At 37.2% G+C, this 144179-nt stretch overlaps 3 protein-coding genes and 2 long non-coding RNA genes across 11 annotated transcripts in view; 3 read left to right on the top strand and 2 right to left on the bottom strand.

Moving 5' to 3' along the window:
• The window catches only part of LOC125924549 (uncharacterized), an 18073-nt gene extending 1249 nt beyond the window's left edge, over positions 1–16824 (bottom strand). For both annotated transcript variants that reach the window (XR_007458462.1, XR_007458461.1), the window contains exons 1-2: positions 16357–16824; positions 13183–13367 (exon numbers count right to left, since the gene is read on the bottom strand). This is a non-coding gene — a long non-coding RNA (uncharacterized LOC125924549). The remainder of the gene's footprint in view (positions 1–13182; positions 13368–16356) is intronic.
• A 182-nt stretch (positions 16825–17006) lies between these two features.
• Positions 17007–44418, top strand: CIBAR1 (CBY1 interacting BAR domain containing 1). The gene is made up of 9 exons (XM_049633156.1): positions 17007–17047; positions 17601–17835; positions 21149–21217; positions 22174–22275; positions 24443–24448; positions 26529–26633; positions 35672–35785; positions 41348–41467; positions 43327–44418. Exons 1-9 carry the CDS (start codon positions 17022–17024, stop codon positions 43411–43413), a joined length of 864 nt encoding a protein of 287 aa, XP_049489113.1. The 5' UTR covers positions 17007–17021; the 3' UTR covers positions 43414–44418.
• On the bottom strand, positions 29199–55355 carry RBM12B (RNA binding motif protein 12B). 5 transcript variants are annotated; one of them, XM_049633152.1, is made up of 3 exons: positions 52051–55355; positions 51915–51962; positions 47330–51329 (listed from the first exon to the last, which is right to left on the bottom strand). In XM_049633152.1, the coding sequence occupies exon 3, from the start codon at positions 51299–51301 to the stop codon at positions 48299–48301; it is 3003 nt and encodes a 1000-aa protein (XP_049489109.1). In that variant the 5' UTR covers positions 51302–51329; positions 51915–51962; positions 52051–55355; the 3' UTR covers positions 47330–48298. The 5 variants fall into 5 exon arrangements, 4 of the variants coding, with proteins under 4 accessions (XP_049489109.1, XP_049489110.1, XP_049489111.1 ...); XM_049633153.1 differs by having other exon boundaries at positions 54962–55355; XM_049633154.1 differs by having other exon boundaries at positions 55207–55355.
• Positions 55356–55431: 76 nt separating this feature from the next.
• Positions 55432–59501, top strand: LOC125924550 (uncharacterized). The gene is made up of 2 exons (XR_007458463.1): positions 55432–55622; positions 59334–59501. It is a non-coding gene; the product is annotated as an uncharacterized LOC125924550 (long non-coding RNA).
• Positions 59502–68682: 9181 nt separating this feature from the next.
• On the top strand, positions 68683–126130 carry TMEM67 (transmembrane protein 67). 2 transcript variants are annotated; one of them, XR_007458460.1, is made up of 29 exons: positions 68683–69187; positions 70823–70911; positions 73291–73384; positions 79950–80049; positions 81733–81802; positions 81897–81971; positions 87333–87395; positions 89065–89216; positions 89333–89441; positions 90176–90262; positions 90756–90821; positions 92959–93115; positions 93691–93814; positions 95348–95453; positions 98084–98140; positions 99670–99768; positions 101534–101632; positions 101886–101972; positions 103902–104001; positions 104092–104231; positions 106517–106657; positions 109891–109971; positions 110465–110581; positions 113842–113958; positions 114063–114167; positions 114714–114816; positions 120289–120431; positions 121921–122058; positions 125603–126130. XR_007458460.1 is itself a non-coding variant. In XM_049633155.1 (28 exons), exons 1-28 carry the CDS (start codon positions 68965–68967, stop codon positions 121999–122001), a joined length of 2985 nt encoding a protein of 994 aa, XP_049489112.1. In that variant the 5' UTR covers positions 68683–68964; the 3' UTR covers positions 122002–123195. The 2 variants fall into 2 exon arrangements, 1 of the variants encoding a protein (XP_049489112.1); XM_049633155.1 differs by lacking the exon at positions 125603–126130 and having other exon boundaries at positions 121921–123195.
• Positions 126131–144179: the final 18049 nt, after the last annotated feature.

The raw sequence follows: 144179 nt of genomic DNA, 5'->3' as shown, positions 1-144179 counted from the left end.
AAAGGTTGCAAAAAGTAGCCAAAAAATTACAAGCAAAAGTAAAACACAGTAAAGTATACTAAATCATGTCATAAATTTTGGAAAGTTTCAGCCATGACTAGATCATAATCCCATACCTTCTTCCAAGGAATAAGGATAAGGGAAAATATTGAGTTCAACTAAATCCTGGGAATTCTCCATTTTATCCCCAAATTTTTAAAGAAGTGAAAAAAGAGTAGGTAGGGAGCTCAGAGAAGCATTAAGGAAAATCAATGAAAGTAGAATTTTCTATTTTCATTCAAGATCTTCCCAGGGTCTGCAACCTAATTCACATTAGAATCACCTGGGAAGCCTAATTTAAGATTATCAATTGCCAGGCTGCATTCCAGATAAATCAAATTATAATTTTTATTGGTAGGACACAGGTATTGGTATTTTTTTAAAGCTTCTCAGGTATTTCTAATGTGCATCCAGCATTAAGCTCCACTACACTGGAGGAATCTCTTGAAGTAACTGCATCCCATGGCCACATGCTGAATTGGAGTCAGCAGATATCCCCCACCATAGGCGCAGGATATACTGCAATTACATGGAGTTAGCCCTGACACAGGATATTAACAAAGACATCAAAAAATAATAGGACCCAGGTCTTCCAACAAAGGAAATACGGAATATATTTAAAAAGCTACCAAATGGTAGATTTTAATATTACTATATCAATTATTACATTAAATGTAAATGGCCTAAACAAATTAATTAAAGTCAGAGACTATCAGGTGGATAAATCAAAACCTAACTATATAAGAAACCCATTTTAAATATAAAGATACAGATAAGTTAAAAGCGAAAGGAAGGGAAAGATTATACCATCCTAACACTAATAAAAAGTACATTAGTATCAGGAAAAATAGTCTTCAGATTAAGGAATAGTGCCAGGAATAAAGAGCAGTATTTTTTTAAATTTAAATCCAAGTTAGTTAACATATAGTGTAACAATGATTTCAGGAATCAGTAGTCAGTAGCTTCTCATAGATTAAAATAAAAAGCCCGTAACAGCCAAGCCTAATTTTCATTTCACTAGGTAATTCATAACTTTCCTCTGGCAGTGCTGCCAATCTCTAGGTGAGAGTCTGTCTCTGCCAGGTCCTACTTATTTGTTCCCTTCTATTTCTTTTTTTTTTTTTTTAAGATTTTATTTTTAAGTAATCTCCACATCCAATATGAGGCTCAAACTCACAACCCCAAGAACAAAAGTTGCATGCTGTACCGACTGAGCTAGCCAGCCAGGCACCCCTGTTCCCTTCCATTTCTTTTCAATGATGAACCTCTGATGTATATCAAACCTAGGGACGTTTGTGTTTCTATTGTCCCTAATATACCATCTAATGTGCTGCAAAAGGAAATGACTAGTTGCCCATTAGACAGGAGGAACAATTTCTCAGCTCCCAAAAGGTTGCAATGTTTAGCACCAAATGCCAACTGTTTTAAAGCAAAAATCCTAAATGCTTTGAATAATTTTTAACAGTTTTGCTGAGATATAATTCACATATGATACAATTCACCCATCTAAAGTATGTAATTCCAATGGTTTTTGGTATATTACCTTTTTAATATTTTCAAATTGTGGTGAAATATATATATATATATATATATATATATATATATATATATATATAACAAACCTTGGCATTATTTTCTATTTTTATTAAAATTCCAGTTAGTTAACATACAGTGTAATATTAGTTTCAGGTGTAAAATTTAGTGGTTCATCACTTTCATATAATACCCAGTGTTAATCCCAAGTGCCCTCCTTAATGCCCGACACCCATTTAGCCCATCCCCCCACCCAACACCATACCAGCAAACCTCAGTTTGTTTTCTCTATTTAAGAATTTCCTACGGTTTGTCTCCTTCTCTGTTTTTATCTTATTTTTGCTTCCGTTCCCCTATGTTCATCTGTTTTCTTTCTTAAATTCCACATATGAGTAAAATCATATGATAATTGTCTTTCTCTGAATGACTTATTTTGCTTGGCATAATACACTCTAGTTCCATCCATGTTGTTGCAAATGGCAAGATTTCATTCTTTTTGATCACCAAGTAATATTCCATTGTATGTATTGTGTGTGTGTGTGTGTGTGTGTGTGTGTGTATACACACATGTACCACACTTCTTAGGGATAAAAAGCAGTATTATACAATCATTAAAGGGTCATTAAGAAGATATATCAATATGGTACATAATCTAAACATATATGAACCTAACAACACATATTCAAAATGGACAAAAGCTGATGGAACTGAAAGGAGAAACAGGCAAATCTATAATTACAGTTGGAGACTTCAACATTCTTATTTCAGAGCAAATAGAAAGAAATTCAGTAAGGTTATAGAAAACCTATAATACAATGCTATCAACACTTGATCTAATTAACATTGGTAGAATTTTCTACCCAACAGTAGGATACAAATTCTTTTCAAAAGCATATGAAACAAGGCATCATATGTAAGTGATGAATCACTAAATTATACTCCTGAAAACAATATTACACTATATGTTAACAAAGTAGAATTTAAATAAAAACTTGACAAATGAAGTATAATAAAAATGAAGCATATGAAACATTCACCAAAATAGACAATATTATGAGTCATTAAAAAATCCTCCAGGGGGTGCTTGGTTGGCTCAGTCGGTAGACATTGTGACTCTTAATCTTGGAGTCATGAGTTTGAGTCCCATGTTGGGCATAGAGATTACTTAAAAAAAAATCCTTCAATCAATTTGAAAGAACCAAAATCATAAGATATATATTCTCTGATCATAACAGAATTAAACTAAAAATCAGTAACAGAAATAGATCTGTAAAATTTGAAAATTTGAAAGTTAAGCAACACACCTCCAAATGACCCATGAGTCAAAGAGGGATCTATAAGGGAAATTAGAAAGTATTTTTAGTTGAATGAAAAGAAAAACACAACATACTAAAATTTACGGATGCGGCAAAAGCAGTGCTTAGAGAAAAGTGCATAGTATTTACATAGCATTAAATTCATATATCAGAAAAGAAGAAAGGTGTAAATACCATGATCTAAGTTTCTATCTTAAGAAACTAGGGGGGAAACAGGGTGCCTGGCTGGCTCAGTTGGTAGAGCATGTGACTCCTGATATCGGGATTGTGAGTTTAAGCCCCATGTTGGATGTAGAGATTACTTAAAAATAAAATCTTGAGGAAAAAAAAAAGAAAGAAAGAAAGAAAGAAAGAAAGAAAGAAAAGAAGAGGAAGGACGCCTGGGTGGCTGAGTCAGTTAAGTGTCTGACTCTTGATTTCGGCTCAGTTCATGATCTCACGTTCATCTCTCATGAGATGGAGCCCTGTGTCAGGCTCTGCACTGACAGCATGGAAGCTGCTAGGAATTCTCTCTCCCTCTCTCTCTGTCCCTCCCTGCTCATGCACACACACTCTCTCCATCAAAATAAATAAATAGTCATTTTTCAAAAAAAAGAATAGCAAATTAACCGTATAACAAGTAGGAGGCAGAAAAAAAAAAAAAAAGAAAAGAAGGAAAAGGAGAGGGAAGGAAAAAAAATGGGACCAAAAGCTAGTTCTTTGAAAAGATCATTAAAATTGATAAGTCTCTAGCCAGACTAATCAAGAAAAAAAAAAGAGAGAGAGAAGGCACAAATTATAAATCACATAAATGAAAAAAATGAAAGAAGGAACATCATTACTCGTCCTACAGACATTAAAATACTGATAACAGAATATGACATACAACTCTGAGTTTATAAAGTCACCAACTTAGATCAAGTGGACTGATAGGGAGCAATGAGTCAATGAGTCAATGTAAATGTACAACCAAGACTAAACCACTATATGGGTTATAGCTTCAAACATATTGTTAGGGACATTGATAATATAAAATAATAGTATTATTAATAAAAACAAAATGTGAGGAAAAGGGAAGTGATAGAAGGTATAAAGATGGTAATTTCTTTATTTTTCATAGCAAAGAGTTTACCATAAAATTTGAAATTGAACTACGTGTTTACAGAATATAAAATCTTCAATTCTTAGGGGGCCTGGGTGGCTCAGTTGGTTGAACATCTGACTTCTGTTCAAGTCATGATCTCACTGATGGGTTCCACCCCCATGTCAGGCTCTGTGCTGACAGCATGGAGCCTGCTTTGGATTCTCTCTCTCCCTCTCTCTCTGCCCCTCACCACTAATGCTCTCTCTCTCTCGCAAAAATAAATAGAGGCTCCTGAATGGCTCAGTTGGTTAAGCATCTGACTCTTGGTTTTGGCTCAGGTCATGATCTTGCAGTTTTGTGGGTTCAATCCCTGCATCAGGCTCTGCGCTGAAGGTACGGAACCTGCTTGGTATTCTCTCTCCTTCTCTCTGCCCTCCTTTACTCATGCTGTCTGTGTATCTCTCAAAAGAAATAAATAAACTTTAAAAATAATTAAATAAATAAATAAAGATTTTTTAAAAATTAATTCAAAATTGACCATAGACATAAATTTAAGTGCCAAAACTATAAAACTCTTAGAAGAAAATACAGGCGTGATTCTTTATGACCTTAGGTTAACCAAGCCCTCTTTGTTTAAAAAGCACAGACAACAAAGGAAAACTTACATAAATTGGGCTTCATCATAATTAAAACCTTTTGTACTTCAAAAGATACCATCAAGAAAGTGAAAAGACAATCCATATAATGGGAGAAAAATATTTGCAAATCATATATCTGATAAGGGACTTGTATCTAGAATACATAAAGAACTTTCATAACCCAATAATATAAGGACAAATTACCAATTTAAAAAATAGGCAAAGGATCTACATAGATATTTCTCCAAAGAAGATATACAAATGGCCAATAAGATATCCAATAAGGGGTTAATATCCAAAATATATAAAGAATTTATACAACTCAATGCCAAGAAAACAAAACAAAACAACAACAACAACAACAAAACAAATAACCCAATTAAAAATGGGCAGGGTGGGTTGCCTGAGTGGTTCAGTCAGTTAGTTGACTCTTGGTTTCAGCTCAGGACATGATCCCAGGGTCATGGGATCAAGCCTCACATCAGGCTCTGTGCTGAGCATAGAGCCTGCTTAAGTTTTTCCTCTCTCTCTCTCTCTCTCTCTCTCTCTCTCTCTCTGTCTCTCCCCCACCCCTCCTTCACTCTGCCCCACTTATGAGCTCTCTCTCTCTCTTTAAAAAAACTTTTTTAAGAATGGGCAGAGGACCTGAGTAGACATTGTTCCAAAGAAGACATACAAATGGCCAACAGACATATGAAAAATGTTCAACATCACTAATCATCAGAGAAATGCAAATCAAAACCACAATGAGATATCACCTTACACCTGCCAGAATGGTTAGTATCAAAAATACAAGAAATAACAAGTGTTGGTGAGGATGTGAAGAAAAAGGCACCCTCGTGCACTATTAGTGGAAATGCAAAGTGCAGCCACACTGTGGAAAACAGTATGGACATTTCCCCCAAAATTAAAAATGTAATTGCCATATGATCCAGTAATTCCACTGCTGCGTATCTATCCCCCTAAATGAAATCATTAATTCAAAAAGATATACACACCTCTATGCTTAATTGAAGCATATTTACAACAGTCAATATATGGAAGCAATCCAAGTGTCCATCCATAAATAAATGGATAAAGATGTGATACATACATATATATATATATATATATATATATATGGATACATATATATACATATAATGGAATATACGTGAGATTTATATATATATATAGTGGAATATTACTCAGCCATAAAAAAAGAATTGGGATCTTGCCATTTCTAACAACATAGATGGACCTAAAGGGTATAATGATAAGTGAAATAAATCAGACAGACAAAGACCATATGATTTCACTTATACATGATTTAGGAAACAAAAAAAAAAAATGAACAAAGAAAGGGACAAACAAAGAAAGAAACGACTCAAATACAGAGAACAAACTGGTGGTTGCCAGGAGGAGGTGGGTGGGCAGATGGGTGACGTAGATAGAGGAAATTTGTAGCAGACTACAAGTCTGGAGTTCTCTCTTGTCCAGCAAGAGAGCAGATGCAGAATTGAGTGCAACAGAGGCTAATGCCTGGGAGGAGACAAGAGCCCCAAACAGGGATTTTGTCTCCCTATTTATTGAGTTCACAAGATACTACCCACGTGGTGAACATGAGGGAAAAAAAATCTTACACACGTGAACATGGAGAAAGCAATCAGATAGTAATCATTAACTTGTATGTGTAAGAAGCAAAGGATCTGGGGGGCAAGCAGAGTTTGTGATAAAGGTACATTGGCGCCAGATGGAAAGTAATTTCCTGCAGGTGATATAACTCGTGATTCCATTACAGTATCTCTCTAGCTAACCTTGGGTGTTTTCACCCCGTGGTGGCAGTTTTCCAACCTAAGGTTTTTTTTTTAACCCATTTATGTAAGTAGAACCTCTTTCCCCACAGAAATTAAGAGTACATTTCTTGTGAAGAGCACTGAGTAATGTATAGATTTGTTGAATCATTATACTGTACATTGGAAACGAATAACACTTTATGTTAATTATACTTCAATTTAAAAATACAAAAAAAAAAGATAAATGGCCAATAAGATCACGAAAAAATGCTTATTATTAGCCATCAGGCAAATGGAAATCAAAACCACCATGTCATATCATTTTTTTCCCACTAGTATGGCTAAAATGAATAAAGTCAGAAAATAACAAATGTTGCAAAGGATGTGGAGTAATTAGAGCCATCATACACTGTTAGTGGGAATCTGGTGCAGCCTCTTTGCAAAACAGTCTGGAAATTCATCAAAAAGGTAAACATACCTTATGATCCAGCAATTCAACTCCTAAGTATATATACTCAAGGGAAATGCAAACGCATGCCTACACAAAAACTTGCACAGAAATGTTTACAGCAGCATTATTCATAACAAGCAAAAAGTGGAACTAACTCAAACGTCTATCAATTGATGAATGGGTAAATCAAATTGGTATATCCATACAAAGGACTATTACTCAGCAATAAAAAGAATAAAATACTACTACAGTTTATAACATGAATGAACCTTGAAAACATTATGCTAAGTGAAAGTTCAATCACAAAAGACTACGTATTGTATGATTCCATTTATTTGACACACCGAGAACAGGCAAGTCCATAGAGACAGAAAACAGATTACTGATTGCCTAGGGCTGGCGGGTTTGAGAAGCAATGGCTAAACAAATAGGCCAATGAACAGAATGCCTATAAAAGGTCAAACTATGTATGGGAACTTGGCATGTGACAGAAGTAGTAATAAAAATTAGTTGGGATGGGGGGGATAATTCAATAAATTAATTTGGTACAAGTGGTTACCTGTATGGAAAAAAATAAAATTAGATCCTTACATCCTAGTATATACAAAAATAGATACCAACTAGATTAAAGGCCTAATATTAAAAACTTTTGTAATGTAAAAGTTATTACAAACAACACAAAAAGACAAGCCATCTCTATATAGATACTCTAGAGAAAATAAAGTACATATACATTGCAGCATATTTTGTAAGACAAAAAATTGGAAACAACCAATATTCACCAGAAGAATAGAAACACTAGTTTAACTACACAGCACCCAATGTAACAATATGGATAAACCTCTAAAACATAATAATGTTGTGTTAAGAAGCAAATTTCAAAAAGGTACGTAAATATTACACCAATCACATAATGTTTAAAAACACAAAAAATACTACATCATTAATGAATACATACATATAAAGTAGAAGTATATAAACAGGCATTTAAAGAATATGCTTGAAGACAATGATTATCACGACAAAAAAGGGAGAGAGGGAACAAGATGAAAGGGTAGGATTTTAACTTATCTGGAATTTTTGCTTATTAAAAAAAAAACTGAAGCAAATATGGTAAAATCTGCCCAACGAATACACAGAGGCCAGTTAATTACTTTCTGTATGTTTGCTATATTTCATAATGTAAAAAAAATTAAATAATGCCTAAAATAAAAATTTAAAACACACACAAAAATCATATTTTTGTAAGATTATTTGTCTTCAGGCCTACTATATATTTGTATATTTACATATGCATATATATGCTCTACCTCTACCTATCAGATAGATCAATCTAGAAAAACAGATCTACAAAAATGTTTACCTAATATTAACATAACATTTTACCTATAGTATTGGCATTCTTTTCTTTATTATACTTTTCAACTTTTCTCTTTTTTTTAATTTTTTTTAATGTTTATTTATTTTTGAGAGACAGAGACAGAGAGCAAAGGAGGGGCAGACAGAGAGGGAGACTCAGAATCCAAAGCAGGCTCCAGGCTCCTAGCTATTAGCACAGAGCCTGATGCAGGGCTCGAACTCATGAACCACGAGATCATGACCTGAGCTGAAGTCGGATGCTTAACCGACTGAGCCACCCAGGCGCCCCTCAACTTTTCTTTATTATACTTCTCAACTTTTCTCATTCTAATAAAGAATATGTATTCATATTTTTCTAACAGTCAAATAACTTTGCTTTATTTTTTTCTGTATTTTATTCAGATTTCCTTAGTTCTTACCGTTTACCTAATGTCCACGTCCTGTTCCAGGACCCCATCCAGGATACCACACTACATTTAGTTGTCATGCCACCTTAAGCTCCTCCTGCCTGTGACAGTTTTTCAGACTTCCTAATTTTTTTTAATTTATTTTATTTTTTTTTAATGTTTATTTATTTCTGAGACACAGAGACAGAGCATGAATGGGGGAAGGGCAGAGAGAGAGGGAGACACAGAAGCAGAAGCAGGCTCCAGGCTCTGAGCTATCAGCACAGAGCCCAACGCGGGACTCGAACTCACAAACCGTGAGATCATGACCTGAGTCAAAATCGGTAGCTCAACCAACTGAGCCACCCAGGTGCCCCATTTTAAAATTTATTTTTGAGAGAAAGAGCAAGAACGCAAGTGGGAGAGGGGCAGAGAGATTGGGGGACAGAGGATCTGAAGCGGGCTCCGTGCCGACAGCAGAGATCCCGGTGCAGGGTTTGAACTCATGAGATCATGACTTGAGCCAAAGTCCAATGGATGCTTAACCAACTGAGCCACCCAGGCACCCCCAGACTCTCTTATTTTTGATGACCTTGACAGTTTTGAGGCATCCTGGTAAGATATTTTATAAAATGCCACTATACTTGGATTTATCTGATGTGTTTCTCATGATTACTCGGGGGTTATGGGTTTTGAGGAGAAAGACCACAAATATAAGATACCATTTCCATGACATCACATAAAAGGTACATACTTGTAACATAACTTACCACTGTTGACATTGACCTTAATCACCTGGCTGAGCTGATGTTTGTCATGTTTCTCCACTTTAAAGTTACTTTTTTCCCCTTCTTTAGAAAGAAGTTACTATGTAAATAAAAGCAAAAGAAAGAAAGAGAAGAAAGAAAGAAAGAAAGAAAGAAAGAAAGGAAGGAAGAAAGAAAGAAAGAAAGAAAGAAAAGGAGAAAAGAGAAAGAGAAAGAAAGAAAAAGGAAGAAAGAAAAGGAAGGAAGGAAGAAGTCACTATGTGTTGTCTACACTTAAGGACTGAGTTAGGCTTCCGCTTTGAGGGCAGAGAATCTACATAAATTATTTGGACTCTTCTGCATGGAAGATTTGTCTCTTCTCCATTTACTTATTTATTCATTCTTTCATTCATTTAATCATTGATCTCAGCATGGACTCAGGGATATCTGTTTTTCACCTTGGGTTATAATCCATTACTACTATATTTTATTGCTCAAATTTTTCCAGCTTTGGCCATTGGGAGCTGTTTCAATTGGCCCCTGTGTTTATTTGACACTCCCCTTCAGTGTGTAGTTTCTGTTTTGTTTTGTTATCGGTTTTTCAAACCAATGAAAAAGGTTAATATATTAATAATGATGGAGATTCTATAGATTTGTTAATAATGCTTAGTACAGTGTCAAGCACAAAGACCTCAACCATAAGTAAAATTACTGATATAACTTAGCTGACTATTTTAACTCAACAATATTATTAAACAGTTTTACTTTATTTTTTGAATTTTCCAAATTAGAAAACACTGCATATCTGTGACATTAACACAAGCTAACCTTTATGGAGCACTCACTATGTCAGGAATCATGCTAAGCACTTAATTAACATCAACTACTCCATTTAATTCTCACAACAACCCTGCAGCTCAACCCTGAGGAACAGAAGGCTTACTTAGTGACATCACTCTAGGAGTCAAGGATCCTATTTCTCAAAGTGTGGTTTTGAAAGAGAACTTTACCTCCATTTTTACCTTAGTCTGTACTTTCTAACTGATGAAGTTTTCCAACTTAACTTTTAACTCAAGCAAAAGAGCTGGCGGCTAAAGCATCCCATGATGGGAACGGAAACTACCCCCTCAAATAATAACAATTGCCCTGATGCCAGCAAGAGCCCCCACAATTGACCCCAAGACAAGGCTTGGCCTGACCTGTATTGCCCACCTACATGCACCCACCAACCTTTGTCCCACATTTTCCTTATATAAACCTAGCACTATCTTCAGCACTTTGGAGTCAGTCTTTGGGATATAAGTCTGCTGTCTTCCCAGTGTAGTCCTCACTGAAATAAATTCCTTTCTTGCCTCACTACCTCTTGTCTCTCTGCCTCTGGATGATGTCAGCAATAAGTGGCTGAACCTGGTCTGTTTGGGACCCCTGGGGCCAGGTGCTCTTGCACCCTTGGGCCCCGGCTACAGTCCCTGGATCAGCAGCATCAGTGTCATCTGAGAATTTGTTATAAATGTATATTCTTGGCGCTCACTCCAGATCCCTGAGTCAGAAACTTGGGCCGGGGTCTAGAAAGCTGTGTCTTAACGTGCCTTCCAGGTGACTCTGATGCACACCAACCCTCAAGAGAGTGATAAAGCCGGGCTTTAAATCTGGGTGTGAGACCTCAGAGCCCTCCAAAGCCCATGTGCTTCATCACTTTATGACACTCACTCCTTAATACACTAAGAAAGCCAGTGATAGGTAAGTTCTACTTGAAAACTGATCATAAAAGAGATGACAGTCTGGGGCAGTTTCATCCTAATCCCTTGGTTCTAGTTCTTGACCAAGTCATTTTAAGTACTAAGTTTACCACTAGAGGGAGTCCTTATATCCCCTCAAATACTGAATCTTCAAAGAGTAAAAAAACAAAATTAGGGGCGCCTGGGTGGCTCAGTCGGTTAAGCGTCCGACTTCGGCTCAGGTCATGATCTAACGGTCCGTGAGTTCGAGCCCCGCGTCAGGCTCTGTGCTGACAGCTCAGAGCCTGGAGCCTGTTTCCAATTCTGTGTCTCCCTTGCTCTCTGCCCCTCCCCTGCTCATGCTCTGTCTCTCTCTGTCTCAAAAATAAAAATAAACATTAAAAAAAAAAAATTAAACAAATAATAAACAAAACTATTTGCTAGGGAGAGGTTTTGTATCTGTGTATCAACATTAAAACAATTTTCTTAAGCTATCTAACATGTAACAGCTACATCCAAAGTCATGTTGTATAGGCATAAACAACGGCAAAAAAATACAATATATCATGGTTGCTCACTTAATATTTTCCTTTCTAAAATGGGACAAGGGGGAGGGGAGGAGAAAGCTAAGATTAAGAAAATAATAACATAGGATTTAAATAAAATAATCTAATTTAAACTACATCATCACCTCTAAAGTTTCAAAGAAATACGACTGGAAAAAAGCTCAAAAACTGCTCCAGTTATATGTACAGGTACCTCCTTCCACCTCATGCAGGGCACTTGGTTTAAAAAATGGTAAATCCAGGGGCACCTGGGTGCCTTAGTCCTTTAAGCATCTGACTTCAGCTCAGGTCATGATCTCACGGTCCATGAGTTCGAGCCCCACGTCAGGCTCTGTGCTGGCAGCTCAGAGTCTGGAGCCTGTTTCGGATTCTGTGTCTCCCCCTCTCCCTACCCCTCCCCCTGCTTGTGCTCTGTCTCTGTCTCTCAAAAATGAATAAACATAAAAACAAAAAAAAGAATGGTAAATCCAGCACCTGGTATATGACAAGTTCTCAGTAAATAATGCTGAATAAATGGTGAATGAAGTTAATGTAACTCTTTGCCTCCACTGGACCTTTCTTAAACCAACCTAGGTCAATTAGAATTCATTCAATGTTATGCAAAATAAAATTGTGCTGTTTTCACAATAAATAAATATCATGTAGTAACTTAAGAGAAGTCAGTGAAAAGTCAGTAGTAATTTAAGAAATCACTGAAAAAAGTCAAGTTATACAGCTGGTATCCTGGAAGAGTAATTCCCAGAGATTTTGGAATGCTACAACCATGATTGGCTACATACACTCTCCTTATTTCAAATATGAAATGGCATTCATTGACTACTTAAATTAATTTATTTAATGCTTACATTTGTTTAAGAACATTGCAAAAAAAAATCACAATGTACGTGGTGTGTGTGTGTGTGAGAGAGAGAGAGTCTAGAACAGTGGCAAGCACGCTGGAAAGAGAAGACAAGGGATTTAATTTCAATGTTCTGAAATGTCTGTTAACAAAAGAGTAAAACCAAAGAAGAGCCCAGAACTCAGGAGATGGGTTCCTAGAACATATTCATTCCATATGTTAGGTGGAGGCTGAAAGAGTACAATTCAGTATATTTTTGTTCAAAAATTGTACATGAGGCATTTGCTAAAAGATTTAAAAGTTACATGACGAATACGATAGTTGTCGCTGTAACATATAAATACTAAGATAAGGACTGTGATCCTTAATTTGTATCAACTTGACTGGGCCACAGGATGCCCAAACTTTTGACCAAACATTTTTCTGGGTGTGTTTGTGAGGATGTTTTGGAATGAGATTAACATTTGAATTGGTAGACTGAGTAAAGCAGATTGTCCTCCCTAACGTAGGTATGCCTCATCCAATCAATTTAAGACCTGACTAGAAAGAGGTGAGTCAGATGGGTGATGGGCATTGAGGACGACCCATCCTCAATGGGTGATAAGCACTGGGTGTTGTATGTAAGTGATGAATCACTGAATTCTACTCCTGAAACCAATATTGCACTATAATGTTAACTAACTAAAATTTAAATTAAAAAAAAAAAGATACCTGACTAGGACAAAAAATCTGAGGGAGAAGGAAAGCTTCCTACCTGACTGCTTAAACTGGAATGTTGCTTTTTTTCCCAACCTTCAGACTCAGCCAGAAATATCAGCTCTTCTTGAGTCTTGAGTCTGCCAGCTTTTGGACTAGAATTCATACCATCAGCTCTCCTGGGTCTCCAGCTTGCTGACAGCATGTCCTGGGACTCAGCTCCCATTTTCACATGAGCCAGTTCTTTAAAATAAACCATATGGGGGCGCCTGGGTGGCGCAGTCAGTTAAGCGTCCGACTTCAGCCAGGTCACGATCTCGCGGTCCGTGAGTTCGAGCCCCGCGTCAGGCTCTGGGCTGATGGCTCGGAGCCTGGAGCCTGTTTCCGATTCTGTGTCTCCCTCTCTCTCTGACCCTCCCCCGTTCATGCTCTGTCTCTCTCTGTCCCAAAAATAAATTAAAAAAAAAAAACGTTGAAAAAAAAAATTAAAATAAACCATATGGATGGATGGATGGATGGATAATAAAAACATATATATACACTATATTTAGTACATATACACATATACTATTGGTTCTGTTTCTCTGAAGAACTCCAGTGTAAGGAACAAATTTTTTCACCATGGCTGAACTGCCTACGTGACCAGACCCCCTCCCTACCACTCCAACTACATCACCTATCATGATGCCCACCTCCTCTACTCCAGTCTCTTTGATTTTCTTCCATTTCCTCAAACACACCGTGCTCTTTCTGTCGTGGGGTTTTCACTCATTCATTTTTCATTGGTAAATTCCATTAATTACTAATTCCATTAGTTCCTACTATGAATCAAGGACTTTGGTGGTGCAGAGAATATAATGTGAACTGTGCCTACGTCCATGCAGATTATATTCTAATCATGGGAGACAGAAATAGCATATAAACAAATAGGTTAATTTCAGAGAGTGTTATGTGCTTCAAAGGAAACAAAACAGAGTGATATGGTAATGATTAGGTGTTCAGAGAAAACCTCATTCTGTAGGCACCTTTAAAGCAGAATTCTATGTGATAAGAGGGGGCCAGCCATGCGAAGACCTGAGGGAAGAGTGTTCCAGGCGGAAAAAAACAACAAACACAAAACTGATTCTAAAACGAGCTTGATACATGCTGGGAACAGAAAGAAAGATACTGTATCTAGAGCAGAGTGGGGGCAGTGGAAGTAGATGGGAAGGCAAGAATGAGATACAGCCTTCATAGCCAGAGTAAGGATTTAAATCTTGATTTTAAGCATACTGAGTCCGTCTTAGGCCATTTAAGCTGCTATAGCAGAAACAAAAACATAAACTATGCAGCTTATAAAAAACAGAAATTTACTTCTCACAGTTCTCTCCCTCATTGATGGCCATCTTCTCAGTGTAACAAGGCAGAAGGAGCTACGGAGCTCTCTGAAATCTCTTTTATTAAGAGCGCCAACAGGGTTGGGACATCTGGGTGGCTCAATGGGTTAAGTGCCACACTCTTGATTTTGGCTCAGCATGACCTCATGATTCATGAGTTCGAGCCCCACATTGGGCTCTGTGCTGACAGTGCAGAGCCTGCTTGGGATCCTCTCTCTCTCTCTCTCTCTCCAAGAAATAAATAAACTTAAAAAAAAAAAAAAAAGAGCACTAATAAAGCCTTCCCCTAAGGCCCCATCTCCTAAAACCATCACCCCAGAAATTAGGAATTCAACATATGAATTTGGGGGAGACATAAGCACTCAGATGATTCAGCAGAGGCTTTGAAAGGTTGGCATGATCTGATCTACATTTTTTTTATTTTGCATTGCAATGTGTAACTGTGGACGTGCAGAGACCAACAAGGAGGGTCTGCGGTAAAGGTGAATGATAATAGTAGCTTGGATTATGGTGATGCAGAAATGAAAAAGGAGTGATTCAGGATACGTTTTGGCAGTGGGACAGATGGAAACTGTCAGTGTGCCTGGGGAAAAGAAAGGATGGCTCCAAAGTTTTTGACTTGAATAATCAGCTGGAGGGCAGTTAGGATAGATGGGAATGGGATTGGGGTTTGGGTTGGGAGGGAGGGAATCTGCCTATCCTGTCCTTCTCTTTGGACTACTTTTCCCTCCTTCTTCACCTAGTTAACCCCTTCTCAATCTCTGAATCTCAGTTCAAATGTCACTTTCTCAATGAACTACTTTCCCCATCCAGTTCAAACCAAACTTCTGTATTAAGTATATGTCATCGTGCACCATGTACTTTTCCTTAGTACCTGTGTTATAATGCAAAAGGGGTCACTAACATGTTGCCTCTGTTGCCCCTGCTGATAGCCTTCTCAACCCCAGACTTGTGAGCGAGGTCACCCTGGCTCATCCAGTCACCAGCAAACCCAGAGCTGGCCAGAAAGATATAAAAGAGCCCATTTGAGTAGACTAAAGTAAAAGAATCACCCAGCCCATTCATAGAATCCTGAGTTAGCTAAAGGACTATCATAAGCCACAAGGTTCTGCCATGATTTGTTATACAGCAAAAAATAGATAGAGTAGCACATACCTCAACTGCAATTTTACAAGTATTTGTTTGATTAGTGTCTATCACTCTGAGGAGACTGTGCACTCTACAAGAGCAAAGACTATTCTGATTTTAGTTTACTACTCCACGCTCAGAGTCCAGCACACTATCTGGAATACAACAGGTCCTGGATAGATAACTTGCCGAATGAATACAAGGGGGGAGAAGAGAGGAATACAGGTAACATAGGAGAAGAAGGGGAGTTCCATAAGAGAGGTAACAAAGGACTGGGGATATCCATTTGTCCAAAACAAACTTTCATCAGCCTAAGGCACTGACAATACAAGACCAAAACTGCATTTCCTCTACCTCTACCTCCAAGAGCTCAGTCTAGACTGGGGGAGACAGCACAAAATCCAGAAAATACACTACCAAGGAAGAGGGCCCTAACGTGCTGTTGGGAAGACAGAAGCGTGAGGCGTGTGTGTGTGTGTGTGTGTGTGTGTGTGTGTGTGTGTGTGTGAGAGAGAGAGAGAGAGAGCGCTTGAATTTCCTCCTAACAGTGTTTACTTGGAAGAGCGGCACAAGGTAAGGTCAGAAGACCCAAAGAACATGGGTTGTTCAAAGGCAAAAGAAAAGCCTCCCGTTTGTTGTTTATCTCAGAGTATATTGTTCAACAGTTTAAGTGGCTGTCACCTCGTTGAACGCTAAGGTCCGTCAGGATGGGGGTCCTTTCTTCTTACCTTTGTTTGTATTAGTTCCAGTGTCTAACCCAATCTTTTCCAGAAAATAGGAACTCAACAAATATTTGCTGAATAAGTGAAAAGTTAGGGATGAGACGGTAAGCAGCGCTCCTACCAAAGGCAGCTTCCAAGAGCCCACGTTTTCAGATTCAACACAGGGACGCGGACACGCTGAGCATATGCTCTGAAGCTAAAGGGCGCGTCAGCAGAAACTGGACCCCATTGGCCTTTCCTTTTACGTTTCCCTCCCAGTTACTGGCTGATTGGCTTTTCGCTCCTTTGCCCACAGTCCCGGCTGGAGGGACCGGAGGCGGTGTTTGGCGAGCGCGGCTCTCGACGAAGATGAAAGGCCCAGCAGCGGGCACCGGCCTAGGCGCTGTGCCAACCGCACGCGGCGGGAGGGAACGCGCGGGCCGAGGGCGCGGGCGGGTCTCGGGGCGGGCGCCGGGGCCCCCCGGCTTTCCCTGGCCGCGCTCCCGCCGACTCAGGCCCCGAGCGCGGGGACGCGCCGCGTTGCCGTAGAAACGCCGGGGCCGGCGCGGCGGCGCGCGGGGCGGGTTCTCAGGCTCCGGGAGGCGGTGGCTCGCGCCCCGGCGCACGCTCGGGCGCCTCCGAGCCCAGGTCGTTGGGCCCAGCCCGGGGTCCCCGGCCGTGCGCCAGGCAAGATGTTGAGGCGCAGCTTGGAAAACCGGTAACAGCCCCGGGGCCTCGGCTGGCCAGGGCCCCTCCACACGCGAGGGCTCGGGTGGGGGAAGCGGAGCCTCTCTCTCCGGGGCCTCCGTGCCGAATCTCGACCCTGGGCCGGGGTCTGGCCCGTCCCTGCTGCGATCTGGGGCCTACTTCCCAGGGCTGCGGCGAGCCCCGGAGGCCGGGGGTGGATCTTGGGACCACGCTCCCCGGGCCCGGTACTGCCCGGGCGGTGCAGACGCCTGGGAGGCAGCCGGGCGCCCAGGCCGCGCCGCGCCGAGCGGCAGCCCTAGCAGCCCCCACCCCGCGGCGGCGCGGCCAGGCCACAGCCTGGCCTCTCCGTGCGCCCGCACTGTCGGGGTGTTGAGGCCAGGCCCCGACCTGGGGACCTAGAGGAGGGGAACCCGCCTCGGGAGGTAGTGGTGGGATCGTTGATGGTTTGCTCCTTCGAAGCCGCAAAACGCCCCGGGAATGTTTGCATATCAAATTAACGCGGAGATGAAGCCTTTTCATCTCTGATGAGAATGATTTGCGTTTTGTGTCATCTTTTTCTCTAGGGACGCTCAAACCAGACAACTGCAAGATGCTGTCACGAATGTGGAGAAGCATTTCGGAGAGCTGTGCCAAATCTTTGCTGCTTATGTGCGGAAAACTGCCAGACTGCGAGACAAAGCAGACCTACTGGTGAATGAAATCAACGTGTATGCCTGCACAGAGACCCCAAATTTAAAGCAGGGCCTGAAAAACTTTGCCGAGGAGTTTGCCAAACTTCAGGATTATCGACAAGCAGAGGTATGGAGTGAGGTCACAGCGTCATTGTTATGAATGAGCCCCGAAGTAGTGGATGAAGGAACCGTGAAGACTTCCACTTGTAATCCACCTAACTGCAGTGGCGACCACACACTTGATGATAAACGTACATTTCATGTAACATTGTGTGAGTCTGTTAAAGGGAAGCTTCCTGTGATTTGTGATTTTACCGTTTTCAAACTAAACTTTAGGGTGTTCTGAAGTCCTGAATTTCCCCACTTCATTTGGCCAAGGGGTGGCTCTTTACAGGGGGTAGTAAACATAGTACCCATGGGAAAGAAAAGGAGCATGACTTGTGTCTTGTGTGCACGTAAGTATATTTTAAAGTATGTCTGGAGATGGAAGATGTTGAGAGTGGTGATACGAGTGAATAAGTAATAATTGGACAAGAGATCTTTGCTGCTTCAGTGCTCTGCAAAGTGGACCGGTATTTCATTGATTAAAAAAAAAAAAAAAAGCAGCAGTGATTTGCTGATTTATATCATAGATATAAACTAGTGAGACTTTGTGGAGTGGCTTTGGTTTTTTTGCTTTTGCTTTGGAAAGGAGGGAAGAAGATGGTGTTGTAATTGTTTTCTTCATGAAAATCCATTTTTACCTTTAAAACCTCATAAGCACTTTCACTTATATTTATCTTAGGTTTCAAGATACAGGTTTATTACTGTCAGAAAATTGCCAAGTTAGGAGCCACATTGCTTCTCTTGGACTCTTCTCATCAGTGCTTTTGGTACTTTTTAAAAGCCTAATCCAGTAATTTCAATTATCAAAAAAACTCACAAAAACAAAGATAACGATCTTTGAACCTACATTTGCGATCCAAACGGAAATTTGAGTAGTAATTAGATTTGGGGGTACTTTTTGGGAAAAGTTGAGTTCTTGTCATAGGACAGTCTTCTATAATAAACACCCAACTCTCAGTTAAACATAACGGGGGACTTAGTGTTCAAAAATTATTTATTTACACTCACTGATAACCCTGAATTCCCATGTTAAGACAGTAATTTCAGTGCCCCTTTCTAGAAAACCTCTATGCTATTTATCAAATAGCAAAGTGAATTGATTTATATTTGTTCTCCTTTTTTATTTCCCCTGCTTCCCAAATGGTGGAGGTGCTAATGAACCATGAACAAAAGGTAGGCAACAAAAAGGAGAACAGAAAAAAGACTTAAGATAATCCTTGCACTGCATAATCAGTGTATGGATTATTCAAAATGGTATAGACTAAACTATTCAGAGTATTCATGGTTTTGATTTTAGGATTCCTAATATTTAAATACTCAATGAGAACTTGGTTTGTTTCATTTTCCTAAAATCTTTTAAAGTGAAGCATTCATATACATTTTGTTTATAGAAAAACCAACATGAAATGTAAAGTACTGACTATATAAACATACATCATCAAAAAAGAGCCTTCTTCCTGGGGCGCCTGGGTGGCTCAGTCAGTTTCAAGAGTTCTGACTCTTGATTTCGGCTCAGGTCATGATTTCACAGTTCGTGAGATCGAGCCCTGCATTGGACTCTGTGCTGACAGCACAGAGCATGCTTGGGATTGATTCTGTCTCCCTCTTTCTCTGTCCCTCCCCTCCTTATGTGCTCTCTCTCTCTCTCTCTCTTTTGCTCAAAATAAATAAACAAACATTTTTAAAAAAGGCTTCTTCCTCCTCCAAAAATAATGTTCATTTTGAACAATAATGTCATCTTGTATTACTTGTCCTGATAAAATGTTATTGTCCAAGAGTTATTTTTCTTACACTATACATATATATTTGCCTTTAAAGTTTTGGATTTTTTTAAATTTTATTTTGAGAGAGAGAGAAAGTGTGTGTGCATGTACAAGCACCTGGGGGGGCGGGCAGAGAGAGAGAGGGAAAGATAGAATCCCAAGCAGGCTCCTCCCTGTCAGCGCAGAGCCTGACTTGGGGCTCAGTCTCATGAACCATCTCATGAACCATGAGATCATGACCTGAGCAGGGATCAAGAGTTGGATGTTTAACCAACTAAGCCACCCAGGCACCCCTATATATGTCTTTATAAAACCTTTTTCAGGGGCGTCTGGGTGGCTCAGTCGGTTGAGCGTCCGACTTCAGCTCAGGTGATGATCTCACAGTCTGTGGGTTTGAGCCCCACATCGGGCTCTGTGCTGACAGCTCAGAGCCTGGAGCCTGTTTCAGATTCTGTGTCTCCCTCTTTCTCTGACCCTCCCCTGTTCATGCTCTCTCTGTCTCAAAAATAAATAAATGTTAAAAAAAAAAAAAATTTTTTTATAAAACCTTTTTCAGTGCCTTCCACTAGCACTATTAATTAATTACTCAAAATGAGATAAAAACTGTAATGTTTAAGAAAAACAGTTCAATTTTTTTTTAATTTTAGGGAGATTGTAAGCAAGGGAGGCGGCAGAGGGGGAGAGAGAGAGAGAGAGAGCAAATCCTAAGTAGGCTTCAGATGCTCAGCAATGAGCCTAACATGAGGCTAGATCCCACAATCCTGGGATCATGACCTGAGATGAAATCAAGAGTCAGCTGCTCCAAAAAAAAAAAGTCAGCTGCTCAACTGACTGAGCCACCCAGGTGCCCCAAGAAAAACAGTTTAATTCTAAATAAAAAATCAACCATGCGGTTTGACAGTTCAGCAACACTGAGACCATTTATCTTGTTCTTCAAGCTTTAGTAATTTACAAAAGGCTTCCCAGAAAAGAATTGCAGCTAATGCAGTGGTCTGTAAGCTTTTTCTGCTTTTGAGGATTTGTGTCATTTAAAATTTTTCCAATATGCTGTAGCTTTCAGCTTCAATTTTCTTATCTGGAAAGTTGGACTATTACTTTGGAGATAATATATTTTCTTATCTGGAAAGTTGGACTATTACTTTTGGAGATAATATATGTAGAATATCCAACACTGTGCTAAACACACTGATAATGATAGCAGTACTAAAATTTGAGAGGTCTTGAGACTTACCCAAAAGCAACTGTGAGGTAGAAAAGTAATAGAGAGATGATTGTGTGGCGGAGATAAGCTTCTTAGAAACCTGAGACACCTTCTTGCCATATTGTATACGAGGTACTTTTCTGCTTTTATTGTTCCTCTGCAACTTAATAGTTTTTATTGTATTTGAGTTTCGATTCTGAGTTTTATCAATTTCTGGTGATGCTTTTTTATAAAGATAAACTGTGACATCTTAAAACATTACTCTGTGTAGTAATTATGTTTAGGTTAAAGAGCACAGGTTTTATTTCCGAATTTAAATTTTGATATGTCTGTGTTTCTTTTCAGTTATATTTTATAATAATTTTCAATAGGTTGAAAGACTTGAAGCCAAAGTAGTTGAACCTTTGAAAGCTTATGGAACCATTGTAAAAATGAAACGAGTAAGTAAATTCATTTTTTCCTACTATTTATTAGGTATTGTGGCAATGAGGATGAGATTTCCCATAATTGTCCTCTTAATAAAAAGTATAACATAATATTTACACAGTTCTTTTCACACATTTTATGAAGCATCATTTCTTAGAACTTTGAGAATAGTGAGATATTTTTAGTGAGTTTACTAAGTAAACTATAGCAACATAAAACATTATTATAGAAAGTTTAAAATATTTAATATTTATAGTCATGAAGAATATATGGACAGAACTTATTTTACTAAATGAATATAAGTTTATATTAAGTTTATATTTTTTTATTTTAAAGTAGGCAATAACAGGTAGACTAAAAGTGACTAAGACAAAGCTCTATTTTTTTATTGATACATATTAGTTTCAGTGATTTAGTATCTGCGTACGTTGTGAAATGATCACAAAAGTCTAGTTAACATCCATCATCATACATAGTTAGAAATCTTTTTTTCTTGCGATGAGGCTTTTTAAGATGTACTCTTAAGCAACTTTAAAATATGCAATACAGGGTTAATAACTATAGTCTCCATACCGCATGTTACATCCCAAGTTGTGTTTTTTAAATCAACTTTGAGGTATAATTTACAGGCAGTAAAATTCTCCTGTTTTAAGTGTTCATTGAGTTTTGACAAATGTGTATACACATGTAACTACTACCACAGTCAAAATTCTCTCTATATATAATATTATATATAATGGTTATAGGTTCGTATTAAAATTATCTTGCCTGTATCATTATTTTTAGAGGATATTAAAGAAATGCACACATACACAGGCACACTCACACACACTGATTCTGCAGTAGTAATAATTCCTGTGGTAATGATACTTGGACCAAACAAGGAGTGTTTTCCCATTCTTAAAACAGAGTGTGTATATATTACTTCTTAAATCAGAGATTTGTATTAATCATAAATGCCTGTTTTCAGGATGACCTCAAAGCAACATTAACAGCAAGGAATCGAGAAGCTAAACAGTTAACTCAGTTAGAAAGAACACGACAGCGAAACCCATCTGATCGACATGTTATTGTATCCTTTGACTTTTGATCTTTAAAAAAATGTTTTGTAAGGTATGCCGTACAAAAGTAAATATTTATGGAAATTATGCATTTCTACTCTTAAATGTGCAGAAAATTTGAATATAAAGGTTGAAAAGAAACCTATGCATTTACAAGTTCTCATTATAGAAATCAGCTGCCCTGCTTTTGAAAAGGAAGGAAAAGTCATTTTTCCCCAGTATAATCCCCTTCACCTTTAAAAAACAACAACAGTGTGAAACCACAATTATGACTACCAGCCAAAGACCCTCAGGAGGTTCTAGAATACAATTGAGGTCCTTAGCTGGACACAAAAGGATCTAGATAGGACTACCAACTGTGACAAGGATCTTCTGTTAAGAATGACTGTTACTTAAGGTAGAATGTACCTTGTTCGTGACTAAATAAAAGGATAGAAAATAGTGCCTGGCTAATTGCCAACAATTGGAATAGGTGCAATTGTATAGAAAGTACTAATTTATCCCCCTGCCTCTTTTTCCCATTCCTTGTGTCTCCTTCCTGCTTCCTGAAGGTTTTTACTGCCCTAGCTCAGCCAATTAGGAGTGTCCCTATTGGGGGCATTTGAGGTTCCATAACACCTCCATCCCTGAGGGGAACCCCTGGAGCAATAATTTGGGGCTACACCAGTTGCGCGGTCCTCCTTCCTCTGGACCAAAGGTACATAAGCCCAACCTTGTAATAAACAAAAATGGGCAGCCATAGGGCTGGGACAGAAACATCTAGTTGAGGATTAAGATTTACCAACTAGAGTATAGAGTCTGGATTTTAAGCAAGTCAGAAAAACCAGAGAATGGTGGAAAATTTATGACTGCCAGCTAGGGACTGAGGCAGAGAGACCAGGTTATCCAGATTTTAAGAAGCGAGAGATCAAAATTTTGTTTTGTTTTGTTTGGAGGAGAATACATAAAGGCAGAAAAATGTCACATCTGGAATCCCGAGTGGTTGGTAGGATTGAATCAGGGGTATTAGTGTGGAGATTCAACACAGAAATGAACATTTCTAAGACAAAGATGTTTCTGACTTAGATGGTCTGTTGTAAACACTGCTGTGGAGGAGGCAGTCTTATACTGTAGATGAAACTGGTCGCTAGGTTCACATTGGGGGAAATAAATGCAACAATGGAATAGATTACTGCTATAGGTGAACTGCTATGCTCACTGGAAAAGTGAGTGGATTTTGACAACCTAAGACTAGAAAATAAAGGACAATCTATCTACAAATGTATTCAATATAAATATAAAAATATTCAATCATAGCATAATAGAATATTTATTAGGATGGACCCTTAAAATTCATCTGATAATTCAAAAGCAGCAAGCATGTTAAAGTTCATTATGTAAAAAACATGGAGTGGCTCTGATATAAGAGGGTGGGATAAAGAAGAATCTCAGGGCTCTGTCTGCTTGCTCATCCTGCAAGGCCCTGGGTGGCTTTGGAAAAAGTTTCCTATGACACAGTTTGAAAAACGCCAGTCTGGCTCACCATTTTATAAGCCATTTTGCACTCATGGCTAATTTCATTAAATATACTGATACCTCTAACTCACAGAGTTGTGTCATAGTATTTTATTTTTTTATTTTATTTTTGTAATGTTTATCTTTGAGAGAGCATGAGCAGGGGGAGGAACAGAAAGAAAGGGGACAGAAGACCTGAAGCCTGCTCTGTGCTGACAGCAGTGAGGCCGACGGGGGGCTTGAACTCACAGGCTGTGAAATCATGACCTGAACTGAAGTCGGATGCTCAACTGACTGAGACACCCAGGCGCCCTCATAGTGTTTTAATAAAAAGCATTTCCTGCTCAAATTGATACATTATAGGATTTTGAAGAATTTTCCGAAAAAACAAAACAAAACAAAAACAAGAAAAAGAAACCTATGTCTTTTTTGTTAAAAATAGCTGTGTTAACTTTGTGTGAGTTACTGTGCCTGAGTGAAAAGATCTGAGACTTTCAGAAATGAATATTAGTTGGTAGAGGGTGGGGGAAGATTAAAACACAGGTGTCCCAGCTGTAGCCTCTGCTTCCCCACTCTTTTCCTGGTTTAGCCAATTCCACCTACCTGTCCAAATCAAAAAAAAATTTTTTTAATTTGAAACTATCAGTAACTGGAGAGGGCAAAGACATAATCAGAAGGAAGTAGTCACAAGTAAAGAATTGCGTGAGTCTCATGTAATACTATTAAGAAATTAGTTTTCCTGAATATTCTCATTAGAAGGTTAACATGCATCAAATAACTGTTAGAAATTTTTTCATACTAATCTACAAAGGAACTCTATTTTACTTTTGAATTTCCTGTGATACAGTTATATTTTTAAAAATTGCAAGCCCAGGGCACCTGGGTGGCTTGGTTGGTTAAGCCTCAGGCTCTTGATTTCAGCTGGGGGTCATGATCTTGCAGTTTGTGAGATTGAGCCCTGCATTGGGCTCACTGCTGTGAGCACAGAGCCTGCTTGGGATTCTCTCTCTGCCTCTCCTGCACATGTGTCTGCACTCTCTTTCACAATAAATAAGTAAACTTAAAAAAAAAAGTTAAAAGTTTGTATGCTTTTAAAAAACTTTACACCCTTATGGCAAATGTACACATACGTATAATGACTATATTTTTAAATTCTTAGCATCTTAAAATCATGTACTTGAATTATTCTAAATTCTTCTTTTTTTAAGTTTGTTTACTTATTTTTGAGAGAGAGAGACACTGCAAGTGGGGGAGGGGCAGAGAGAGAGAGAATCCCAAGCAGACTCTGCACTGTCAATGCAGAGCCTGCTGCAGGGCTCGAAGCCACAAACCTGTGAGACCATGACCTGAGCTGAAATCAAGAGTCAGACACTTAACCGACTGAGCCACCCAGGTGCCCCGTGAGTTATTCTAAATGTAAGAGTACATAATCAGTATAAAATTATAATTAATGTATAATCTGATTGCAAGTTTATATAACTCAATGAGCATATGATTCTAATTTACTAAAAAAAATTGTTCTCTTTGAAATGTATTTTTTCCTTTATGAAAAATTTCAGTCACAGGTGGGTAATAAAGTGGTGTGTCGAGATGGATCCCTATAGTAAACTCTTTTACTTACTTCAATTTATACATTTTCTTGAAAAAGCAAGGGCTAAATGTCAAAATAGTACGTGTCACTAAACTTTGATGACAAATGCACATTTTTCCATGGATTATTAAATGATGATATTTGATACTTTTGAGTAAATATACTACTAGTACAGGAAACAAAACTGTATTAGAATTTAATCAAAAATTAAGCTATGTTTTTTAAAACCTCTACTGCTTAGTAATAAAATCTTTTAAATATTTTTGGGCAACTACAGTTCTAAAGTAAGAAATGCTTTTTTAAGTGAAATACATGAGTAGATTAGAAATGTTCTGCACTTTACAGTACTGTAGCCACTAGCAATATATGGCTGTTGAGCTCTTGAAATGCAATTAGACCAAATGAGGAAGTAGTTTTTTAATCATTAAATCTTACAGTAGCCACATGTGGCTACTGGCCACCATATTGATTATACACTACAGATCTAGATTGTATGAGTACTTGTCATTACAGTATATGAAGTAAAGCGTTAAAGTTGCCATCTAATTTATTACTTACTGGTACATTATTTTTTGTAATAAGCATTAACTAAATGGTAACAGTGTAATATGATTAGCTTATAAAAAGAATGTACAAATACACCCCATGCTGAAATAAAGATCTGTAGTGTACATTCTTCTATATCTGATTAGGATATTACAGGATTAGAAACATTTAATGCATTTGGAGAATTAGAAAATTTAAAATACTTAAGTCACAAGTCCATCCTTATTTGGAAAATAAAGGGTTAAAGGGGAAATAATGAGAAAAGAACAGAATGATAAATGGCACAGATGGTAAAACAGATGAAAGGAGTAGAAAATATAGAAAATTGTTTTACAGTAAACAGTCCAAGGGTGATATAGGGAAAAAAATGATTTTGTAGGAAGAAAGGGGAAGGAGTTACGTTTTCTTTTGTTTGAGGTCAGGAATCGTCATTTAATAGATTTAAAGTTCTTTATTCTGCACATGCTTATTATATAGATCATTTTATTTTATGTGGTAAAATATATTCTTGAACAGTTTACAGTATTACGCCAAAAAGCCAATAGGGCAATTGTAACATTTACAAATAGACTCAGTTGAATGGATTCTAACTTGAACTGTTTTATATCTTTGGTTGGGGAATACTTTTTGTAGGCAGAAACTGAATTGCAGAGAGCTACAATGGATGCTACCCGAACAACTCGTCATCTGGAGGAAACCATTGACAATTTCGAAAAGCAGAAAATAAAGGATATAAAGGTAATAAAGTAACTGTTAAAGTTTGAAACATGTTTTCTAATGTTATTTTTTGTTTATTTAAATGTATGAAAAATTTTAATGCTGATTTTTTTTAGCCCATAGTCTATATGAAAAAGGTACTATAAATAAAAATATCAGATGATATTTTCCTATTTCCTCAGATATTCAACTTATTCCATTTCTATTTAATCAAAGGAAACTAACATTTCTTATGTTTTTGTGCATCCAGTGCTGTTACAGGCACTTTATATGAATTCTCTTTATAGCAACTTCATAAGAATGAGGTGGTGTTATCCATACATTGTATAAAATTTAAGCAAAGATAGAAAGTAATTTACCCAAAGTATCATAGCCAAAAATCTGAAACTATAAACCAATTATGTATTTTAAAAATCTGTGCTTTCCATTCTCTAGTAACTAGATATTATCACATAAAAAAATAGCAAGAGTAGCCAACCACATAAATTTGCATCCACCATGATACAGTGTCATAAGAATTGCCTTATCTTATTGCAACATACCAGTAGATATGACATCTTTCAGATCATAGACTTCAGAAGTCTTCAGTGACTTTTTCATATGCATTTGGAAAGATTTGGAGGATTGCTTATGACCATATTATGTCCCTTAAAACAAGTAATCTAGGATGTGTTTTGGCTTGCTGCAAATTTTCTGAGAAAAAAGCTTTAAAGAAAAATACTTTTGTCATTTTACAACTACTAACAAAGAAAACATCTTGCTTTCAAAAGTTACGTTCTTATCAGTAAAATTATCTGCCATTTAATTATATCATTCCTCTTTACAGTCCACGAAACAACATTCATTTGTACCTTTTTCTCCCCATTACAGTTTTAAAGGATTTCAGAACTTTGATTTTTTTCTGATAACTCTGCTCAAAAGTCTCTGGTTTGGTCCTGAAGACCAAACCCTTTTTTAAAGCCTCTCAATTCACTTTGCACTCTGCTTTGTAACGGTAGATTACTGCTCATGAAGACCATCTCATTTAATAGAGGAGACAAACTTCATTTACTGAGGTGGGAGAGTGTGGGCAGGATATAACATTTTAGTCACTGACATCATCTCATAAATTGAGGGAGAAAGGAAAGAAGATTATTAAAATAAACAGCTTTAACCTGAACAATGAGAATGAAGACTGGTGAGGTATACTTGATTCCATTGCCACCTAAGGGGTTCTTCAGTGATGGCAGTCTGATTCCTCTCTCCCGCTGATCCTCATGCCTGCAAAATTTCCTTGTACACATGGCAATCTGTGCCTCTGATCTTTGGGCTCACTTCAGGGGCAGACTACCTCTACATGTGTTTTTAATTCCCTGAGTGACCACCAGTTACAGAACAGGCAGAGACCGTGAATGCAGAATTCCCAACTGCAATTCCAAGTACCTGGGATTTTCTGAAGCATTATGACATAGACAGAGACTGCACAGTGGAGGGTGCACAGAGAAGGGCTTCCAAGCTTTCTCTTTACCTACTGTATCATGCCCTTGGAAGGCTCTTGGTGGTCACAAAAGTGTTAGACAGGAAGAAACCTACTTTTTAGAAAATTGAGATATAATTCATACACCACACAATTTACCCACTTAAAATGTACAACTCAGTAGTTTTTAATGTGTTGTGATATATGTAATCATCACCACTCAATTTTAGAACATTGTTATCACCTCAAAGTAAGACCTAGTACTTCACTGCTCCTCCCACCCCACCCCACCCCACCCCACCCCACCCCACCCCACCCCAGCCCTAAGCAACCATCACTTATCTCACGTTTCTATGGATTTGGCTACTCTGGACAGTTCATGTGACTGGAATCATGACATGGTTTTTATAACTGGCTTCTTTCACTTCGCGTAATGTTTTCATTATTAACTATACATATATACATATATGTATATTAGCTATATACATGCTCTTATGTCATAACATGTATCCTATGAGTATAGTCCATTCCTTTTTATGGCCAAATATTCTATTATATGAGTATTGCCACATTTTGTTTATCTGTTCATCCATTAACGGACACTTGGGTGGTTTCTACCTTTTGGCTATTGTGATTAACGATACATTCATATACAAGTTTTTGTATGGACATGAATTGTCATTTTTATTAGGTATACATCTAATTGAATTGCTGCATCATATGGTATAACCTTATCTGTAATCATCTGAGAAACTTCCAGACTGTTTTCCAAAGGGGCTTCAAGATTAGGTTCAAATTTTTTTGCATCCTCACCAATACTTGCTGTTCATCAGACTTTTTCATCACAACCATCCGAGTGGGTGTGAAATGGTAGGTCATTGTGGTTTTGAGTTGCATTTCCCTGCTAATGCTTATTGGCCATTGGTATGTCTTCCTTGAAGAAATGTCTATTCAGACCCTTTGCCCATATTTTCATTGGGTTGTCTTTTTATTATTGAGTGGTAAAAGTTCTTTATCTATTCTGGATACAAGTCCCTTTTCAGATCTATGGTTTGCAATTATTTTCTCTCATCCTTAGGGTTCTTTTCACTATCTTCATGGTGTTCCTTGAAGCAGAAAAGTTTTTATGCTTGAAGTCAATATATGTTTCTTTTGTTGCTTGTGTTTTTAGTGTCATATCTAACAATCCATTGCCGAATCTGAGATCATGAAGATTTATCCCTGTTTTCTTCTAACAGTTGTATAGTTTTCATAGTTCTTTTAAGTCTTTGATCCATTTGAATTAATTTTGATGTATGGTGTGAGCTGAAAGTTAAACTTCCATCTTTTTGCATGTGACTGTCCAGTTGCCCAAGCACCATTTGTTGAAGAAGCTATTCTTTTCCATTGAATAGCCTTGGAACCCTTGGTAAAAATCAGTTGACATGGTTTTGTTTCTGAACTTTCCCTTTCATTGATCTATAGGTCTGTCCTATGCCAGTACCACATTACATTGATTAGCATTGCTTTATGATGAATTTTAAAATCAGGGTGTATAAGTTCTTCTACTTCTTTTCAAAGATTGTTTTGGCTATTCTGGATCTGTTGTAATTCTGTATGAATTTTAGAATCAGCTTCTCAGTTTCTATAAAGAAGTCAGGTGGGATTCTGGTAGGAATTGCATCAACTCTGTAAATCAATTTGGGGAGTATTGCCATCTTACAATTAATTTTTTCAGGCCATAAACATAGGGATATTTTTCCATTTATTTAAGTATTCCTTAGTTTATTTTAACCATTTTATAGTGTTCAGAGGATACATTTTGTGTTTCTTTTCTCACAATTTTTCCTAAGTATTTTATAATCCTTCATGCTATTGTAAATGGAATTGTTTACTTAATTTCATTTTTGGATTATTCATTGCAAATGCACACAAATATAATCAGTTTTTGCAGACTGATCCTGTATCCTGCAACCTTACAGAATTCATTTATTAGTGCTGATAGTTTAGTAGATTCCTTAAGATTTTCTACATACAAGATATATATCATCTGTGACAACCTACACTTTAAATACAGACCCCCCACAATCTACCAAACTTCCAGAAATGAGTTCCAGAGGTCAAAATTAAACTCTGTTAGGGTTCTGAATCTCCATTTTATACATCTTTCCTCATCACTATCAACTTGTTTCTTTTCCAAGTCAGACCTTATTTGAGATCTTTTATGATAAAGAGGGATGCACAAATCCCAGAAGTTTCAAACACAAGTCAAAAAGAGTGACACTACTGCCCCCCTATGTTGATTTTAGCATGTCTTACATTTCTGTTTATGATAGAAATTCTTGGAAAAGTAAAATCGTTGCTGCCACTCATAATTTTGGGAGAAACAAACCTAGAACATTCTTATTCTTACCTTTTATCAGGCTACTGGTTCAGATGGGGGCAGAACTTCTGGCTCCTCTAACCTCTCTGGGGGCAGAAATGAGTGAGCACTGCTGATTACTGTACAACTGTGTGGGAGGTAGGTTTAACTGACAAGTCCATCTGAATTTTGGTAGCAGCAAAAGTAGCACAATTAATTAATCAGCAAGGTAGCACAATTTTTAGATAAAGACTTCACAGGAATCTTGCAAAAAATTGGCTTGAGAAAAGTTGGTATGGAACTTAAGAGTACAGAATGTGGATGAAAAATCACAATCCCATTTGTTTCCCATATAATAGGAAAAATCATCAGTTACATGGTGAATGTCAAGGGAATTTCAGGCCTACAGAAAGGATCTTAAACAGGGGGTCACTCCTGGAACAGAGAGGAACAGGAATTCAGTATGTGGCAAAGTAGCTGACATGAACAAGAAACATCTTCTAAATTTAATTTTAATAGCTTTATTTTTCTTATAACTAAATATAAAATAACCATAAATTTTCTGCATGAAACTATTAAGAAAGTATAATAATCCTACTACTCAGAAATAATAAATTAGCATTTTGGTTTATGTCATTACAACTTTTTTCTATGTACATATACACAAGAGATAGGATAATATTTCTTAGGTGTTGACTATGTCACATATTCTATGCATTTTATGTGGATACACTCACTTACTCCTCACAACATCTTTATGAGGGAGGTAATATCATTACCCCTATACAGTTATATTTAAGTGGACCACACTATATGTAGCATCTCTTTTTAAAATTTAATATATCACAGACATTTGCTAAGAAACAGATGTGTATCATCCTTTTGGTATCCTCACAGTTTTTGCTATGGATATATATTACTTTGTCTAACCAGTCCTTTTTGGTGTTATCAACATTATTTTTGCAGGTATAGATCTCAATGCATCATTAAACATTCGGCTTTTTGCTGATCCAGTTGTTCTTTTGGGATAAATTAACAGAGTGGTATTTCTGATTCAAAGAGCATACACCCTTTAAATTTTGATACTTTCTGTCCACAAAGCTTTTAAACTCCTGCCCACAAAGTTTTAACTGGTTTACATTTCTATAAAACCTGCATGAGTAACCCAATATACCAATGATGAGTAGTAGTCTTTTTAATAATTAGTCTGATAGGTGAAAAAAATCAGTGTAATCTTAAGTTGCACTTACTACTATTAAGACAATATTTTTTCATATATTTAATAATACATTTATTTCTTCTTTAGTAAATTACCCACACTTGTCCTTAGCCTGTATTTTTATTGAGTGTTGGCAGTTTGCTTATTAATTTGTAAAAAATCCTTATATTGAGAGAATTAACCTTTTATATTGAAGAGAATGTCACAAATGTATTTTCCCATTTTGTTGTTTATGGTGTGTTTGTGCCATAAAGTTTTATGTTTGTTGCCAGATCTGTTGGTCTCTTTTTTGGTTTCATACTTGGTGTCATGTTTGAAAGGTTGTTTTCATCCTCAAGATTGTAAATACTTGCTTATATTTTCTTGTAGTAGTTGTAAGTTTTAAAAATATTTTAAATATTTAAACATTTTATCTGGCAGTTGTGTTTTGCATATGGTATAAGGTAGATACCTAGCTTTATTCTTTTCAAGTAGATAAAAGTTCTCCTGGCATCACTTATTGAATAGCCTCTACTCTGGAGTCATTATTTCCCCTTTATTTGCCAAAATGTTATTAGTCAGACCTTTCATGACTTTTTTGTTAAAAGTGTTGCTTGCTAATTAAACCAGGTAGAGGCTTTAATATTAACATAAGGAACATTTTCTAACTTAGCAAGTTTACTTCTTGAGTGATAAAAATAGCTAACTTGTGTTGAGCACTTACTCTAAGTCAGTCACCATACTATACCTTTTCTTGGATTTTCTCATTTAATCCTTAACCCCCAAACTTATGAGTTTGATACTGTTCTTATCCCCCATTGTACAGATGAGAAAAATTAAGGAAAAGTACAGATAAACTGCTTAATATTATATAACTGTTATGTTCGATCATGATTGGAACCCAGATTTATCTTAATCCAGAGCCCATAATCTTAACTCCTATATACTATCCTGCTTTACAGAATACTTGTCAATAGAGAATTTCAGATTAGTTCCCCCATCTCCTATCAGTAAAAATTAAGTACATGCCCAAATTACCCTCTAGTCATACAAAATAAAATTGAAAAGGGGAAAAAAAGATAACTCATTAATGCGTCTGTCCCTGATGATACTCACCCACTGCAGATAAGATTACATGAGATCACTGAAAAGTTAGGCTAAATTTATTTGGGGAAAATTATTTCTAAATATGATTGGGTCCTAAAAAGTTCCACCACCCTTCTGGTGATTCACTGAAACTATTTAATTTCAAAAACATGCTTTTTATGTTCTTCTTATACTAGGTGTCACCTAACTTTTCTGTTCCTTGCTATTATTCTCCTTCCTTCTGCCTATCTTCAGATGTTTTGTGAAATTCTAACTAGAAAAAAAAAAGAGTATAATTAATTGGCAGTATTCCCTCCTCGCTATACTCAGGGATATAACTCTTTATGATATCTTTAGGCTTCATAACTCTTAGGTCAAAAATTCCAAGTCTGGGATACTAGATTACCAGTACTTCTGATTTCCCATTATGGTTTTTGACAGAAAAATAAACAGTATAAAAAATCAGTAGGGCCAGTCTCGTCTTATTTAGGTGTTACAATATAGGTTTTGCCAAGAAATAAAAGTTCAAACCATAAAGGATTAAACCAAAGTATCACAAAACCTGAGAGTGATTCCCTCCCCCCCACCTTCCACATAGTAAATAATAGCCATTTATAGATTAAAGAGAATTTTCAAAGTACTTATCATTAATTGAAACTAAATTGAGACTGGAAAGACGTATCTACATATTTTTCAGGGCTCACTTATGAGCTAAGGGTAATGTAAATCCTATAAAATGCTAGTATTAAAAAATTGTTAGTTCAGAGATGACACATTCAGAGATTCTGACCATCAGAAATTTAATAACTATATTCAAATACTTGAAAAATGTTTTAAATTATTTTGAAATGTTTGCATATTCCACAAAGTTACCACAGTGGAATAGATTTGAATTAAGCCTAATCTACTGATTTAGGTGTAATAAGGTTGTAAGTATTTGGATTTCACTAGTTATTAAATAGTGTGACAGTCTATTATAAAGATTTAGAATGTCCATTTGTAGAAATATTTAAAAATAGGAGTAATACCTAACTCACTTGACTGATTAAGCTTAATTCCCTTATTTGAGGCTACTTTATTTCTCAAGTACTTTTATCGCATAAAGCAAATACCTTATCTTCTCTCTCCACATAATAGATCCACGTAAGTAAACAGATGGTTTATAAATACCCAAAAAAGAAAAACTAAAAAAGAGAGTGCACTGTGTAACATTGTAAAATGTTGATTCTCTACTGTACTTAGCTGAAACATTAAACCTAAATAAATGAAAACAAATTTCTGTAACAGCCTTGAATAAAAAGAAAGTCAAGCTATGTCTATATTTTTTACGTAGTTCTTTATTTAGTAAATGTAGAAAATCTCTAAATTTAAGATTCAGAAGGAAAGTTGTAAACCTCTGCTTGGTTATTCCCATTGCCTAAAATGCGCTGCAGACCAAGAACCAAGTAGGAATCTTAAGTATTTTGGCATATCATTGACTTCTGGTTCTGCTGTTTTCCCTCTTGGAGTTTTCACACTCCTAAGGGCACTTGACTCCTTTCTAGCTAGACTGCTATCTTAGGAAGACGGACAACTAAGTGAATAAGTGCCAGTCTTAATCAAAAGCGACTTCATTCTTGGTCTAAAGATTCTTGGTCATAATACTGCTTATTAGTCAGTTGCCATTCCAGTATACCAGAACCGTCTGTGACCTATATGAAGTGACAGTAAGGGTCACTGTTAGTCATACTTGTGTCTTGTCCCAGAGCCCAGTCTTTTTAGGCCAGAAGGGATACTTTCAACTACTGATCTGTTTCCACTGAGTAGTAATCAGAAGCCTATCAGTACTCCCTTAAATATTCTTAAGGAAGAAAGAATGGACATGAAGGAGAAAAAAAAAAAAATCACAGGACACTAAGGGATACCTATAACACTGTCTTCCAAAGTGCAGGGCCACTCCTATTTGATGACTAACACAGGAGAGCAGCAACAAAGGGAAATGGGTATTTGACTCTTGTCTGTTGTAGCCCATCTCTTTTCTCTTGCCCCTTAAGGACAATGCTTTGGTACTTTCTACCTTATTCTTATTCTGTCCACTCCTCTCTATATTAATGCTCTGATTTTTTTATTTTGATAAGAGACAAAATAATTAACAAAAGGATAAGATCCTATTTTATTGAAAACTTTTCTGGTTTGTATCCTTTCCTTACCTACCGATTATCTCACCCTGCTTAAATCAACATGCACATCTCCATTCATTCTCTTAGCTCATTATCTTCCTTGTTGTAAGCTGTCATCATGCTCCATAGATGCACAGTTTATTTGGGAAGGAAATGATGGATTCCAGCAAGAAGAGCACAGTACAATAAGCAAGAGCTATAACCTTCGAAGAATCAGACCCAAGTCACAACATTCTAGCTATGAGCAACAGGAGGCAAGTCACGTATTCGTAAACTGGAAAAGCTCTATGCAAATCCATGGTGCTATTATCAGTAGTAGCAATATAATTACCAAGTAAGTCCTTTGTGGCTAGAGAATACAAGTAACACATAGAAATATGATGGGATAGAATTCCTGTCTAAAAAGACATACTATTGTTTCAACATCAGTTGGAGTTACTAAAATATCAGGTTTAGAACTGACCTCCTTTATCTAATATTTAGAGACATATGGTAACAGAGTACATATGATATACATTTTAGTCAGATCTTTTTTTTATCACAAATATCAATTACAAGGTATACAAAGAACTGACTTATTAAAAAATAGGAGGAAATTAAATGGTGGGATAAGAAATATTTTATATAATTTCAACGTTGTGCTACAGTCTTTTCAACTATTTTTATTCCCATTATCTTTCATACTTGATGTGCCCTGTGGAAAAAGAGATACCTCTGTATTTCATAAAATACAAAAACAATAATAAGGAATAAATTTACTAAATTCACAAATTCATATGATTGTTTAAATTCAAATCTTTGTGGTTTTTTTTTTTTTAGACTATATTTTCAGAATTTATCACTATTGAAATGTTATTTCATGGCAAGGCTTTAGAGGTCTATACTGCTGCCTACCAAAACATACAAAAGATTGATGAAGAAGAAGATTTGGAGGTAGGACTATATCTATCTAAGTTAAGTTCTTCTCTTAAGATGGAAATATTTAAAAGAAAGCATTAATCTGTATGGGTAAAAATATCTTAAGTTTGAATACTACAATGGCTCATGTTACTGTGTGCAGTCCCAAATAGCTCAACTTTTATGATTTTCTCATTATGTATTTTTAACTTAACAAATTCACCATGGTAAAGTTCCAAGAGTTAATTTATTAACAGCTAGTTAATAAGGCCATTACATGAAATACTGTATCATTTTGACTGGTGATGTAAGTCACTTAAGTGTGCTAACCATCACATTGATTAGTGCTAACATTTGATTGCTTATGCTGTGCAGAATACCCAAAGCTTCACATGCATTTTCTCATTCACTGCTCAGAATCCTATGAAGTAGGTGCTGTGGTTTTTCACATCTTATAACTACAGAAACAGGTTTAGAGGCTTTAAGTAACTTAACTTGACCACAGCCACTTAGCTAGTAAACAGCAGAATCAGAATTCTCACCAGTTTTGTGTGATTTAATCAGTATGCTATGAAGTAAGTGTAGGTTTATAATAAGGCTTGCTTTGTACTGATAGTTAGATGCAAATGCAAGTAGCCAACTAATGTTAGAGCATCTAAATATCACAGCCTGGCTTCAACAAGCACATCTGAAGAGTAACTGTCCAACCCTCTTACCTTTTAAAGGGAGGAGTAAAGGCACAAAAGTATTTTTGCTGAAATAGATAAAATATTACACACAGACTTTGTCCATATTATCTCTATAGTAGAAGTGAAAAAGACCAGATAATCTCAAGATATAACCAGAATTGTCTATTAATGAGTGATAGAATTTGGGAGTATCTGCCAGTTGACAATTTTGAAGATTCCCCCAGTTGTTTATTTATTAACTAACTATCCATAAAGAGTTCACCTGGGCCTTCTCTTCCCACTACTCCACTGGTTCCAAGAAATTTAATTCATAAAATCAGATTACAGTTTGACTAAAATGAAGAAGGATACATGTTTTAATATGTGTACATATGTTTTCCAATGTCAAAATCTCATCTTAGTTTTATATCAGTTATGCACACGTGATATTTCTATTTATTGTCTATCAATAGATGGCTTCCTAAGTTTCCCTTCCTTCCAAGTACTATAGCTAAGGTTTCTTAATTTTCACTCCTTTCATGTCCTATCTTTTAAAAAACAGATCAAGCTTTTATCTGTCATTTGTAAAATAATAGCAAATGTTTATATATAGCAATTACTTTGGACAGCTACTGATCTATGCATTTTAATTATATTTTAATCCTCCCATCAACTTTGACAAAAGTATTTATTGTCCTCCTTTCTATGGAAGAGGAAACTGAGGCAGAAGTAGATTAAGAAACTTCCCAGAGGGTCCCATAACTAATAATGCTGGAAGCCAAACCCAAAAGTCCTGACTACAGACACTGTTTTTATCCTCTCTATACTGTGATTAGTGTGGTTCTTGATGAGTGTGATAGGCACCATTCCCTACAAGAAAAACACTGCACTGAGTGGTAGGTTCAAAACTGATCCCTTAGTTTTCCTAGAAGACTGGAGTCCTGTTTAGAAGTATCTTCATTCTCCTTTTTCTAATGCCTCTGACATGCCATTTGTTAACTGTCACTAAAGTTCCTTCAATCTCTTTGAACCCCAAGATTTTCTTTCTCATTCCAGAGGTCCTAGCTAGTTTATTCTGTCACACCACTTCCCTTACCAGTATTCTTAATCAGTTAGCTAAATAGCTCGTGGGAGGAGAGATTCATAAAACACCCAGGATCTCAGAGCTGTGTGGTAGATATGTTTTTGGGTATCAACGTTCCTACTTTCTAATGGGGTAATATTGAGCAAGTTTTTCATTCTTCAGCTTCCTTATCTCTCAAATGGAGATCTAGTATTTACCTCATAAAATGTTCATTCAACAACTGTTTATTGAGCACCTGTTATATGCCAGGCATCACTCTGAAGATTTAGTATTATAAGTTAGAAAAGGTCTGAGTTGTCAAAGCAAAGATTTAAAAATCTACCATAGAGTTCAGACATTTAAAAAATATACAGGCATACCTCAGAGATATTATAGCATTCCAGACCTGTGCAACAAAAGGAACATCACAATAAAGCAAGTCAAATGAATTTTAAGGTTTGCCAGTGCACATCAAAGTTATGTTTACGCTATACTGTAGTCTACTTTTTTAAGTCTTTTATTTTAATTCCAGCACAGTTAACATACAGTGTTATATACTATAGTCCATTAAGTGTGCAACAGCATTAGATCCAAAAAGCAAAAAGGTGTACATAAAGAAAATATATTATTGCTAAAAAAATGCTAACCATCACCCGAGCTTCCAGTGAGTCATAATCACTGATCACAGGTCACCTTAAGACAGGTAATAATAATGAAAAAGTTTAAAATATTGTTAATAATTACCAAAATGTGACACAGAGACACGAAGTGAGCAAATGCTGTTGGAAACATGGCACTGACAGACTTGCTTGAAGCAGCATTGCCACAAAACCCTTAAGTTGTAAGAGTCTCTGTGAAGCACAATGAACTGCAATAAAATGAAGTATGCCTGTACTGTGTAACTGTTTTAAGTTTTATAATGTGACCAGTCCTGTAAAGAAAAAATATAGTGTGCTGTGAGGATTCTAAATAGTCTGGCGAATCAAAGAATGGTTTCTTAATTAGAAGTCTGAGGGACGCGTAGGATGCCTGGCAACACCTGTAGGGCAAAGGACACAGATACACAAAGGTCCTGAGGTGTAACGAACTATAGGCAGAAGCCGTTAGTGTTCTGCCACACAGCAATTGTGGAGAGAAGGAAGCAGACTAGGGAGAGTTGTGGGACCAGGGAAAGTAAAATTCTATGAAACTGGTACCAAAAAGAAAAAGAATCTTTTGCATACAGGATTTCTTGGGAACAAGTAGAGAAAATATGTAGACAGGGACAGAGAAATAACTTGCTATTCTTCTTAAATACTTCATGCTTTACAAAGACTGCTGAGACTTATTCTGGCAACAGCTAATTTTTTTTGCAGTTAGGCATCTAGTTATATCACAAACCATCTTACCTTATTTGTTCTTCACATAAAAAAGCATTGTCAGGCTCATTTTCCCCTTCAAAAGATCACCTCTGTGCAATCACTTCAGAGCATCTTGAGACTCACTCCTAGAAGAGATCTTGGACCATATTGGGAAATGCATTATTGCCAATAAACATTCCTGTAAACCTGTTGTTTTGCATTAAGAGATTAATTTTAACATGTAGCTGGTTTAGACTTTTATCCCATGGGTGTATCCTGTCTTCCATTTCCCACTTTTAACTTCATTTTTCCTAGAACAGTTAAAAAAGGAATATTGTTCTAACAAAAATACATCCCTTCCAAATACCATTTGATTCATGGTTCTTATACCAGGATATGTGTTCCTTATATCCGGTTCTTATATCATACCAGGATATGTGTTCCTTAACTGGCATGAAAACATAATTGGATCCTCAGTAACATGTTAAATAACCTAATTAGCATGACTGAATTGTCCTAAAACATGTCTCACCTCTTGAGTTTAAGTTTCACCTCTTCGCTCCTTTTGTGTCTTGCACTTCTCTAAGGTTTAAAGAAATGCATAGAGAAATCCCTTAGTTTTGAGTTTCTTTTCCCCAAAACATGTCGTTAACATTCCTTTATGTTACAATCTTAAGCTGGGAGGAGTTGCAAAGATAAAACAGGGCTCCTTGCACTAGTGTTGTAGATACATAATTACAGAACAATGAAATGATAGCTGTATTGAGGTATAAACAGTAAGCGCCACTGACTAGAGAATAGGAGAAAGCAGAAGATGGCATTTGACTTGGCTCTTGAATGATGAGTGTGCTGGAATTCTAGGCTGAGGAATCAGCATTGCAAAGGCAGAGTATAACATATTCTGCATATAGGTAAATAGGCTAGAGGTGAAGAGTGATGAGTAGGTTTGAGTAATGTTAAGCCTTGGGTGTCACTATTTGGACTCTAGGTGGGGAGGAGCCACAAAGTGTTTTAATAATCATACTTTGGTCTTCAGTAAGATAATTCTAAGTAAACTACAAAGAAAGATGTGCAGAGTCAATAAATTAAAATAGAAGTGCCTCAGATGAGAAATTTAGGGAGAATGCCTAGGATTATAGTTTGGTCTACTCAATGTATCGTAACATCTATCATTGTAAAGGTGAATGTAGAACTACACTAACACAGTAGCCCCTAGGCATATGTGGCTAGAGTTAACAATTCAGTTCCTCATTCACATGAACCACATTTCAAGGGGTAGTAGCCACATGTAGCCTGTTTAGACAGCAAGCATTTCAGTCATCTCAGAGTTCTACTAGATGGTTGGTCTAGAACAGAGAAGTAGTTAGGCATGTTAAGTATGGCTATCAGAAGAGAGCCTATAGAAAACTGGTTGAAAGGTAGCCATTAAACACTATATAGGTAAGATCTTCAGAGAAAAGGGTAAGAAAAAAAAAAAGTGGCCTAAGGGAAATCCTTTAAAAATATTTAAGGTATAAGCAGTAAAAAAAGAGATGTGAAGAAATAGGGCAGCTAGCACATGAAAAGAGTTTAGAGATGGCATACCTGGAAAATAAGTTTCATAACAAGGCCAGGGAGGATCAAAGATGACTTTGGTGGTTTGGGGCAAAAGCAATTTCAGTGGAAAGTGAAAGCCCACTTGTAGTTTTTTTGACAAATGGAGATGAAGGAGAATATTTGAGAAGTTAAGGAGTAAAGTTATATCTTGAATTAAAAAAAAAAAAATTGATCTTGAGCTTATTTGCTGAGGGGAAGGAACCTGTGGAGAAAGAAGGCTTTTCTTTTTTGAAGTCTTAGATATAGGAAATATGCACCTTGGAAAGACTCAGATGACATTAAATAAAAGGGGTGGGGTAAAGAGTTGAGGAAAAAGGGAGTGAAGTTGAAGAAATTCACATCTGACAACATTACCTACCAGTTTATATATTAGAGAAATGGGGGAAGACAAAAAATATAGATAGGCTTAAGAGAGTGGTATTTGGAACTGTTGCCTTAAGGATAAAAAAACTGACAAAAGGTGTTTCAGAGTCTAGTGAGATTATAATCCATAAATCACAGTGGCTCCAACCTACTCTGAAATGATGTACTGTCAGAGTACTGCGATGAAGTTAAATTGATAAGAGTTGAGACAGGAGAAGACAAAGAATCAAAGGTATGACTTGCAGCCTCTCTACTCAGAAGCATCCACTTTGAGGGTAGGAACTCCTCAGCAGAAGCTCTCAAGTGATGGTTTCAGAACCCATCAGCATCTTAACCTGGTTCAAATAAACTTTATAGCTTTCATCTTTAAAACTTTATTTTTTGTAGTGCTTTTTTTTTTTTTTTTTTTAATTTACAATAATAGAAATTTGTTCCTGGGAGGTGGAGGTGAGCAGGTGGGTATGGTTGCTTTAAAAAAAAAAATCTTAACTAAGAAGAACTTAACATGGCTTCCTAGATTCCCATCGTTTGGTATTTATTTTATAATGTTGCTTTATCATTGCAACAGGTTTTCCGAAATTCTCTGTATCCACCAGATTATTCATCCCGTTTAGATATCGTAAGAGCAAATTCAAAGTCCCCTCTTCAAAGATCACTGTCAGCTAAGTGTGTATCTGGAACAGGTCAGGTAAGCTAAAAACCGTAATTTAAAGGAATATGAGCAGCTGCCTTTGGTATTGTTCAATACATTTTTAGTTTCCCTTATGTCCTGACTTCATATAACTTACCCTCTTACAGAAGATGATTGGAAGATTGCATTAAGTGCAGCTCTGTTATTTATTTTGTATACTGTAGTACATAATACTCTCTACAGAACACTTGAGAGCAGAGGTGGAAAGGACAGGAGAATGCTAATCTAGATTTGTTTTCAGATGTAATATGAAGAGCATAGATTCTGAAGTCAAACTGCTTATGGTTTAAATACCACTATCATGACTCAGTGAAAGTTATACCTAAAAAAAGTCTTTTTGCTGAACATGATCTTAGATCTGGAAGCACATATCTTTAGGTAAAAGTCCATTCGCTCATTTCTTCTATATCCAGAAAGCCTGAGTTACTAGATGTCTACAACTGGGAGGGGTGTACAGCCTTTTTCTTTTAAGAGGCCATACAGAAAATGGGCCCAAGGTGTATGTCCCAAATAAGGGCAGCCATAAACAATACATTAACAATTCTTTATGGCAGTGTTATAATAAAACTTTATTTACAAAAACAGGAGGCAAAATGGAGTATAGCTTGCCAACTTCTGATCCAGAGATCAATACTTTGTTTCATATCTAGCCTTCGGAATTTAAAATTGAGCAAAATAGGGGCACTTGGGTGGCTCAGTCAGTTAAGCATCCAACTTCAGCTCAGGTCATGATCTCAGTTTGTGAGTTCAAGTCCCACATCGGGCTCGCTGCTGTCAGCACAGAGCCTACTTCAGACCCTCTGTCTCCCTCTCTCTGTCCTTCCCCACCCCCTTTGATCTCTCTCAAAAAAATTAATAAATAAGATTAAGCAACATATTTTCAAAATACAACTTGTAGGTAAATGTGACCCAATGACTTCTATTTTCATTTGGTTCTCTTCTAAGCATTTATTTACTGCTTTATATGTATACGTCTCTCTCCCCCAAACAACTCACATTTTTATTATTTATCAGCATAAAGTGCCTTGCATGTAAATTCCATATTATCTAGTATTATAGTACAAAGTTTGTTTCTATTGAGAGCTAATAATGTTACCAAAATTGGCTAACATCTGTGTCGTACTTTAGAATTACATTATCCTAGGGTTTCTTGACCTCCACACCATTGACTTTGAGTCAGATAATTTGGCAAGGGAACAGGGAGTACTGTCCTGTGCATTCTAAAGATGTTCAGCATCACTAGCCTCTACCCACAAGATGCCAGTAACACACACAAACACAAACCGCCAGATGTAAAAACATTGTCTCCAGACATTGCCAAATGGGCCTCAGAAAGGTCTGAAGCAAGATGACTTCCCAAGTGGCAATGGTCAGGACTTAAAAGCAAGTAGTGAATTCAGACTCACTCCATTTAAATCACAGTAGTAAATTTTAATATTTCAGCTGCCTAGTTGAAATAGTCTTGGCATATTATTTGCTGTCCCTTTGATGATTCTCATATTCAAATGCCCATTTTTGTGACCTAAGAATTACTTAACAAAATATTTTCGATATCCATAGTATACTGAGTATGTACTTTTCTCTGAAGTGTTTTGTTATTCAAATACTAGTACCCAACTGGAATTGGTTAATTTCATATTTTTGTTCAAAAACAACCTGATATATGAATGAAAAAGCTCTGTAACTGTTTTCAACCTTAAAATATAAGAATTCATAGGGAATTTTATTACTGAAAAATTATCATCTTCCTGAAACATGTTCTATGTGACCTTCTCTATAAGGGCATATTAAAAAGATACGAAGTATGTAAAAATATTTTAAGTTAATATTTTTTAAAATGTGTTAACTTTTAACAGGTATCTACCTGTCGACTAAGAAAGGATCAACAAGCAGATGATGATGAAGAGGATGAAGACTTAGATGTTACAGAAGAAGAAAATTAATTTTCTTAAGAAAACTTCATATTTCAGTTTTCATCTTGAATGACTTGGCATCCAGAATTACTACACTGTAAAACTTTATACTGGCTTCATACTCGTTAAACCTCAAAATGAAATCCTCCTGAAAATGAAAATTAAAGGAAATTTATGCTGACCAAAAATGAAGGTTTTAAAAAATATTACACACCAGCCATTTCAACATCCTATCTAGCAGTATGTGATTTTTGTATAGGTTCCATTAAAAAAAAAAAAAAGTTACGTATTTCAAATGCATTCCATATTAATGCACTATACCTAGTTGAGGTTGCAATAGAAATAGATGACAAAACACAAGAGATCTAACAATTCCAATTGCTTTCTTTGCTTTCATTGCCAAAAAAAGGGTCTTTACTCATTCTGATTAAATACAAATTCTGTTCCATAAAGCCTTAATCAAAAGGACAAAGGTTTTTTTCCTTTACTTTTTTTTCACTTTTACTACAACCTGAAGTTTCATTATTTGATACATAATTTACTTTTCAATAAGTGTCATTACTTTTTATTAAATGTAATGGGACACTAGGATATCAGTGTCTTAAAACTACATAAAGCAGAAATTTTTGACTCAAAAAGAAAGCCACATTCAGCCTAACTCTGGTTTTAAAATGAAAATGCTGTCATACTAAAGCATTATACATGGTACTATAGCTTTTAGAAAGCTGTAATTTGGTGGAATGTTGCCTAAGAAACATCATGGAAAACGATAATCATTTAAAAGTCTATAAAAATTTTACCAAACCACCATCTAATTAATGAAAGAGTATACAGTTACTTTTACTCCTGAAAATAATCAATTTAATCAGAGCCTTTCAGTATGTCCAATACTTTTGTTTCTTTGGATGGGGACTGTACTTTTGTTATTTCATGGATACCAGTCAGGCATATAAAAATTGTGAAATTTATAAAATCATTTGGGATAACCACAAAAGGCAACTATTCACAACAAAAATAAAGACTTTCTAGAAAGCTTTTTTGACTTTGTTATTCATGGTTCTGTTAACAAAACATTGCTTCCTGAGAATAGCCCTAAATGATAAAATTACTTCAGTACAAAATATTCAGAATGTTCTAAAACCCTAAATAAATTAAGACACTAAAGGTATCATTACATTGCATTTTATTTTCTCAATATTTAAACGTGGTGTTATAGTTGGGAGGAAAAACCAGGGTTATAGTATTTCTCGTTTATTATAGCAGCTCACTTCTCTTAGCATTAGTTGTCTATCTATAAAATTAAAACAGTGCCTGATATACAAAGCAATCAGCAAATAGTTCTGATATAAAATGTATGCTCTGCCTACTTCAAAGAAATATTCTAAAGACAAAAGGATTACTATACATAATACTTTCAGCAATGTAAAATTAAGTTTCTTTTAGACCAGACTTAGGTTAGCAAACTATTTCTTAAAGGGCTAGGCAGTAAATACTTTATAATCTGTGGGCTGAGAAACAAAATTAAGGCTATTACATAGATAGTTCTATAATCATTTAAACCACCTTTAAAAATGTAAAAACCTCTTCAGGTTCCTAATTAAAAAAAAAAAAAAATAGGTAACTGGACCAGTTACTTAGCCTATAAGCCTCCACATATCTCCAAAACAGTTTAAGTTTTTTAGGGTTATTGAGAATAAACCACATAGTTAATTCATAATTATAAGCCAAATATATAGTACCTAGTACAACTCCTTAAGTAATAGCTAACACTTAATACAAAGATGGAGGTGATGGGGTCACTGCTTAATAGGTGATCTATGGACCAAGAGCTACTGCTCTTGAGAATATTCTTAGTAACTGATAAAAAATAAACTCTTAATGATTCTTAACTATCTCCTGGTTTATGGGATCAAGTTTACTTTCTAGATGGTAACTATATTTTTCAGATAACTTCTGACAAAAAATGTTTGGTTTTAAGATAGTTAACATGTTGCTAGGTATTAAACTAGAGAACCAGTATGCTCCTAGTGTACCTGACGTGTCTGGGAACAGGAGAAAGTGGCTGAAACAGTTTTCCCCCAAACTATACCAGGGTCAAGAGTGCTGATCCCTGCACAGTTTAAATCCATTAACTTTTGATTCCCTTAAAACTTAGCAGCCTCTTGCTTATCAGTAACCTCCTGTTGATCAGAAGCCTTACCAATAACAGTTGATCAACACATTTTGTATCTGTATTATCCACTATATTCTTACAATAAAGTCAGCTAGAGAAAACAAAGTATCAACAAAACCATAAAAATATTTAGTGTTATACTGTATCTATCAAAACAATCCTACCTATAAGTGCACACTTGCAGTTCAAACCCTGGTTGTTCAAAGTCAACCACATTGATGGGTCTATGAGAATTGAGTGCAGTATTCTCTTTTGTTTTTGAAATTGGTGTGCTGTTTGTCCATCATGGAAAATGCCCTGATTTGTTACATTTGCCAATTTCCATTGCAAAAATACTACCATGGCCAATTTAACATAACCAATGACAGCAGAGCTGGGAAAATGTGCAAAAATGGTTCCCAACCAGTAGGAGCCAGTTTTCTCTACTTTTTTATTTTTAAAAGTTAATAAATTTATTAAACTAAATGGTTATGAGTAAATTATATCAATTCATTAATTTTACAATCATAATACAAAGCTTCTGTTTACTATTGTTGACCTCTTGTCTACTATCACCTCACACCCCAGCCCATTTGAGAAGCAGTTCCACATTACAATGTATTTCACTTTTAGGCTTCATCTTGGCTCTTACTGATATGTATTTAGGAAGGGTTTTAAAGTCTTCTATACATTCCTCAAGAAGACTGATCAAATGAACCATTTATATAATCTCTGAGCATTTAAAAATAGTCATTTCTTCTTCTTTTGTTTTTTGTTCATTGTGTTCAGTTTGCACATTTATCATTCCCCTGGCTATTTGTAAGCTTACTAGTTTAAAGAGCCATATTGATGTGCTTTTTCAAACCAAATTTACCAGTTTATTCATTCTACTAGCAAGTAAGATATTCACAATAATTAAAAACACAGAAACTTTAGTTGCCCTCTCTTAAGTTTCTTAAATCACTGAAGATTCATCCAAAATAGTGGCAAATGGCTAAATACTGACAAAGTATTCTACTTCTGCAAAATCCTATTATTAAATTACTAAGCTACCACATATAAATTCAAATTATATTCTTATTTGCTCAATATGGGAAACCTGTGAATCACAAAATTGAGGAAAATTAACCTGGCTTTATGTAAACTATATAAAAGGCCAACCAAAATCAAATCATATTTGATAAAATGAACAATTTTAAATTAGAAGTCAATTTATGATATTATTATCCAAGAGAAGCCCTGGATAGATATATAAAAACTTTTAAAGTTATTTTGTCTTTTATGAACAATGAGCATAGTAATTTTGGTTTTTTAATGCCACTTTAAAGCAACAATGGAGAGAAAGAAAACATCATTTACTCAAGTATTTTTAGCACAATCTTACCAAAATTAAAAGTACCATTTAACAAAAGTTAGTAGGCAAAAGTGTTAAGAGCATGAACTGGAGTCCAAGGTCTGTCTGGGTTGAACCTGGCTCCATGATTTACTAGCTATGACTTTAGGCAAGTTATTTAACCTCTAAACTTCATTATCTCACTTGTGAAATAGACATAAGTAATACCCCATACTTCTTAAGGTAATATTTAAATTGAGATTGAGATTATGCATGTAAAGCACTTTCACTGCCTAGCACACAGTAGGTGCCCAATAAATGTTAGCCACTATTATGGGTATAATAAAATCAAATGCAGTGTTTGTAAAACGTCTACACTAAATATCAAAGAAGTAAAAATGCAATCTCACAAAAATCTGATTATATTTAGTTATTGAGTCTTTGGATACAAAGTCTTATAATTTAAAAATGAGAACCTAGTAAAAAAAAAAAAAAAAAAAAGTTCAATGAATCATCACTAAATTCTTCCCAGAACAAACTATATCCATTTATCAGATTCTTCCCAGCATAAGCCTAAATGTCCCCTTGTACCTATAATTACTTTTTTCTTTTAAGTATTTGGAGTTAATCTTACCAGTTTGGTTGATGAGATATGGAAAACACCATAAAGGTACACAGCACTCTATGCTATTATAGGCTATTTGGTCCATCCTATCATAAATATGGTCTAAGATAGCTGTTGAAAACTTCACAGAAGAAGCTGTAATCCTTTTTTCTTTTTATACAAATACAAGTAAAGTTAATTAGCTGGTCTATTCAGTTGCAAATTTTTTTATTTTTATAAAACTTTGCAAAGTTATGAACATGGAAACTTCAAGAATCTCCTAAGCTTTTTACACAAGTAAACTTCAAGTTCACAGTCTGTCCATTTTGAACTATTTATAATTAATGGGAGGCTTAACACAGTAATATCTCAGACAAAGAAGAGGGCATTAATTCTGTAGGCAGTTAGCAATGCAAATGCTAAACCTGAACAATAGTCACTGACCATTTCCTTATACAGTGTAAAAGATGTAGACTACAGACCAGAAACAAAACTGAATATAAAACTTATCTTCCCCAAATACAGGTCTACTTTATACAAATCTTGAGGTTTATCCATGACATCAACAAAAACTAATGCACTCAGGGAGTTTTCTCCCCAACTGTCCAAAAAAGGGGGCATATATAATTTTAAATTAGAAAAAGTGAATGGTAATTTGCAAGCAAAAGAAAACCAGATTCACATTCTACTATTTACATTTGTTCTATTCACAAGTCAAAATATTTCTTTTCATTAGATAATTAAAAATAAACACTTAAAAAAAAAAACAAATGCATTTTACTGCATCAATACTGTGGGGAGGTAATTCTGAATTTAGGAATGCTCTCTAGAGCAACATTAATTTAACTTTGCGTGGGCCAACTGGCCTATCACTTAGATCTTTAATAGCAGCCATAGCTTCATTATAGTTTATCATAGCAACAATGGCTTCCCCTGTAGGTAACCCTTGCTCATTATACTGTATTGAAACTGAATCAGGTATGATTCTATAACCATGGAAAAAGTCTAGAATTTCGTTAACATTAGCTTTAAATGGAAGATTCATTATCTTAATAGGTGTTAGTCTACCTGAACTACAGTTTAATTTTGGGTCGGGCATGAATCTCCCCTCGGGAAAACTCCCCATACTGCGCTTTCCAAAATCAAACTTGCCACCTTCTGGGCGACCAAAATTCACAAAAGGACGATGACTTCTAAAGTCATCGGGTGGACTCCTAAACTCCTCACCAGGAGGTCTAAAACTGTCAGGAAGTCTAGGGTCCTCCTCTGGAGGTTCCCTGAGGTCTTCTTCCGGGAGCCGCCTGAAGTCCTCATCAGAAGGGCATCTAAAATGTTCCTCCTGGGGGCTCCTGAAGTCCTCATCAGGAGGATGCCTCAAGTCTTCATCGGGAAGGCCTCTGAAATCTTCATCCGGTGGGTGCCTGAAATCCTCCTCTCGGGGGCGCCTTAAATGTTCCTGGGGTGGCCGCCGGAAATGCTCCTGAGGCGGCCGGCGGAAGTGCTCCTGGGGTGGCCGGCGGAAGTGCTCCTGAGGCGGTCGCCTGAAATGCTCTGGGGGCGGCCGCCTGAAGTGCTCCGGGGGCGGCCGCCTGAGATGCTCCGGGGCCGGCCGCCTGAAGTGTTCCTGGGGCGGCCGCCTGAAATCTTCTTCGGGAGAACGCCTGAAATCCTCCTCGGGAGAACGCCTGAAATCCTCCTCGGGAGGTCGCCTGAAATCTTCCTCCGGAGGTCGCCTGAAGTCCTCCTCGGGAAGTCGCCTGAAGTCCTCCTCAGGTGGTCGTCTCCACTCCCCTTGGGGAAGCCGTCTAAAGTCATCCTCAGGAGGCCGCCTCCAATCCTCCTCAAGAGGCCGCCTGAAGTCTCCCTCCGGGGGCCTCCTCCAATCCTCCTCCGGGAGCCGCCTCCAGTCCTCCTCGAGGGGTCGCCTGAAATCCTCCTTGGAAGGCCGCCTGAAATCCTCCTCCGGTGCCCGCCTCCACTCCTCCTCTCTGGGGTACCCGAAGTCCTCCTCCCGAGGGTATCTGAAGTCCTCCCAAGGACGCCTGAAATCCTCCTCAAGAGGCCGCCTGAAATCCTCAAGAGGCCGCCTAAAGTGTTCCTCCCGAGGGCGCCTGAAGTCTTCTGGGGAGCGCCTGAAGTCCTCTGGGGAGCGCCTAAAATCTTCTGGAAGGCTCCTATCAAGCTGTCGGAAATCCCCCTGGGTTTGCTTGAAATTGTCCAGTTGCCTCAAGTCCTCCTGCTGATGCCTGAAGTTTTCAGAAGGACCAACTGAGTATATTGGTGGATCGCTGGAGTCAAAAGAATGGGAATGGTCATCTCTATCACGTGACTGTGAATGGTCTTGCACTCTCTCACTGGACATCAAGGAAAAATTTACATCAAACTCCTGCATTTGTGCCTCAGATATAAGTCTTAACAATACCTCTGTCCCCAAGAATCTCCGTCGGTTTAAACGTTCGGCTTTCATGGCTTGTTCTTCTGATTTGAATTTCACCAATGCTTCTCCCAGACCAACTCCTTTGTCATCATAAAGTAAGTAAATGTCATCCTCTGCAAGAGAAAAGTCTGCAAAGAACTTTTGCACTTCAACTTTTGTAACATCAAAAGGAAAATTTCTTATATATATACACAGTTTCTGGCCAGGGTAGCCTTCTTGAGAGTATTTTTGTGAAATATGTCCAAGCCTCTCTTTTTCTATGGACACTGGTCTTTTCTTTTCATAACATTCAATGAACTTCAGCATTTGTTTTCTAGAAACAGGATCAATATGAACAGGACGATACTGTAAAACAGTCTTATGTAAACCCAGAGCAGTGTTATAGTCTTTCAGAGTTTTGAACATTACAAAGGCATATCTTGTTCTTCTTTCATCTTTATATAAAAACCTAATCTGTTCATTAGTCAGATCAGTATCTCTAAAGAAATTTCTTAAATCTCTTTTGTTAATACTTAGGGACAGATTTTTTAAGTGAACATAAAATCCGAGAGGAGAACGAGAACGTGTTCTTCTGGGAGATTTTGAATGAGATCGTTTTCGAAAATGTCTATCATTAATTCCTCTTGGTGGAGAATGTTCTTCAGTTCTCATAGGAATGTCAACCTCCTTAATTGCATTACCACCAAACTCAATCCACTGTTGTTCTGAGCCTTGCATTACTTCTATAAATCTTGAACCCATAAAACTTCTATGACATTTAAGACCTCCTGAAGCATCAATACATGAAGCAAATTTTACTATGGCATCACCATTATTTCGGCCATCGTGATGTTTTAAGAAAATTACGCCATCCACACACAAACCAGAAAAAAAGACACGTACATCATCTTCATTTACTAAGTAAGGCAAACCTCGCAGAAACAAGTAAGGATTCTCTGCCTTCAATGGCCTTGTCTTTCTTGGCCTTAAATCACCATGTCCTGTACCATTAGTATGAAACCCAGCATCTTGATTAATTGGAGAGCCATATCCAGAATTACTTGCTTCTTCTTTAATAGCCTCAACAAAGTTAGATAAGCTGCCAGCCCCTGATGCCCCAGATCCCGGTCGCTCTCTTCCTATGCGATCAGTTCTTTTCATTTCTATAGTCTTCTGCATTTCTGCCTTACTACTAAGAAAGAGCTCTACAGATGAATCCTTGATAAACCCTCCTGAACGACTTATGGCACGTCTTGCATCTTCATCTGTTGCAAAAATAATAAAAGCCTCCCCAACTTCCCCTCCAATTATATGCACTCCTCCATCAGGAATAGTCAATCCCGTGAAGAAGTGACGAATATCCACAGGCCCCGCAATAAAAGGAAGCCCCAGTAAACGGATGACTACAGCCATGCTGAGCTCAAACCACAGCAATAATGACCTGCAGACAAAAAGGTACACATAATAGCAAGTCTTATTTGTGAAGTACCTTATCCCAAACTAAACTTAATAATTACTTGGTTCCTACCTTCTTCAGCATTTATAAATGAAAACAGGGTAAGAGTTCACAAAAAATATGGACAGTATCTAATTTCTTAGAAAAAGAATAAACCTTCTCCCATCTAAACATACAAATAAACCAACTACTTCGGAGAAATATTTCATATCACCTATCCTATATAGTATGAACATCAAAAATATCAAATCTTCTTTGTAAATCTGCCAAGCACTGCTTCACAACAAGACCAAAAACTATTTTCAGACTCACTTAGAAACAGATCTTCTGCTGAAACATGTGAGAGAGCTTTGTGGATTAAAGAATGTTACCAACCATGATAAGTTTTACATATGAGAAAAGCCATCTATGGTCAGAATATAATTTCTGCTCATAATAATAAACTGTCTACCACTAGTGCATCACTGGCCAAAGGTAAAGTACAGAAACCATGTGTGCCTACATGTACTATTCTACTTTACATTTTTTTGTCAAGCTTCTGTGAATAGCCTTAAGCTCTGGATATCTTACCTTTTTAAAATTTCTTGGAGACCTGTTAATTCTGTAAAAGCAACTTAACTGTGGAAAGAAAATGAAATATAATTAATCCTTGGACCCTGTAATTGATCTTAAACACGCCAGATTAGGATATTCCCTTCAGAATTACCTATTAAAAGTGAAGCAATATACGGAACCACAACTATGGACATTACAAAATGGTCTTCTTTGTTCCAAGGGGAAATTAATCATCCTTCAGCAAAAACGAAGTACAAATTCCAAGTAGACATCTGCAAATTATTTAAAAACAAAAATCTTCTGGAAATTAAATAGCTCCTTGATTGGAAGTGGCAAGAACAAAGCGGTGATGAAAGTGTTATACATTTTGATTAGAGTGTTGGCTACATGGGAGTATAAACTTATCAAATGAATACTATCCTTAAAGTCTGTGCATTTCACTGTATATAAATTTTACATCCACTTAAAAAAAAAAAAAAAAAGACAAGTGTTCTACAAGTAAAAGGTCAATTTAAACACATCAAAAGTTCCCAAAAAAACTTCTGTCACTTCCACTCATGAGAAAACCAAACACCTAGCTCCTTATGTCCAACTCTCTTGCAGTTTTCCTCCCTTTTAAAATATAAGACCAAATCAAACTAAAAAGGCAACCATTCAAAATGATACAATAAATGAACAAAATACTAATGTTTTGGATTCAAAAACCAATTTTTAAAGTAATAAATTCAAACCCATGGCTACCCATTTGAATACAAATTTTAAGTTATACACATATAGCTCCCACTTCCAAACAGGGAATTAAATTTCCTGATTCTAATATAATTAAGGCAAACACTAAAATACCCCTAAAATAAAAAATCTCTGCTACTAATCCTTATCTTAAACTCCTAAAACAATTACTACTAAATTCATCCTAAGCCAAACAGAAAATGTTCAAACAAGAATCTTATTATGCTAACAAGTTTATTCCATTTTAAGCTGTCCTGCACTGAGAAAACCCAAATGACAATAAAGAAAATAAAAACACATTTATTTAGAATGTTTAGGGATTATCAGTATTAACTGCTGAGAAATCTTATTATTTCCTTAAGGAAATTTATATCTAATATTTTCAGAGATACTCAAAGTTACAACATTTAATGTAATCTTATCAAATAAGAGTTGCTAAATTAATAATTATACACTTATGTTTTTAATGTGCAAAGAAATGTTGCTTTAATTCAGTACTTACACTTAAGTACCACTCTTCCACAAAGTGTGGTTGGAAGACATATTCTTTGAGGTCTGCAAGGCTTATTTTCCTTTGGAAAGGGTCCACTGATTACTTTTTAACTAACAACTAAATTACTGGCCATATTCTACATCTGAATTATCAATGCCAAATTGATACTTAAAATATTGACTATTAATACTATTAAAATATTTACAAAGTACATGGGCGCGGGCAGGGGGTATATAGGAAATCTCTGCATCTTCTGCTCAATATTGCTGTAAACCTAAAAAAACTGCCCTAAAAAAATCGTTTATGAAAAATCCACAGTACCAAAAATAAAAATGAGTACAAACCTGGTTCCTTCAACAAACCAATATCCACACCAACTTTTAAAAAACTATATAAATGGCTTCTGTACTAGTTGTCCACATTAAAGTTCCAAGATTCCTTCCTATACAAATTAACTTAGCTCCAAAGCAAGTAAGATACATGCCATTTTGTCTATCCTCAACTTTTTAAAAAACTTAAAAAGGGATATGCCCTGAGAACATAAATATATCGACAAGCTACATAGGGACGTTTCAAGGAATAACATGTCAAATTCAAAAAATTTCTAGTTTATCCTCAGCTTAAAAACAATATTTGAACTAAATAGTTCCAGGAGTACAAATCTCATGAGTTCCAATCCAAGCAGACAAAATATTTTGTCTAATTTGCCACATAAAGCTAACAATTAACTTTTTTCCCTTTTAGCTGGTAGGGTAACGTACCATTTTATCCCTCAACAATGACACACCTAGGAGGCCATCTGTAAGAGACCAGTTCTCAAAATGAGCACTTTTCCTATGGTTCCCATAGGTCATTTCCTTAAGCAAATTCACCAGAAATTCTACTCTTAGAACATAACACAAAAATAGAAACACACAAAATACCCTAAAGTACACTGCACTTAGAATTGTTTCTACTTATGAATGTAACAGAAGTATTTTTGCGACTGTGTTGATTTAAAGACAGTGATGTTAGAACTTCTAACCTATGAAAAGATGAAGTGAGTCCTGAAAAGCTTGAAATTAAGTTCATTTTAAGTAATTTTGATTTTATCCAGGATTCATCACACTTGATCACCATTACTAAACAATACGAAATGTGCATCTTCTAATCAAGCCTGATAGGGAAACGAGACTATTAAATAGGTATTATCTCAGGTCCATCTGATTTTAACTAGAGAGTAACAAGTCATTCTCCAGATACGGTGGGGGGAAATGACTATTCCTTAAAACCCAAAGTTATGATGAAATTCTAAATGCATGAGTTTCCCTTGCAGAAAATAATCTAGCCCGGTCCACAATTATTCTTTATGAAGATCTGCCTTTTATCCTTTTATAATGTAGATGGTTAAAATAAAAACCAAAGGCATGACGACAGAGCCATAGTCGTTAATAGGAACTGTAAATGAAGACGAATCCACAGGGCACAGGATTTCCCATAACATCCATCATCCTCAAATGGGGATCATCCGAAGGAATCGCTTCTATAGCCCAAAGCCTTTGTCCAGACTCCCAAGGGTTAGAGCTTCCTTCTTTTGCGCCAGGCCAAAGTTGCTACGTGGGATCCGATGCTGTCGCCAGACCTTCAGCCAAAATCAGCCTTCAAATTAACCTGGACCGCCCAACCTCCGTGCCTTTCCGTTACGCCGTCCCAAGGGCAAACATTCCACCCTAACTCGCCACAGGGTGAACTGCCCCATACCTAACTCAAACACTTTGGCCACTCTCACGCCTAACGAGCCGGGCCTTCAGCGCTTTTCTGCCACCACTGACTACGATGACATAGCAAAGAAAAAAAATACCTATGAAATCCTTCGAGATCTTCACTCTCAGGAAAACTGGGAAGCGCACACACAACACCACATGGAGGCTGACGGGAGAGTCGGTGTTTAGTAAGGAAGGAGGGTGCCCTAACGGCAGAAGCTACGCTAGCTCCTGGCGCGGCCGCCGGCCCCGCCTTTCCCCGTTCTTCCGTCCCAGTCTCCAACCCCTCCCCACCCCCGACGCCCCAAGGGTAACTGCTTCGCACTTGGCAGTAAACACACACCACTGCTGCCGAGTCGGACACACAAGACCGGGGGCGGGGGGCACTCCTCGTCGCAGCAGCCTGCCCGGCACAGGTGAAGCCCTCAGTAAGCCTAGAAGAAGATGGCGCCCACTCTCCCCTCCGCTCCGGACAAACGGACGTACAGTTTGTCTGCCCATGCGCTCTCCAGGCGTAACCCACCACCCCGGCGCCCCGGCCACGTTTGCGCACGCGTCTTGTGCTCACCCGCTTCCCCTTGTCAGGGGAAGGGAGGCGGTGCCCGCGAGCACAACGGCCCGCCTAGGGTTTGCTGAGCTTCTGCGCATGTTCAGATTCCAGCCAATCCGGGAGCCTCCACCAGAGAAGGGAGCGATTCCTAGACAAAGTTCGAGGCCATATCATTGCAGTAAGGAGAAGCTTCAATAATAACTGCTGAGGTACGTTGGGGAAACATTTGTGGTTTACAGGAATTAAGAGATGCAAAAGCAGAGACCAGTTGGCGATTTGTCTTTTCACCGCTGCAGTTATCGTGTGTTGTAAGCATCTTCTATAAGGCTCTTTCATAAGCTTTAAAAAGGCACAGAAATGTTAGTTTTACTGCCTTAGATGACCAACACCCAGTGGGTTTAATAAATGCATGCCTATTCAATTTTATAGACATTAATAACTTTTTGAAGTGCCTTTTTACGTTTGTTGTTACTACTTCCTAGTTTTTTGAAACATGAGAACAGATAGACCAATCTTGAACAAATGGTAAGTGAAAAGCACAATTACAGGCATGTTCTGTGATGCCAGCTATGTAATATCTGGTGAACAGCCTTGTGTTTGATTTTATTTTATTATTTACAAATAACAAAGCAGCCCACCAGTTTTATAACTACATGATGCATTTATGGTTGGAGTCAAAGCTCACTAAGAAAACAGATACTACATCTTTAAAATGGAGATGAAAAAATGAGTTTTCAATCCTTCTGATATGATTATAAGAGGTAGTCTATCAAGTGAATAAAAGGTGGTTCCTGGAATGAGAGCCACCATTTACTCACTTGGGCAAGTTATTTAGCCTCTCTATGCCTCAGTTTCCTCATCTGTAAAATGGGGATAAAATAATATCTACCCCATGGGGTTGCCATAAATACTAAATGAGTTAATATATATAAAACCTTAGACTAGGTAAGTATTAGTGACTTGTTTCAAATGTCAGGGTTACCCAGGCCATCCATGCCGAAAGAGGGCACTTTGGGAAGCTAGGCTTATTGAGTAAATAGCATTTACCTTGATTATTCCCTACAGTCCTGGGTTTGGTCCTAGGGGAACCTGGCCTCAAAAGCTAAAATATATTGAGGGCTTACTTACCACGTGACAAGCCCTGTGCATTATCTCATTATATTTTTACAACTATTTTTAGAAGTAGGTACTGGGGCGCCTGGGTGGCGCAGTCGGTTAAGCGTCCGACTTCAGCCAGGTCACGATCTCGCGGTCCGTGAGTTCGAGCCCCGCGTCAGGCTCTGGGCTGATGGCTCGGAGCCTGGAGCCTGTTTCCGATTCTGTGTCTCCCTCTCTCTCTGCCCCTCCCCCGTTCATGCTCTGTCTCTCTCTGTCCCAAAAATAAATTAAAAAAAAAAAATGTTGAAAAAAAAAAAGAAGTAGGTACTATTATGTTTCCTATATTACAGATAAGGGAAACTAATGCATAAAGGATTGCATAGCTTGCTCAAAACTACAGAGATAGTGAAGGAATTGAATCCAATCCAGGAATTCAATCCAGGAATTGAACCCTGCTCATTTGCTCCCAGAGGCCACAGGAAGAGGATTCTGGCCTTTGAGGCAGGCTCCCTTTAAACAAACACAGAACCAACACTCCAGAATGTCAATATTGCCAATATTAAGTCACAAGAAGAAACGCTAGTAAAGTGAACCTGAGATCACCTCTGGCGGCTGACCAGCACTTTTCCTGGCCTGTATATGCTCTCTATATGAAGTCAAATACTCAAAGAGTTGTTCGCTACATGTGGAAATAGAACATGAGAAGGTACCTAATCTCAAAAAGTGGTTCTCAGTTAAAGGGTACCTAGGAAGCATTCTCATCTATGTTAACAAAAATAATAGCTATCATTTAATGAGCATTTTCTATAAGGCTAATCTGAACAAGTATGCTTAGATCAAACTCCGTCTTTTGGACAGGCTTAAACAGGTTTTGTCAGCCTCATTTACCGTTTGGGGATAGCCATCCCCTTCTACTTGCACAGATTTTCTCCACAAATAAGACACTATACCGTATGCCTGTCTTTTCTAGTCTGCCTCCTGCCTCACTCAGATAACAATACCAATTACAATCAAAACCAGAAAATGCCAGTTGAGGTAATTAGGTTTAATTACATGGTATCCTGGTTATAGAATAGTTTCTTGAGCCTTTAGTATGTCAACATGGATGTCTAATCATTTCAGAGTACAGAAAGAAAAGTTTCTGGAACAAGACTATATCATAAAATATGGTAACCACACCAAGCCATGAGCATTCTGTGGCTCTGCCTGGGCAATTACTCAACCTCTCCCAGCTTTTTACTATATCTACATCACTCCCTACCCTCCAGAATGATTTTGGATCAGACAGCTTTCAGCTGCCCTTCCTAGCTCTTCAACACCCACAAGAACGGTCTTTTCTCACTTGATCTCAAGAGTTCCTTGATCTTCTCAACTGCAAAGTCCTTTATCCATCTTGCACACCTTGACTTCCATTCAACTTAACTGGCATTTATTGAGCACAAACTGTGGGCCAAGAACCTTGCCAAGGCCCCTGAAAGACAAGGGTGAACAACTCAGCCCTCTTTCCTCAGGAAGCTTATACTGTAGCAGAATAGACACTGCACATGCCATTACACCAGAAGCACAGGTTGAACATGGGGATTAAGACTGTGGGCTTTTGAATCAGGCAGATCCAAGTTTAAATCCCAACTCTGCCACTTGATGACTGTGAACAAATTCCTTATCCTTAGGTTTCTCCATTTGTAGAGTGAAGATAACAGTATTCACCATTCAGGGCCATTTTTGAGGACTAAATGATATAGTGCTTGTAAAGCACTTACCACAGTCCCTAACACACAACAAACTCCAGTATGACTTGGAAATCAAGAAGGCTGGCTCAGAAATCAGAATACCATAGTTCCAAACCTAACTCTGCCACTTGCTAGCTGTATCACATTAGTCACTGAATCACTCTGCTTTAATTTCTTCACCTATCAAATGAAGGTGACAGTAGGAGTGTTGTGTATGTAAAACACACATGCATGTGCATAAACATGCATGCACACACATGCATATGCACACATGCATATATTATATATAATACATAGTAAAGCACCAAGAAAAGCATATAACATGAAATCTTACCTGTTGCTGTGGTGACCTGAATGCTCTTTTCCAATTTTCCCCTTAAGTGGTCCTCAGAGGCACACCTACAAAACCCCTAGGGATTGTTGGAGCCCTGTTTGGACACTACTGATTAAATAAAGGAGCTTGCTCAACTGTGTGTGACGGAGTAAATGGGAGTCTTATCGCCATGGTGGAAAGATGGAGGAGACTGAGATCCTGAATGTTATTTATGTTATAGGTTAACAAAGGAGGCATGCAGGAAAGGTGGTGGACAAAATCTCTGTTTTACTGCTGAAGCTTTGGCCCCCAAATCTCAGTATAGAACCCACTTCTAGTGAACAGGTAGAACCACACAATGAAACATGACCTCTCCTGCTTAGGCTTCATTTCTCTTGGTTCCATTTAGTACTGGGTACATAAAACAAAAGAAAGAAGCAATAAACTAAAGAGAACTTCCAAACACAGAATATAAGGAGAAAGTGAAAGAAAGAAGAAAAGAAAAGGGTGAAGGGAGGAAGAAGGAAAGAGTCTATAAGACTTTGTGTTGGAAGAAGGAGTCTCCTTCATGCAGTCTTTCAGACCCCATTCAGCTGCATAAGAATGGGCCTTGAGTCTGCAACACCTCCTTGCCAAGAGTTAAAGAGCCCACACAGGCTAAACCTGACCTATCACCTTATGTGGGATAGGTCTTGTTTTGGGCTCACTAAGTACTCTTGCTCTGTTTAAAGTATGTACATTAAACATCACTTGGTCAACCTACTGTTATCCTGTCCTAGAGAGAAGCCAGGTTGTTTCCACTGCATCATTAGAGGGGTGTGGCACAAAGACCAGTTGCCTTGTGTCAGTGGCCAAGAGAGACCCACTGGCCATGGGGGACTGACACCACTATTGAAGCTGATCCTGCTCTGTCTCTTCTCTATGTAAATAAACTATTGTCTGTCCAATGTTTGTCTGCATTGTATTTCCCCTAATGACTCTAAAACGAAGATGCAATGGGCAGAAATTTTTGGAGTCCTCCCCTGAGACTGGTTATTGGTACATGGTACTTTGATTGATCAACATCAAGCAAAGTAGAAAGAAGATTTTGTGGACACAAAAAAATCTGTCTCTTAGACTATGGCTAGAGCCTACTCCAGGCTCAACCTATGTTGGTCCTCTGCCCCCTTCTCAGGGATGAAGTGAGAGGACACAGCATTGAAATCCCCTTAGAGTTTGGAAGATGACAATAAACTAGAGAATGAGGGAGTGAAGCAAGTTTTAATCTTTTCCATTGCAACAAATGTGTATTAAATGACAATGTGTTATGCACAACTCCAGGTACTAAGGAGACAGGGCGAACAAAAATGGACATGGTCCTTGCTTTCATAATTCTTGTAGTCTAGGAGAGGGCAGGAAACCTAGAAGAATTACTCAACTAAATGTAAATTTACAATAGGGACAAGAGCTATAAAAGGGAAATACATGATGCTGTGAGAATCACAGGCCTGGCCTGATCACAAAAGGCAGGAGGAGTTCCTTAAATGACAGATGAGGGATGCTTGGGTGGCTCAGTTGGCTAAGCGTCTGACTCTTGATTTCAGCTCAGGTCTTGGTCTCACGAGTTCATAGGATTGAGCCCCACTTGGGGCTCTGCACTGACAGCATGGAGTCTGCTTGGGATTCTTCTCTGTTTTTCTCTCTGCCCTCCCCCACCCACTCAAAATAAATAAATAAGCTTTAAAAAAAAAAAAAAGAAGTGACAGATGAGCTGGAAGGAAAGGTAGAGTTAACAAAGTAAATGGAAATTTCCAGGGAGGGCAAGGAAAGAGGGATAGTCCAGGCAGAGAGGTGCACAGGTTTAGCATTCAGAGAATTGAAAGAAGACCAATGTGGGCAGAGTGCACAGGAGTGCACGGGACAATGAAAGGATGTGGGAACAAGTCAGACCCTGCTGGGAGTTATGGTTCATGCTCAAGAGGTTGAGCTTCCCACTGGAAAAAAAAAAAAATTATTTTAAGCAGAGAGGTGATAGACTTGCATTTCAAAGGTTACTCCAGCTGAGGTATGGAGAATGGATTAGGGGGCGGCAAGAGTATGTATATGAGGACAGGTTAACAGGGTTTTTGACTTCCAGTTTAAGGTGACAGTTTGAACACAGGTATTTACTTCCTCTCCTTTCAGAAATCCTAATAATATAACAGAAAAGGAACTTTTGGAAGAAGCAAAAACTGACATGAATGAAGATAATAGAGTAGGAGGCAACGGCAATAAAATTTTGTGAGCAGGAAAGAGATAGATAGGTGATAAATTCTTTTGTGAATCCAAGAGGGTTGAATCCTAAATTGACAGTGGGAAAAGCAAAAGGCAACCTGATATACACCAAATAAGTCCTCAAAGTCTTAGAAGTCCTCAGTGTCTTCTGTTGGGGAAGGAGATGAAAACATTTGGTTGAACATTAATTTATAAAGCACTAAAAACATGCACTTAAGACTCCTTTCCAGAGCCAAGAAACATAGATCTCCCCCACTACAGCAGAAGATGGAAAGTTTATTCTCTGGAGAGAATATGACTATGGGACAATGGGTACAAATGAGATCAGGGGTTCTATTATATGAAAGAATGGCAACATGTAAATGATGAAACTGAATGATGAAACTCACACCCTCCTTCCCTGGCAGCCAGGCTTGAATTCTCCAGAGAGAAGTTTCTTCCTGGGGAACCTGATCAGCACAACAAGACAGAAGAAAGAAAAAACACTAACATGGGAGATGCCCTAAGAAACAGCCCAGGCATGGGGTGCGTGGGTGGCTCAGTCAGTTAAGCTTCCAACTTTGGCTCAGGTCATGATCTCACAGTTCGTGGATTCAAGCCCCGTGTCGGGCTCTGTGCTGACAGCTCAGAGCCTGTAGCCTGCTTCAGATTCTGTGTGTCTCTCTCTGCCCCTCCCCTGCTCACAGTCTCTCCCTCTCTCTCTCTCAAAAATAAATAAAAACTTAAAAAATTTTTCTAAAAAAGAAAAAGAAACAGCCCAGGCAAATCACCCTACACATTGTAGACCAGTCAAGAAGCCCCACATGTCCTTTTAGAGCTTCCTATTAGCTTTTCAGTGTGCCCCACTCTAATATGCATACATTTAGTAGATAAATATACATAGATATAAAACACATATACATAAATAGCAAAGGGTCACCAGATTTATAAGTAAGTCCTCTCATACAAAACATAACTTTGAAAAAACAGAGATTGTGCAGGCAGAAGGAAACTTTAAACGTAAAAGAAGGGGTGCGTGGGTGGCTCAGTCCGTTGAGCGTCTGACTTCCGCTCAGGTCATGATCTTATAGTTGGTAAATTCAAGCCCTCTGTGCTGACAGCTCAGAGCCTGGAACCTGCTTCGGATTCTGTGTCCCCCTCTCTTTCTGCCTCTCCCCTGCTTGTGTTCTGTCTCTGTCTCTGTCTCTCAAAAGTGAATGAACATTAAGAAATAAATAAAATTTCTTAAAAAAAAAACTTAAAAGGAAACTTAAAACGCTATTAATAAGTAATGTCCTCAAAGAGATAAAATATTACATCCATGAAAGAATACCATGATGTTACACATTAGATATAGTCAGAAAATTAAAAAGTGCTTTTAGAAGTTGAATTAATAATAGTGGAAATGAAAAACTCAAGGGAATGTTTGAAACAGAATGCTTGGAAATTTTTCCAGAAAGTAGAGCAAAACAAAATGAAATGGAAAAGATAACATAAGAAAATTAAAGAAACAGTCCATGGGGTCCAGTATCTGAAACAGAGCTTTCAAAAAGAGAGAAGAGGAATAAATGAGTGATCTTCATAGGAACAATTAAGATCCAACAAGTGCTCAACACAAAAGAAGACAATGAAATACTCCAAGATGCATCACTATAAAATTAAAAAAAAATGAGGACAGAGGGACATCCTCAACACTTCCAGAAGGTAAAAAGCAAATTTAAACCCAAAAGATTAAGAATCAAAATGGCAGATTTTCCAAGAGCAATATGAGAAACCAAAAGAAAGAGAAGCAGTACCTTCAAAATTCTGAGGGGATTTTCCAAAGTAGAACTTCATACCCAAATAAACTGTTAAGTAACTGTGAGGGAAGAATAAAGATATTTTCAGACACGCAAGGTCTCAAAAATTGACATCTTATGCATCTTTTCTCAGGAAACTCTACCCAAAGAAAGCAGTAAACCAAGAAAGGAGAGAATATGCAATACACTTAACCTGAGATCTCTCTTTAACATTACTCCACTTTACCCTTCCAGTTTGATAGATTGCATAGTCTCTTCATTCTGGGTTTCTGTCCTTGAGGAGAGACCTCATAACAGTGCTTAAGAACATAGATCCCTGAAGCAACTGAAGCGAAAATAAACAAGGGGGACTGCATCAAACTAAAAAGATTCTGCACAGCAAAGGAAACCATCAACAAAATGAAAAAGCAACCTAGTGAATGGAGAAAATAGCATGCAAATCATGTATCTGATAAGGGATTAATACCCAAAATATATAAACAACTAATACAATTCAATCACAGAGAAACAATCTGATCAAAAAATGGGCAGAAGGTCTGGATAGATATTTTTCCAATGAATACATACAGATGGCCAACAGGTATATGAAATGGTACTCAACATCACTAATCATCAGGGAAATGCAAATCAAAAACAACTGTGAGATATTATCTCACACCTGTTAGGATGGTTATTATCAAAAAGAAAAGAACAAGTGTTGGTGAGGATGTGGAAAAAAGGGAAACCTTGTGCACTGTTAGTGAGAATTTAAATTAGTGCAACCATTATGGAGGTTCCTTTAAAAATTAAAAATAGAACTATCATATGATCTAGCAATTCTACCTCTGGGTGTCTATCTGAAGAAAATGAAACCCTAACTCAAAAAGATATATGCACCCTTACACTCATTGTAACATTATTTACAATAACCAAGATATGGAAACAATGGGAACAACAAATGAAAGAAGAAAGGGAGGAAGAAGGAAAGAAAGAAAGAAAGAAAAAGAAAGAAAGAAAGAGAAAGAAAGAAAGAAAGAAAGAAAGAAAAAGAAAGAAGGGGAAAAATGTGATTATACACATATATGTAGGAATGTTATTCAGTCATAAAAAAGAATGCGACCATGGGCACCTCAGTGGCTCAGTCGGTTAAGCGTCCGACTTCGGCTCAGGTCATAATCTTGCGGTTTGTGAGTTTGAGCCCCACATCATGCTCTGGGCTGACGCTCAGAGCCTGGAGCCTGTTTTGGATTCCGTGTCTCATTCTCTCTCTGCCCCTCCCCCACTTGTGCTCTGCCTCTCTCTGTCTCTCAAAAATAAATAAATGTTAAAAAAAAAAATTAAGAATGCGACCTTGCCATTTGCAACAACATGGGTGGACCTTGAGGCATTACACTAAGTGAAATAAGTCTGACAGAGAAAGACAAATACCTTATGATCTCATTTACATGAGGAATCTATTTTAAAAAATAACAAAAAATCCCCAAACTCATAGATACAAGAGAACAGACTGGTAGTTGTCAGAAGTGAGGGTAGAGAGTGGGTGAAATGGATGAAGAGGGCCCAGAGGTATAAACTTCCAGCTGTAAAATAAATAAGTCATGGAGATGTAATATACAGCATAGCAACTATAGTTAATAATACTTCATTGCATATTTGAAAGTTGCTAAGAGTAGATCTTAAAAGTTCTCATTACAAGAAAAAATTTTGTAACTATATATGGTGATAGATGTTAACTAGACTTACTGTGGTGATCATTTATCAATATATACAAATATTGAATCATGGTGTAAACCTGAAACCAATATAAAAATTATATGTCGGGGCGCCTGGGTGGCGCAGTCGGTTAAGCATCCGACTTCAGCCAGGTCACGATCTCACGGTCCGTGAGTTCGAGCCCCGCGTCAGGCTCTGGGCTGATGGCTTGGAGCCTGGAGCCTGTTTCCGATTCTGTGTCTCCCTCTCTCTCTGCCCCTCCCCCGTTCATGCTCTGTCTCTCTCTGTCCCAAAAATAAATAAAAAACGTTGAAAAAAAAAATTATATGTCAATTATACCTCAATAAAAAAATAAAATAGAATAACTGATAATGCCTAAAACTGAAAATTAAGGTTTAAAATAGGTCATTGCAGTAATTCATATGAGAGAAGACATTTTAGGGTAATAGAGGTTAAGAAAAGTAAAAGAATTCAAGGGATATTTGGGTGATTAATTCAAGATATATTTAGAAGGTAAAAAATCAAGAGGTCTAGGGGTGCCTGGGTGGCTCAGTCAGTTAAGCATCTGACTCTTGATTTTGGCTCAGGTCATGATCTCGTGGTTTGTGGGATAGTGCCCCTCATTGAACTCTGCACTGGCAGCATGGAGCCTTCTCAGGATTCTCTCTCTCCCTCACTTTCTGCCCCTCCCTCCCTTGCTCTCTTTCACTCCCTCGCTCTCCCTCTCTCAAAATAAATAAAGTTAAAAAAATTAAGAAGTCTAGCTAGACTGAAATGGGAGGATGAAAGAATGGAAAGCATCAAAAGTGACTCCTAGAGTTTTGGTCTGTATTACAGGTGGGATGATGTTACCATTAACTGAGATAGAAGACACTGGAAGAAGACAAGGTTGGGGGTGGAGGAAGGGATGGAGATCATGGGTTGTTTCGGGACACCTTGAATTAAAGATGCTTCATTCCACCCAAATGGAACTTCCAAGCAAGCAGTGGAAATACTGGTTCAGAGCTCAGAAAAAGAAATTTGGCCTGGATATATATAAATATGTGAGTCATCTGCAAAAAGTGGTCAGTGAAGTCAAGGATATGGTTGACATCCAGAGGGAAACTAAAGTATGAGAAGTGACAAAAGTCTAGGACTGAGCCCTCAGGGACTATCCATATTTAGTTAGATAAAGGAAGTTGAGTCAAGAAAGGGCAAAGAGCAGGAATAACCAGAAAGTTTATTCTAGGAATCACCTGGAGAAAACCTGGGAGAGTGTTCCATTATGGAAGCCCATCCAGTTTAGAACATATTGAATGTGATGCAGCAGTTCTAGTAGGAATTGGCACCAAGAGTCTGAAGATTGGGAAAGAGAGTAGGGTTTAACACACAAAGTGCCCTGACTGTAAGATCTTGACCTCACTAATTCCCCTTTCTGACCACAACTTCCACTTCCACACTTTGCATTTGTTCATCACATTCTTTGTGATACTTTAATGCATTAACCCCCTCATGGGCTTACCTGCCTTTCCCTTTTCTTTATTCATGCCCAAGAAAGCACATCCAAGGGTTCAAGAGCACAAGTAAAGAATCAGGGGCAAGATGGTGGGCTCCAGGGGTACCTGGGTAGCTCAGTCAGTTAAGCATCCAACTTTGGCTTAGGTCATGATCTTGTGGGTTCAAGCCCTGTGTCAGGCTCTGTGATGACAGTTGGGAGCCTGGAGCCTGCTTTGGACTCTGTGTCTCCCTCCCTCTCTGCCCATCCCCCTGCTCGCACTCTGTTTCTCTCTTAAACATAAACATTATTTTTTTTTTTTTTAAGAAAGAATGTGGGCTCTGGTATCAAATTACCAGAGTTAGAATCATGATCTGAGTATGACCTTAGGAAGTCATATATGCTTTCTAAGTCTTGGTTTTCTCATCTGTAAAGTAAAGTGATTATAATGGTCCCAATTTTGTCAAATGAGATATTGCAGTGACTGACACACTGAAAACAAAAAATTAATATCAGTTATCTAAATTATCATCCATGGTCCCAACCTCCCCATGAATGGATAATTCTATAACTTTAATTTTTACCATTAATTTTTTTTATTCAGAAAGAAGCTTTTATCTGTCCCCAGATATTTCCTGTTTTCCTATAATGTCACAATCCACCTAGCTACCCAAATCAGAAACCGGGAGTGATCCTTGTTGTTGTTTCTTTACTTCTACTGTCCAAGTCCTAACATTCTCACGATTCTTCCTCCTAAACAGCTCTTTCATTCATCCTTCCCTGCCTCTCCCTTCTTCCATAGCCCTAATTTTGTTATTGTAGGTAAGGCATGGTACAGTACCCATCTCATTCTAGGTGTTCAATAAGCATTTGCTATCCTCTTTGAAGCCATCCTCTCATGTCTTTTGGTAGACTTCTTCATAAGCTGACATTAAACCATGTTCTGCTAGTCTCGTCCACTTCTACGGATAATTCTTCCACATTTTAGCTGGGTGATACTGGGATGTCTTTAAGCTGATAAATGCACTGCCTATTTATAGGGCTGTTAAAAATACTGAAATGATGCAGGTAAGAAGTTTAGCATAAGACATGACATAGAGAAAGCATTTACTTTTTTTTTTCTTTTAAGAGACAGTGGAAATATCTCTGGTTCAGCTTATTTTCTTGTTCCTGTCTTAAATCTGGTATAGGGCAAGCACCCTGCAACTAAGAGGGAAAAGCCAAGAAAACTGCAGAGGTGACTATCTGACATCATTGAATGAACACCAGTGACCACCTATGTCCAGACTTCTCCTGTTTGTTTTTGTTTAAGCCATTGGGAACTGGCTTAAACTACTTGATCTATTCTTTGCAGCAGAAATATCCCTAATGATACACTCCCAATTTATACTTAACAGTTTTAGCTAACATTTTTTCCACTATCCTTGTAAGCAGTTTATACAGATGGACCCATAGTATCTACAGTTATGTCAAACCTGTTTCTATTTTGAATCATTTCACTACTTTATTTAGCTTTTTGGAGCAGTTTTGTCAGGTACAGTGCCCAAAGGTCTTAGGCAATCATCGTTCCTGTCTGTGGTGTACAATGGAGGTATCATCTTGTTAACTAAAGGCAATCGTTTCATCCTATATATAGAATATGCCAAATTTTTCCTCTATTCCACAAAGAAGCCACTTAGTAAACTGGAAAGGTAACAGGTTGTGGAGTTGGCCAGATGAAAATAAATTCTAGTTCCACCACTTTCTAAAATGTTACTTTCTTGATCCTCAGAAAGGGATAGTATTACCTCAGAGGGTTATTATAAAGAGTTCAGATTAATGCTGTCAAGAGCCTAGTATAGTGCACAGTGTGGAACACAAGAAAAACCAAGAATGGGAGCTCTTTTGTTGTCTTAATTACATAGAAGGCAATGAGTAAATGTTATTGCCCCAATCCCCTCCACAGAGCATATAACAGTATGCACTTCATCAAGGAAGATTAGAATTAAAATTCACCCATACAAAGCTTTTGCAGATTAATCTCAACTATTCTGACCATACCCTTTCTGAGTCATTGACATTTGTATAGTCACGTCTTTTAAAAAAAATCTTAATCAGATAAATGATTTCCACTACCAGTTAAACACCCCAGCAATGCATAATTACTCAAAAACATTTTTGAGATTCCTTTTTAAGAGAGAGCTTTCAGAACATATTACTGTGTCCTGTATCATAGATATTAGTGACTGAGTGAATGCTGGTCTTTTGGGGAAGGCCACATGAAAAATACTAGGACTGATGGTGGATACTGGTTAAAGTTATCTATCTTTTTTTTTTTGAGAGAGAGCCAAAAGTTGTTTCTAGCTACTACTGATTGATAAGGTGGCTGAAAATTATGCCAGGTGATTTTATTGGGGGAGTGGGGAGTGTGAGAACAAAATAAAATAAAATACAACAGAAACAGAAGTGAGATTTAAATATTGAGAAATAAAATTTTATGATCTGTACAGTGGCTCTAAAGGTAATTCTAAAATGTTTTGGTGCTAATAGCCTTCAAGGATGCCTGCTTTGAAAGGCAGGATTCACATATGTTTAAATTTGGTTAAAAATTAGTTTCCTTCTTTATTCACAAATGAGTAAAGATGATCTAATTTTATATACATGATTTCCTTTACCCGAAACAAAGAAAGTAGAAACACAAAGAAAAAGTCTGGCAGGAAAGATCTTTTTTTAGTGCTTAAGCCAATCTTCCAGCATTGCGTATTTCAAATCAGTGGATTTTTTCTACTTTTTTGACAAATGTATTTTGCAAATACTCTGTTGGAATGTCTCCTTTAACGCGAAAATGGCCTGATTTGGATAAATTCTGATGTAAACATCATTCAACAGCTTAATGAAACAATACTCATAATTCTGTCATACTATCGCATATAGTCTTTGCTGTGAAATTCTATTTACCGACCTCCTAAACTGATAACAATCCCGGTAACGGGTCGCGTCCCAGAGTTTGAAACACATTTTAAAGAGCGGGTTGGCCTGCCAGCCTCCAGGGTTACTGTACCTCTACCCCTTCCTATCCCAGACCAGCCAGCTTCCCGAGGCTTTGCTCACCTAGCAACCAGGCGGCGACGGCAGACACTTCCGGAACCAGGCGGAGTCGTCCAATCGGCTCTGCAGGTTCGCCGCAGCGGCTGATGGGGCGCGGGAGACTGCGCTGCCGCCGGCGTCTGCACCATGGTGACGAGCGGCGGTGGGGCCAGGGTAGCCATGGCGGCTTGGTCCACCTTCGCCGCGGCTGTGAACGTATTCCTCCTGTTGGCCCTCCCGCGAGTTTCACACGCCCAGACCTTCTCATTTCCATTCCTGCAGCCGGAGTCGTGCGGCCACAACCAGTACTTCGATATCTCCGCGCTGTCCTGTGTGCCGTGTGGAGCCAACCAGAGGCAGGATGCCCGAGGTGAGACCGTTCAGGGTGGGCCGTCGCCAGAGTTTTAACACTCCAGGCTTGTTGTTGCCCGCTGCTCCCTCCCCCTGTCTCTGAAACACATTTTCGTCGGCGGGAAGAAATGTTTCAGGAAAGTTAACTGCCAACTCCTGAGGGGTGGGTTTCCTTGGAGGATTGCAGCTTGCACACAAATGAGGTTGGGGAACCCGAGTAAGCTACCCCCTGAGCCATGGCCGATAATTAATTTCTCGGCGCCAGTCCCTCGCTTCTCATCCGAGGGGTCTTTCGGGAGGCACCTGGAAAGTCGCCCACCGAAGATAGAAAAAAAATAGAGAAGGAACGAGGTGTAGAGAAGTAGGTCACAGGATAGGTTGGGGAGGGAATGCAAATTAGCGCTTATAAATGTTGTTAGCTCTTTATCTTGCTCTTCAAATCCCAGAAACCTAGAGCTAGAAGGGACCTTAACCATGATTAGGTCCAGTCTTCTCATTTTACAGATAAGGAAATTCAAGCCTCGATGATGTTGTTACATCTTCTTTGTTACCTAAATTGTGGATTGGAAGAACTGGTGTCTCTCTGCCCTCAGACTCAACCCATGTATTTCCACTATACAGTGCGTTCTTAATATAGATTTCCTTAGGACTCATCCCTTTTATTATTGAATATTACTAATTGCCCTTAAAGTCTCTTTGTATTAAACTTAGTTGTTGTTGTTGTTTTCCCCTTCAAACGTAGGTCATTTGGTCCCAGTTCCCCTCACTGAAACTGCTCAGAATAAGACTTTTTCCATATTCTAAGGTCCAAAATGTTTTCACTCTTGATTTGGTCACCCATGGTGTTAACTTTCTGCCATCTTCAAATTTGATATATCCTCATTAAAGTTGTCATTTAAGACTGGGCCGGCTCCTCAGGTGAGGATGTATGAATGAGGACGCATTTCACCGACTCTTAAACTGTAAGGTGTTGCTTCATAGTTATGGACCCAGATATTGGATGCATCCTACTGCATAGATTCCTGTGGGTGCTGTTTCCACTTGATGCCTCCTTAGAGAATGTTGTCCTTACCTGTCCAGCAAGTTGAATGGTGATTATCTTATAAGGTCTACTGTCTGTCCAGAGGAAAACAATGGTTTATTTGAATCAAGGTAACTTTGCTAATAAGGTTTTGTTTTGACAAAGTAAATTTGAATTCATTGAATATATGTGTATGGTTGGATGAAATAGAACAGTAAATTTCCCATAGCAGTTAATGCATAGTTTGATTATTAAAATTAAAGTTCAGTGCTTTAATAGTTCAGTTATGCTTGCACTTAAGGTGGTAGCACATATGGTACCTACTGCGTGCCATACACATTCCAAGATCTTTGCGTATAATAACTAATTTAACACCCATATCAACCCTATGAGGTAAGTACCATTATTGTCCCCATTTTACCAAACTGGAGACCAAGCCATAGAGTTTAGTAGCTTGCTAAAGGTCACACAGCTGAATAGCAGAATTAAGATTAGAACCCATGCAGTGCTGATTCCAGAGTCTTGCTATTAACAGCTATACTTCTTCTCAAGATTGTAAGAATATTAAAATTTTCCCTATCTTGGAGCTTTATTTTTATTTACCAAGGTCAAAATTGACTGTTTTTATTTTAGGAACTTCATGTGTGTGTTTACCAGGATTTCAGATGATCTCTAATAATGGAGGACCTGATATTATTTGTAAAAAGTGCCCGGAAAACATGGTATCAAGTATTTATTTTAAAATCATTTTACTGTAAAAAGTAGTAAATTAACATATCTTTATTTTTTTAAACTACATTTTAATGCTGTACTATAATATGGTCCCAAAACTCAAAATTGTTAAATTAACTTTGTTTTCCTCGAGTAAATTTTGGGAAATGAGTGAAATTTTATGCAGTCTTGGAAAAAAACAAATGTATTGCCTTAGTTTTTAAAGTCTGAGATTTAAAAAACCACAAAGCTGTGAATATTTGTGTCTTTATATTTCCTCATAGAGTAACTCAGTGACTTAAAAAAAAAAATAGATGAATGGTATATATAGAGAACAAGTTGGGATGTGTGAGTTTTTTGACTGGTACAGATTGAGTTCTGTGCCTTACACCTATTGTGTTAACAGTCTTATATAACAATTCATGTTTATAATGATAACTGAGGTGTGATAAGTTCATGAAATGCCAATTGCATCATTAAAGAGGTTAAATAATATCTATTGCTGTTTTGTTAGTCATATCATAATTTTAGGAAAATTAGTAAATTAATAGTTACTATATATAATGATTCTTAATTAACAGAAATACATTTTCCAGTCATTTTGGATAATTGGAAGTCTTTGTGAGCCAGTTCTTTTATAGTGATGTTTCTTCTCATTATCTGAATAAAATAATTGAATCTGGGAATTTAATGGTCTAAAATACTATCAAGTTGATTATTATTAAGTTACTAGTTTAATTTACCAGTTGTCCTAATTTATGGCTAACTTGATTTAACTTTTAAGTTTGATTTTCACCTTAATACGTATTTTATATTTTTGTAAATATTGACCATAGATGAATTATCAATGATAAAAAGCTAATATGAAATGGCTACAAAGAAAATTTATTTTCAGTGAGATTACTAAACAAGCATAATTTTTATTTTTCCAATGTTTATTTATTTATATTGAGAGAGGGAGAGCATGTGCGCACATGTGTGCACACGAGTGGGGGAGGGGCAGAGAGTGAGACAGAGAGAGACAGAGAGAGAGAGAGAGAGAGAGAGAGAGAGAGGGAAGGAGAGAAAATCCCAAACAGACTGGTACTATCAGGGCAGAGCACACTGCAGAATCGATCTAATGAACCCTGAGGTCATGACCTGGGCCAAAATCAAGAGTTGGACGCTTAACTGACTGAGCCACCCAGGCACCCCAACAATCATAATTTTTAAATAGTCCTATATAATGTACTGACAAATATAGGAGCATTTCATGATAAATCCAGTCTTTTCAACTAAAATTAAAAATAATTTGTGGCATTGTTTTGTTATTACCATTTGTTCTCTATTCATTTTGGTTACATTCATGTTTTTGATATTATATTTTTGCCCCAGGTTTAGGAAAAATCATATAATACGCCTAATTTTGAATGTCATATTTTATAAAAAACCTTCATTGAGGCACTTGGGTGGCTCAATCAGTTAAGCATCTGGCTCTTGATTTCAGCTCAAATTTCATGATTTCATGGTTCATGGGTTCAGGCCCTGCATCACCTCTGTGCTGACAGTGCAGAGCCTGCATGGAATTCTCTGTCTTCCTCTCTCACTGCCCCTCCACCACTCAAAATAAATAAATAAACTTAAAAAGAAAAACAAAACCTTCATTAATACAAACAATTCTGGATTGAAAGAAATATCCTTATAACTTTAACAACTTTATTTACATATTATTCATACACTATAAAATTCACCCATTTTAAATCATAACTTAATTTTTAAAAGCTAACATATTTGGATTATAAAAATTAGAGGGGTGCCTGGTTGGCTCCATCAGTTGAGCATCTGACTTTGGCTCTGGTCATGATCTCATAGTTCATGAGTTTGAGCCCCACATTGGGCTCTGTGTGGATAGCTTGGAGCCTGGAGCCTGCTTCAGATTCTATGTCTCCCTCTCTCTGCCTCTCCCCTGCTCATAATTTGTCTCTCTCTCTAAAAAATAATGAACATTAAATTTTTTTTTAAATAAGTAAAAATTAGAATATTTTAGAACAGGTAAAACCAAACTATTAATTGACTACCTGTTGATTAAATGCTGTTGAATTTTGTTGTTTTTTCTTTGTAAATGGAAAAACTGAATGGCAATATTACTTTGAAAGAAATGATTCATTTGAACTGAAAATCATGAAGAAGAAACAACGGTTGCCCAGAGTTAACAGTAGTCTGTACATAGTAATAATGTATAGCTTAATTTTGGAAAGTGAGCACAGTTTGACTCTCCAAGAAATATTTATGTAGCTCATACATGCATGATTTATTTGAATCTTGACTACAAATTGTACACTACTGTGGCTTCTTGAATTCACAGCATCAATTAAGAAGGAGAATTTACTTATTGATTTATTTTAATTTAGAAAGGTGTTACTGAAGATGGCTGGAATTGCATTTCTTGCCCTGGTGGTTTAACTGCAGAAGGAAAATGCCACTGTCCTACTGGCCATATTTTAGGTAAGAAGTAGATTCTTTATGAAAAAGTAGTAGAATCTTCACTTACGCTACTTAACAAATATATATTTATTTATTTTGAGAGAGAGAATGTGAGCAGGGGTGGGGCAGAGAGAGAGAGGAAGAGAACCTCAAGGAGGCTCCACACTCAGTGCAAAGGCTGATGCAGGGCTTGATCTCACAAACTGCAAGACTGTGACCTGAGCCGAAATCAAGAATTGGACACTTTGACTAAGCCACCCAGGCACCCCCACTTATGTTATTTTTGATAAAGACATTAATGGAAATACCTTGGTGAACAGTATTTTTTATTGCCCAGAATTTAATGATGTTTAAGTCAACAGCAGGCATTGAGAAGAGAATAAAAAGTCCTACCTGATTAAAAAAAAAAGTCTTAACAATGTACAATTAGATGGATAAGATGGATACTTCCTTAATATGATAAAGTATATATGTTTCAACTCAAAAGTCAACATGGTGCCTAATAGGGAGAAAGTATAAGCATTTCTGTTGTCAGGAACCAGATGAAGATGCATTTAGGTAAGTGAAAGAAACAGGTGGTAGAGTAATTAAAAAGGAAGTAAAAATCATTAAAAACTAATTTTTAATGATTTGATTATATGTTTAGAAAACCCAAGAGAATTACTAAAAATTATCATAAACAATAAAGGTTTGGGAGTAAAAAATTAACATCCAAAAATTAGTAGACTTTGTCTATATAAACAACAATCCTTTAGAATATATGAAGGAAGAAAAGATCTTGTCTACAGTAGCAACAAAAAGAAAAAACACCTGTATAAACTTCAGAAGAAATATATAAGGTAAATCAATTGAAGAACCTTAGAATGCTCCTGCAGAACACAAAAGTTGGCTTTAATAAATGGAATACCAACCTTGTTCTTGGAGGGGAAGATTAAATATTATAAAGATATTAGAGGGCCCCTGGGTGGCTCGGTTGAGCATCCTGCTCTTGATTTCAGCTGAGGTTGTGATCTCACGGTTCATGGGTTTGAGCCCCACGTTGTGCTTTGCACTGACAATGCGGAGCCTGCTTTGGATTCTCTGTCTCCCTTTCTCTCTGCCTGTCCCCCACTCCTTCTCTCTCTCCTTCTCTCTCTCTCTCTCTCTCTCTCTCTCTTTCTCTGTCTCTGTCTCTGTCTCTCTCTCACAAAAATAAACAAAACATTAGGGGCACCTGGATGGCTCAGTCAGTTAAGCGTCCGATTTGGGCTCGCATCATGATCTCACGGTTTGTGAGTTTGAGCCCCATGTTGGGCTCTGCTGAGAGCTCAGAGCCTGGAGACTGCTTCAGATTCTGTGTCTTCCTCTCTCTCTACCCCTCTCCTACTCACACTCTCTCCCTCTGTCTCTCAAAAATAAATATTTAAAAACAATATAAATAAATAAATAAATAAATAAATAAACAAACAAACAAACCATTAAAAAAAAAAGATGTTGGCTCTCACAATACCCGTCTATACATTTAACAGAACCTTAATAAATTCTACTAGAATATTGTTTGTCTGTTTTAGAGACTAATTCCAAAGTTTATCTGGAAAATGTGAAAAGCCAAGACAATTATGAAAAAGGAAAGAGGAAATAACCCCATCAGATACTATGTACATTTTAAAGCTACTGTAATAATATGAATGGCTGGTATATGGGTTACACATACTGATGGATGGGACTTAAAATAGAGAATCAAAATAGATCTAATCTGTATCAGAATGTGATATGGGATAAAAGTAGTATTTCATGTCAGTGGAGAAAAGACTGATTAGTAAATGGTGTTGGGGAAACTTGGAAAATACTAAGTCGGGTTTCTAACTTATTGCTTAAGAAAAAATAAATTTCAGGTCAAATATCTAAATATTAAATATGAATCTAAAGAAAAACGAATTTCAGGGTGCCCGGGTGGCTCAGTTGGTTAAGTAAGGATACAGGGAAATAGTCATTCATATATTACTGGAGGATTATAAATTTGTGCAGCGTCTGTAGAAAACAACTTGACAGTATTTATCAAATGCAGATCATTGCCCAGCTAGCCCTTATCTGGGAATTTCCTATTCCAGTGCAGGGAAATATATGTCTGAAGAAGTATATGCATGGCTTCTTATTGAAACATTAATCCTAAGACAAAATATTGTAAGCAATGTAAAAGTTTGTTAAGAGGAGATTAGTCAAATAAACTCTGGTACATCCATACAATGGTATAGAATGCAGAAAAATATAGATTATTATATAGAAAAATAATGCAGTTCTTTATTGCTGTGAAAACAAATCCAAGATCCATTAAGTAAAAAAACAAGGTATATAAAGTTTATATTCATTCATCCACAAATATTTATTTGGTACCTGCTATTTATCAGTTCTGTTTTCTGTGTTTGGTAAACTACCATTTATGTTTTCTAAAAAAGATTATATATGCATATGTGTTTATGCACAGCCTATTTCTGGAAGAATTTACAAGGAACTGATAACAGTATTGCTTCCAGGGAGGAGAATTCGGTATCTGGGGGGGAAAAGGATGGAAGAGACTTAATTTTCACTTAAAAATTTTTTGTGCCTTTTTTATTCTATTTATATATTATCTATTCAAAAATTAATTTTATAGGGGTACCTGGGTGGCTCAGTTAAGTGTCCAACTCTTGGTTTCTACTCAGGTCATGATCCCACAGTTCATGGGATCGAGCCCTGCATCAGGCTCCACACTGAGCATGGAGCCTGCTTGAGATTCTCTCTCTCCCTCTGAGCCTCCCCTCCCCCAAATTATTTTTTTAAAGAAATACAAATCTCTGCCATCAATTTATTTAAAATCTAGCTAGAAGGCAGGATATGCCTATGGAAAAGTAATTTGCAGAGCAAAATAGCAACAAAATATTTTCACAGGGGCACATATATTAAATCATCAAATGAGCATTTATAAACAATAAATGCTCTGTAAAGAGGAAGTCACTTCAACCAGGGTTGTTTAGGAAGGTTGTCATGAGGAGACAGTGTAATCGTGGGACCATAAAGGATTAATGGGATTTCAAAAGGTAATAAGAAAGAGAACATCTAGGCAGAAGGAGCAGTGTGAGCAAGAGTATTATTATAAACATAAACATCTAGATTGAAAATAAAGGAATTGGGAGGGTAACAGTTTGTTGAGTTTAAAGGTGCTTTGGTACAGATGGCAGAAGGCCTTGAATGGTAGGATGTTCTGTAGGCATAGGCATTTTGTTCAAAGTTTTGAACAGGAGAATGATGATTAATCGGCAACAATCTGTTGCATTTGTTCATTCAACAAATATTTATTGAGCTCCTACTACGCGCTGGCCATTGTGCAAGGGCGCAAAGCATAAAGCAGTGAAGAGGATACAGTGAACAGGCACGAAGTCCCTGCTTTCATGAAGTTCACATTTAAGGAGTGGAAGAGCAGAAGTAGGGAGAGCTGTGAAGAGGCTGCTCTGGTGCTGTAGACATGTGACTACTGGACCTGAACCAGAGCTAGAGGGAATTATACCCAAAAGAGTAGATGCCAGAAACATTAAAAGGATGACAGTAGACCTAGATGAGTGAAGGAATATAGGGATGAGGAAAAAGGAAAAGTCAAAATATCTTTGGGATTTCTAAGTGGGGATGAAGGTGATGATGGTTCATAGATTCATGCTGTGAGGAAGTCATTATGGACTGAATTTCTGAAACAACTTTTGACAGCCAGAGATCACTGGTACAGAAGTGGCAGTTTTAGTAGGTTGCTGAGAATGGAAGCTAGATGCCTGGGGGGCCAGATGGTGGCTCTGACACCTAGAGACCCCTTAAGGTTGAGTGACAGCTGTGAAAACAGTATTTCACTATCTTAGATGCTACTGTTACGTACTTAAAATTCTCCATGGCATGAGCTCCTTAGAGCCACCTTGAACTTTTGCTGTTGATTTGTTCTGTGAATTTGCAAGAGGGGTTGGAGAGGAGTGGAAGAGTACAGAAAGAGGGTACATCCTACTTATTGCACCGCTTCTCTCAACTCTTCCCATTTCTGACATAAAAAGAAAATGATCAGATAATCAGGTAAATAATTTTTTAAAAATAATTTTAAAATAATTATCATTAAAAATATCAAAATTCTTGAGGCTATAGAATGAGAAATAAAAGTCTACACTCCCCATCTATTTTATTTCCCAGAAATTAACCTAAAGTAATTATTTTTTCTCTATCTTTCCAAGTTTTTAATGTATTGCAAATATTTTGGAATGTCTATTTGCAGTGTATTTTGGAGAGAGTGCCATAAGAGCACATGTAGATTTACTACTTAAAAAGATATATCCATGTTTTTCAACTTAAAATTTTTACTTTTTAAAATTAAAGTAATACATGTATATGGTTTGAAATGTAAATAGTATAGAAAAATATAAAAACCAAGGGTCCTTGCCCTTCCACCCTCACTCTTATTCTTAGTTCTCTAATGTAACCACTATTAAGTTTCTTTTGTGTTCTTCCAAGAATGCTTTATGTATTTATATGTTTCTGTACATCCTTGGAAATATTTATATGTTGTCATACTTATTTAATCATAAATATTTGTTCACAAAAATTAAAATTTAAAATAAAATTATAAAACTTAACAGAATGGCAGTGAAGCTAAAAAGCAGTACCTTTTACTGAGCAGTACCCTGTTCAGTACCAGAAAATGGTTATCATCATGTAGGAACATGGGTCCCATGAAATCAGATTTTCCTATCTTTAAAAAAATGCTAAAAATACACAATTTTTATGTGAAACCTTCCAAATTAAAATTTCCCAAATTCAAAAAAGAGTTTATTGAGCACTACCTGCCAGGTGCTGGCAGACAGTGGTGAATCCAACTTAGGTTCTAAGAGGAAGGCAATAAGCAAATTAATAGTATATGCCAGGGCGTGGTAAGTGCTGTGAAGACAAGGGAGGGAGGGGGAGAGAGAGAGAGAGAGAGAGAGAGAGAGAGAGAGAGAGAGCGCACGCCAAGTGTTATTTTGCATGGATGATCATGGAAGATCTCTTTGGAAAAGTGACATCTTAGCAAAGATTTGAAGGAAGTGCGGGACAGAGCCATGTAGATGACTAGGGGACTCGTTCTAGACAGAGGGAATAGCAAGTACAAAGATCCTGAGATGAGAGAATATTTGGCATTTTCAAGGAGCAGCAAATATGCTAATGTGGGTAAAGTAAATGAGGAGGAAAGCAGAAGTAGATGGGTCTGGAAAGTTGGGGTGATTGTTTGCAGATCATGTAAGGCCTTTTGGCTGTAATGGTGACCTTAGAAATTACCCCAAGTGAGATGGAAGGCCATTAGAAAGTTTTCAGGGGAGTGAAATCATCACACTTAGTTTTGAAAAGTCTTGCTCTAGCTTCTGCCTAGAGAATAGAACCAGGACTCCAATTAGGAAGCTGTCATAAAAGTCCAGGTGATAGATTGATGTCCCTTGGCCTGGGGTAGAGTTGCGGAGGTAGAGAGAATAATTCAGTTTCTGGATATATTTTAAAGGAGGAGCTAACAAGATTTGCAGATTTATTTTGTTAACTTTAATTTTATTGTTTTTAATATACAGTATGAAAAGAAATGAGGAAACTCTAAGGACTAGGGCCTGAGTAAATGGTCCAGTGGCATTGCCATTTACTGAGACGGGGATAGGGATGACTGTAGGAGAAACAAGTCATTCATCTTTACTTTGGTTAAACTCATTTTTACTATCTTGCAAAAACTTAAAACATTATGGACAAAGCATTATTGATAACATTATGATTAGGAGTAATGCCCTTTGACCATTTTTCTCAGTGCTGGTTCTCTGTTAATTCCCTTAGCCCCAAAAGTAATTGTTAACATTTTGATGTGTGTGCACATACACGTTTGCGTGTGTGTTTCCTTCTAGAACCTTTTTTTTTCTGTTTTAAAATAAACATTACAGCCACATTATATAAATGTTTCATACCAAAAATATTGTTCTAGAGCAAACTTTCTTCAGTTACCAGTATGATCTGTTAGATTACCTAATTCTTTTTAGTCCACTCCATAGTATTTCGTAGGATGAATATACCATCATCTTGCTATTTTAAATATGTAGGTTGTTTTCTAACAAGTAACTGCCTCAGTAAATATCCTTATACACATGTACAAGTGTTTCTGTAGGTTAGGTATCTAAAAATGAAATTGTGGTGTTGTAGGATATGTGAATTTAACATTTTAATAGGTGCTACAAAAAACCCTCTTAAGTTGTAGAAACATATCAACGGTCTATGAAATTACTTGTTTCTGCATACCTGCTGTAGTAGGAACGTACAGGTAAGAAGTAACAAAAAAGAAAAATTAAGAAAAAAATAATAATTTATTATTATGATTTAGAAGGTTAATTTTTGTAATTTTTTTATGTGGGAATGAGGAAGGCTTCACTTTTCTACACTTTGTTATGGTGGTATTTGACATTCCTCTTATACAAATCAGGTATCTTAAATATACCTGATTATTTATAATAATTACAAGGGGACTGTACTAAGTTTATAGAAGGTTATATGTTGACTTTGAGTTACATCTTAATTTTGTTTCTAAATTGTTTAGTGGAAAGAGATGTTAACGGAACATTGTTGTCTCAAGCAACTTGTAAGCTCTGTGACGAAAATCAAAACTCTTTTACAGTAGCAAATGCTTTAGGAAACAGGTAAGCGGTGTGCTGGGTGCTGACTTTAAATATCATCTTACATTTATATGGAATCTATACCTTTTAAAAATACTTCCTATGATATCACTTGTTCCTCATAATAGCCCAAAGAAGATAAAAATAGATATTAACATATAAAGAAGCTGAAGATCAGAGAATGAGACTGATTAGGGTTCAAAGCTTGGCTCAGTCTCTTATCAGTTGTTTGACCTTGGCTAGCTCAGTAAGTCAGTCTTTTTGTCCTTAGAATGGAAATATACCACCTACTTCCTAGGCTGTTATCACAGCTCAGAAATCAGTATGTGAATTCTTAGCATAGTGCTTCAGAGTAAGTGCTCAGTAAAAGGTGCTTTTTTTGTTTGTTATTATGAAATTTGTACATAATCTATAATATATATAGTATATAAATATTAACTTCTATTTGCAGCATCCTTACTGTGTGCCAGGAACTGTGCTTTAAAATAATGTTACATAAGAGCACCTGGGTGGCTCAGTCGGTTGAACATCCGACTTCAGCTCAGGTCATAATCTCACGGTTCTTGGGTTTGAGCCCTGCGTCAGGCTCTGTGCTGACAGCTCGGAGCCTGGAACCTGCTTTGGATTTTGTGTTTCCCTCTCTCTCTGCCCCTAACCCATTCACATTCTGTTTCTGTCTCTCTCAAAAATAAATAAACATTAAAAAAAATTTTTTAATAATATTACATAAAAAAGCATGTTAATAGATAAATGGTAATTATAGTGACCCAGAAACCCTGATTAATAGCCCTGTTCTTTATCACTTCCTGTTTCCCCTTTATGCGTGCATATGTGTGCACCACATAAACACACAGCCCTGTCTCTCTAACTCAAACACAGTATCCCTATTTCAAATTCTTCACATTTTTATAGAGAGCTACATGATGACTTTTCCCAAGTTTAAGAGAAAATACTTGAGTAGCTTCTCCTGGGGGTATTTAGTATTGGATCACCTCTTCCCTTATGCTGATATGGATTGTAGTATCCAAATATTGACTATTGGGCTGATCCCCAGGTCTTCCCCTCCAGTACCTCCTTAAGCCCACTTCTATGCCGTGCCCCAGTCCCTCCTACCTGCTCTATCTTACGAGTAATGAATACTACAGACCCATCACTGTCCCCGCTAGTCCGGTGGATGCTCTCCCTCCCTGGATATCATACATTAATGAAGAATACAAAGTATTTTTCTAAAATAAATAAAGATAATAAATAGACTTTAAAAGTGTTTGTCACAGCTTTGATCAGGGGATAGACACACATTTTTTCAGTATATGTTTCCTTTTTGCTTTGTGAGAGGCAAAATAAGGAATGTAGATTTGATATAACTACCTATGAAAACAGATTGGGTTTTACTTATGTGAGTTTGTTAGGCTCTTAATTGAGTGACTTAACCATCTTTTTTATTCAATATTGTTTATTCTGTACATGCCATGTAGTTTCAAAAGAATATTCTCCTAATTTTATTTATTTATACCTTGCTTTGTAATACAAGGAGTGGTATAAAAATAATCAAATCAGTGTTAATTTTTTTAATTTGTTTAGTTTATTATAAGTAATTACTTAGTTGAATGAATCTATTCTAATCCAGCATTTAAGAAGACAAATTTTAATGAAATTAGATCTAGCATAATTCATTAACATTTTAAAATGTTTTTGTTATATTGACAGATGTGTTCGATGTGAGCCAACATTCGTCAATACCAACAGGTCCTGTGTGTGTTCGGAACCGAACATTTTAGTAAGGCTAAGCACATTAATGAAGTGTATATTTTAAAATTAAGTTACACCTTTCCATAAACTTTTTTTTTTTTAATTTTTATTTATTTATGAAGACAGGGGGATTATGTTTCAGCAGCACAGTGAATTTTCCTTCACGTGTAATTTCATCTGCCCGTTATGGAGAACCTGTGAGTATGTTTCAGTTTTTTTGTTCCATTCTTGTTGCATTACTTCCTTTGGTCATCAGTCTGGGGCTAAAATGAGAAATATTTCTGTGTAAGTCACTTCAAAACACAAATAAATTAAGAAACAGTTACTCTCTTCTCTACCTTAGCTCAAACTTTTTCAGTGAATCTCTGAATGTTTAAGCTGGAAAGGTCCTATATAGATCCTGTAAGGAATGAAGCATTATTTGTTAAAAGCACCAGAGACTCTAGACTTGAACCCTAGGTTGCCAGTCATTAGTTTTATATCCTTGGATTTACTTGATATTTCTAAACTTCAGTTTTACTGTCTTTACATTGGACATAATAATAATAATTACCTCACAGTGCCTATACATGCTAATCACTGGAGAAACAACGGTTATTCATATCTGGCCAGATTCCTTGTTCTGTGGATGAGAGCATGGATGCCTCAGGTTAGAGCCTTTGTAACAGATTCTGGTCTGACAAGGTCTGCTGTGTAAAATGGGAAGTAGATGAATTGGAAGTGAAGAGATCACGAATAGAGAATAGGAGTTCGTTGACTAACTAGGAGTTAGTTAATGAGCACTGAAAATAAAATACCCAGTATGGCAGCAGAGCTTGTGGCAGGCAGGCTAGGACCCGGTTGCTCAAATTATCCTTAGATGGATGAGAGTCATTAAGGGACAGGAGGACAGCCATGATGAAGGTGGAATCTGGGCTCTTAAGGAATAAAGCAAAAATCCCTGTTCTCCAATATGGTCTTGTGGGAGTGATAGGCAAGTACCATGCATTTGCAAACCAACAAAATAAATGCTAATATTGGGGTACAAATACGGAGCTCTGAGATCACCCCAAATTGCCTCATTTGGAATAAGAGGTGTGTCTTCTGGAGTGTTCCCAGTCTCAGGTTATAGTGACCTTCTGTATACCATTGTCAAACTTGCAGGCCTTTAATTTTCATTTTTCCATTTGTTTTCTTTTTGCCTTTTTAAAATAATTTTGCCAACAGTACCAACAACGCCTCTTTTGTCTCTTTGGTGTCAGATCACCAGTCATTTAGAAGTCATGCCTCTTTTAGTCTCCTCTGATCTGAAATAGGTCCTCAGTCTTTCGCTGTCTTTCATGAACTCAACAGCTTTGAAGGTTACAGGCTTTACAGTCTATAGGATGACCCTCAACCTGGATCCATCCAGTTTTTCCTCATAATCAGGACATGCTTGGCAGGAAACCACAAAAAAGATGTCAACGTATTATAACAGAGGGCACCCAGTGTCCATTTGTCCCACTACTGGTGATTTTAACTTCGATCACATGCCATAAAGTCACCATGTCTACTATAAGGGTACCATTTTTCCCTTTATAATAGGTTAGTATTTTGTAAAGAGAATTTCCAAGATTGCACTTCGTCTTCACCAACCCCAACAGTAAGTTAAACAACAATAAGTTTTAGTCTTGGTTAGTGATGTTTGCCTTTATCAACCACTACTAGTATGGTTGCCAAATATTTCCATCATTCCTTCTTCATTTATTAATTGACATTCTACTATAAGAAAGAATTTTTCCTTCTTCTCATTTATATATTTGTTTATTAATGTAGGTATAGATTAGTGGGTTCCTGTTTTATTCAGTTGGTTATAATCCAGTACATGCATTATTTGTTTTGATCCTCAAATTGTCCTAGATTTAGCTAGTAGAAGCTTCTTCAGTTTGTTTCCTGTGTCTTTTTGATATATCTCCATCATTCTTTGAGCATTTCCTTCCTTTCTGGAACAAAAGATTTCCAGGTTTATCTTGTACTTTTCCTACCTCAGCCCTGGGATCAGCCATTTCTTTAGAATCTCTGGAAGATAATAATTAGGAACCAAGATTACCACACGGAGCATGCCCTTTTAGGAGGCAGATACCTATATACATACACACATCTGTAACTATTTATTTTGTATATGTATTGAAGTAAATGAGTTCCCACTGATACTTTCAATTCCAAAGCAGTACCTCAGCATTCCTTCTAACTCTCCTTTTGATAGATTTTAAGTACCTTCTCCAGTAGTGAGAAATCTGGGTCTCATCTTCAGTTTCCTCATTTGCTCAGTGTAATAGTCTTCCAACCATACTGCTCTCTTCCATACCATCTCCGCATCCTTCTTCACACCACTTTGCAATAGATCTGTTGCAGACTCTGTTAAGAAAAGATGGACAGGGGAAATCAATTCCATTCTTAAAGTTAATTTGATTCAGTTAATACATTTCATTTAAACATTATCAATCTTGAACACTGATGCTTTCCTAAGGACAAGTTTGGAAACCTTGATTTTTAAGTCATTTTATAACTAATGTTGAGACAGGTTCTGTGTAGCTTAAGTTATGAGGCATGTAAACAAATATAGTTAAGATTATATGACTATTTTGGCCCAGTCCTCAGCCTGGCTGACATAAGAACTCAGTTTTAGCAGTGCACTTGTAGTCAGTCAGGACCTAGGGGACCAGTACAAAATAATTAAACCCACAAGAGACTAGATGGTGGATAAAGCAAAATGCATGTTTATTAGTTTATATATATTAATTGCCAGCTAGACTAAAATACTTACATTGACTTGATAATGTACACGCTTCCTAATTGGAAAAGTGTGCTTAGAACGTTACATATCAGGTGTTCTCTTGGGTAATACAGAATTGGAACATAATTAATTTTGTATAATTTTATGAGAGCATTTAATCCTACTCTAGGAATGTACCTGCCAATCAGTAAAGAGTTTCCATATATACGGGTCAGTGTGTTCCCATTGTCTGTCCCCAAAGATAGTAATAGTGATCTAGCATCTTGGCTTTGTGTTTTTCTCAACTTTTTTTTTGAAAATTTCAAAATTACAGAAAAGTTAAAAATATAAGTCCAGGAATGTGCCTGGGTGGCTCAGTCAGTTTTGAGCATCCAACTCTTGATTTCAGCTCAGGTCATGTTCTCACAGTTCGTGGGTTCGAACCCCACACTGGGCTCTGTGCTGACAGCATGGAGCCTGATTGGGATTCTCTGTCTTCCTCTCTCTGCCCTTCCCTGCTCACTTGTGCACTCTCTCTCAAAATAAATAAACTTAAAAAAAAGTACAAGACCAGGACTATACATATATCTTTCACTTAGGTTAACCAATTATTGTTTTGCTGCATTTGCTTTATAATTCTGTATATATGTAAAATGCATGCATACACACACACATTTTTTTTCAGAGTCACTTGAAAATAAGTTGTAGACTTGTGACACTTCACTCCTAAATATCATATTATATAGCCCCTAAGAACAAGGGGGTTTTCCTGGCTTCACAGCAAAGAAACTAAGATAATAAAATTATCTGATATACTGTTCATATCTAAATTTACCCTGTGTTCCAATAATGTCCTTTATGCCTCCCTTTTTGTGGGTGCAGGGAGAGAGGAGGCAAGAATCCAAGGATTCATTTAAGGATCCCACAATGTAATTAGTCTTTTAGTTTTCTTTAATCTAGACCCTGCTGAGTTTTGCTTTTGTGGGTTTGCAGTTTTTTTGCTTTTTTGACTTTTATAGAATTGAAATGCAGAATCCAGGCCAGGTCTCTTGTAGAGTGTCCCACAATCTGGATTTTTCTGATTGTTTTCTCATGATTAGATTCAGTGAAACATCTTTTCACAAGAATATGATGTAGGTATTGTGTATATCCATTGCATCATAACAAAGAGCACATGTTAGGTTGTCTAGTTCCTGGTGATGCTAAATTTGATTATCTGGTCACGGTGGGATCTGCCACTTCTCTTCATTGTAAAGGTACTGTGATTAATAAGTCAGTCTGAGATTTTACTTTGCGACTTTATAAATATCCATTTTAGTGGCCACTGATGAACCAACCTTGCCTGAATCAAGTTTTAAATCGGTCATTTCAAGATAATTTCACAATTCTATTATTTCCTTTACATTTAGTAGCTAGCAGTCTTCTGTAAAGAGTGCTTTCCTTTCTCTCTATACTTTTTTTTCACTTTGAACTCATGAAATCTTTATTCAATGTGCTATAATTTTTTACTGTGTGTTTTTTTTTTTTTTCCAAAGTTCAAATTGTCTTCGGGCTTCACTTTAAGACAGTTCCTATGTTATTTTGACGTGTCTCCATCAGTCTTTTTGCACCTTCTTGGTTTCTCTATACCATGTTCCAGGCTCAACCAATATAATTTTTAATAGTTACCTAACACTCCCCTTTGAATATTTAGGTTTTCTGTTATTAATAATATTGCTATCAATCATTTTATGCACAGATATGTTTTTCCTTTTAGAGAGATTATTTCCTTATGATATATGTCCCAAGTGTTTCTAAATTCCTGGGTTAAAATGTGTGGATAGTATTTTATGAAAGGATCATGTAGCTTTAACATTGTCACTGGAATTGTCTGTGGGTTTATTTTACATGAATTTCCAAACACTGTTGTCTTTGCTTTCCATTTTTACTAGTTGTTTTTTTTTTTAATGTGTTCTTCAATCCTGTATGCAAAGGTGATGTTTTTCTTTAAAAGGGAGAATTTTTAAAAGGGAGAATTGCTACTTGACGAGATGAAAATAGTGACTTAGAATTTTACTTTAGATTTTTTTGATAGCTATGATGCCATGTTCCATATAATTTGGCTTTATCTCCTCTCTGTCCATGCCTCTGAATGGTGTTTCTTAGTGTGTCATTTTTTAGCAAGATGTGCAGATAAGCTCTAAAGCAGTGGTTCTTAGCCAGAGATTTATATCTGCAGCTTTCAGAGCACATGCGTGCCTTGGTCTCCTGGAGATTGATTTGGAATGCAGTCAGGCATTTTCTGTTCTTTGGAAATTCCACAGGTGACTCTGATGCCCATCATTATTTGAGAATCGCCACTCTAGAGATTTTATATGTCAGTTACTCTGTATATCCCCAATTTCCTGTTGCTTAGAAATCATTCATAAATGTTTCTTTTTTATTACTTGCAAATTTAATACAGTATAATAATCCTAAATCAGCATGTGTTGGCAGTGAAATGCTAAATCAATACCTAGTTTTTCTTTTATTTTTTTTTTGCCATCTTGTTCTTTGTTTCTTGTATTAGTAAAATGAGTGTAATAGTTTTTTTGGATTATAGACACACTGTTTCCTTTTATCTTTTGCCTAAGTGACATGATTTTGTAATGCAGTCCCTCTTTGTGATAACTGAGTTTGGTTATAATTAACTCTTATATCCTCATTAAAACTATTTTCTAATAACATTGAGAAAGTGCTAGTAGTCATTTCCCATTGGAAAATATGCATGTTAATATTTTCTTAGCAGTGTACATAAGGAATCTTCATTTGAACTTAAAACTAAAACTTATCTTTTTGTGACCAGGGCATGTCTTTCACTTCAGAATGGTTTGCAAAGTATTTGCAGTCATCAGCAGCTGCTTGTTGGGTAAGTTTAAGTTGTTTTTAAATAATTTTATTTCATTTTACAGAATTGTCCCACCACCATTTTTTCCCCAGATAATAAAAATCTTCTAAGATATATCTTCTAGATATATCTCCTTGGTCATATTCTATAAGAAAAATAAGCCATTTCTAGTGGAAAGAAAATACACAAAGAAAATGTTTTTCATTTCACATTTCATTATACACAAATTGAATGTCTTCAAGCTTGTTCAGCTAGAATGGAGTGTTAGAGGAAAGTGATTCATACTGTCATTTCTTAAATATTAATTATTGACCTGTGTGCCAGGCCCTGTTCTCAAATCAGGTTATGTATTTCAGAAAAAGACAGGAAAAAAATCCCTCATGGAATTATATTCTAAGTAAATGCAGGTGGTGCTAAGTGCTATAAGACAAATAAACCAGGATAAAGAGCATAGAGAGTGGAAGGGGTAATATTTTATACAGGGTGGTTGGGATACATATCTCTGTGAGTGATATTTGAACAAAGTCCTGAAGGAAGTGAGAGTGTAAATATCCAGGGAAAGAGTGTTCTAAATAGAGACCACAGCAAGTACAGAGATTCCAAAGCAGTTCTCTGATGTGTTCGTGTTTAAGAAACAGGAAGTGGGGCGCCTGGGTGGCTCGGTCCGTTAAGCGTCCGACTTCAGCTCAGGTCATGATCTCGCGGTCTGTGAGTTCGAGCCCCGCGTCGGGCTCTGTGCTGACAGCTCAGAGCCTGGAGCCTGTTTCAGATTCTGTGTCTCCCTGTCTCTGACCCTCCCCCATTCATGCTCTGTCTCTCTCTGTCTCAAAAATAAATAAACGTTAAAAAAAAATTAAAAAAAAAAAATCACCTTTTTAAAAAAAAAAAAAGAAAGAAACAGGAAGGAGGCTAGAGTGGCTAGAGCAGGGTAAGTAAGTAAGGGCAAGTGGAGAGGTGAATTTGGAGATGAAGGGAGTGGCTACAGTGAGGACCTAGAGTTTATTGCAAGGGGGATTAGAAGGATTTTGTGCACAGGAAGATAGTGACTGAACTTCAGATTTTGAAAGGATCACTAGCATGGAGAATAGATTTTGCTGAAGCAAGACAGAAGCAGGGAGACCAGTCGGGAGAGTATTACAGTAACCCAAGTGGGAGATGGCGGACCCATGAACAAGAGTGGTAGCCTGGGTCTGAGAGAAGTTCAGCTTCTAGATACACTTGAAGATTGAGGCAATAGGATTTACTGATGAGCTGGGTATGGGTATGGGAAGGGAGAGAAAGAAGATCACTGAAATGTTTGACTTGAATCAACTATAAAAAATAGAGCTGCCTCTTCCTGATAGGGAAACTGAGAAGTTTGAGTGGCAAACTCAACAAATAGTATTCTTTCAAATATAATTATTTTACCTAATAATTTTTTAAATGTCATGCTATGTTTTTAGTTAGTTCTTTTTTCAACTGCTCATCTTTATATGTTCACCTGTAATTTACAGTTAAAATGTACACATTATTCAAGTGGAAAGTTCTTTTCTACTTAAAATAGAGGAAAGATATTAAAGAGCAAAAGAATACTGCCAAAAAGAATTTGTAGACTAGGTACAAACATAATTTTTATATCAGCTTTTGCTTAAAGTATTAAAGTCCATGTTACGTTTCTTTGTCTGGTTACCTTTACATGGTTCTCTCGTAGGTGTATGCCAATCTAACATCTTGCCAAGCTCTCGGAAATATGTGTGTGATGAACATGAATTCTTATGACTCTGTCACTTTTGATGCATGCCGACTGTTTCAGTTTATCTTTGAAAATACTGGACTGCGCACTGTTCATTCTATTTCATTTTGGTAAAGATACCCTGATGAACTGTCATTTTGACCAAATTCAATGCAGTTACTTTCACAAATATTAGTAATAAGATATATTGGTACCGTGTTACTAAAACAATTGTAATTATTTGTAGGAGACGGAATCTTCCATGGCTCTTCTATGGAGACCAGCTAGGATTAGCACCTCAAGTACTCAGTACCATACCTCTTCCTACAAATTTCAGTTTTAAAGGGGAAAACCAGGTATAAGTTATTAGATTATTAGAGAACAACTGTATTTTGATTTATAATTTAAAATTTATAATTAGTCGTAATTCTTGCTTCCTTAGGTTTTTTTCTAAAAATTTAATTACTAAACTAAACCAAAATATCAGCTGTTCATAGGAATTAAACAATACAGAGTTTAGCAGCCTTACTGAGTGTATGGATACCTCTGGATTATGTGGTTGTGGCAGTAAGTAGTACGTGTAGGACTGGGAAAGTAGTTTTCATCACCAAATGCCAAACAAACTCTGTCCTCCTCTGTCTCTACATTTTTAAGAACTGCTTCCAAAGACTGACTGGAACTCTATGCCATTTCCTTAGCATAAATTTTTGTGCTAAGGTCAAAATTTTTACCTTCAGCTTTTTAACCTTCTAGAATGATGGAATAGATTATTCTTGTCCCTGCTCACCCCCCACTCTTCTACACAAACACACACACACATACTTAACAGTTTTGAAGGAAGTTACTTGTCACTGGCATTGCCTCTCAATTCTGGGATAATAGTTTTAATGCAAAAAAAAACAGTTCATTTATTTTAGGTGTGTTTAATTATAAAGATACTTAGATTAATTTTGCTTCAAAGTAAAGACAGTTGAATTTGATATTTGATCTCTGGAAAAAGAAAGGATCAGTCAGTAATGAACATTTCTCAATAGAATACTGCATTGCTTCTAGAGTATGTAACATTTTATTCTTGTTTTTATTTAATCAGAATAGAAAACTGAAGTTTATTGCTGCTTCCTATGATGTAAGAGGAAATTTTCTCAAGTGGCAGACATTAGAAGGAGGTGTTTTACAGGTGAGCATACTTCTAGCTAAAGAATTCCTACCTAATGTGCCTTATTTTTGCCCCAGCAAAGATAAGGAAAAGACTAGATGTTTACTAGATTAACTTGCATGGCTACGTTGATTTTTTTTATTGTGTTTTAAATGGGAATTTCTTAAAACTACTTTAAGAAGTAGGGGTTTAAGAATTCTTGGGGCGCCTGGGTGGCGCAGTCGGTTAAGCGTCCGACTTCAGCCAGGTCACGATCTCGCGGTCCGTGAGTTCGAGCCCCGCGTCAGGCTCTGGGCTGATGGCTCGGAGCCTGGAGCCTGTTTCCGATTCTGTGTCTCCCTCTCTCTCTGCCCCTCCCCCGTTCATGCTCTGTCTCTCTCTGTCCCAAAAATAAATAAAAAACGTTGAAAAAAAAAATTACGTTGAAAAAAAAAAAAAAAAAAAAAGAATTCTTGACTATAAGCAAATAAAACATTATTCTGAGATATTTACCATTTGTATTGTTTTGCTCTAGCTTTGTCCAGACACAGAGACAAGACTGAATGCTGCTTATTCTTTTGGAACAACCTATCACCAAAACGTAAGTTTGGACTATACTAGTCTATATTTTAACTTCATTTCACATCAGCAATATTGGGATGATCTTTGAATTTTCAAAATGTTTTTAATAATAGTGAATAATTTCACTGACTGATATAGTTTTTTATTATTTGGGTGTGGAAAGTCTTACCTTGTCATCTATAGAGTTTAAAATCATATAATATTAGATTTTCATAATTATTATTTATTTACTTTTAGGCATATAAAATGATATTTTCTTCTGAGCATTTTCAAATAAAGCGAAAATATTATTTTTAGTGACTAATAAAAATGTTACTCCCTCCTCTCTCTACCCCCCAGTTAATAAATAAAAATGCCTCTGTCTTTCCTTCCATACTTTTCTCCCTTCTACCCTCCCTGACAGTTCCTTCCTTTAGTAACCCATTTTGAAATTACAGTATTTACAGTATGGTATAAAGGAATGTTACGAGCCATTAAACTTCTGAAAGACAGACATTCACTTGTCTACAGAAATACTTCTTGATAAAATGCATATACATACACCATAGAACAAAACTGTGATTCCACTTTTGTTAAAACTACAATGAAAACTATCATGGAAAACAGATTGCAAGACAATAAACATTTTTAATAGTGGTTATCTCTGGATAGTGGGATTGCAGGTGATTTATTTATTTATTTATTTATTTATTTATTTATTTTATTATTTTCCAAACCTCAGGGGCACCTGGGTGGCTCAGTCGATTAAGCGTCTTGACTTTGACTCAGGCCATGATCTCACGGTTCGTGAGTTCAAGCCCCGCATCAGGCTCTGTGCTGACAGCTCGGAGCCTGGAGCCTGCTTTGGATTCTGTGTCTCCCTCTGTCTCTGTTCTTCCCCTGCTCATGCTCTGTCTGTCTCTCTCTCTCAGAAATAAACAAAATAGTAATAGTTTCCAAACCTCTATCATGAACATGAATTTACTTTTATTATAAATGACTTATGTTATCAAAAAAAAAAAAAAAAAGGAATGTTATTATGTGTCTACTATGAACAAGGAGAATCAACACTAGTTAAATGCCTGCTGCTGGATGCTCAGCATTTTGTCATCTCATTTGATCCATGAAATAACTATGTGAGATACGTATCATTATTATACATATCATTCATAGATGAGGAAATGGTGCTCAGTGAGATTAAGTAATTGACTTAAGGTCTTGTAGCAGGTAAATTGTGGAACTGGTGTTCTGTTAAACTTAAAAACCATGTTTTTTTCCATTGAACTGGGCTGCCTCTGAAGTAGCTCACAGCCTAATAGAGAAAATACTATGTAGACAAAGAATCGCAAAGAATGCAGAATGCGGTGTGTACAAAGTACCATATTGACACAAAAGAGGAGTCATCAGCAGTTCCTGGGGAGGTACTGGAAGGCTTCTCAGAATGAGTGATATTTAGTCTTGTAGAATGAATATGAGTTTGCCAGGAAACACAGTGGGGAAGGGAATATCAGGCAGCAACATTTGTGATGTCAGAGAGACATAGAATAGCATAGCATATTTAGGAACTGCATTAGGTTGGTATGAATGGACCATAGACTGGTAGGGAGCAGTGGGAGATAAGCCTGGTTCTGTTAAGGGAAGCCAAATCTTAAACTACACTGTACGTCAGGAGAAAGAATTAAGACCTCATTCCATAGGACAGTAGTTTTTAAACTTTTTCACTGATGTACACTTAATGTTGAGAACAAAGGCATACCTTCTCCAGCTGTGTTGTAGAATAAGAACCAAGCAGTTCTTTACTTTTAGTTCTTTTGATCCTTAAAAAGAATCATATTGAAGTATTCACGTTTTGGAAGGTTCATGGGAATGCATATTAAAAAGATAGTTTAAAGATATTTTAAAAGCTTAAAAAACACTTTTCTTTTACGTTTATTTTTATTTTTGAAAGAGTATGAGTAGTGAGGGGCAGAGAGAGGGAGACACAGAATACGAAGCAGCCTCCAGGCTCTGAGCTGTCAGCACGGATGACGCAGGGCTCGAACCCATGAACCGCGAGACCATGACCTGAGCCGAAGTCAGATAGTCAACCGACTGAGCCACCCAGGCGCCCCCAAAGAACACTTTGAAAGATTAAATATGCTTTCTAATTTTCATTGCTTTTATTTTTTATTTTCCAGTGTGAGATTCCTATTTCTAAGATCTTAACCGACTTTCCCTCTCCTATATTTTATGATGTGTACCTTGAATATACTGATGAAAATCAACACCAGTATGTTTGGGCTGTGCCTGTGTTAAACCTAAATCTTCAGCACAATAAAATATTTGTAAACCGAGGTAAGACATCCATATATACCATTCTCTCTCTGAGCTGAAAACCAATAAATAAGTCAACCTTCATGATAATTTAATAAACCATGGGTTATAAAAAAGGTCATGGGTTTTCTCTTATTATATGGTTTTAGATAGTCTGCCAAGAAGTAAAACAATAAGACTGCTGATATATTTAGAAATTTCTGCCAAACATATGAGGCCTACTGTTAAGAAATTAAATATTATTGCTAACATGTAAATTGAGAAAAAGTAGTAGAACTGTAAATTGGGGCTTCAAGCTGTTCTCAAGCTGCTTTTCAGACAAGTTCATTTATTTTGTCCTCATATTATAAAATTCTTATTCAGGTAATTTGCAGGGAAAATCCTTCCAAACTGATGAAAGTCCAAACAATCAGAAGACATTCAAGTGAAGTCAGGAAAGCTATTACCAAGAATTTCTTGCAGCAATAGCTGTTTGTGCAATCATTTTATCTAAAACACAATGTATAATTCTGTGTTTTAAATTTATTCTGTAACTTCTCCTTGAGAACCAAGGTATTTTTTAATGCCATCTTTTTCTTTTCTTTTTATGATAAAAGACAGTAGCCCCGGCAAGTGGCTTCTGACTCGGCGCATTTTCTTAGTGGATGCACTAAGTGGACGGGAAAATGACTTAGGAAGTCAGCCAAGATTAACTCGAATTGCTACCCAAATATCACTGAGGTAAGCAAACATCTGTTGTACTAAATTAAGGTTGGAGTGTATGGGAAAATGTGATAATGAAAGTGTTTACTAGTAATCATCAGATGAAAACAATAAGGACAACTGAATTGCAGCAATACATAGAGATTTTTAGTATCTGTGTAGACTGGTATATACACCAGTAGAAGTGAGGAGCTCCAGGGGGAGAATTCTGTTGAAGAACCTGAGGAGTTTTGTCAGAATGCACACTCTAGCCCTGCTGAATTAGAATGGGTTGGGAGGCGGAGGGGAACTGAATAGCAGTGGGCTGAAATGGGAATGTGAGAAGGAGCCTGCCCAGTGGTTTAATGGGTAGGCCCCTGGGTTTTCATTTCCTTTCATAGCTACTGCCTTGGCCCAGATTAACTATCAACACCTCCCTCTTCCTAGGAAATCTTAATGATGATCCTACCTTAGAATAGTGCCTTGTAGCCCTTATTTCTCTGTTTTTAAGTGTGAGATTCCTACCTCTAGATCATAACTGACTTTCCCCACTCTGATATATGTATTTTTTAATGTTTATTTATTTTTGAGAGAGAGAGGGAGAGAGAGCACGGACCGGGCAGGGACAGAGAGAGAGGGAGACAGAATTCGAAGCAGGTTCCAGGCTCTGCACAGTCAGCACAGAATCCACCGTGGGGCTTGAACTCATGAACTGCGTGATCATGACCTGAGCTCAGGTTGGACAGACACTTAACTGACTGAGCCACCCAGGCACCTCACCCACTCTAATATTTTTCGATGTGTACATTGACTACACTGGCAAGAATCAACACCGTCATTTTACATGAGTCTGGCACTTTGAAGCACTTCAATATCCACATACATTTTTTCATTGTTATTTCATTCTGCTTTTCATAGCAATCTTATGAGATACAGGCAGTATAGAAGCTTTATCATGTATCTTGCTGAAGTCCAAATATACTGTGTTTTTTAGCATCCCCTCAATCTACTAATGTAGTATCACTGGTAAAAATGAAATTGGGTCTAGTCAGGCCTAACCTGATTGTGGTAAAACCACGCTGGCCCCTAGCATTTGGCACTTTGAATTTACAAACTATATTCATGCATTGAATTCAGCAAAATATGTTCCACTATGTACTATAAACAGTACGAGATATGACATGCATTATTTTGTTAAGAATTCATCTTTCTCCTTTGAAAATTATGGTGTTATCTGTCTTTTCCTAGGCTTCGTTTAACACTTCACTTTTGACTGTTCCTCAAAGATGGTTCATAGTACTTCAGTGATTTCACTTGTAAACTTCATAGGACCTAGATCGCAAACAGTTTCTAATTTGTCTCAGACGGTATATTTTAATATTAAAGTTTTGACTACTTAAGATAGCTTATGTTGTTACCATTAGTTTGTTTGACCCTAGTCCTTATTAACTGGTTGATTCTGAGATCACCAAGACTATCCATATTACATTAAAACAACAACAACAGTAAGTCAGCTGTATGTTTAAGGACTTAGATATATTTATAACTAAAAATGTATTTTCTTATAAACAGCATCTACCTTGTGCCCAACACAAAAAATGGAAACATTTACCCTCCCTTAATTACCATTGCCTACAGCGACATTGATATCAAAGATCCCAACAGCCAGTCTGTGAAGGTGAGTGCCATGCTATTCAGTGGCTCTGTATGTGTTAATGTAATACTGATGCAGTTTACATTATGGTCAAAGGTTATTAGTTCTTTTTTAAGTTTTAAAAAAAATACTGCACTAAATATAGTCAAGTGTTAATTACTTTTTACTACTAACGGTAAAGGTGAGTTCTTTACAGATTGTTCAAGTAAAAAAGCAAGAATTAAGTTTTTATCTAGACACCATCACCAGGGATGCAGTTGGGCATCCCTGTTCAGGATCCCAGGGTATCCTGAAATATGCAGTGTCTGTCTCTGTCCTTTTTGCCAACTTGCTCGCACTAAGATATTGTTTCCTTGGCTAATAAAAGCAGAGACTCGAACTTTTCAGCAGGCATATGTGTTCCTCTTCTCATCAGGTTTGCTCACTTGATGAAAATGCACTTTGACAGGTAGAAAGATTCAAATCATCAGTAGTTTATAACTAGTAGTGCTAAAGGGAAGTAGAGAATAGTTTGGACCTGCAGCCAGGTTGGCTTCCTACTATTTCCCCAACTCAAAGTTAACTGCAGAACTAAAGGCCTCCCTTGCCTGGAAGGGCCTGTGAATGGAGTAGAGACCTCGTACACTCTGAAGACAGGCTACGCTAGAGAGTGAGCCTGGAGAAGGCTCAGTTCCTCCTCCCAACCTCACGAGTAGTCAGATAAAGCATCTCTGCTTTGAGGAGTGGTACATGATAGAGATATAGAGACCAAAACCAGAGGTAATCCTTCTATACTTTTTCCTCAGAGAGATTAAGTGGCCATTCCCTTCCCCATCTGGAAACATGAGAGGTATTTAAGCATTCCCTACCTCCAAACCTCACTAATAGCTTTTAATTTCTACTATTTTACTTTTCTGAATTTTGGCTACTTTTGGCTTCTATATTGTATTTGTACTCAGCTGCTACTAGATTCAGGCTTCCATTAAAGAAAAAGTAGGCACATAACATAACTCTTCTCTGAAAGATTTTACCTCCTCATTTGTATGACCGAATTGGACGTTAAAATTAGTTTCCATTGCCTGAGCTCATATGCACCATAACAAGAGGAGAGGAAAATCCAGAAACTCACTTAGTAACAACAAGGCTGCCTGGTTTAAAATTTCCTGGTTAGGAACACCACCTGGGTGGCTCAGTCGGATAAGCTCTGTGTTGAGCCCCAAGTGGAGTCCTGCGTCAGGCTCTGTGCTGGCAGCATGGAGCCTGCTTGAGATTCTGTGTCTGTCTCTCTGTGTCTGTCTCTCTCTTTCTCTCTCAAAATAAATAAATTTTAAAAATTTAAAAAAAAAAAATTTCCTGGGTAACCAAGAGTATATTTATTTTAAGATAAAACACTTCTGGGTCTTTTCTTTAACAATCTTTTTATTTGCTTAAAATATTCCAAAGTAAGTCTTGATAAATTGGAAAATAATAGATACAAAAAGAATTGCGAGAATCATGAAACTATACCGATGAAGTCCACCTCAGATTCCTTCTAAGTATAGAATGTACAGTTCTTTCATCATTTCTTAATTTTTCATGAGAGGTGTTGCAAAAATTCTACATTAGTGAAGCATTCAGCTACGTCTTTGCTCTCTCACCAACAGCAAATAACTTTTCCTCACATTTTCTGAGGAGATCAAGAGCATCCCTCAGATTTGCCCTCAGATGAATGCCTTCAGTTTTCCTCTGTAATACTTCAGAATCTCTGTTTCATTATCCTTCCTGTCTCTTGCTCCGATTTTTACGAACAGAGTGCCCTTCCTCCTTACTTAATTTTCTACGTGTGCTTGTGTGTAGTACTTTCTCCAGCATCCTGTTTCACCGCTCTTCCCTTATTCAGCCAGCTTCTCTGCTGGCCCCTTTCCTTTGCCTATAACAACTATCAAGTCCTCCCATCTTAAATACAGTAAAACAACCAAACAATAAAATCTTTCCTTAGTTCTGCCAGCTTTTTAGCTTGCTATCATATATCTTTCCTTGATTTTCCAGCCATTTACTCTTTCATCATTTGCAGTCTAGCTCTTGCCATTTTGTGTCTTTGAAAACCTCTTTCTTAAAGGTCATCAATGAATTCCACATACACTAGCTTTATTTCTTTAACCTGACATACAATATTTGACATTGTATTTCCAGACATATTCTTGAACCTCTATTCTGTTATCTTGGTAAGACTTCGGTATCTCGCCTCTTCTGCCTCTCACAGTCCTGTTTCTCTACCCTTTACTGGTTTCTCTTTCTCTTCTTGTCTCTTAATATAGTGGTATCCCTAAGATTCTTGTTCGGCCCTTTGATTAATGCCTTCTAAGGTGTGATTGTTTAGCTAGTTGCTAAATTCTTGCTACACAAGATTTGTCACATTCCTCCGTTACAGACACCTATCAGAAAATGAAATATCATTAGTTTGGTTTGACTGCTGTTAATGAACCCCTCTTTCTTCAATGTGTGTTCAAAAGGTATATTTAAAGCAGCATGAACAATTCCTCAGAGTATTTCCACTTATATATAAATAAAGGTCAACTCTAAAAATACTGATAGATTAAAAATAGGCATTTCTACAACAAATATATCTTTATAGTAAAAGTAGGTTTGTGTTACATAATTTCAGTATGGCTAATTTACTTTGTTTTAAATTTCAGGTTTCTTTCTCAGTCAAATATGAAATGAATCAAGGAGAAGCACAAGTCCAGACAGATGTGAGTTTGTTTTAACTTGTTAAAATATTTACAGTATATTTCTTAATTAAAAAATGTTTAAGTACACAAGGGAGTTGTCAAAATAGTTCTGCGATAGATCCTTCACCCAGCCTCCCCTAATGTTCACCTGTTACATAACCATAGTACAGTGATCATAATAAGGGCATTAATATTGATGTAATCCTATTAACTGATCTGCATATCCTTTGAATTTCATAAGTTTTTTCACTATCCTTTTTTTTTAATTTTTTTTTTAATGTTTATTTTTGAGAGAGAGAGAGAGAGACAGAGTGTGAACGAGGGAGGGGCAGAGAGAGGGAGACACAGAATCTGAATCAGGCTCCAGTCTCTGAGCTGTCAGCACAGAGTCTTACACGGGGCTCGAACTCGCGAACCGTGAGATCGTGACCTGAGCTGAAGTCGGACACTTAACCAATGGAGGCACTCAGGCGCCTCTCACTATCCTTTTTTTTTGGTTTAGGACCCAAATTGCTTTTGCTTTTGGTGATCATGTCTCCTTAGTCTCCTTTAATCTGTGACAGTTCCTCAATTTTTGTCTTTCATGACCCCATCCCAACACTTTTGAAGAGTACTGGTTATTTATTTTGACCTTCAGTTGGGGTTGTCTGATATTTTCTCATAATTAAATCAAGTTTTGATACAGATACTACAGATATGATGTTGTGCCCTTCTCAGTGCATCATATCAGAAGGTACATGATGTCAGGATGTCTTATTACTGATGATGTTAACTTGGATCATATGTCTAAGGTGCTGTATGCAGAGTTCTCCAAATAGTATTTTTCTGTTTGTAATTAATAAGTATCTTGTGGAGAGAGAGTTTGAGAGGATGCAAATATCCTGCTTCTCATTATCCTTTTGGTCTCTGATTTTAGTATCTAGTGATGATTCTTATCTATAAAAAGTATTACCGTGACATCTGCCTGATGGTGATTTTTCTCTTTTTTTTATTTTATTTTTTTTTCTATTTTTCATTTCTTCTATGTTTGTTAAATGGAATTCTAGAAGAAGTTGTCCCTTTGCCCACATGGATTTATTTATTCAATGATTTCTTTAAAAAAATTTTTTTTTTAATGTTTTATTTATTTTGGAGACAGAGATAGAGCATGAATAGGGGAGGGGCAGAGAGAGAGAGAGGGAGACACAGAATCTGAAGCTGGCTCCAGGCTCTGAGCTGTCAGTGCAGAGCCTGACGCGGGACTCAAACTCACAAACCATGAGATCGTGACCTGAGCCGAAGTCGGACGCTTAACTGACTGAGCCACCCAGGTGCCCCTATTCAGTCATTTCTTTAAATCAGTATAGATTCCTGTATATTTATTTTATTCTAATGATTATAATTCATTACTATCTATCTTCTTAGTCAAATTGTCCTAGATTTGGCCATTAAGAGTTCCTTCAACTTGGCCTCTATCCACCATTTTTTTTTAGCATTTCTTTACTCTATTTGCATATTTGAACATTGATGAGGGAAATTACATATATTCCAAAATGTTGTGTTTTTTTTAGATTGCTTTAGGCGTTTTGGGTGGGCTGGCTGTTTTATCATCTCTTTTGAAGACAGCAGGGTGGAAGAGGCGCATTGGGAGTCCCATGATTGATTTACAGGTATGATCTCAGGAGTTTTTAAAGTATATTTTCATCTTTTGACTATTTTGTGTCTTTCTTTTAAGATACAGCTGGAGAATGAGTAAAACACTGCCTTCTTTCCCTGGGGTATATAACCAGAAGAGGTGTGTGCACACCGCATTTTCCTCCCACATTGCTGTGTGCCGGTCCACACTCCCACCCGCAGTGCTGTTCTTATTTCCACACATCCTCACCAACGCTTGGTATTTTCCAGCGTTTCCATTTATTGCCAATCTGGCAGTGCAAGTAGTACGTCATTGTTGATTTCATTTTCATTTCTCTGCTTTTCATAGACTTTATTAATCATTTTGGTTTCCCTTTTTGTAAACTGCCTGTTTATTTCCCTTGCCAATTTTTCTATGTGGTTTCCAGTTTTTCTCGTTGATTTAAAGTAGTTCTTTGTATTTTCTAAATATGAATCCCCTTTTGGTTTTTGATGTTGAAATATGTCCTCCAAATATGACCCATCTATTATCTTTATCTGTGTGTTACTTTGTTTAACAGAGACTCTTAATTTTGATATTGTCACATTGATTAGTTTTTCATGTGCCTCTGGAATATTTTTTAGGAAAACCTTCCCAATCTCATGATCACAAAGATATCCTCCCAGGTTTTATTCTATTAACTTTATAGTTTTACATCTCATATAGTCGTTTTTAATTTACCTTTGTTTTTATTTTTATCTAACATTTATTGAATGTATGCTAGGCACTTTTTTAAAGCTTTATTTATATAATTTATTTAATCCTCACAATAGTTCTATGAGATTAGATACTATTATTATCATTCCCATTTTACACGGAATGAAATTGTGGCAGAAGTGAAATAAATTTTCTACTCATTTAATTTTTTACAACTCAGTAATAGGTGGTATTTATTTCCATTTTGCTGATGAGTTACCTGAGAAAGGCAACATAGTAACTTGTTTGTACCGATACATCTTCCCGACACCAAAGCCAGTGTGCCAAGGAATCAGAGGAGAGGCGCTTGGTTTACTGTTTGGAATAGTTAAGAAAGGCTTTCCAGAGAAGTGAACTTTAGGGTGGGTTGGGTTATCTGAGCATTCCACAGATAGTCACTGAGGACCTACTTTCTGATTGCCAAGAACACTACCAGGTGCTGGGATGTGATAGTGAGCAAAGACAGATTGGGTCTCTACTTTCAGAGCTCATGAGAGTTTGCCACAGAGAAGAAAGAATATTTGATGGAACAATAAGCAATGCCCATTTCATTCCACAAAATAATTCAAATGCAAGTTAATCATGGAGTGGTTGGAACTGGCATATGAAGTTTAAAAAGTCCATTTTGGTCTAGATTGTGAAGGACCTTATGGGTCTGGAATTTATAGTGAAGAGTCATTGTACATTTTTAGGAAAAGGAGTGACACAATCCAATTTACATTTTATTTTTCCAATTTAGATTTTAGAAAGCTAACTCTGGTGGTAGTATGAAGCACTGATTGGGGTAAAGGGCTCCAAACTAGGAGAGAATTAGGAAGCAATGTAACTTTCTTAGATAGTAAAAAGATAAGCCGGGTTGAGTAAGACAATGTTGGTAATGGACTGAAAGGTACAGATTCAAAGGAACCCAGGAGGTGTCCCCAGTTGGGCTTTATAACTGAATAATCTATAGACACATGAAACAGGCTTTAAACTTGAGAAACTGGGTAGAAAATAGGTTACTAAAAGTGATAGTATAAATAGATTGAGTCTATAACCGCTATAATTCTCTTTTTAAATTGCAGACAGTTATGAAATTCTTGGTGTACTATGCTGGTGATCTGGCCAATGTTTTCTTCATCATCACTGTGGGAACAGGTCTATATTGGCTTATTTTCTTCAAAGTACGTGAGTTTCTCAATTTAACCTAAATGTTCATACCTGAATAACTGAGGCTGTCTTTATAGAGGAACTATCTTTATTTGGGGATATTTCTGATCAAGAGAATTGAGTGAGGCAAGTGATGAACTCCCGATTCCTTGAATATGGTATTTACTGAGTATCACCACCTACCTCTTTTATGCTTTCTTTGGTTTATAAATTGTGCTTCTTAAAAACCCTGTATGGTCATATTTAATAGTGTAATTTATATCGTAGGCACAGAAATCTATCTCTGTTTTGCTACCAGTGCCAGCTCAGGAAGAACGTCTTGTTACTTATGTGGGATGTGCTTTTGCTCTGAAGGTAAGTTTTAAAGGACAGGTTCCTGAATTTAAAAAACCTGCTAATAAACTCATAAGTCTTTAAAATGCTTTCAAAATCTTTGGTGTAAAATTTAGTGTGATTTTACTTTTTTTGTTTATTTTTATTTTTTAAAGTTTTGTTTATTTAAGTAATCTCTACACCCAACATGGAGCTCGACCTCACAACCCTGAGATCAAGAGTTGCCTGCTCTTCCCACTGAGCCAGCCAGGTGCTCCAAATTTAGTTTGATTTTATTTTTAATTTATTATTTATTCTTTTCTTTTTTTTTTTTTTTAATTTGAGAGAAAGAGTCAGGGAGTGGCAAAGAGAGAGAGGGAGAGAGAGAATCCCAAGCATGCTTCTTTCCATCAGTGCTTGGAGCCTGATGCAGGGCTTGATCCCATGAACTGTGAGATCATGACCTGAGGCGAAACCAAGAGTCAGACATTTAACCAACTAAGCCACCCAGCTGCCCCTCTAATCAGTCTTTTTTAAAATACTTAAGGGGCTCCTGGGTGGTTCAGTTGGTTAAACGTTCAACTCTTAGCTTCAGTTCAGCTCTCGTGGTTTGTGGGATCAAGCCCTGTGTCAGGCTCCAAGCTGGCAGTGTGGAGTCTGCTTGGGATTCTCTCTCTCCTCTCCCTCTGTCTCTCCCTCGTGTATTGTGTGCTCTCTCTTTCTGTCTCTTAAAGATAAATAAATATTAAAAGAAAAAAAAAAGAAGCACGAATTATTTTATTTTACCAAGAAAGTCTACTTTTATTTATAATAGGCAGTTCATTCTGAAAAACTGACTTAAATAATTTTGTTAAGAAGCCATACGTATTTTTGAATTAATACAAATTATATTAATTTGATAAAGTGATATTTAATTATATGACTTTTCTTTTTGAAGTCTGATGGTGCATTCACAATACCTTTAGGCATGAATTTTATCTCTTTAGTGGACAATAAAAGGTACCACCTTGGATAAAGTGCTGAAATCTAGAATTTCTTTTCTCTGTCTCCATATTACTTTCCTCCTCTTCTCATGACGTCTCCTTTCCCTATTTCATTGTTCTATCAATGTATGGAAAGCTGTCTAACATGGTTGTGGTAGATCTCATCCCATTGTACTATGATTATTAGTGTCTGCTTTTCCCACTGATCTGTGAGCTTCTTGAATGAAGGAATCATGTCATACTTAACACTTGTATTCTTTGATAAACAATGCTTCTACTAGGAAGAACGCCCCAGATTAAACATATTACTTACGTTAAAATGAAAAAGATGTGTTTCAACAACACATTTTTAAAAATTAGCAATCTCAATACCAGAAATAGACAGTAAAGGCATCTTAAAACTTTAAGACAGCAAATTACAGTTGAAAAATACCTTTACTCATAAAGAAATCAGATGATCTAGAAAATAGTGTGCTTTTGGAAACCTAGGGAAAGAGAGTCAATTATGCATGGCTTCTGTATGAGGAGAAGGTAGTATGTCTACTTTTTTCATATCCCTATTTTAAAGAAAGAAGAAAGGAGGGCAAATGTATAAAAATTTTGTGGATTTGTTGATTCCATGTTACTTGATGAGCTTCTAGTGATCCCATAATGATTATAACTTTGTCATTGTGTATTGTATATTCCTGTGATTAAGTATATTTGTTTCTTAAAAAAATCATTATTTTCATAGGCAGGTTTTTTTAAATGTTACATATTATTTTTGAGAGAGAAAAAGAGAGACAGTGTGGGGGGCAGGGAGCAGAGAGAAAGGGAGACACAAAATCTGAAGCAGTCTCCAGGCTCTGAGCTGTTACCATAGATTGCAACATGGGGCTCGAACTCACAAACCATGAGATTGTGATCTGAGCTGAAGTCAGCCGCATAACCAACTGAGCCACCATGTGCCCCATGGATACATTTCAAATGTTTTGTTTGTCATTTTCAGGCTCTGCAATTTTTGCATAAGCTTATGTCCCAGATTACCATAGATATATTCTTTATTGACTGGGAGCGACCTAAAGGAAAGGTTCTGAAAGCTGTTGAAGGTAACTGAAATAACCATTGTACCAAAATGCTTTTGCTGCTTTTTCAGAACAAAGATGAAACCCTCTTACTTATTTTCTCTCTCTGACCAGGTGAGGGCGGTGTTCGCAGTGCCATGGTTCCTGTGAGCATATGGAGAACATATTTTGTAGCAAATGAATGGAATGAAATTCAAACTGTGAGAAAAATTAATCCACTCTTCCAAATACTTACTGTCCTCTTTTTTTTGGAGGTATGAACTTTTGTAATTGTGTGTGACTTCTGTGTGCCTCATATATATTAATTTCATGTAATTCCAGCTACATTTTTTTTCCAGCTACACTTTCACATCAGTGGAAGTCTTCTAAAGTTTTCTAAAGTTATCAAGCCATTACAAAGAGTGGCTTTTAAAAACTTTGTTAAAATACACATAACATGTAAAACAAAACAAAAAATCGCCTGGGTGGCTCAGTCTGTTGAGTGTCTGACTCTTGATTTTAGCTCAGGTCATGATCCCAGGGTTGTGGGATCGAGACCTGCTTCGGGTTCTGTGCTGCGCATGGAGCCTGCTTAAGATTCCTTCTCCCTCTGCCCCTCTCCTCTGCTCACTATCTCTCTGTCTCTCTAAAATAAAAATTAAAAAAAAAAATGCACATAACATGAAATTTATCATCTTAACCATTTTTCATTGTGCAGTTCAGTCTCATTAGGTACATTCATCTTGTTGGGTCACCAGCCCCTAAGACTCTTTTCATCTTGCACACCTGAAATTCTGTACTCATTAAACAACAACTTCCCATACCCCTTCCCCAGCCCCTGACGATTGCCATTCTACTCTGTCTCTTTCAGTTTGATTACTCTAGGTAAGGAGCAGTTTATTTTGTTTTGTTTATTTTTGAGAGAGAAAGATCATGAGCAGGGGAGGGGCAGAGAGAGAGGGAGAGAGACACAGAATTCGAAGCAAGCTCTAGAATCTGAGCTGTCAGCACAGAGCCTGACATGGGGCTCAAACTCACGAACTACGAGATCATGACCTGAGCTGAAGTCAGACACTTAACCGACTGAGCCACCCAGGTGCCCCAGGAGCCGTTTTTAAACTACTGGTTTGTATCAAAATCCCCTGGGAAGCTTTTGCAAAATATCTGTTCCTGGCCTCACCCCTAGAGATTATGTTTGATTCAGTAGCTCTGAGGTCTAGTTATCTGTGTTTTGAAAAAAAAAACAAAAACAAAAAACTTTTCTTTCTCAGTCACATTCTTACTAGAATTAGAATTCTGCATCAGAACCACTATTATAGGTGAAGTTTTTCAACCAATTATCATTGAATGCTTGCTGTGGGCTACGTTCAGTGCTGAGAGCTGCACTATGCACAGAGAATGGGTGATGCTTATGATGCCTTTGCAGCTATTTCATGGATCTGGTTGGAATTATTAAAGGAAGTATTCAGTACTGAATAGGAGACTGAACTATGAAAACCATTTATGTGGCTAATAGATTTTCTCAGGAATTAGCTGCTTAAATAAAGTTAGATATGAATTACTAACTCATGTCTGTCTGCCTTCCTTTTTCCTTCTTTTCTTCCTTTCCCTTTCTTTCCTTTTTTAAGCTGGGAAAATATATGTATTTCTAAGACATATGAATGATTTTTCAAAAATTCATCTATAGTGTTGTTTGTTAAGAGTGTTCTATAGAGCTTTAAAAGGTGTTATATGAAAAAGAATTTTTTTAGATGAGCACATTTGGAAAGCATTGGATTCAATAAAGTCATGTAGATTTCTTTACTGTAAAACTTACCAGAACCGGGGCACCTGGGTGGCTCAGTTGGTTGGGCGACTGACTTCAGCTCAGGTCATGATCTCACAGTTTGTGAGTTCGAGCCCCGCGTCGGGCTCTGTGCTGACAACTTGGAGCCTGGAGCCTGCTTCGGATTCTGTGTCTACCCCTCCTCTGCTCACACTGTGTCTCTCTGTCTCGATAATAAATAAATGTTTAAAAAAAATTAAAAAAAAAAAAACTTACCAGAACCTTTATTCAATGAGAGTGGAAGGCATGGACAGGAGTATAATGTACAGACTATACTTACTCAGCTATGGCTTCCTTTTATCACAGAAGGTACCTCCTTCAAAAGACATTTTACAAAAAAACATTTGCAAAAACCACTGTTGAAAAGTATAAGAAGTATTTTGCATAGTGCCTGGCATATGTTAAAAATGTGTGAAATGCTAGTTGTTCATTGCTGTTTACTGAGTAAAGTTTCATTCTTCTTGACAGAAATTTTTTAATTTTGTCAGTGTGTGATAATAAGGTTATATCTGGCCCTTAGTCATATTGAAGAGATTTCCAAATGAACTAAATATTTTGTTTTGTAATGAAAACTCCTGGATAATTATTTTTAATCTAGATTTTCTAATGTTTGTACAAACTTTTATAAATATTTTAGTTTTTTAAAGTAAGGGTAGGGAAGAGTGTCTCATTTTCATAGTAGAGCTGTTTTCTTTATCCATGTCTGTTTAAATTTTTCTTTTTTTTTTACTTCAGGTTGTAGGATTCAAGAACTTAGCATTAATGGACTCATCCTCTAGTCTTTCCAGAAGCCCAACTAGCTATATAGCTCCCTATAGCCGCATTTTAAGATACGCAGTGTCTACTGCTCTTTGGCTAGTCATTGGAAGTTTACAGGTAACAACAGATCATACTTTTTAGCAACATTGCCTTTCCATATTTATAACTCTGTTTACATACTAATTATCTTCAAATATTGACCACAATCTTGGTTTCTACAGCAGAAATAAGGTAACAGTGGAAACAACAATAGCTAATAGCTCACATTGTGTTATGATCCAGGCCCTGTGGTAATTAATTGCATTGTAAATATTAACTTAATCTTTATAGTAGCCCTCAGAGATAGTTTCTATTAGTATCCTAATTTTATAGATGAGGACACTGGGGCGCAGAAAGGCTAAATAGTTTGCTAAAGTCATGCAGTTAGAGATCGACAGAACTGGAATTTGAACCTCTGATGTCAGAGCCAACCCAGTGGGCTCCAAAGGGTCTTTCAGACCTGCAGCTTTCTAGTCAGAGGACGGACTTTGTGTTTAGTTTATATAAACTATAGGGATAGCTAAGCTACTTTTATTTATTATTTTTTTTAAAGTTTACTTATTTTTGACAGAGAAAGAGAGACAGAGCACGAGTGGGGGAGGGTCAGAGAGAGGGAGACACAGAATCCGAAACAGGCTCCAGGCTCTGAGCTGTCAGCACAGAGCCCGACACAGGGCTCGGACTCACAGACCACGAGATCATGACCTGAGCCGAAGTCAGACGCTCAACCAACTGAGCCACCCAGGGGCCCTGCTAAGCTGCTTTTAATATTTCTTTTTTTTTTTTTTTTTTAATGCAACTGTTTACATTTATTTATATATCATTAAATCTCATTCAGATTGCCAGTACCCCTTGTGAAATTTTTGTTGAAATATTTATTGAGAAAACTGAAACTAAAAATAAATCTTGGCCTCAGGTCCTGTGGCTCTAGCAGAGGATCTTTTCTATGCTCACTTCCCTTATCTTCTTAGACCTTAAAAAAAAAAAAAAAAAAAAAAGATGAAGAAGAGAAAGCAGCATGAACTAAAGCACCTGACTCCAATATCTGCACTTCTTTCTCTTGCTTCTAGACACTCCCATGAATGGAAAGAACCTTTCTGTTTGATTAAAAATTTCTTTAAGTCAGCAAATGAACATGGACCTTTAGACACACCGCGTTAAACTTTCTCCAGCCTGGCAAAACAGGCTATTTTTAAATCATGGTTTGGGATTAAAATCCAAAAATTCCTATAGAATTGGATCCAGGTGGCATTCTGTAACCTGAGAATAGACTCTGAAAATTTACATTTATTTTAAATTGGTGAGACTTATTTAAACTAGAAGCTACAGGGATAGATCCAGTGAGAGATGGCTTAATAATCAGAAAAGAAAGTCAGGGGTGCCTGGGTGGCTCAGTCGGTTGGACATCCAATTTTGGCTCAGGTCCTGACCTCATATTTTGTGGGTTCGAGCCCCACATCAGGCTCTGTGCTGACAGCTCAAAGCCTGAAGCCTGCTTCCAATTCTGTTTCCCTCTCTCTCTGCCCCTCCCCAACTCATGCTCTGTTCCCTCTCTCTCAAAATATTAATAAACACTAAAAACAATTAAGAAAAGAAAGCCAAACACATTAGAATTTGAAATGAGATAGGATCAAAAGAGAATGGGGTTTGATATTTATCATCAATATAATAGGAAGAAAAGTCATTTTAAAGATATATAAGTATACATTTTTCTGAGTAGATTGGATTCATCTGGATGTAGAGAATTTAAAGGAATACCATCTGAACCTTTTCATATTTGGTTAAGTACAACAACAACAAAAAACCAAAATGGCAATGGCTGAAGTAAAAGTGACCTGTATCATGAGAAAGAAGAATGGAGATGTGCAACGCAGGGCGGCTCCATGCTGCCGCCAGGACCCAGAAGCTCTGCCACTCAGAACTTCCCTCTCTAAGGTCACCTTGTGGAAGGAGTCAGGGGGAACAGCTCACCCTCTCTTCTCTAAGAGCCTTTCCAGAAGTGCTGTTCAGCATTTCCTTGGCCAGAACTTAGACAGATGGCCACACCTTCCTGCACTGGTGTCTTTCAGCTGGGCAGCAGTGTGCCCGCTCCAAAGAGGGTTCTGTCACTAAGGAGAAAGCGGGAAGGATTGGTGGGGCAGAAGCTAGTCATCTCAGGCACCACCATCTCACCTCATTCTTTGTTTCTCACTCTGCTTTCATTCTGGTAGGAGTATTACTCTCCGTGGGTTATCAGTGTTTATTCCTCAAGTATTGTTAAGAGTCCCTTTAAAAACCTGTTACCGTTCCACAAATTTGTTCATAAAAAGTGTTTTTGATTCTCATAATGTTAAGCTTATTATTTACTCCTTTTATTTCCCTAAACCCAGCTTCTTCAACTTTTAAGTGGTATCCTTTAGTTTTTAAACTTTGAAAGTTGCTGTTTTTCAAGTCCTTTAAAGGGATTTAAAACAAGACATATATAGAATGTTAGGGAAGTGTGTTCAGTAATCAGCTGCTGTAGATTCATTTATTTATTCATTCAGTATCTGAGTACATTTCTGTACTAGGCTCTGTGCTGGGCTCAAGGATATGCTTAACAAGAACAAGCTACAGATTGTGGCAAATGCTGTGAAGGGCATTGGGAGATGAGATAGGGAGTAAGTGGAGGAGAGGTGGGTGGAAGTTAGAAACAGGGGCCAACTTTCAACTGGGTGGTTAGGAAATGTTCTCTTTCTCTGACATACATCTAAGTAGGTCTACGACATAGACTTTTCTCTTTTGATTTATAAAATAATTTCCTTTTCCAGTATTGTTATTAAAGCTAAGAAAACAGTTGAAACCATTCCATTCGAATATTTAATGCAGTATCCGCAGTTGAAATAGAATACTTGATATATGTTTTTTATGTGCTACTCTGTCAGGGAAGATTAATTTGAAAAGCAGCATGTTTTCTAATGGCTTTGGAACTTAGGAGATGAGCAGGATTGCAGAACCAAACATAAATCTGGCCACTAATACGTTGGTTTATGCTAAATTTTTTAAAGCCCTTCTTTTTCTTCCCCCACGTTTGTCCTGTCTTGTTTTAATGATACAGAAAAGGTTTTAAAATGCAAAATAGGCTCCCTCAATGAATCTTAATAAAATTCCAAAACCTACTTTCTTTGACAGAAGAATCAGAAATGATAAGTAGGATTTTATCCCACAGGAACCATTCAGGGGCCAGTGTGTTCTTGGGTGGACCTTCTTTTTTCTTAAGATACTATACTGTGGCTATAAAAGAAAATTAAATTTTAAAACCTAATAAGTATGAACTTGGCTTAATGTTTCAGATCATGTTCTTTGCTGTCTTTTATGAGAGATTTATAGAAGATAAAATTCGACAGTTTGTGGATTTATGCTGTATGAGCAATGTAAGTACTTTCTAACTTTATCTTGAGACTGTTATTTTTCCCTTTTTAAAGGTCATGAGTACATTAAGAGAGGCTTTAAAAGTGATTTGGTATGATTGGATTTTTTAGTCCAATTTCCCACTGATTGTTAATTCTGGAGATAGTTATAATGAGCTACAAGCTAATGTTTACTGCCTTAGTTTCTTCTTCTTCATGTGCAGTTTCTTAATTATGAATTCCTTATGCTACCAAATAATTCATTCAGCAGAGTCCCTGAAAAGTTTTCATATATCAATCCTATTTCTTCCTTTCTTGGAAAATATCTTCAATCTCATTTCTGTGTACTTTAAAAAAAATTACTTAATTATCCTTTATTACTCTATTGTCCTGTTTATATATTTTCCGAGAATTCAACCCTCTTTATTTTGAGAGAAAGAAAGCAATTTTAAGAAAAACTTACTTTTCATTGTTTTCTCAATGAGCTGCTAATAGTTCCTCTCTTCTCTTTTTATAGATATCAGTGTTTCTGTTATCCCACAAATGTTTTGGATATTACATTCATGGTAGATCAGTACATGGGCATGCAGATACTAATATGGAAGAAATGAATATGAATCTTAAAAGAGAAGCGGTATGAAAGTATTTAACATCTTCCTTTTTAATTTGAGACATAGGTTCTCTTTTCTTAATCTAGGATTTGTAATAATATTTTTAAAAATTCCTCATTGATTACTTTTGAAAGTTGCTGGGGCACTGATTCATTACCCTGAACATTAATAAAGGGAAAGAATCAAATTTCATCTTACAGTTCCTTATATGAACTGTATTTCAGAGTAACCGAAGAATTCATGAGGGAAAGTTCTTCCTTATAAAAAGAAACTAAAAGAAATTCTACCTTAGAAAATCACCATGTTGTAATGACTGATGGATTAATGCATATAGGTTACAATCATCAGTGGATGCTAAAACAGTTAAGGGTAAGTTGACAGGGAGCTTTATAACAAGGAATCAGGTCGACACAATCTGAGCACACTGGCTCAATCTTACTACAAGTAAAAATTAGGAAAACGAACATTATGCACTTCCTGTTATGATGCAGTAGGAAGTACATAGTATCACTCATAAAATATCCTTGCTTAAGAAAATCAAGTCTAAATACAATCAAGCCTCTAGATCTAACCGCCAGTTTACAGGAATTAGAGGAGCTAGAGGGATAAATTCAATAATACCATAGGAAGAAATTAGCCATATGTAGAATGCAGGATGGCTCACAAGGTAGATGACCCAGTGTCTCCAGCAAATCAAGAGCATGTAAAGAAGAGGGGTGGGTGGTGTGAGAACTGTTACATAGGAAGAGATTTAGAAACAAAATAATCAAGTACAATGTGTAGACTTTGGATCCTGATCCAAACAAACCAACTATAAAAAAAAAAGTCCTTGGGAAAAATTAGGACATTTAAGGACTAAATATTAAATTATATTAAGGAATGATTCATTTTATTACATGTGAAAATGGCATGGTGGTTTGTTTTTTTAAGACCTTATTAATTATAGATACATACAGAATTGTTTACAGATTTGGGGTTGGGTGATGGATGGTTTACTGTTTGTTCTCTGTGCTGTGTACATTAGACCACTTCCTTAATAAAATTAAAAAGAAAAATAAATACTTAAGAAGAAAAATTAAAAGGATTTTTTGACCAAAGGACCTGTGACTTGTACGAATTTAGTACATGATTATAGCACGTCTCAGAAAACAATTTATTTAGTTAAATGAACTGGTTGGTTAACTATTAGAAATTAACACCTGATTGAAAAGTTAAATGTAAAAAAAAAATGAATATCTGAGATTGGGAGATGACATTCAAAGCAAAAAGAATAGAAAATATCAGGGGCACCTGGGTGGCTTAGTCCGTTGAGTGTCGGACTTCAGCTCAGGTCATCATCTCACAGCCCCTGGTCTCCAGCCCTACGTCAGGCTCTCTGCTGTCAGCACAGAGCCTGCTTGAGATCCTCTGTGCCCTCTCTCTCTCTGCCCCTCCCCTGTTTACACAAAAAAGTAAACATTAAAAAAAAAAAAAAATTAGAAAGCATCATAAACGGAATATTCATTGATTTTACTTTATTAATTAATGGAGAATATTTACCTAGCCAACAATCATATAAATAAAAGACATAGCAAATAAGGATAAAATTCTCATAGCAAATATTACAAAGATATTGATAGCAATATTGAAAGTCATAAAGATCAATAAGCAAACAGTTAAAACCTCAATGGAAAAATGACAATTTTTAAATACATAAATGAACAGGAGACTAATAAACCTCTTAAAAATCTATAGCTCATAAATAAATGTAAAAAACTAATATTTTTGCCCTCTTCAAATTAGCAAACTTTTTTAAAAAAGCTAATACTTAATAGTACCAAGGACATGGTGAAATGGGCACCCGTAAAACTACTGGTCTAAGAATAAATTTTTACAAATCTTCTGGAAAGCATTTGGAAGTAAATATACCAAGAGTTTTTTTAAGAGTTGATTATCTTTTACTCACTGATTCTGTAAATCTAATTCAAGGAAATAATTAGCAATGTGAATAGCTAATTAGGTTGAGGGTCTTTATCACAGGGACTATTTATAAGGCCAAAAACATACATAAAAATAAGAATATATTAAATCAATTGGTTTTCCTACACAGTGAAATCTTAGGTAGACATTAAATATCTTGTTTTATAGAATATTTAATGACATAGAGAAAAAGAAATCAGTGTGATCCCAATTTTATGCCATCTATATGTATATCCCTGGACAAAGGACTGGAAATAAAATACCTTCAAAACTTCTATCTCTGAATGTTGAGATCATAGGTCATTTTTTTCTTTTCTTTCTTTTTTATACTACTCCATATTTTATAAATTGTCTGCAAATAGCATGTGCTTTTTTAATCAGGAAAAAAGAAATGTTTTTTAATAGAGAAATTTACTACATGTGGACTTCCTTTCAGTTTGTGAAAAACAAGTGTTATGTTTGAAGATTAAGTTTAGACAAAGAAGAAGGTTATTAAACTCTGGAATAGGCAAATAAAGCAAGAGAAGGGAAGCAGAAGGACTTGAGGTGACCTTGAAGCATCGATGGGAAGTAGCTAGGGGTGGGGTAGGGCAAAATTTCACATGTTTATGGTTGTCAGGATTCAGGCTGTGTCAAGGAGACCTGAAATGGATATCTGGTCCATGGCATTAACCGTTCAATCATGTATCACTACCTTTTTATTGCATTTAATTAAGGAAGTGTTTTAAAAGTTTTTAGAAAACAAAAAAGATTATAATTATGAAAGTAGTTAATCTAAGACTAGACATTTTGGCATGCATTAAAGAGCAATAAAATTAATCATAAAGCAAATATCAATATATAATGAATTTAGTATGGATTTTTTTTAAAGTAGTGTAAAGGAGATGATACAGAGAGCTGAAAGGCATGACAACAAAGAAATTAGTAAAACCCGGAGGGGAGTGGGAACCTCGGATAATGTCAGAATCTCTTTTGTCTCAAATATAGTTTCAGTAAAATTTCAGTTGGCTTCCAAATCTTGTGTGATACCAACAAAAAGAAAAATTTTAGGGGTGCCTCAGTCCGTTAAGTGTCCAACTTTGGCTCAGGTCATGATCTTGCGGTTCGTGAGTTTGAGCTCTGTGTCAGGCTCTGTGCTGGCAGCTTGGAGCCTAAAGCCTGGAGCCTGCTTCAGATTCTGTCTCCCTCTCTCTCTGCTCCTCCCCCCGCTCACACTCTGTCTCTCAAAAATAAATAAACTTTTTTTAAAAAAAAATTTTTATATTTTCTTTTTGAGATAAGGCAAAATTTTTATGATCTTTATTTAAATCCTTTAACTTTTCAGGAAAACTTGTGTAGCCAGAGAGGTTTGGTACCAAACACAGACGGTCAGACTTTTCAGATTGCAATTTCCAGCCAGATGAGACAACACTATGACAGAATTCATGAGACACTAACAAGGGTTTGTATAAATTACAATTCAGGTATATTTTGTCAATATTTCATGTTACTTAAAAACCAAGAACGTAAGACATGTTGCATTTATTTTTGTCTCTTTCACATTAGAAAAATGGCCCTGCCAGACTATTGAGTTCATCGGCAAGTACATTTGAGCAGAGTATAAAAGCATATCATACTATGAATAAATTTCTTGGCTCTTTCATTGATCATGTATGTATGTCAGCATTTATATTTAAACTAGAAGCAAAATATAATTCTTAAAAAGTTAACCAGGAATGTCAGTGATTTCTTTAGTTAACTAAGTCAGTGGACTTAGAACCCTTCTTTTTTTGCCTGTCAAAATTAATACTGTGGCTTAAAGACAGAGTTAGGTTATATTAAAATAAAATGACATTTTATATCGCTACTAGCATAATGATAATTCCCTTGAAGTATGTCTATACTGCAATTGTGTCAGCTAGTTACTGAAGTATTACTATATTATTTATTACAGAGATATGCTGTGGTTGTATTCCTGAAAAGCTTGTTATAAGTTGATTTTAAGTATATCTAGCCCTAAATACTACTACAGACATTTAAAATTTTAAACATTTCTAAAGAAAAACTTTGTTACAAAGCCCAGTGTAGTAAAATCCATCTTTTTAAAGAACATTATTTTCCTTACTATTCATTTTTCATTTTCTCTCTTCCTGATTTTACATTAATTTGGAAACATTTCACTGCTGTTTTTGAAATAACTTTGTCTTTTTATATTAGGTTCATAAGGAAATGGACTACTTTATAAAAGACAAATTGCTTCTTGAAAGAATTCTTGGAATGGAATTCATGGAACCAATGGAAAAAAGCATCTTTTACAATGGTATCCTACAAATGGCCTTTGCTAAACTTGATTACTATTTTCAAAGTTTGAAAAAAAAGTACTTGTGGTTATTTCTTTTGCTTTTATAATTTTATATAAAAACAAAGGAAATGTAATGAACTTAATTAACTTCACAGTATTATAGTAGTTTGCTAGGTTCCATTTTATTATGTCATATAGCAGGAAACAAAAGTATAAAAGGGGCGCCTGTGTGGCTCAGTCAGTTAAGTGTCCAACTCTTCATCTCAGCTCAGGTCTTGATCTCAGGGTCGTGAGTTCAAGCCCTGCACTGGGCTCTGTGCTGGATGTGAAGCCTACTTAAATACACACACACACACACACACGCACACACGTGTGTGTGCGTGTGTGATACAAAAAAAGATCATTATTCTGTAAGAAAGTAAAAAAACAATTTCAAAATCAGTGGTAGACATGAAAGAGATAGTAAAACACATAAAATTCAGGTTTTTTAAATTTGAGTATAACTGACATGATGTTACATTAGTTTCAGGTATACAACATAGTGATTCAACAAATCTGTATGTTGTGTTATGCTCACCACAAGTGTAGCTGCCATCTGTCACTATGCAATGCTGTTATAGTACCATTGACTACATTCCTTATGCTGTATCTTTTATTCCTGTGACTTATTCATTCTATAACTAGAAGCCTGTGTCTCCCACCTCCTCCACCCATATGTACTCCCCTCCACCTTACCCCTGCCGACCATCAGATTCTACTTTTTGTTCATTTGTTTTGTTTTTTAGATTACACATATAAATGAAATCATGTGGTATTTATCTTTTTCTGTCTGACTTACTTCACTTAGCATAACACCCTCTACATCCATCCATGTTGCATATGGCAAGATCTCATTCCATTTTTTATGGCTAATATTCCACTGTGTGTGTGAATATATATATTTATTTGTGTATTCTTTATCCATTCATCTGTGAATGGATGCTTGGGCTGCTTTGATATCTTGGTCATCGTAAATAATGCTGCAATAAACATAGGGGTACATCTATATTTCCAAATTAGTGTTTCTATTTTCTTTGGGTAAATGACCAGTAGTGGAATTATTGCATCATATGGCATTTCTATTTTTAAAATTTTGAGGAACCTCCATACTGTTTTCCACAGTAGCTGTACCAATTTACATTCCCACCAACAATGCACAAGAGTTCCCTTTTCTCCACATCCTCATCAACACTTCTTATTTCTTGTGTTTTTAATTTTAGCCATTCAGACAGGTGTAAGGTTTTCATTGTGGTTTTGGTTTGCATTTTCCTGATGATTAGTGACATTGGACTTCATTTCATGTGTCTGTTGGCCATCTGTGTGTCTTTTTTGGGAAAATGTCTTTCAGGTCCTCTTCCCATTTTTAAATGGGATTTTTTTTTTAAGTATTGAGTTAAGTTTTTATGTATTTTGGGTATTAACCTCTTTTCAGGTATGTCATTTGCAAATATCTTCTCCCATTCAGTACGTTGTTTTTTTATGTTGTTGATTGCTTCCTTCACTATGTAAAGCTTTTTTATTTTGATGTAGTCCCAATAGTTTATGTTTGCCTTTATTTCTCTTGCCTGAGGAGACATATATATGTCTCCTTAAAAATTTTGCCATGGTCAGGGGTGCCTGGGTGGCTCAGTTGGTTAAGCATCCAACTTTGGCTCAGGTCATGGTCTTGTGGTTTGTGAGTTCGAGCCCCACGTCGGGCTCTGTGCTGACAGCTCAGAGCCTGGAGCCTGCTTCAGATTCTGTGTCTCCCTTTCTCTCTGCCCCTCCCTTGCTCATGCTCTGTTTCTCTCTGTCTCAAAAATAAATAAAACATTTAAAATTTTTTTTTAATTTGCCATGGTCAATGTCAAAGAAATTACTGTCTATGTCTAGGAGTTCTGTGGTTTCATGTCTCACATTTAGGTCTTTGATACGTTTGAGTTTTTATTTTTGTGTATGGTGTAAGAAAGTGGTCCAGTTCCATTCTTTCTTTGCATGTAGCTGTCCAGTTTTCCCAGCACCATTTATTGGAGAGATTGTCTTTTCCTCATGGTATATTCTTGCCTTCTCTGTCATAGAACAATTGACCATATAGGCATGGGTTTATTTCTGGGCTCTCTATTCTGTTATGTTGATCTATGTGTCTTGTTTTTGTGCCAGTACCATACTGTTTTGGTTACAACAGCTTTGTAGTATATCTTGAAATCTGGAACTGTGCTACCTCCAGCTTTGTTTTTTTCTTTCTCAGGATTGCTTTGGCTATTTGTGTTTCCATATAAATTTTAGTATTATTTGTTCCAGATCTGTGAAAATGCTGTTAGTAATTTGTTAGGAATTGCATTGAATCTTTAGGTTGCTTTGGGTAGTATGGACATTTTAACCATATTAATTCTTCCAACCCATGAACATGAAATATCTTTCCATTTGTGTGTGGTGTCTTTAATTTCTTTCATCAGTGTTTTATAGTTTTCAGAGTACAGATAACCTCCTTGGTTATTTATTTCTAGGTACTTTATTATTTTGGGTGCAATTGTAAATGGGATTGTTTTCTTAATATCTCTTTCTGCTACTTCATTATTAGTGTATAGAGGATTTCTAGGTATTAATTTTGTATCCTACAACTTTACTGAATCCATTTATTACTTATGAGAGTTTTTGGTTGGAGGCTTTAGGGTGTTGTATCATGTCATCTGCAAATAGTGACCATTTAATTTCTTCCTTACCCAGTTTAGATGCCCTTTATTTCTTTTTCTTGCCTGATTACTCTAGCACTTCCAGTGCTATGTTGAATAAAAGTGGCAAGAGTGAACATAAAATTCAGATTTTATGAGAATCTGCAGTTAGTGGAAAACTAATGAAACACTTAAAGAAGAATAACATTCGTGATTAGTTTTAACATTTAATTATTTATTTTATCCAAATTCTTAAAAATCACAGCTATCTGCGACAGGAATGGTGCCTAAACCTGGTTTCTTATCTTAAAAATGTGGTATATATGTCACTTTTAATGTGGCTGATAACCTCTTATATGGGTTCATTAGAATGGAAATGATATAACCTGTGTCCTGGCCTAGATGTCACTTATTCAGGCAGTATTGGGCATTATGTGTTGTGCCAGTCCCAGGATACACAGATACACAGACTAGTGGGCATCTCAAATGTATGAGTGGGGTGATGCTGGGATGGAAGGCTCTGCAGGCACAGGATATACCAAGTACAGAAAGGATAGTGGAATATCTAACCAGGCATGGAGTTGAGCCAGAAGAAGCAACATGGAAAACTTTGAATTGCATCTTAAACAAAAAAAGTTACTATTGTCAAACAGGAATGTCAGGGGAAGAGAGGCAAAGACATTTGTACAGAAGGGGCAAAGGGCATTCAGTACTTATGAATTTTATTGAATTTTATTGTTGAAGCCTGGTATGAAGTGGGACATAGTAGGAGTGCATGAAAGATGAAGAGGGTGATGATCAAATCCCAAAATCCTTGTCTGACATCCTGAGGAGTTTTACTTTATCCTATAGAGCAGTTGTTTCCAAAATATGTATATACATCTTTTCAATTTTTGCCTCACAAGAGATGTGGTTGATCCGTGGAGGTATGAGAAAAAACATTAAAATGTCTATTTGTATGTTTGCAATTCGGTCATTTTTAATTTGTATTTTAAAGAATTTATAATATATAGTAGTATTTAATAAAATATACCTATTGTGGAATGCATGCTTAACACTTCGTTCTGATAGGGATCCATGATCAAAACAATTTGGAAACCACTGCTAATGAACATGGACGCCATCAAAAAGTGTTAAGCAAATCTGATGGTAGATTTCTACTACTCTGGCAATAGTAAAGTGTGTTAAGGTTGTATTTATACCTGTGTTATCATGTGTGAAAAGCCTGGTAGGCATCAGTGCCTGGTATGGGATGGCTCCCAGCGTAGTCATGTTACTATTTGTAATAACAATACAGTCATCTTCATCTTCATCTTCATCTTCACTGGGAGATGATGAGAATATGAGCTACAGCAGTAATGATGGGGATAAAGAAGAAGAAAGGATTGTCAGAGATAATAAGAGGAAAAAAAACAGGTAAGGGAGAGAGAGTAGTAAAAAATTATCCAGATTTCCAGCTTGTATGACTAAGTGGTTGGTGGTGATGCTTTTCACTAAAAGAATGCAGATGGAGGGAAAGAAGATGAATTTAGGTTTTCTTTTAAATTTTTTTTAATGTTTATTTTTGAGAAAGAGAGTGCAAGTAGGGGAGGGCAGAGAGAAAGGGAGACATAGAATCCGAAGCAGGCTCCAGGCTCCGAGCTGTCAGCACAGAGCCCGACGCAAGGCTTGAACTCAACGAACTGTGAGATCATGACCTGAGCCGAAGTCAGATGCTTAATTGATTGAGCCACCCAGGTGCCCCTAAATTTAGTTTTGAATATGTCGTATCTTGCGGTACTTTCTGGACAACTAAGAGGAAATGTCCAGTGAGGTATTAAATGTAATAAACTGGATCTCAGGAGAAAGGAAAGACACACAATAGCCAGGAGTCTCATCAAAAGAGGGCATTGCTGGAGCGATGTCAGTGAAAGAACACCCGGGAAGAGCATACAGAGCAGGCTTGTTTATTTGTTTAAATATATATGCAAGTATAATATATATACAGAAGTTCATATTTTGTAAGAATATAGAATAAAGGGGAGTGAGTTTTCACAAACTGAATATATCCCTGTAACTAGCACCCTGATCAAAAAAGAACATTACCAGCAAGCCAGGCATCCCCTTGTATCAAACAGAGTTCCTAACTGGATATCCATGAACAGCTTTGCTGGTTCCCCGGACCTCCCTGAAATTATGTGCCAGATTTGTATATATGTACTTTCTTCCCACTCTGGTGAAAGGGTCTGTAGCTTTCATCAGAATCTTAAAAGGGTGTTTACATCCCAAAAAGAACAAACCCCTCCTTGTGGAGTGAGGGGAAGAAAAAAAAAAGAGAGAGAGGTCTTAGAGCAGAACCTTAGAGTTCTGCTCTATTTAAGACGCAACCTATTTAAGACGCAAATTGTAGCACACTATGCACTATTCAGTCCTTGCTGGTTTGGTTTGTTTTTTTTTTTTAACTTCCTCTATCTTGAAGAATCTAAGATTCTTTGGGCTTTAGTTATATAAACAAATAAGGGATATTAATTACCTGGTCTTTGAGAGGTATTGATGATACACTTATATTACAAGCAATGACCAACCTTTGGTACAAATGTTAAAATTGCTTTTTATAAGCAGAATTCCTTGACTAATCTTTGAGATTAGCAATTTTTAATTTTAATACCGTTTGTTTATTTTTTTAAAGCAATGAAGTATTACAAGTAGCAGCTAGTTTCTATTGTGCTGTTTTTAAATATCCAAACTTTATCACCAAAATTTATTCCATTTTGCAGTTTCTAATTTATATCTTATAAATTGCTTTTTTTTTTTTTAATAGATGAAGGATATTCTTTCAGCAGTGTCCTGTATTATGGAAATGAAGCCACTCTTCTTATTTTTGATATGCTGTTCTTCTGTGTTGTGGATTTGGCTTGCCAAAATTTTGTTCTAGCAGCCTTCCTTACATACCTACAACAAGAGGTAACTGTAAAATTTTTTACTGGATTTCTTTTAAAAGAACTATATTGGATGGGGCCCCTGGTGGCTCAGTCCATTAAGCGTCTGACTCTTGATCTTGGCTCAGGTCATGATCTCACAGTTTGTGAGTTCAAGCCCTACATCGGGTTCTGCACCACCACTCCCCCCGCCCCCCCCCCCCCCCCGCCCAATAAATAAATAAACTTTAAAACAAATATTTTTTTTTTTAATTTTTTTTTTCAACGTTTTTTATTTATTTTTGGGACAGAGAGAGACAGAGCATGAACGGGGGAGGGGCAGAGAGAGAGGGAGACACAGAATCGGAAACAGGCTCCAGGCTCCGAGCCATCAGCCCAGAGCCCGACGCGGGGCTCGAACTCACGGACCGCGAGATCGTGACCTGGCTGAAGTCGGACGCTTAACCGACTGCGCCACCCAGGCGCCCCACAAATATTTTTTTTAAATAATTTTTTAAAAAATACGTTGGAAGTAGATATTTTATAGCAGAGACTAACAGTATCTACTTTCACAAGGAATTTATAAAGGTTTAGAATGTGATTATTCCTACCAAAAAAAAAAAAAAGAAGAAATATTTCAGCCCTCTCCTTCAGGATCAATGAAATACTGGGGTCTTGTGGAGGGCATAAATTGTTTGAGCAAATGTAAAAGGAATCCAGTAGGAAGATATTCAAATTGCTGATCTTCTAGATGCCAGAAGCGGCAGTAATTAGAATCTGAAACAAAATTTACCATATATGTTAACCAACTGGAATTTAAATAAAAACTTGAAATTAAAAAAAAAAAAAAAGTAGAGGTAATTAGAGTTCCATTCATCCTCAGCACCAGATGTTAACATAACAAAAAGGCAAGCTAGGGTGATCTAGCTCAGGACTCAGCCCCAGAACAGCCCCCTTATGGTAACTCTCATGCATTTTCCACCTGTGTGAATAAAAAAACAACTGCTAGATGGCTTTGGAGCCTGAAATGAGGATTTTAAGAAATGACAAATTTGTTCTGGAAATGTTATTAATGTCACTCAAATATTCCCCCATTATATCCAAGGAAGTATATGAGTTAGTAATACATAATTTCTTAGTCTTTGACAGAGATCTAAAATTACAAATTCTGTCCCTAACAGTTCTGTTGATGTTTCTGTAGCTTTTAGAGCTAGAGGTAAGATGTCTTGCAACATATTTGACAGTGAATTTCTATGAACATGAGAAAATTTGTATTATTAATTCATTAAAACATAGTCTAAATAGAAATATACACTTCTTTGGTATTATGAAAGATGATAAAGAGTCTTGAAATAATTTTGTATATCACCATGGCTCAGATGCCCAATACATGAAAATAAATAGTTGAGAAAATTAGCTAGTTTAATTTAGATATTTTAATTGGTTATACATATTTCATTTTCTTTCTGTATATAGTTTTCATTCTTTCTGTATATAAAATTTCATTAATAAAAATTGTTTTAATATTTTTCCAGATTTTTAGATTTATACGTAATACAGTAGGACAGAAGAATTTGGCATCCAAAACATTAGTGGATCAAAGATTTCTGATTTAATTTTGTGAATAACTTCAAAGACAACATAGCTGTGGCAAAAACAGTCATGATCATCAGGTTAGTTTGCCAAAGTTTTTAAAACTTTTAATACAAATTATTCTATTTTTCTTTGTTTTCTAATCTAAGAAAGATTTATTTTTATAATTTGTGGATACATAACTTCTTTGTGAATATGTAGTGTGATATAATGAAGAATGTTGTTTTCCCATTTGTGGTGGTATTTAATTCACCAGTTCATAAAGTAGATAAACTGACAGCAGGGCAAAGGAAATCTACGTGTTGCTGTCAGCATAACACTTTGCAATGGTAATGAAAGCAGTCCCCATCATTTGTCTCTGTAGATAATTTTATAAACTGGGATTTGCCTACATTTTCTCACATTGACAAAATTACTTAGTTCCAAGTTCAAGGCTAGTTTTCAGTTTAGCAGTTTCTGGTTTTTACTTAACGTTATGGTAAATAAATGTTGAAAACTATTTTCAAGTACTTAGAAATTTGAAATTGTATATTGCTGACTCAATTGGTCTCATTTTAATTTCTCACCCTGTTTGGCAATGGACTAATTCACTCTTGGATTAATAGGCATCTCATGAGATGGTATATATTCATTCCTTTGTATACCTGTATTGTTAGGTCAGGAGATCTTTCCCGTAAAGCGTGTATATATCTTAACTATCATTTACATTTAAAACAAAGCTATAATGTGTGACATTTTCCCCAATATAGTTTTTCATATATTTTAAAAATTACATTTTAAGAGCACTCCCAAGTTTTGCTCTTCCATTATATTTAAAGATTATAAATAATGAACTGTAAATTTATCATGCTATATTGACAAGATGATTTATTGAAAGCAAACTTAGGCTTCATAAATCAGTACACTTGTATTTTTTTTAAATAAGGAAAAAAAATTAGGATCCAAAATATACTTAATGTAGATTCTGAACCATGTAGTAATAATTTCCCATGACATGAGTTTTTTTCTTTAAAATACTCTTCAATAATCCTTTTCATTGTATACTGTATACTTGAAAGTCATCTTATGTTTCAAGTATAATGATCATTAACCCACAAACCATCATTTCTTACTGCCTTCTATGTTGATGCTGTGTAAATACATAAATACAATGTTATGTAAATATTGTTTCTATTTTTTAATTGAAAATATGGAATAAAACATTTGTTGTCTCTGTTTCCTGTTTGATTAATGTGTATTTCATGAAATAACATTTGGGAATATACAATACTATTGCGACAGGGGTCCCCAGCCTTTGCCAAAGTTGAATCTTTTACATTTCTTTGAGTTTTAAGAATGACTGAGGAGAAAGAAGTAGGGCTAAGAAGTATTTGAAGTATTTCAAGTATTTGAAACTAGTTTTTGAAGGGTCAAAGTACAGGAATGCCTTTATAAAACCTGTAAAGAGAAACAAATGTAATAGCCTGGATTTTTAAAACCACTTGCTCAGAAGCATATGAAAGAAATTTAACTCTCATTGCACACATGAGAAGTTAATATTTATGTGAATGTTTGAAAATGGGAATTTCAGACAATAGGTGAGTCGGCTCACCTAATAAATTAAAACAGAGAAAAAACATTTTAAAACATCATTTTTCTATACTAGTTTTATACAGTGTTGCTTTTTACTTTGGTTAGATACATAAAAATGTGTTCAGATCTTCATATGCTGTTGATTCCTTTGTCTACATTGCCACAATTTAAATTTTATGATCAGGTGCCTAATTTTCCATTAGCTCTATAATCTTATGTCGGTTTCTGTGGCACCAATTTACAGTACTTGTCATGTTACATCCCCAGTTTTACTGATTACCTAGAAACATTTGATAAGTCTCCTCATCATTTCATACTGAAGCAAACTCTAGGTTTACCTGGAGGTTCTTTACAAGCTGCTGTGTGCTTAGTATCCTACTTAGAAAATGCATGGGTCCCTGACAGTTCTGCAGACCAGTCTCTGTTATGAGATGTTTATATTTGCTCATTTCTCTGGCACTGCTGTCCTAACAAACCCTTTTGAGAAGGCTTTACTGGTTACTAGATTGAGGGGCATTCAGAATGACCACTAACTCAGTGCTTGCAGGTACGAAATATGTATCCTTTTTTGTTGCCTATAAATATTGACAAATAAAAGCTGAGGGGAAATAAATATAAGTCAAGGAACAGTATGACTTAATGGAGAATTCTCCAGATTTAGTAACAGAAGCCCCGGATTCAAATGAGAATTTGAGTGCCTCTGTCACTTACTGGCTTTGGGACCTTAAACCAGGTCATTTGACATCATTGAGCTTTAGTCTGCCTCTCTACAATGGAAATAATACCCTTTGTTTTCCGCTTGTTGTGAGGATTCATTCCTTATCTTAATGATAAACACAACAGGAAACTATGTACACTAGAATTTTTATAATTTTTAGTTTAAAACACCTGCCTCCAAATATATTTTCTATCTTGCTAATAAATTATTTCCATAATATTAAAACCCAGATTACTGATCTCAGGAACTGACCAGGAACTGACCCCAGCCTCACCAGGAAGAGGCCCTCCCTAGTAGAGCCATCAGTGAAAGGCAAGAAGGAAGTGTCATCACACCATGTTTAGACACGGTTCATGGTACAGATTAGAAAAGAGGGAAGAGGGGCACCTGGATGGCTCAGTCGGGTGAGCATCCAACTCTTGGTTTCAGCTCAGGTCATGATCTCACGGTCATGGGATCGAGCCTCGCATCAAGCTCTGCACTGAGCATGGAGCCTGCATGGGATTCTCTCTGCCTCTTCCCTGCACATTCTCTCTTTCTCTTTTCTCTCTCTCTCTCAAAATAAATAAATAAGCATAGAAAAGAAAGAAAGAAAGAAAGAAAGAAAGAAAGAAAGAAAGAAAGAAAAAGGAAAGAAAGAAAAAAGAAAGAGAAAGAAAGGAAAAAGGGAAGAGAGTGGAATATTTGGAAGCAGGAATTTAATTTATTCATTTATTCATTCAAATAGTATTTCTACTCTTCCCACTCCACAGCCTCTCAGGAGGGTCTTAGAACTGGTAGAGGAAATAGGTGTGTTAACCAATAATTGCAGGGAACTGAAAAGTGCTACAGCCACCAGGGTGTGATGGGAAAGCTCTTAACTGTGCATCTGCTGTCATTAGAATTTTACCTGAGAAAAGTGGTATTTAATCTAAAATTTAAAGATTAACAAGACAAGGGCAATCAAAGCAAGAAACAGTGTGTACTCTGAGATGAAGAAACATAGCATTTGGGCACTACAGGTAGTTGGAATACAGAATATGTGTATTCTTTATATTTTTAAATTTTTCTGTATGTTATGATGTTTTGACATCTTAAATTTTTTTTCTGGCTATTTTTTCTGGGATTTGAATTTCAGCAAAGGGCATAGCAAGTTGCCTGCTTTGACATATAGACTAACCAATCCAGATCCATACCCCTATCTGGCTCATACATGCCCAGGAAGCAATATCCTGCCTTAATCATCTCAGGACCAAGTACCAGGCAACTAAAGAGCACCCCACAGCTTAGAGCCCACAGTAATTATTTCAGCTAGCCAATCCTGTTTACCCTGGCCTGCCTTGCCTTTCCTGCAGAAATACAGAGACGGATAAAGGCTGGGGCCTAGGCTCTCCCCTTGCTCTAGTTCTGCCTCCTGACCAGCACTGGTGCTTCCCCATGTGGCTCCGTGTGACATGGGTGCCTGCACGGTATGGCACGCTCTTGTTTGTAAGACCGTGAGTATAAGAACTTCTGTTTTCCTGAGCCTCTCCTGTGTCTCTTCTTGTGGCCCCACCTGACCATCACGTAAAAGAACACAGAACAGTACATTTGGGGGTTTTAGAAGGAGATGAGGTTGGAAGGGAAAATAGGAGCTGTATCATGAAAGATTTTTACATCACGCCACAGTGTATAAAAAGTTCAACCAAGCTAAGCTTACCGGCTGAATATTTTACCCCAAAGAGTGAATGAATGGACAGAGGCTGCATGAAAGGATCGTCTTCCACAGTCAAATTGCCCTGGAGTACTTGGTGGTCCATGGGCTAGGAGACTGGTGCTTCTGCTGTCTGTTGCCTGGCATATCATGTTTCATTAAAAAAAAAAAAAAAAAAAGCATTGCTTATAAGACCAGCAGCAAAGGGTAGTGGTTGGCAACAGAATCTGGAGCCAAACTCACCGTACTCAACTTGTGGCTCTTACTAGCTGAATGATTCGGAGCAAGTTACTTACCTCCCTGTGACTAAATTTCCTGCTCCGTAAGAGGGAATAATAGTACCTACCTCATAGAGTTTCAGGGAAGATTGAATGAGTTACTGAGTATACAGTGCTTAGGAGACTGCCTGGCATGTAGCTAATACTATGCCAGTGTTACCATGTAGTAGTAGAGGTGGCAGTAGTAAGTCCTATTCATATTTAATTCTGAAAGAAAGACCCGGGTTAGTCTCTCTGGGGCCGGCCTTAGGACACTGTGACATTGTGGAGAGTGCTAGAAGTAGTGGTGGACAAACTGCCCAACACAGAGCAGTCTGTGGGCTTTAAAAATAACTTCGCATTTATTATCATGATTGTTACCAAAAAAAAAAAAAAAAAAAAAAAAGACATGGCTGTGGATCTTCCCAGGATAAACAAATGACCACTGGAATGAAATATAGAAACAGACCCACAGACCCACAGTCACTTGATCTATGGCATGCATTGCAGTGAGGACAGGGTGTTTTTTCAATGGTCTATTGAATATCACAACAGAAAAAAAAAAAAACTAGAATCCTTACCCCTATGTCACACCTACACAAAAATCAATTTCAGGTAGATCGTAGATCTAAATGTGAAAGGTTAAATGCTAAAGCCTCTAGATGGTAACACAGGACAATATATTCATAACTTTGCTGTAGGCCAAGATTTCTTTAGACCCAGAAAAGATTAACCTTAAAGGAAAACATTGGTAAGTTGGACTTTACAACTTACATTAAATTTGCACTTACATATATTTCCATTAAATGTAAATGTAAATTTGCAATTTACATTGAAATTAGGAACTCTGTTCATCAAAAGGTACAATTGTAAGAATGAAAAGGCAAGCCTCCATGTGAAAAAAATTTCGAAACATATTATCTGACAAGGCACTTCCATCCAGAATAAAGAACTCATCAACTCAGTAAGGAAAAGACTAACAAACCCAAAAGGAAAATGGGCAAAAGACTGCAGTATGCATCTCTCAAAAGAGGATTTCTGAAGGATCATAAGCACAGATGAAAAATGTTCAGTTAGGTGGATGGTTATCTCAGTTGGGTAGAGTGGCACTAACAGCACTGACGTTGCGGCTTTGATCCCCGAACAGGCTAAGAGGGGCATTAGTTCTTGTATTTAATAAAAATTAATATTTTTTCAAAGGGCTCAACCTTAGTCATCCTGAGAATGCAAGATGAAATCAGTGAGATATCATGGCAGAATCACAAAAATGTCTAAAATTACAAAAATTAAAACACCAAGTGTTCCTAACGATATGGAGCAAATGAACTTTCATGCTATGTGTCTGATAGAAAGTAGAGGGGATCAGTCTTAATCTGTAACTTTCCACTGGATTTCTTTGTATTTTAAACCATGAGTCTTTACTCAGTGTTTGAAGCCACGGCTGGCAGCAGATGGCAGTAGAGCGCACACTAAACCCTTCCCGGGTTTTCAAAGAGCGTGCAGGCTGGGGGCTGCCGAGCCCAGAGAATGTCGTGCTTCTCCCCTCTCTTCGCTACCTCTGCACCCCTCCTCGTTTCCACTGTCCCATCCGGGGACTGCGCGTGCTCAGATGATAACGTGTACTACTCTATATGTAGTGCTGAGGTTTTCAGCTCAGGTTTGGGAACTGAATGCTAAAAATAGAAACACACTTTCATCGATCTCCTAGATAGAGGGTCATAAAACAGGTCATGCCTAAGGGGGAAACAAAAAACGAATTACCTAATGATTATGGAATCTCTCTCCCCTCATTTTAATGAAATACACATTTTCATTTAAATCCGTTAAAAAAAATCAAACCATTATCCAGAGTATGTAATTCCTCCTTTACAAATCTCCCCAAATGGAGACTCGTTGGGACATTTTCCTGCCTTTCTCTTATTTATAAGAGGCGCCTGGCTCCTGTGAGGGGTCACTGGCTGGCTCAGTTGGTGAAGCACAAGAACTCTTGATGTGGAGCATGTGACTCTTGATCCTGGGGTTGTGAGTTCAAGCCCCATGTTGGGTGTGGAAACTACTTATAATATATATAGAGAGAGAGAGCGAGAGAGAGAGAGAAAGACAGACAATATTTATATTTAAATATATATTTACATATACTGACATATATACTTTACATATATTTAAATACATAAATTTGCATATATTAATATTTATATTTAAATATATAGAGACTCCTGTGATTACACTGGGCCCACCCAATAATGCCCAACTCAAAATCCTTAATCATATCTGCAAAGACCCTCTTACCATGTAAGGTAATATATTTACGAGTTCTGGGAATGAGGATGTAGACATCTTTGGGGGCCATTATTCTGCCTGTCACAAGCACTAAAAAGAAAATCTACAAGGTACAAGAACACAAAACGTGGATAGGACATTTCAGCCAAGACATGAAAGATTAGCATAAGTCAGCCAGGATGATGAGGTAGGAATGATGGTGAAGATGTCCAGATAGAAGGAAAGATATGTGCAAAGGCCCTGTGGCAGGAGCAACCTCATTTACAGAGGTCCTGGATCAGCCATTTGACAGAACTGACCAACAGTAAAGAAAGGATTGTTTAGAGTAAAAAATACAAAGCAAGAAAAAAGCTTGCTTCCATCTAATTCCTGGCTTTGGCCTTCCTCATTGCAGCAACCAGAGTAAGATTTCATTTTGTTTTAGTTTTAGCTAGCTAAATGTGGTTCCATGCAATGAACATTTCTCATTTTCTGGAGTCTCTCTCAAAGCCATCGTGTCATACTGTTTCAAAGGACTGTTATATAGTAGGGGGAGGAGACACCAAGCTCAGAACCCAAAGCCAAAGCCCTCATCCCATTTGGGAAAGGTCTGTTCCTTGCTGGGAGTTGGCCATTATTCTGATCATGCTTTCACATTGGTCATTTTCTTTTGCAGCCACTCTTGCTGTGAGTTGCTGAGGGACAGAACTGATGCAGCAGGAAAAAAAACAGCTGTTTAGTCTACCAGAGCATTAAAAAAATAGTTTAAAAACAAATCATAGAGCTCTTTTTCCCCTTGTGTCATTTTTGAACTTTCTTCTCAAGTCTGCTCTGACAGAAATAATTGTAGCCTAGTGTTTGCATGGCACTTTGATTCCCAATGTTTTAATAAATATTTGGGTGTCATTCCATGTATCCTCTTCAGCTGCCTCTGTCGTAGGAGCCCAGCTGCCAGGGAGACTCATGAAATGGACATTTTCAATGTTACTTTGTACGTTACTAGGTCATTTTCCCTCTGACCCTCAGGAGGTAAAGGGTTATGAGATTTTATGCTGCAGAGTATCTATCTTAGACCCTAACCCAAACAGAATCCCAAACCAATTTCTCCAATTCTGTCTGCTCTCCTTAAGTACTATACATCTGTGGGAAGAGCCCTCATTTAGCCACATTTTTGGGTTTTTTGTATGCTGAGATAAAGAGGCAGAGCAGAATTGTAGCTCCGAGCAAAAGCTTTGAATTCTGAGGCATCTATATCTGAATCCTCCATTTTCTTTGTGTGTGACTGTAAGCCCAAGCTTCAACCTCTATGAGCCTCTTCTTCATCTGTAAAACTGGATAACACCTCTCTCAAGAGAGCCATTGTAAGGATTGAAGGAGATAATCCTGGTTAGTTACCTGGGAGAGGTTAAGCACACAATGAGTGTAGCACACCATTGTGATTGAATTATTATTGTGACAAGCACAAAACGAATTAATGTGGCATGTTTTGCTTATTTGAATGCTTCTGTAGTACACCCAAGGCAAGTGTAGATACGCAAATCCAGAGGAGGAGAACTGACCCGACAACAGTGTTCCAGAAAAAAAGAGTAATGGTTTCAACAGGCCAACAAGCACAATACGGAACAACATTGGGATGAGGTTGTTAATACAATTTATGGCCACATTAGTTGAGTACCCACAATCCCAAAATAAAGGAAGAAACGGTCCTCTAATGTGCTGCCCACATCTAACGCATGGTATTGTGTCTAGTTCTCGATGTACCTGGTTCTCAGGGGCCCGATGAATTGGGCTGTTTGGAGGGTGATGATACTGAAGGATCTAGAGCTGTCCCAGGAAGAAAAATAGAAGGAACTGGGGAGAAGTTTAACCAGGACCACGATAGCTCTCTTCAACTATTTGTCTCATGGAAGATGGAGTTAACATCCATATGACTTCTAAGTACAAATTAGGATCAATAAATGGAAGCTAAAAAACAATAGATTTCAGCTTAAGAGAGGGAAGAACATTATGATAATTTAGAGCTGCCTAAATAATAGTGGCTACTTGTCATTCAGATCTTTCTATAGATGACTCATGGCAATAAGTCTGGGGTATGGAGTGGAGTTACCTGCCTTGGGGGAAGGGATACACCACACGGACTCCATGGTCCTTTCCCAGTCGGCCAGTTGGGCGTGCACATAAAACCTTCCCAGGCAAAAATCATAACACCAAAGAAGGGTGTCTGTTTGCCTCCAGATGGTAAGCCTCAAGAACTGAAATACTGAAAACACCTAAAGCAAATTGCCTTGCACACAGCACAAACTCAAGTATCCCAGACTAACTGGACCATACCCGGCTTTTAGTTATATAGTTCTACCATTTGGGCAAATATCATTTATTCCATGATGTACGTGTTTATGTCCATAAAGTGACAAACCTTGTTATTAGGTTTGTCCTGAGGGGTCCTGTAAATAAGAAGTGGTTTAGGAAAGAATCTGAAGCGGATGGAGAACAGGTGAAATCTTTGTGACTTGTTTCTTCTTCCTCATGAAAGAAATGAGTTCAAAGTTGAGATACATATTTAATAGGCATATGTTTATTAGAAATAGGCAGAAAGTATACTAGACAGGAATACCTGTTGCCTTCCAGTCTAGTATACTTTAGTCCTATCTCTGTCAGTACGGAGACTTTGACTAAACCAGTTATGCTTTCTGGACTTCGTCCCATCATGTGCAGTCCCAAAGATCTCTAAGCCATCTTCTCTCTCTAATTCCAGGATCCACAGTTGATAACTCTCTACATGGGAAATGCTAGATGAAGACAATGTTCATATTGAGTCCACTTGTCCTCAGACAAGTCATTTCACCTAAAATATGGTTTTTCATATTTTTAAATGATAGATAATCTTGAAAGGGCAGGTGGGCAAGATTTATAAGAAGTACAGCAGTTTGGGGTGCCTGAGTACCTCAGTCAGTTAAGTGTCCGACTTCTGCTCAGATCACGATCTCATGGCTCGTGAGTTTGAGCCCTGCATCAGGCTCTGTGCTGACAGCTCAGAGCCTGAAGCCTGCTTCAGATTCTGTGCGTGTCTCTCTCTCTGCTCCCCCTCACACTCTGTCTCTTTCAAAAATAAACATTTTTAAAAAATTTTTAAAGTACAGCAGTTTAAACTAAATCTATGTGAGAAAAATGTTACTGACCTTGACATTTGAACACGACCTGTGATATAGAGTATGCCATCATAAGACTATGAATTGCTATCCTAAAATAAATCAGCTTGCAGAAGAATATCACTAGCTGCCTATAGAATATCCATTCTCCACCTCTTTTCTTCAGAACGCTGGCTTCATTTGGAATGGAATGTGTTCAACTTCCACTGTGTAGGTGGCCATGTTTCATGGTAGTCAGCGAGAGACAAGCAGAAGTGCACTAGATGGGGCTTCTGAAAAGACTGCTGAGTTCCTCATAAAAACTTAGCTGGCACGTACTTTTTGTCCTTCCCCTCTTCCTGCTGGAAATGTGGTCATGACACCTGGAGGTGCAAAGGTCATCTTGAGCTCAGGCCTGAGGATGCAGAGCGGGAAACTATGGAAGACTAGGTCCTTGATGACTATCTTGAGCAGGTGTATCAGCCCAGGGCTGCTTCTACTTCTTGCTACTGGGAACGAGAAACCCCTATTTGTAGACAGGTATCTATTACATGCAGCCTAATGCAATCCTGACTAATAAAATACTCCTAAACAAATACTTCCCAGTCAGCCCAAATTAATTACACCAAAGGGTGAATTCCACTTGGTACCCTCCAGAATGTCCTAAGAGGTATATGTAACCATCTACAATTCAATATCCAATGACACAGTAGAGACACCTACTCTTGTATCTTTCTTATAAATATGCTATTTAGTGCCAGAATTATCATCAATACCCTCAACAGTAGCAACAATAATAGGTGGGGAGCATCAGCCATGTTCCTTAAGGAACTTTTGATTAATTGACTGACTTCCAGCAGCATTGCTTAATTCAGACACATTTTGCAAGAGAAAAGAAAGCATTAACTCGAACTTTCTTGGATAACCCCATTAAACATTATACTTATGCCATAAAACTTCATTTAAGTACTAAGAAGGCAAAGAAAATCTTAAGTGTTTAATTAATTGTTACAACTAACATATTCCATGTTAAATTTATTATACTCGTTTTTACAACTATTCGCTTTATAGCATATTGGAGTCTTTTATGAAACTGAATATATTACATTTATGCTTGTTTTGTAGAACTCAAGAATAATTTTACAGTTTTAAGTGGTTATATGAATGTATACCTATCTTTGCTTTTATGACATGTGGTTGGTTGTATTTATGGTTTCTGCAATGCTGAGTTCTTGGTCAGGATGCTATTCTGTTATAATCCTTTTCCTAGGGTAACAATAGGTTCTATTCTGTAGCAGTCCACTTAATGATGTGGTTTCCAGGAATGCCTGCACTCCACTGAAGAATAGACAATAGACATGTTTTTTCTTTTTCCTACCAGGATTTGTCTCTTATGTCCCTGCTGGAGAAAACAAGCTCTCTTCTTGGAACTCTGTCACTCAAGTCTGCCGTCAAAACCGCTAAGATCCCATTTATCGGTTCGCTCTCCATCTATATCATTCACTGACTGTCTCAGTTCACTTCTAAGTACTCAGGCTTGCACTAACACCACAGCCTCTGCTCACTAGGCTATTCCTCAGTCTCCCTTTGAGCAGGCTGGTCACGTCCCTCCAGTGCAGCCCGGGCCACCCTCTCCCTATGACTATACAGAAGCTAGCTGGTCGGCTCCTCTGAACTTCTTCAAGTTTCCATAAGAAATGCAATCACCCCAAACATTCTCTGATTCTTTTTAACTTTCTGAAGACACAGCCCCCAACATCTCCTCTCTCATTTTATCTGTTTCCTTCTCTCTTTCTTCTCTCCCCCCTCTTCCCAGATTCACCCAGGAGCTCCTTGTGGTGTGAGAAGCCAAACTCCAGCCTCTGTAGACCCACCTTTTATCTCAGGCAGGAACGGTGTTTCTTAATGAAGCAAGCTCTCCCGGGGGGGGGGGGGGGAATTCTTGTACCAGTTGCTAACAGAATATTCCCCCCCCCCATCTTGTTAACACACTTATAATCACCACACCCAAAAAGCATTTGCTTGCATATCTTCATGAATAACCAGAGAAAGTCCTGGCCCAAAGAATCATTTCATGACCTTGTACTTTAAACTTTGTTTTTACATGTGATAATGTAGTAAGAGCACAAAGGTTTGGACCTTTCTTCAACTTGTGGTGGTCATGGAAGCTAACAGTAAATCAGGATAAAAACAGATCCTTGAAACCCAAGCCACATCTGGTATATTTGCTTCTGTCACAGTCACATATTAAGTGATCCTAGTTTTACACACTCCAAATGGGGGAGCATCCACACCATCTGATACTGAAATTCAATCATTTAAATGAAAAAAACCCAATGACAAGAGGAGATGGCCCATACGGGTGGATCAGGCATTTGTTTGGGCCCCCTTCAAGTGAAAGGATGTTGAGAAGGACCCAGGAGAGACAAAGGTCCTTGGGGCTGAAGGAATGGCCAGATTAAGGAATCTCTGTGAGTTCAAGATGTGAATGAGCTCAGCTGACTAAGCAAGGGGTTAAAATAGAAATCAAACTTTGAAAATTTTGCCAACAATTGGAGTGATTTCTACTACAATGAAGGTTGCTACTCTATTTATTTATTTATTTATTTATTTATTTTTAATGTTTTATTTATTTTTGAGAGAGAGAGTATGAGCAGGGGAGGGGCAAAGAGAGGGGGGGCCAGAGGATCCGAAGCAAGCTCTGTACTGATGTGGGGCTCAAGCTCACGAACCGCAAGATCATGACCTGAGCCAAGGTTGGTCGCTCAACCAACTGAGCCACCCAGGTGCCCCACTACTCTCTTTTAAAGAAAAAAATTGGGTGCTGGGGTGGTTCAGTTGACTGACTGTCCGACTTTTGATTTCGTCTCAGGTCATGATCCCAGGGTCATGGGATTAAGCCCTGTGTTTGGGCTCTGTGCTGAGCATGGAGCCTGCTTAAGATTCTCTCTCCCTCTGCCCCTCTCCTCTGCTCATGCGCACTCTCTCTCTCCCTCAGATAAAAATAAGAAGAAAGAAAAAAATTGAGCCAACTGAGGCTAAATTTTACTAATGTAACAAGAATGTGTTCTCTGTCAAGAATTACACATTCAAATGAAAGCCATTCACCAGTGTTCCAACCTTCTCAGAATACCCTGTCCTATAATACACAGAGAGAATGATTAGCTTCCAGCCCAACCCGTATATTATGATAAGTCCTGCCTCTTTCCAGTATTTTTTAAGCTTCCCAGTAGGGGGTGCACAAGTGTGTGCATGTGCTTGTGTATGTTTGCACACGAGCATGTATGTGCATGTGCTCACGTGCATGTGTTATGTGTCACAGCTGAGGACCAGAGTGTGTAGGAGGTAGGTTGGCTTATGATCTTCAAGTCGCCTCTCACTCGGAATGCTTCTGCCAAATTCCTGTTTCTCCTCTTCCCTCCTGCAGCCATAGTTCTTGCTCCTACCATTTTGCCCCTATAAGGACCCCTTAATTCCCCCCACAGAACTATTAACACTGGACAAGTGTATGTTGTAAGCTTTTGCTGAAGGTCTGGAATAACAGGGGATGGGCTACAGCATCACACAGATAGAAAACAACTCCAAGCGGAATACCAGCCCTTGCTGTTCTTGGAGCCCTTCAGCCAAGTCTTTCCTGCTCTCCTCTCTGCTCGGACCCTTCTCTCCTTTACCCTCTTCGTCAAGTCCTCAGTATTTCCAAACGGTCTCCTTCTGCCAGGGGTGGCTCTCAAACTTGTTATACAAAAGGGTTTGGGGAGAACAATCTGATTGGAAGTTAGGGTTAAAGTATTATTTCATTATTTTGTTTAGAAGCACGCTGCTTCTACTTAGATTGTGTGTTACTTGAAGTGGGTTGGGGGTCTAATGGAGGGTAGAAGGAAGGAAAAGACACTTCCACTGATATAATCACCCCTTCCTTTTACCATGGCAAACCCACAGTCTCTCTACCTACAGAACAATTCAGTTCTCTGTCAAAATACATATTGCTGAAAAATGCCTTGCAGAAATCACCTTTTATAACCAAAAGCCCCCTCTAGGTATTTCGCAAACAAAAGATCAGCCTAGTCTCTTCCGTCTTCCAGAATGCATAAGCAGCTTCAGACATTTCTTTTTAAAATAGCAATCGTTCCTTTTCACTGGAACATATGGAATAAAAATGATTAGTATTCAAAGAGTGTTCAGTCTTCATTATGTTTTTAGATGTTGTCAAGTCTTACCATGGGGAAAAAGAAATCCCCAAATCATAGACTTCACTGGTCCTTAGAAATAGTAGTTTACCACCCTCATTCGTGGATCACAAAACTGAGGCCCTAAGCAGTTCTGTGGTAGGCCCAAGGTTACTGGTAAATCCCTCAATGGTCAGCTGGGATTACAACCTCCTCAGGACAGCCACTGCTGCTCTGATAATAGTTTAATAGAGACAGGATTTAATTTGTTCACTTAGCTTGCTGAGTGGGAAGAGTATGGCTCAGAATTCTTATAAACATCACTTATGGGTTTAAATTATATGCAAATGACATGGTTAGACATGCAAAAATATGTGCATATATATTAGCTATACAGGAGAAACTTATCTGCCAATAGGGAAATTCATGTTGTATTATCAAAAGATAAACAGAGCTGCCTTTACTGCTATGCAGATTACAGTTTAAATTGCTATAGAAAAATAACAGTAAAATCTCATGGAGCCTTGAGTCTCATCCAGGCCTCAGTGCTGAATCTGGGTTTTTGCCCACCAAATAGCTGCTCATACCTCTTTCACATCCCTGGAATTCATGGTGACCTCTGACCCTTAGGACACTGTTCTCTGTCTCTAACGCACACTTCTTACATATTTAAACCTTTTTTCTGATCATAAAAATCATATATATTCCTTGTAGAAATTTTGGACAGTACAGAATAGCATGAAGAAAAGAAAGTAAATGCTGCTTGTAATCCTAGCACTAGTGATAACCACAGATTAGTTTAGCCTTCACTTATTCCCCCAGACATTTTTCTTTGCATCCTAGATGATATATATCATACTTGCACTTTTTCTCCATATTGGGAGGTGTATTGCATTGTTTTGTAGCCTGCTTTAAAAAAAAAAAAAAGCTACACAGAATAAACATATTCCTATGTGATTAAATGTTCTTCAAAAATTGATTTTTAAGCCTGAATCCTAAGCCACCTTTGGGAGTTATTTACCTTTTTCCTGGGTATCTACCATGTATACATGAGGTATACATGTTAATCAAATTCTGTTTTTCTCTTGTTGATCTGTCTTTTATCTCAGGTGTATTAGCTAAGAACTCAGAAGGGAGAGGGAAAGTTATTTTTCCTCCCCTACAATAATCTTTTGTAAACATTTTTTCAACCCATCTTCTATTGTTAGACCTTTTGGTTATTATCTATTGTAAACCCTTTAGAAGAGCAACAAGCAGAGTTTATGAGCAGGTCTATCTGGTCCACATACACCTGGATACCAGAAGGTGACGCAAGAGAGCACTTTCCTCATTCATCCTTCGTGGTCACCTTGTGTTCCAGAGCCCATTCTGCCCTCACTGCAGAGGTCTGTCCGGCCTCCTCTCATCTCCTCCATTCTTGATTTTGACCTACCTCTTGTTTGCTCTTTTGCCCCATCCAGCTTTCTTCCTCACACCTCGGGTTCAGATTTTGAGATGCTCAATTCCCCCTGCTTTGTCCTGTAATGAAGCCAGAGAGAGAATAAAGGAAGGTAGCCCTGCCTGGCCTAATCCCCGAATGATATAGCCACAGGACTTGAGCCCCAGAAAGAAGTGATTAGACGTTTCTTCCCCATCGTGTGCCCCGTCCCCAATTTTTACAGAGTAGTAGCCTTAAGGCACTGTGCAACTTGTTTACCAACTGACACTTCCTTCCGTCCACAAACATTTAATGAGTTTCTTGTCTTTTCCAATCTAAATGATGAGAACCATCATTTAGCTAAAGCTTTGCATCTATCCTTGATTATTTCTTTAGGAGAACCTTCTAGAAGAATAATTTCTGGTCCAAATGGTTTTAAGCATGCATATTTATGGTGAAACATATTGTCTAATTGCCCTTTTGGTATAAAGGTTATACCAAATGTATGTTTCTACCAGTGGTGTCCAATTATGCCCCCAGCATTAGGATAATCAATTTGTGGTATCTCATTGTTGCATTAATTTGCATTTCCCTAAAGTATATGTTTGAAAATTTTAATAATTTCAAAGGGTATTTTTCATTTTAGTAAATCAATAGATTTTTAGGATTTTTTCTATTAATTCTAGGATCATTTGAGACAAGGAGACACCGGGGTTTTTAAATTGTATTTCAGAACTATACATATGGTTGGAGATGAAAAGAAACAGTGATCATCTGGGCAATCTTGTTGTTTTACAGATAAAACAAAATTAAATTTCTGTGGGTAAAGAAAAATGTATCCAATGAAAGCCATATAGTTGAGTTAACACAAAATGAGATTATTTTTCAGTAGCAAAACTTAGGAGACTGCAATATATTTCAATGTAAGCAATATTTTGTAGTATGCACTTCACATTAGGCTGTTCAATAAAGTACCATCAAAAAATACATAAAGATTTCTTTCAAGAAATTTATGTACAATAAAAAAAGAAATTTACATACAATCATAAGGGATTAACATCAACAAAGTGCAGGGTAAAAGCAGTTAACCTTGAAAATGCATAGAATGAAGCTAAATAGGTTGTTGATGACATAGTCAAACATAGAATTCTGTCAGCATGTAATGGAAGAAAATAAGAAAAAATACTTTATAGGTGAAATGGTTTTATATTTTTATGGGAAAAAATACTACATATGATCGTAGTTATGTGTACTTTTCATTTATTGGAAGCTGATTGTATGAGTGGAGTTTCAGAAGATTGAGTGCACTCAGATGCCTCTGTGATCTGCAAACTTATACAGCAGGAGACCCCAAGACCCACAGCCACTTGTTTGGGGGAACAATAGTCTATTCAATCAACAAGCAATTATTAAGGGTTTATTCTAAACCAGATGCTACAGAAGATCTACTGAGATCAAAGACAAGTTGTCTCTGTTTTAAAAGAGTTCAGCTTGATGGATAAGAAAGACAACACAAAATAGGGTGGTAAGATCTGTGATCATCCTATCGAACCCATTGTTGGTCAGTCCCTGGGACTTGTCAGCTTCAGAAAAGCTAGAAACAGGAAACAGACTGAGGTCAGATGCCAGAGAGAGAACAGACAAGTTGCCAAAGCCTCACACATAAGTGGAACACAGCGCTGGCATGGAGCTGAAGTCAGATGCCATCAGCAAGGCTGGGCAAGTTAGAGCAAGGGCAAGCCTGGAGGACAAATGTGACATCAGAAATGGCAGGAGTTGAGGAAGAGGCAGGGCAAAGGAACAAGAGATCTAAGGTAATAGACCTAGGAGAGATTGGGGAAGAGCATTCTGTAGTGGGGACTTTCTCCAAGACCTACTGACCACTCCCAGGGAACATTCCACTGCTGGTCTTAAGGGTGGTACTACCCAACCAAGTATCTAATTATAGAGGTGTGTACAAAGTGGTGGGGAAATCGCCAGCTGGGATCTTTAAGATTTCACAGACAAGGTCACAGAAGTGTGAGCTGCTCAAAGGGTGGAAGATGGAAAACCAATGCCGTAGGATGAGGCTGGTAAATCAGTACTCATAGCCGACATTCACTGAACACATCATATGCGCCATCTTATTTAAGCCCCACAACAACCTTGTGGGGTAAACTCTATTATTAGCCTTAGAGTGCCCATTAGGAAACTGAAGTTTATAGGGGTTATGTAACTTAAGCAAGGGTTTAACTAGAATGTGGGTCTTAATTCCAGAGCTGGACTGTTTAACTATTACCAATAACTACTAAAGCTCCCTGGGGCACAATTACAATGAGCCTTTTAGATGTGCTAAAAGGTCTAGACTTTCTTGAAGACAGTGGTGAGGAACTGAAGGTGTTAGAACCAAGGACTGACATGTGTTTGGTAGTATGGTTTAACATCATCAGCATAAACTTTACAGTCCTCAGGTTTGAACAACAGCTCTTTGGCTTTTTGAGGATCCTTGATCAAGATACTTTCTCGGGCCTCCAATTCCTATTCTAAATTAAGAATAACAGTGTCTTCTTGCAGGAATGCTATGATACTTAAATATGAAAATGTACATGAAAGCAATTTGTTAACTGACAAGGTAAAAATAAACATTAACCTTTAGTATTTCTACTGTATTTCAGCAAAAGCAAGGCAGCCAGGGATGGAGTGGTAGGAGAACCACTGGGGACTATTGTAATGGTCCAGGTGAAGAAGGGTGACAAGGGCATAGGCTAAAGCAGTGGCAATGAGGATGGTGAGGAAGGGCATATTTAATGGATAATTAGGACAGTTTACAAACTAGACTGAATGACTGGAGATGGGGATGGAAGAGAAAGGGGGTCAGGATGATTCAGAGTTTTCTCTGAATCATCAGGTGGATGGTGATGTCATCCACGAAGGAAGAAGGGTAGGCAGAATAATGCATTCTATTTCAGAAATATTGTGAAGAGGTGGCTATGAGACATCCAGCAAGTGAAGGTGGTGAAGTATGAGTGGGACCATGAGTGGGGGGGGGGGGGGGGATGCCCAGAAAAGAGATGTGCTATAGATTCAGATTTAGACCTCACTGGGTATTTGTGTTCCTAAAACTATGAGAGTAGGTGTGATGTCCAGGCAGAACATTATAAAGCTATGGCTTGTAACCCCATAAAGCAAGGGAAACTTCTCCAAAAAAAAAAAAAAAAAAAATGCTGATGCAGAAGCCCAAATGGCAAAATGTATCAAAATAAAGCTTTTTCTTGACAAATCTGGGGTGAGTTGCCTGGAGCCCACTTCCTAAGACGGCCTCTGAATGGGCTTTACTGAGCCCAGCTTGAGAACCAGCAACTTGGAGCAAGAAGGAAGAGGGTTAATTGCCATATTGCGTCTGAAAGAAAGCAGCTTACAAAAATCAGATTTTCGTTTTGTGTTTCTAAAAAAGCCGCTTTGAAACTCTTAATTCTTTTGGAAGCCTCACCCAGTCGTATACCCAGTACTAATATTTTTTCTAGCCTGCTCTTATTGTGCAATGAACATGCTTGCATACTGGAGGCCACGGTCCCATTTGAGTAGATCGTTGGCTGGGAGCTTAGGCTAGTAGCTGTTTTCAGGCCCATGCACATTGGTTTCCCTCATCAGACGATGGTTGTTGTGCACATCCGCGGGGTCTCTAGCACTGAGATAATCACATTTGTCACAGTTATCGTGAGACTCTTATGTGATCTCTAAACTAGATAAGTGTGATCCTTTCTTCAAATAGTTGTTTAATAAAAATTATCCTAGCTTTTTAAAAAGTTGAATTGATTGAACTTTTCCTCCTAATTAAATTAATTGGGCCTGCTTATTATTTCAGCACTTTTAAGGCCTTAGTCCCAAATCCAATAAAAGCAGTTTGTTTTGGTGATTAAATCAGAAAGACCTAATCACACGGTAAACAAAGACAGTAAAAGGAAGGAAATGAGGAGAGCAGGAGACAGAAAGAGAGAAGAAAGGACAGCGGGTGATGTATTATTTAGTGGTTACTGTTAAAAACAGCAACAACAAGAAATGAAAGCATTCTAAAATCTCAGTGATTTAATACGATGAGAATTTATTTCTCACTTATTCAAAAGTCAATGTGGTGGGTGTTTATGAGCGGCGAGTGGCCGTTCATCTTGTGACTTGGCCTCAACATCCTTGCCTGGATCCCTTGCCATTCAGTGATAAGACCAGGGACCTGAGACTTTCTCTGGGCCAGGCACTTCTAGACGCATTTCATTGGCCAGAACTAGTGTCTACGTGACCTGTTGTCTAGCTGTGCTCTGGGGGAGGCGGAAGCAGCGAGCCAGTCTCTGCTAGCGATGAAATAGGAATGGGGCTCTTGGGTGGCTCAGTCGGTTAAGTGTCATGAGTTCTGAGTTCATTCTGAGTTCTGAGTTCGAGCCCCTCATCGGGCCCTGTGCTAGCAGCCTGCTTCAGATTCTGCATCTCCCTCTCTCTGCCCCTCTCCCGCTCGCACCCTGTCTCTCAAAAATAAATAAACATTAAAAAAAAAAAAAAAAGAAAGAAAGAAATAGAAAGTGCCAATGCTCAGGTTTTGTGAAAATTAGGAAAAATTAATCCTTTGCATTAAAAACTTCAGTCTGTTTCTTCTTCTGTTATGGAAGTCTTAATCCAAAAGACTGACAGGGCTGCATATTGAATAGCCTCAACCTTGCCAGAAATATCAATTAATTCCTAAGCAGAAGTTAATTGCCACATCTTCAAAGGCACCAAAGAAAGTATGTATCGCTTTTACAGGTAAGGCTCGATTCTGAAAACATTATTTTCAAAACACTGTTTATCAAATAATGAAATAAAATGTATTTGTATTTGATGCAGTTCAGCATAATTACATAAACCTTTCCTTCACAAACTTCTCACAAAAACTTCTTCACATTCTTACCCGAAAAAAGAATTTTGAAAAAGCTAGACATATACCACTGAGTCATAGAATAATTGGAATTCTGACAAGAATATAACTGTAAAGCAGTTCTTTAAAAAGGAACACCATCCTGCTTTATTTAAACTCCAAAGTAGGTAAGCATTTTATGGGTCGAGATTTTCTAATACAGGGTGTTATGCAATACACAGCTCAGCTTTGAATACTTTTCTTCTTGCTCACCACGCACATGCCCATTTGGTGACATCCTGAGGTCTGGGAGGCTCTTGGATTAGACTTTCTGAAAAGAAAAGGTTATTCTACATCATGTATAGAAAGAAGCTTTGATGATTCATAAAATTAAAGCCTTTTAGTTCCTGGCAGGGGAGATTTCCTAGTCAATGTGATGAAAGGAAAGTGGCTATATTATAACTTGCCCCCTGACAGAACCAAAGACCCCAGCTGGCTTTTCTGCAGGAAGGACACGAGCATTAGGCCAACATTGATGAGACAACTTTGAAAAAGCACAGAGTAGACAAAGACGTTGTCAGCCTCCGAAAAAGACAATGAGTGCGTGCCAATGAGTCTGCATGTTATGGAAAGTATAAGGATTGTTCCGGCAAATGTTTTCTTGTTCTGGAGCAGTGCTGGAACAGGCTTGTGTCCCTCCTCATTTGTCCTGTACCATTAGTCCAGGCCACTGAGGTATGACTGACAACTTTTGCCTCACAAAATAAAAATTTGTACCATGAAAGGTGGTCTGATCAAATTTGACTTAGCCGAAAGTTCCAGCAGGGACTTCCATCCCCTCTTTATCTTCTGTTTTCATCCCACCCAGTGTTTGAGCTTTTTTCTGCCTGGAGAGAGCACTCGGTAAAAGTGCATCGGGTTATCATCAGCATCAGAACTTTGTAACTCAATAGTTTGTAAAGAGCTTTAAACTCCATAAAGGAAGTTCTTGGTTTTTCCTTTATGTATATCAACAGAAAGTTCTGTGTTTTTCTTCTCTTTCCCATTATATACAGTTCTTTTTATGCCAGGATTCTACCCTATGTATTTTGATCTTTAACCGTTCTGATTAGATGCCATTGCAAAGAAAGTAGTGAATCCAATTATGCATGGAGCACGGCACTTTAGAATATGTGGTGTGGACCACTCTGGCACTCAAGGCAATTAAGGGTGCTATGTGAACAGAGAATTTATGAATTAATAAAAAAATTATTAATTTCTCCAGAATGTATTATTTGACTCAGAAGTGAAACAGTCTCTCCATTTCAATTATTTTTCAATCCTCTTAAGGAGAAAGTCTCAACTTAATGATAATTACATGTTCATTCCTCTTTATCACTTTCTGTTCTTGTTAAGGAGAAAAAAAAAAATTAAGGCTGAGAATCTTCAGCAGGCAATTTTATCTAGCTAAAACTTAGTAATATTTTTTTCTCAGTATTTTTAGTCTTAGTTTTCATTTATGGATATCAAGTGAAACATTTTCCAGTTATCAACTAATAGAAAATTTTCTTTCAAAATAAATAAGTTGAAGGGTGCCTGGGTGGCTCAGTCAGTTAAGCATCTGATTCTTGATTTCGGCTCAGGTCATGACCTCCCCCATTGGTGAGTTTGAGCCCCCGCATTGGGCTCTGCACTGACAGCACAGAGCCTGCTTGGGATTCTCTCTCTCCCTATCTCTTTGTGTCCCTTCCTGTGCTCATGTGCTCTCTCTCTCTCAAAAGTAAGTTAAGTAAGTAAGTAAGTAAATAAATAAATATTATTTAAATGCTAAAAAGGGAGTCACCTTAACAGAAAATATTGGATGACAGAGTCAGTGGTATGTGAATCAAGAATGAAAAACACAGTTAGAGAAGAACACTGGTCTGAGATCCAGAACACCTGAGTTTCTATCCTTTGCCACTAACTAGCTATGACTTACGGCAAGTCAGTTAACTTCTATAGGCCTCAATTTTCTTATCTGTAAAAGACTGCAATATATCAGTGCTTCTCAATTTTGTCTGCACAATAGAATCACCTGAGGAGATTTTAAGACTCCCAGTGCTTGGGTCACAACCCCAGACCAATTATGTCAGACTCTATGGAGTGGGACCTAAGCCTGAGTATTTTGCAAAG

This window comes from Panthera uncia, chromosome F2 (genome assembly GCF_023721935.1).
Source record: "Panthera uncia isolate 11264 chromosome F2, Puncia_PCG_1.0, whole genome shotgun sequence".
Classification (NCBI taxonomy): Eukaryota; Metazoa; Chordata; class Mammalia; order Carnivora; family Felidae; genus Panthera; species Panthera uncia.
The sequence above is the reverse complement of the archived record's forward strand: the minus strand, read 5'-3'. Positions and strand labels throughout refer to the sequence as shown.

Coding starts and splice junctions, on each gene's coding strand:
- TMEM67 (XM_049633155.1), top strand. CDS start 68,965: ATGGTGACGAGCGGCGGTGGGGCCAGGGTAGCCATGGCGGCTTGGTCC. Junction 109,972..110,464: donor ATTTATGCTGTATGAGCAAT/GTAAGTACTTTC, acceptor CTCTTTTTATAG/ATATCAGTGTTTCTGTTATC. Junction 114,168..114,713: donor TTGGCTCTTTCATTGATCAT/GTATGTATGTCA, acceptor TTTTTATATTAG/GTTCATAAGGAAATGGACTA.
- RBM12B (XM_049633151.1), bottom strand. CDS start 51,301: ATGGCTGTAGTCATCCGTTTACTGGGGCTTCCTTTTATTGCGGGGCCT.
- CIBAR1 (XM_049633156.1), top strand. CDS start 17,022: ATGTTGAGGCGCAGCTTGGAAAACCG. Junction 17,048..17,600: donor AGGCGCAGCTTGGAAAACCG/GTAACAGCCCCG, acceptor CTTTTTCTCTAG/GGACGCTCAAACCAGACAAC. Junction 21,218..22,173: donor CCATTGTAAAAATGAAACGA/GTAAGTAAATTC, acceptor GCCTGTTTTCAG/GATGACCTCAAAGCAACATT.